The sequence below is a fragment of the Notamacropus eugenii genome, chromosome 2 (genome assembly GCF_028372415.1).
Source record: "Notamacropus eugenii isolate mMacEug1 chromosome 2, mMacEug1.pri_v2, whole genome shotgun sequence".
Lineage (NCBI taxonomy): Eukaryota > Metazoa > Chordata > Mammalia > Diprotodontia > Macropodidae > Notamacropus > Notamacropus eugenii.
In genome coordinates this window covers 505,409,920-505,549,788 of record NC_092873.1, presented here as the reverse complement: position 1 = coordinate 505,549,788, position 139,869 = coordinate 505,409,920, and the positions used below count along the sequence as shown (strand labels likewise).

The window sequence follows — 139,869 nt, the reverse complement described above, 5'->3', positions numbered from 1 at the left end:
AAGGAGAAGGGTCATATCTTCACAGGCAATGTAGGTGAAGGAGCAGATAGCGTCAGAAGGCATTTGGGTGATGTGAAGTGAGGAGGAGGTGCAAAGAGGGAACTTTGGGGTCTTGATTTGTATAATATTGAATCTATAAATTAATTTAGGAGATATTGTCTTTTTGATCCTAATGATATGGCCCATCTCTGAACAATTAACATCTCTTCAATTATTTTCTCCCCCTTTCTTTCTGTCAATGGTGCTTTGCAGTTATATCCACATATCAGATGTTCCCCCTTTTCCCACTTGGGCAATTTTATCAATAGAAAAGGGAAAAAACAACGATAGCTATGACAGACACTGAAAAAACTAATTCCTTAAAGAAGAATACTCATCTTAGAGTATCCTCTGGGCATCAGAGCATCGTATTTCTATACAACATGAGGATTTTAAAGACTGGTAGATGAGAAACACTAAAAGCTAGAACTGTTTGGGGACTAAGACAATTACATATTCCCTCGTTGTAATAGGACTGAAAGAAATGTGGATTTTGGTTTTTTACCATAACACAGAGATAAGTCATTTCACACAAGAGACCCTGATTAGCTACATAGGCTTGATTAAGACTAGATCTCTGAATAGATCTGAAAAAGAGTTCTCAGAATTGACTGCAAGAATTGCTGCAAAGCTGGGTCACAGCAGGACTTCGGAATCTACCTTGTCATTAGCTGCTTGAAATAGTGGATTAGAGGGAAAGTTTTGCTGCTTGACCAAGCTGATTGGAGGAGAAACTCTGCTGTTTGGAAGAGTACATCAGGGAGGGGCGGAAATTCTATCATAACTTTTCTGTTCACCTTCAACTATTCCCGGAGAAGTGGAAATCCCTTAAAAGTCTGCCAAGGGAGCAGCCATAGAAGAGCTCTGCTCATCCCAGGCTTAGGGGAACTTCTTTTAGCTGACAAAATATACTGCCCCAGAGCCCAGGCAAGGGAGAAGCCCTGTAGCCCAAGGCTGAAGGCTCCATTTTCCTTTAAGACCTTAATTTAAAGGCTTAAAGCTTTTCTTAAAGGCTTAACATAGCCTTAGCAGTAAAGAAAAGGAGCGGTATTTAGTAGCCCTAGAAAAATGGCCTGGAAGCCTAGCAGGAAAGTAGAGAGGCCCAGGAGAGGTGTTTCACACCATAGTCCAAAATTGTAGATTACCCTGGCTGGACATATGCAACCCTACTTGTCTGTCTCCATGTTCTGGTTTCATAAGATTGTAATCACTCTCTTCCATGGGCAATGTGTGTGTTTTGGGCTGACTCTGACTCAAGCCAGTCTCCTGGTGTGGTAGGCTCCTTTCACTGACTCTCTGTGGCCCCATTTGGGGTTTTCTTTGCAAAGATACTGAAGTGGTTTGCCATTTTCTTCTCCAGCTCATTTTACAGATAAGGAAACTGAGGCAAAGAGGGTTAAGTGACTTGGGAGGTCACACAGCTAGTAAGTGTTCAAGGACAGATTGGAACTCAGCAAGATGAGTCTTCTTAACTCCAGACCTGGCCCTCTATTTACTGTATCACCTAGATGCCAAGTCCCCTAGTAGTTTGAATTAAATACTGGTACAAAATAAGATATTCCTAGGTCATTCTGTAGTTACCAAGAGATTTACTCAGCTATTGCAAGAAAAGTTACTGTTTGTCCTTTGTTCTCAAAGAGGATCATTACATCAGGAAGTCGATATCATGACTTGCAAGTGAACTGGGTTACAGTGAGGCAGGGTTGTACAAAGTCACCAGCTTCACTTTCTCCTCTGGAGCCATCTGGGTCTAATGGCCAGGTATATATCAGGATAACTAGAGACAGTCTCCTACAGGAAAAGTAATTCATCCTGGGAGAATGAATGAGGAACAATTCTGTGGCTAAGGTAGAAGATAGGACCCAGAAGTAGGCCAGGATGTAGAGCTGCCTGACCTCCAGCAGATTAGAGCTGGGTTCCTAGCCTATGTTGAGCACAGGAGGCCTTCTACCTTCACAGCCTCCTGGGGCCAAGAAGGGAGAATTGTTGAGATCAGTACTCCTCCTAGTGCACATACAAATAAAAAATTGCTACCTATTTGGCTTCACAATTCAGCTCCTTCCCCTGCTCCCCAGTTATTATTGAGTATGATGGTTAGTGAAAACTTCTCAAGAACTTAAATCTGAAGTAGATCACACTCTAAGCCTGAATTTCAATTTCTCAGAAATCATATGATATGGAGAAACTTGAAGTTGTGAAACCACCTGTCACCCCTCTCCCCAGATTTGCTTAACCCATTTCCTAATCAAATTTCTGGAAATAAGTTGCTTACTCAGGCTCTTGACCAAAAGGGTAAGGGGGGGTGGGTTTGTGGTTTTTTAGCTATATAACCATATTTCTGCTTCTGTACTGTGCCTCCCTTCTCTAGAGAGAGCCTAGAGAGGGTGATACCCGCTTCTTGCAAGAACTGAATAAAGGACTTTCTGTTTATACTTTCAGATGTCTCCGAGCAGTCAGTTTGAGGACAGGTCTTGCCATTCCACACATTATGAATGGATTACTTCAGTTGTAAACTCATGGCCGCGAGGAACTGGCTAAAATGATGGGTATGTTAACTAATGCAGGAAGAGGGAAAAGATGGCAGGAAATAGACCCAGGGAACCTCCCTCCTGAGTTCTGGCTCATCCTCCCCCAGGACACAGGGTACCCACAGTTTAGACCTTGGGCCCCATCTCTCTCTGACAATGAGAGACAAGGTGCTCCTGGGGCACAGGAGAGCCACCAGGTTAAGAAATGAGAACTGCTTGAGTTGATTCATTCAAGCAAAACTCACATTGTGATTCACGAGCTAAGCATCTGAGAGACTGTCAAGCTCCTTGGGGTTGCCTTGTACTCAGGTGATGAGAAAGTCACTTCAAGGTTGAGTCCTTAGTCCCTTGATCCAACCAAATCTCAAGGACTATCTCAATACCTTTTAAGAAAAAATTAGCCTCACTTGCATGACTGAGAGAGGTAAGGATATTGCTTCTAGCAGGGGGTTCTGGGAAGATGGTGAAGTAAGTCATCCACAAACAAGACAAAATATTGCCTCAGAATGAACATAGAGCAGCCAAATAAATAAATAAATAAATAAGAGCTGGGGCAGAACAGTGGTTCTCCTGGGACAACCAGAGAACATCTGAAGAAAGTTCTCAGGACTGAGGTCTGGCCCGAGTGAAGTGTGCAAACAACCATAGACCAGCTCCAATGAAACTGCAAGCAGCAAGCCTGAAGGGTACCTGGGTTGGGAGGTAGCCCCAACCTCAGTCACAGGAATCTTCACCTCCTAGAAAAGGAGGGGAGTCAAGAGACTGAAAGTGGAGGAAGAAATGTGGGGGGAGGGGGAGAAGATTGAAGGAGTCTCTGCTGACAAGGGTTACCAGACCCAGTTGTGCTGCTGAGACACAGTCCTGGGCAAGAAGGAACCAGTACATATCCGGTGAGTACAGAAGTGGTGGGGCAAGGATGCTGCTGGCTGTGGGCGCTCACAGGAGAGCTGAGTTCTTGGTCTTGGTTCCAGGCCAAGTTATAAAAGACCAAGAAATAATAAAACAAAATCTAAAGAATGAAAAAATTGACGAGAATGAGAAACATCTTGTAAGAAAAACAACTGGTCTGGAGATCAAGACAAAACATAATAATAATCAGACTATTTGAAAGCAATCATCAAAAAAATCTTGATACAATAATACAAGAAATAATTAAAGAAAATTATCCTGAAGGGTTAGAACAAGAGGTGAAAGTAAAAATGGAAAAAAAAAATCTAGTCATTACCACCTGAAAGAGATCCTAGGAGAAAAACTTACAGGAATATCATAACCAAATTCCAAAACTCCCAGTTAACAAGAAAATATTATGAGCAACAGGAAAAAAATTCAAATGTGACAGAGTCACAATAAGAATTACACAAGACCTAGCAGAGACTACACTAAAAGACTGCAAGTCTTGGAACACTATGCAATAAAGAGCAAAAGAGCTGGGATTATGGCCAAAAATATCATACCCAGCAAAGGTAAGTGTAATCCTGAACAGGAAAAAAATGGATATTCAATGAATTGACAAACCTTCAGAATTTCATTGCAAAAAGACCATAATTTAATAGAAAATTTGACAAACAAAATCCAAGAGAAATATAAGGTAAACATCAAAGACTAATTACAAGGGAATTAATAAAAATAAATTGTTTACTTTTTGTATGTGCAAATGTAAACTATATGTCTAAGATTGTCATTGTAATTGGTTAGTTCAAAAGATAGAGTGGGATAGAGCTGCATATGATGTGATTTTTAAAAAGTAAAGTGATGTAGAAAAAGGTAAAAAAAAAAACTATCTCATACACGGTGCAAGAGGAAGAACTGGAACAGAGGAATTAGATGGGGAGGAGAGTGGGTAGTTCTGGAACCCTATTCTCATTGGGAATAGGTTAAGAAGTGAACAATACATATTTATCTAGAAGGGTATGAAAGTCTCCTAAATTCAGAAAGAAATAAGTGGGTAAGGGGATAGGGAAGGGGGAGACGATAAGGGAGGGATAGGGAATAGGATAAGGAGGGATATAGAAGGGTGTGTGAACTAATGGGAATAGGATAAAGAGGGAACAAGATGTGTGTGTGTGTGTGTGTGTGTGTGTGTGTGTATTTAAAAGGGTATAAAAATCCTCTAAATTCAGAAAGAAATAAGAGGGAAATAGGATATGATAGAAGGAGAAGATAAGGGAGGGAATTCTTGGAGTGGGGGGTAGGTTAAGGAATAAGAGGTCTAGGTAGCTAGTAAAAGTAGAGGAATGAGGAGGGATAGGAATAGGGTGAGAAGGATAGTGAGGGGAAAAGGAAGGAGAAAAATATATAACAAGTAATTGTAGTTTAGAATATTAATAGGATGAATTTACCCATAGAATGGAAACTGATAGCAGATTAAAAATTTGAATTCAACAATATGTTGCTTCCAGGAGATGCTATAAAAATGAGAGATACACATAAACATAAAATAAAGTCAGGAATAGAATTATGTAAAAAAAAAAAACAGGGATAGTAATCACAATCTCAGACAAAGTTAAAGCTAAAACCAGATTTAATCAAAAGTGAAAAACAGAGAAATTACATTATGTGTCAGTCATATTAATTGATAGTTTTAGGTCGTATAAAATAACTACCCAGTATTTAAAAAATGAGAGTATCAGACATCAGTATCAGATATAAACACAAAACAACTTTGATAAGACCTAAATAATTGAGGTAATTTTTATTGTGTGTGAGTAGGTAAAGCTAATATAATTTTTAAATGGCAATTTTGCATGTCTATTTATATAATTCCATCTCAATTAAATTGCTAAAAAAAATCTTACTGAGTCAGAAAAAATAATAACAAGGTTCATTTGGAAAAGCAGAGGGTTAGGAGCTTCAAGGAAATCAGGGGGAAAAGATATGAAGGAACTAGATTCAGTAGTACTAGTCTTTAAACCATATTATAAGGTGAGAGTTGTGTTGAAGTGTAAAATGGATAATTTTGATTATTTTAAATTTAAAATTTCCTGCATACATAAAACCTATATAGTCAAAAATAGAGAAAATGGAGAAAATTGAGAGAAAACTCTCATAGACTATCCCCTAGATAGAATGTGATTGGGTTGGAATATTGTTGTGGTATAGGAAGTGATGAGTTGGTGGATTTAGAAACATATGGAAAGACTTGGACTTATGAAGGAAGATGTTATCTACTCTCAGAGAAACAGATGACAGTGGAAGTAAACATTATATGGTCTTACATATATGCATTTGAGTGTATAAGTATATGTGTTTGTGTGTGTTTATTAATACCTATGTATACATATGCATATATTATATATGTGTGTATGTATATGTGTGTATACATGTGTGCGTGTGTGTATGTGTGTCCATATGTGTGCATGTGTGTATGTGTGTCCATATGTGTGCATGTGTGTATGTGTGTCCATATGTGTGCATGTGTGTATGTGTGTCCATGTGTGTGCATGTGTGTATGTGTGTCCATATGTGTGTATGTGTGTCCATATGTGTGCATGTGTGTATGTGCGTCCATATGTGTGCATGTGTGTATCTGCACTTGATTACAGCCATCTAGGGAGAAGCAGAAAATGTAAGGGGGAAAAATAAACTAAAAAATGCACAGCAGGGGACAAAAGAAAACCTAGAGGGGGCAGAGCCAAGATGGTGGAGTAAAAGCAGGAACTTACTTGAACTCTTCCCCAAACCTCTCCAAATATCTGTAAAAAATGACTTCTAGAGCAGCAAAACCCACAAAATGACAGAATGAAATAAGTTTCCAACCCAAGACAACCTGGAAGGTCAACAGGAAAGGTCTGCTGCACCAGGCAGGGAGAGGAGCATAGTCTAGTGTGGGCTGCACCGACACAGACCAGGCTGCCAGGAAACCTGGAGCAGGGCTCAGGACATCTGAATCACTGGCAGTTGTGATGATTTCCAGACTTCTCAACCCACAAACCACAAACACCAAAGACAACTTAGAAGGTTAGTAGGAAAGGTCTGTCAGACCTGTATGAGAGAGGAGTGAGGTCTGACCCCACTTCTGCTTCCAGAGTTCTTAGCCCACAGACAGTGACAGGGAGTAAGCAGCTGATCAGAGGAGGATTGCAGGGATCTCTTTGCTGGCACTGAGGCAGGATTATTTTGATTTGTTCATGCCTGGATCTGGGTCCTAGTCCTAGGGTCAGGAAAAACACTGTGGCATAGAGGAACTTGTGACAGCTTTAGAGAGGGAATTCTCATAGTTCCAAGGCAGAAAAGAGTGGTTGTGGTTGTTTACAGACACAGACCAGGAAAGGAATAAACACCTCTCCTTTGATCATACCATCTTGGAAGAACTGAAAATTTGCAGGTTCCTAGAAATATCTCTGAAAACAGCTGCACAAAACCTCTGAAGCTTGGGACAGTATACTTTCTACACTGGAAGCAGAGTCCTTACTTTAATAAAGATCTCAAAAATCAAGTAATTGGCTGGGAAAATGAGCAAACAGGGTGAGGGAGTGGGGAGGATCAGACTATGGAATCTTACTTTGGTGACAAAAAAAGATCAAAACATACAACCAGAAGAAGACAACAAAGTCAAAGCTCCCACATCCAAAGCCTCCAAGAAAAATATGAATTTGTCTCAGGCCATGGAAAAGCTCATAAAAGGATTTTGAAAATAAAGTAAAAGAAGTAAAAGAAAAATTGGCAAGAGAAATGAGTGTGATGCAAGAAAATCATGAAAAATGAGTCAACAGCTTGCCAAAGGAGAACTCAAAAATGCTGAAGAAAATAACACCTTAAAAGATAGACTAACCCAAATGGCAAAAGACGTCCAAAAAGGTAATGAGGAGAAGAATGCTTTAAAAAGCAGAATTAGCCAAATGGAAAAGGAGGTCCAAAAACTCAGATGAAAATAATCCCTTAAAAATTAGAATGGAGCAAGTGGAAGCTAATGACTTTATAAGAAATCAAAAAATTATAAGACAAAACCAAAAGAATGAAAAAGTAAAAGATAATGTAAAATATTTCATTGGAAAAACAACTGACCTGGAAAATAGATCCAGGAGAGATAATTTAAAAATTATTGGACTACCTGAAAACCATCATTTAAAAAAAGAGCCTGGACATCATCTGTCAAGAAATTATGAGGAAAACTGCTCTGACATTTTAGAACCAGAGGGTAAAATAGAAATTGAAAGAATCCACCAATCACCTCCTAAAAGAGATTCCAAAATAAAAACTCCTAGGAATATTGTAGCCAAATTCCAGAGTTCCCAGGTCAAGGAGAAAATATTGCAAGCAGCCAGAAAGGAACAATTCAGGTATTGTGGAAACACAATAAGGATAACACAAGATTTAGCAGCTTCTATGTTAAGGAAGAGAAGGGCTTGGAATATGATATTCCCTATGTCAAAGGAGCTAGTATTGAAACCAAGAATCACCTACCCAGCAAAACTGAGTATAATCCTTCATGGGAAAAAATGGAAATTCATTGAAGTAGAGGACTTTCAAGCATTCTTCATGAAAAGACCAGAGAGGGCTAGAAAAGTTGACTTTCAAATACAACACTGAAGAGAAGCGTGAAAAGATAAGCAGAACAGAGAAATCATAAGGGACTTTTTAAAGTTGAACTATACACATTCCTACATGGAAAGATGATATTTGTAACTCATGAGACCTTTCTCAGAATTATGGTAGTTGGAGGGAATATGTGTGTGTGTGTGTGTGTGTGTGTGTGTGTGTGTGTGTGTACATATATAGGTATATAGACATATGTATGTATATACATATATAGATATAGATATATACATACATAGAGGCCACAGGATGAATTGAATATGAAGGGATGAGATCTAAAAACAATTAAGGGGTGAGAGAGAAATCTACTGGGAGAAGGATAAGGGAGAGGTAGAATGTAGCAAATCATCTCACATAAAAGAGGTAAGAAAGAGCTTTTACAATGGAGGGGAGGTGGGGGAGGTGAGAGGGAGTGAGTGAACCTTACTCTCATCAGATTTGACTTAAGGAGGGAATAACATACACACTCAATAGGGTATGGAAATCTATCTTACCCTACATGAAAGTAGTGGGGAAGGGGATAGGAGAGGGGGAAATGATAGAATGAATGGCAGATTGGGGGAGGATCAGTAATCAGAAGCAAACACTTTTGAGGAGGGACAGGTCAAAGGGGAGAATAAAATAAATAGAGAGTGAGCCAGGATGGAGGGAAATATAGTTAGTCTTTAATGTGACTGTTATGAAAGTGTTTTGCATAACTACACATGTATAACCTATATCAAATAGTTTGCCTTCTCAATAAGGGTGGGTGAGGAGGCAGGAAAGGAGAGAATGTGGAACTCAAAGTTTTAAAAATGAATGTTAAAAATTGTTTTTACATGCAACTGGGAAATAATATATACAAGCAATGGGTATAGAAATACAGGAAAATAGAAGAGAAGGGAATAAGAGAAGGAGCGAATGATAGAAAGGAGAAAAGATTGGGGAAAGGGGTAATCAGAATGCTCACAGTCTTGGGGTGGAAGAAGGAAGAGAGGGGGAGAAAATCTGGACCTCAAAATCTTGTGGAAGTGAATGTTGAAAATTAAAAAGAAATTAATAATAGAAAGAAGCAAAGAAAAGATGGACAGCTTTGAAAATAATGTGGAGTATTTATTATATAGGTTTTCTTGAAATAGAAATGTACTGCTTTATATTGAATCCTCTCTTATGTTCTGCTGTGTATGTGGCAATGTTTTTTTTTCTTTTCTTATTTTGCATTTAAGTTAAAAATAAATTTTAAAACTTACAAAAATAGGAAAAAGGATATTGTTTCCACCATAGTATGCATTGGTGGGACAATCATCTTTTACAATTTTAGTGACCTAATCAAAATAGTGCAGTGGATAGAGTACTGGACCTGAAATCAGGAAGACTCATAAATATTAAAACAATTTGATGACAGGATGACAAACTGCAAGAACACATTGCATTTAGTCAGAAGTGATCATCGTTTGATGTAATCAATGTACTAATACTAAAATTGTTGGCACATGATCTTGACAGTTTTGAGTCGCTTCAGAACCAAACTTATAATACTTAAAATATGCACATATTTGTTGCCACAGAAGAAAAATATATTTGTAACAAAATTGAGTAATTTTTTATTGCTAAAGATGAAATTAAGGAATTTTTAGCATAAAACCCTTAGACCATCATTGAGAATCCCCAAAGGATTTGCAAACCACTAACTGGGAATCAGTGCCTTAGAAGAAACAGAGGAATACTTACAAAAATGTAAAATATCCAGATTATTAAAAAGATTATTTAATGATCTAGTCCCAGAAAAGAAATGGAAAAATTCATAAATGAATTCTCAAATAAAAAACTCTAGGACCAGATGGATTTACAAGCAAATTTAGTTAAATATCCAAACAACAATTCATTCCAATTCTACACAAAATGTTTCCAATAATAAGAAAAGAGATAATGCTCCTAATCTCTTTCTATGTTGTAAATATGGTCTTGATACTTAAGCTAGGGAGAGACATAGCAGAGAAAGAATAGTACAGAACAATATGCTTAATGAGCATGGATGTAAAAATTTTAAATATAATGTTAAATAAAATAGTACCAACATATTAGAAAGGTTATACCTTGCAGCCAAGTTGGACTTATATCCAGAATGCAGTGTTGGTTTGACATAAGACTATAAATATAATAAGCAATATTAATAATATAAATTCTAAAAATAATATGATTCTATCAGTAGATGCTATAACTCCTTTTGATAAAATCTAAAATTTGTTTCTATTTAAAAATCACTGGGGAAAATTCACCTTTCCATAATATGGAGAATAGCCTTTTTCTAAATCTAAGAGGAAACAATGTAGGTGATAGAGAAAAATTAGAGGTCTTTCAAGTAAGATCAAGGTGAAGCAAGGATGCCAATTATCATCACTACTATTTAACATATTTCTAAAAATGCTAGCTGTTTTAAAAAGGCAAGAAAAATAAATTGAGAGAACAAGTATTGGCAATAAAAAAAAACCATCTTTTTTTTTGCAGATAATATGCGGATCTACTTAGAGAACCTTAGAGAATCAACTAAAAATTGAAATAATAACATTAGCAAGTTTACAAGATAAATCCACAAAAATCATTAGCATTCTTGGATGTTACAAAGGATGCCCAACAGAAAGAACTAGAAAGAGAACTCCCATTTAAGATAATGACAGAAGCTATAAAATATTTAGGAACATATCTAACAAGATTCACCTGGGTACTATATGAACCTAACTATAAAACTTGCCTATCCTAGGATCAAAATGGATATTGAGGTTCTTCCTGCATCACCATCTACTCAACATTCCCTGGACCACCTGCCAAAACCTCCCCCTCCCTGAGATCTACTTTCAGGGAATGATACAACATCTTTGCCACCTTAGAGGCCCCTGCTAGGGAAGTTCCCCTTTCTTGTACAGTGACCAAATATGAACTCTTCATGTTGATCTAGTGACTCAGAATTATCTCCAAGTCTACTAGGGATCCTTTTTCTCCCAGGTAAACACCACACACCATGACTGCCTAGCAAAAGTTTGTGTTGCTCCCCTATCCAATTAGAAAACAAGACATTTCTCAATAATACAACCACTTCATCCCCCAAACCCTTTCTGGGAAGGAGGTCCTTGAAACCATTCCAGAGGAAAGAAAGAAAATCCATTTTAGGCACCTGAGCTATTTCTTTAAGGCATATGGAGCTCTCAGGCGGGCAAGGAGCATAAGGCCAAGGCAACTCTGTACTGAAGAAGAACTAGGGAAGGGCCAAAGAGAATTAGCCAGAATTATATCCCAAAATAGCTCATTCTTATCAGGCAAGTTTTCCTGGAGAATGGATCTAAGAAATCGTTGGATAAGCTTCTTTCCAGGGTAGTATTGATTTGTCACAGACATGACTTCAAGTTGGATGCCTGGCTTGGGATGCAGTCATTATTCAGCCAGATGCACAATCATGCAGTTGTTCATCACTGGGAGCCAAATTCTTGCCCTGAGGTGGCCATTTTGACAGGAACAGGTGTAGGGCCACTTGGGTTAGGAATAGTTTGCCTTAAGTTTTCAGATAAAAAAAATCAAAGCCATCTATAGTCATATAAAAATGTTCTGAATCACTATTGATTAGAGAAATGCTAATTTAAAAAACTCTGAAGTACCACTTCCCACCTATCAGATTGGCTAACATGACAGAAAAGGAAAATGACAAATGTTAGAGAGAATGGGGGGAACTGGGACACTAATGCACTGTTGGTGGAGTTGTGTACTGATCCAACCATTCTGGAGAGCAATTTGGAACTATGCCCAAAGAGTTAAAGAAAATTATGCATACCCTTTGATTCAACAATACCACTGTTAAGTCTGTATCCCAAATGAATGAAAAGGGGAGGGGGGAAGATCCTATCTGCATAAAAAAAGTTTTGTGGTGGCTAAGAATTGAGGTGATTAAGAAATCGAGGTGATGCCCACCAACTGGGAATGACTGAATAAGTTGTGGTTTATAATTGTAATGAAATATTATTGTGCTATGAGAAATGACAAGCAGGATGTTTTCAGAAAAACCTGGAAAGACTTGCATTAATTGATACGAAGTGAAGTAAGCAGAACCAGGAGAACATTGTACGTAGTAACAGCAACATTGTACAATGAACAACTGTAGATGACTTAGCTATTCTTAGCAAAACAACGATCCAAGACAATCCCAAAGGACTTTGGATAAAAAATGCTATCCACCTCCAGAGAAAGAACTAATGTTTGAATACAGACTGAAGCATATTATTTTCTCTTTCTCTCTGTTTTTTCTTTCTTTCAGTTTGAATCTTGTCACATAAAATGACTAATACGGAAGTGTTTTACATGATTGCACATGTATAACCTATATCAGATTGCTACCATCTCAGGGAGGGGATAGGGAAGAAGAGAGGGAGAGATAGAATTTCTAACTCAAAACAAGACAAAAAAAACTAACAAATGCTAAAAATGATTTTTACATGTAATTGGGCAGAAATAAAATATTATTTTTTTAAAAAAGGATTATGCTAGGGTTGGAAGCTCAATTCCATGTGGACAGTCTCGGGCGGGTAAAGGTGGGAACTTCTAAATCTTAGAGTTCTCACGAGACCCCCCAGGAAAACGGCTGGGAATCGAGGTGAACCGAGCTATCTCGTGTATTTCCGCCTCTTCCTGTGAGAAACGTGATGGGAGAGAGCTCTCCCCGCCCTCAAGATTGTCCCGGATCTGGGCACACTATTGTTATCTAACAGCACGGTATTCAGATGCAAACTATGCTGCTGAAGAGTTTAAGTAGGATCAGGAAAGCCTGAAAGCTCTCTTGGGTGGAGGGGCGCGGAGCGGACAGGACAACAAGGCTCCGCTTTTCCTCTCTCCTCTCTCCCCTCCCCCTCTCTCCCCGCTTATACTTCTACTTCCAATCTCTTATTGTAAGATCTTTGCCTCCTTGGGAGATCTTTCTCTTTCCCTCCTAAGGAAGAATTCCCCTGCACTTGTAACTAGACCCTGAAATAAAGCTCAACCCTTGTTCGACTCTGAAACGTCCTTTCTCTCATACGAGCATCCGTTTTGGCCAACCGAAGACCTCGAGAGGTGAGGTAAGCAGACTCGGGTAGCCCACACGCTACCTTATCCTTAGTGAAAAGGAATGAAATCACCAAGCAAATATCCAGATTGACATTGGCCCTCCTTCCTGATGTCCGTGATCCTTGTTACAGTTTCAAACTGGTTGTTTACATATTTCTCTAATGAGTGCTGCCATGTGTCACCTGTATGCAACTCAATGCATTGGCAAAATTCTTTCCTTGGTCTTGACCCAAAGGGAAGAGTCTTTGATGGTCCACTCCTGTGGTCTCCATCCGCAGACCATATGGATAAACCCACGGCCATGGGCAACTTCAAGGCTCTCTCACAAGCCAGCCATGCAGCCAAAAGTTCAACCAACTGGAGAGACTTTCCAGCACCCCTATTCCCTAAGGTGTCTCCTGTTACCAGATCAGTGGTTGCTGAAGTCCAGTTGTATGTGCCTATCTTGTAATAGATGGAACTATCGGTTAACCAGATTGTTCCTCAGAAGCCATGTCCTTATAGATGGGAACCCTTTGGGCTAGCAGAAGAGTCAAGGTTCCAGGGTCTGGACTGAAAGTCTTATTCTCTGGCATAGTCACTGCCTATTTGTGAAGAGCAGTGCACCAGAGGGAGTCATGTAAGCATGATTCCTAATATGCCTTTTCCATTTACTGTACTCTCCCCATCTTTTCTAAGGGACCATATTACATCACTCAACCCATAATAAGCAATTCTGGAAAAAGGGTGAATGTATGACCCAGTACCACTGTGTTCAGTTGTAACTAAGACCCAATAAAAGCCAAACACCTGCTTTTCAAAACTGATGCAATGAATAGCTGCTCTTGGGAGCTTGGGAATCCCCCAGCCCATCATTAGACAGTATTGCTTTCTAGCTGGGATGATAAGTATTGTCCGCTTCATAACTACACTTCTAAGTACAGAATTACTATGGACATGGACCATTTTTACAAATATGCCCCATAGAGAAGAACCTGACGGTAACTGAATGTTGCACCACGCAATCTTAAATCATTCTTACCATGGTTCCTTTGTAGTTTAACACCTTTTTCCGGTTGCTTGCAATATTTTTTCTTTGACTCAGTGTCTCTGGAATTTGGTTACAATATTCCTGAGCATTTTTGGTTTGAAGTTTCTTACAGGAGGTGATCAGTGGATTCTGGGTAGCTTCACTGTGCTTCCAATTTTAACAAATCTTTACAATTTTATGTTATGGGTTTTTTTAAAGTATGGCACCCAAGTTTTTGTTTGATCGTGGTTTTCAGGGAGTTTAATGATTCTTAAATTCTCTTCTCCAAACGTTTTTGAAGTCAGTTGTTTCTGATAACAGAGGCCTTACATTTTCTCCATTTTTTACAAGCTTTTGATTATGTTCTAATAGTTCCTGCTGCCTCATGGAGTCATTTAGTTCTCAGTGCTCCACTTTATTTATTAAGGAGACAGCTACTTGGGTAAAATTTTCCACCTGACGTTCTAAATTATTTATTCTCTTTCCAACTCTTTCCTCCAGAGCTTTTATTTTGATTTTGATTCTAATTTCATTTTCTGTCCCTTGCCTCAGTTCTTCCAGACATCATTTTAGTCTTCATGCCCAAGTCATTTTGTTCCTCTGAAGCTCGGCTTATATTTGTAGTGGAGTTCCCCTTTTCATCTGAGATTACTTTATCTTAATTCATACATTTCTTCATTACATTCGGTGGTTTTTTTTCCTTTTTCCCCCCCTCTTTTCTCCCCTGTTGTGGCTCCTTTTCCAGAACTCACAGGCTTCAAGTCCATTTATTGGTGCTTCCTGTGGCTTCCCAGGTGTAAACACTCTTACAGACGCCACTGTCTTCTAGAGCGCTTTTTCCATTCTGGAGTGTACGTAGGATATTATTTTTGTTTCTCTTTTTCTGTTTTTTCTGCAGCATCATCTTACAGAATCATCAGGTGAATTCTGCAGCTCACCTTCTCTGAAGGGTGATGTTGCAGGTAAAACCAGGGGCATGGGGTCACCTGACTCTTCCTTGGGATAGGTGGGAGGAAAACAGATGATCTGGTGAATCTGGGTTGTCCTGACACTGATTATTGTGGGATAACTATAGAAATGCAGAAATGTAGCATGAAGAAGGTGGCTGGATGGTTGGGTCAGGTTGGAAGCAGAAAGAGGTTCATATCCAGTTTCTCAGCACCTGACTGGTAGAAGGGTGTTGGTTAATTTTGCTAAACTTTTCTTTGTCTTTTATTTTTTGTTGCAAGAGGTGTGTGTGTGTGTGTGTGTATGTGTGTGTGTGTGTGTGTGTGTGTGTGTGTGTACAAACAATATGACATTATAAGGCATTAACCATTGGACAGAGACATTTGATAAGAAATATGGACCTTCTAGTTATTGACTTGCTAAGGACCAGCTATGCCACTCGTGGGCTTTAAAAAGCAAGCTGGCCTCACTCTAAAAAGGTGAGCTTGAGAGTCAGCTCTGGCAGAAACTCTGAAGACTCACCTATACCTCTTGCAGAGTGCAGTAAAGTACAGAAGGGAATTTCTCTCTCCTTCTTTCTCTTCCCCCACATCATCTTCTACAACAGTATGTATGGTCATAGGAGACATATGCCTGTACATAGCCTGAAAGCTGAATTTAAGAACACTACTTTGTGAACCCCAACCTTCTGGGTAAAGAGAGTTGAGAAAAGAAAGAGCCTGGACCCTACTACTCAGAAGAAGGCAGGCTTCAGAGCCAAGATTCTAAGGAAGCAGAAATGGGAAGATGTCCAACTAGTCTTAGGTCAAGAGTTCTAATTCTATGAAAGACTATAGCAGTTCTGTAGTCAAAAAGTTCAGGTAAGCCAGGTGCTATAAGTGGTGGAGAATATGGCTAACCAGAAGAGCTGCATGCCATGCAGAGAGTAGGCCCAAGGAGCCCAACAGAGTAATTCATTAGGCCAAGATATATCATCCAATGAGTGATAGGTCAGGGACATCACAAAGGAACCACAGGCTTCCTTATACTATCCACAGGGGCCCTATACTGTCATAAGTGAAAGCTACATCTCCATACGTGTTCCTCACATATGAACCCCAACATGTGTAAACCCTGGACCTGAGCATCCTTCCCATTGATGCTGTATTTGTTTGCAAGAGAATGTTCTCAACATTTATGGGGTGGACGAATGTTCTATAAATCTTACTAAGTTATTTATTATAACTTGGAACCCTCATCCCAAGTTATTTATTATGACTTGGAACCCCTGTCCCAAGGTCTATTGGTATGGGACTTTCTTATTATTCATGGAGATGAATATCCTGTCATGGTGAGAGCAGGAGAGCCCCAGCCTTCTTCAGTCTTCAGGATTCTTCAAGCATTATGTCACTTTGGGCACTTCTGACTTCCAGCTTTGAGAAGGAAAATGGACGAGTCCAATGCTACTTCAGGTTGTTGATAGAAAAGACACTGGGAAGACATGAGAGGAGCCAGTGATGTCTATCATGTCCTTGTCCCTAGCTTGCTATGCTCAAGGCTTCGGAGAGTTTCTCCTTGGGTGACATCCAGGACTCTCTCCCTCTCTCTGTGTGTGTCTCTCTCTCTGTGTCCCTCTATCTCTGTCTCTCTATGTCTCTGTCTCTGTCTCTCTCTCTCTCTTTCTCTGTTGGTTGAACTGAATTATCTTGCTCCCAATGGGAGAGTTCCCTCACTCTGTATTGTCTATTATATATTCTCCTTCTCTGATTTCTGTTTTTCTATGATTTGAATAAATGGGTTTCTTGTCTATTCACTGCATATGTGAAACTATTCTTTTGTGGGAAAGGGGTCCAGCCTTTGATATAGAATTTTGAATCTTGTTTCCTCCGATTATGCTAAAGTGTTCAGAAGTTAGACTGAACCTGAGCATATTCCCCCTACACTAATAATACTTAAAGGAGTAGATGGATAGTATTCTAGCCCAGTACATTCTCTCCTCTGACCTCAACTTCCTGCCTCCCCTTCTTGAAGAACTTAAAGATTCCCTTGGAGAAGGATGGGGCAAGGAGAAGAGTCTATAGAAGTCTATTCTGTCTTCAAGCTATACGATAGCCCATGAAAAATGTAGAACCCATCATGGCAATTAATGCCTTTACATTGGAATAACTGTGTCCTCTGACAGACTACTGAAAGACAGTCACATTAATGGGACTGTGTGCTGTAGTTTTAGGAGAGTATACCCAAGGAGTACCTTGAACTTAGCGTAGTCATCCTCCAGGGGACCCACCTGTGAGTGTGTGCAGGGAGGGGGCTGCCCTGGGATTTCTAGTATGATTAGGGGATTAAGAATAAAGAAGAATCCAAACATGGTAAGGGAGGGGACAAAAAGAGCAGAAAAGAAGAGGAATTCCTATTTTTGGTTATTTGGGGATCATGTACAAGATCAGATCTCTAGACCTTTAAGAAACATACAAAGTAAGGCCTCAAATTACAATTTAATTCCCGTATGTATTTGCTAGTAGGAAGTGTGTATTGGGGGAAGGGCAAAAGCAGTTCCTAAAAAGAATTAAAATGATTTGTTCTTGTGCTCAAAGGGCTATAAAAATGCACACACTCTGTGACTCAGCAATATCGCTTCTAGAATTGTATCCCAAACAGATCATAAAAAAGGGAAAGGAACCACATGGACAAAAATATTTATTGCAGCTCTTTTTGTGGTGGCCAAGAACTGGAAATCAAGGAAATGCCCATCAATTGGGGAATGGCTGAACAAGTTGTGGTATATGAATATAATGGAATACTATTGTGCTCTAAGAAATGACAAACAGGCAGACTTCAGAAATACCTGGATAAACTTATATGAGCTGATGCTGAGTGAAGTCAGCAGAACCAGAAGAACATTATACACAGTAACAACCACAGTGTGTGAGGACTGATTTTGATAGACTTCGTCCTCCACAGCAAGGCAAAGACCTAAAACATTTCGAAAGGATTCATGATTCAAAATTCCTTCCACATCCAGAGAAAGAACTATGGAGTCAGAACGCAGAATGAAGCAGACTGTTTTCTACTTTGTTATGTTTGATTTTGTTTAGTTTTACTCAGGCTTTCTCCCATTCGTTTTAATTCTTCTATACAACATGACTAACGTGAAAATGTGTTTAATAAGAACGTATTGTAGAGCCCATATAAGATTGCACGCTGTCTGGGAAGGGAGGGGGAGAAAATGTAAAACTTATGGAAGTGATTGTTGAAAATTGAAAACAAATAAATAAGTAAATTTGGAAAAAAATTATTTATTCTAAGAAATGTAACTAAAAGATTAAAGTCATTGGTTTAGAAGTAGCAAACTATTAAAGTCCTTCTTGTGAGGGTCCTGATAAAACCCCAAATGGTATTTGGCTTACTTCTTCCAAATTACAATTCTATCCCTGGGTCTAACATTTTACACCTAACTGTTAAATCCAATGAAAACCACCTAGATTAATCTTGGGAATGTATAAAAGCTACTTGACCAAATCTGTTACTCAGAGTTCCTGACAAACTCTCTTTGCAACTGCATGTAATACTAAATTGTGATTCTAACAAATCTAATCCTAAACACAAGGGAGAGATTTGTTTCTTTGAAAATCTCTATTAAACTTGGGGGAGGGAGGAGGGCCACTATTGTCACACTTGGGCTCAGAAGAGTAGTAAGGGAAGTAAGCTACTCACGGGCACTCAGAAGGCCATCTGGTGGCCAAACAATACATTACACCCCTTGTTCAGTCATGGTCTCTTCATGCTCCCAGATGGGGTTTCTTCGCAAAGGTACTGTAGTGATTTGCCATTTCTTTCTCCAGCTCGTTTTACAGATGAGGAACTGAAGCACATAGGGTTAAGTGATTCGTCCAGGGTCACACAGCTAGTCAGAATCTGAGGCTGTTAGGTCTTTCTGGCGCTTTGTCCACTACACCACCTAGCCTGCCCTATGCCTGCTACATTCTATAAAGGTAGAAACAGGAGGAAGGTCCAGGTCTCTGGCACATCACAGGCATCTCCAGTACCCATCACTCACACTAATTATAATAGTTATAATTTATGAAAATAATTACTATAATAATATTATGAATGTGATGGGTGGCCTTGTTTTTCTGAGTTTCTCAAAATGTGATGGCATTGACAATGATATTGGTGCACTTTGATAAATAAAAATTTATTCACCCTTACCAAAAACATTATAATATTTTCCTGTTCAACCATTTGCTTCAATATACTATCAGAAGACAAATCTACTAATTATTTTTGTTCAAATGGCATAAGACCAAATTGCCATATTTGTCCATGCCAAATGGATTCCTTATCCACTGGTATTTAGAAATATCTAGGTCTTGAAAATAAATAGTCTACAGAATAGCTTCTATAGATTAGTTAAATGATCAAAAAAGCAGCTCTATACTTTTTTTGTCTCATTTGCACGGCAAGTTTTTTTTATTTTGGGAAACTTCCTATATTCTGCAAATTTGTTATCCATAACTATTTTTCACAAACATCATCATTTTATCTTTCTAAAACAGGATGTGAGTGTGAGGACCTCGTATTAATTTACTTGTAGCACCCCATTTTCCAAAAATATACACCAAGTTTCAGGGAAGAATTTGTGTTATAAAATTAATTTGTGGCATCTTTACTAATATTAACAAGAAAATCATGTTTTATTCTTAGAGCTCAAATATCCCTTTGAAATTCTTTGGCATATGAAAATCAGTGTGTTTTGTAAAAATATAGAAGTATTTTCTTCTTTGCTCCATCATCACAGAATTTCGCAAAGAACTCTTATTTTAATGAACTGCTTTTCGTAAAGTTGACTGTTCTTGAAAGACCATATCCTTAAATAAATTTCTCAATTCACGAGAATGGGCCCATAGTCCACAAGGAGCCATATTGTTAACTAGTGCTTATAGTCCAATGTTTCATCCCAACACCAAATGAGTTCCATCACTACAAAGTTCCACGGAATTCACCCACATTATATCATTTTGATTAAATCTGACAATTATATAAAAAATGTTTTGATGTGTTTGCAAAATAATAAATCTTCTATAATATCAATGCAGTTTGGGTTTTCTGAGGCCCAGGAGGATTGAAAAGGACCTCCTAGAGATCATAGACTTTGGAAGACCTGGGGTCATGGAGACTTGGTGAGCTAAAGCATATGCAGGCAAATCTCTTGTGGAAGTCCCTAGGATTCCAATTCTTTTAGCCTTGGAGAAACTCATTCTCAAGGCTGTGGATATGGGCAGCAAGACAGAGAAGGAGGATGATCATCCATCTTCAGGAGGAGAACCCCTCCCCTGAGTGTAGCAGAGAGCATGAGACACCCCTTAGATTGAAAACAGAGAAATGCAAAGTATGAACTGAAATCTCTTTGGAGATCAGACATGGAGGTCCAGAGATGAGAATGAAACAAGAGTAGGTATGTAACTGGAGTGACCTGGAGAGATACAAGGATGGTGGAGAATGTCTGAGACCAGGAAAGCTACTATTCCTATTGGTGAAATCAAACAGAATCCAGTCCATAGTTTTTTTTTTCCTCCCCATTTTCCCAGAGTTCTGTGCCCAGGGTAAATCTTAGTCTGTTTCCTTTCCATTCCTCTTGGACAAAACAGCTTGGAGCAGGGGCTGAGAAGGAAAGGAAAAACCAAGCCTCGTAGAAATGCTACCACAGCATGCAACTAGGAGCATTTTTTCTTTGTCTATGTGTGCTTTTTATGTTCAATAAATCAATCAATGAGTATTTTATGAAGTATCTACTTTGTACCAGGCATTGTGCTAGGTGCTGGAAATAGAGAACAAAAAAGAGGAAACAACCTTTACTCTAACGAAGATTAAATTTTATTAGAGACTGACAACATAAACAGATATACATATATGTGTGTGTATGTTCAGAATAAATACAAATAAATATATATTATAAATACTATATATAAATATTTTAAATAACTACCTATTATAAATACAAGGTAGTTAGCTACAAGGTGGTTTGAGATTAAAAGCACTAGCAATTAAAAATTATAATTATAATTTTTAATAATTTTTATTTAATAATTTAATAATTAATTAATTTTTATTTATTATATTTATATTTATATTTATAATTATATATTTATTATATATAAATATATATTTATAATTATAAGTATTAATTAATTAAAATTAATAATTTAATAATTATAAAAATTATAATTATAAAATTATAAAAAATTATAAGAGATTGAGAAGAGCCCTGGGGGAGATGGGAGTCTGAGTTAACTGGAGAGAATTTTGTAATTTTTTGGTAACTTCTGAATCTATTTACAGAAAAGGCACACTAGACGGCCGAGTCTGGAGAGAGAGGGTAAGTGGAAGACAATCAGGGAGAGGAGGTATGTGGGAGTCTCCAGGTACCTTTCAGCTCGGAATCACCACATTCAGCACATGCACCACATCCTTCCCTCTCTATTACACCAAATTCAACAATATGTCATATCTTTTAGTCAAATAAGCATCTTTAACTACATCTGCTGCTTTATCCACTTGCAATATAAAATGGGAAGCTTTTAGTTTCTCAATTAATTGATCACATAAATCTCTTCGTGTTTATAGACAGCTCTGTTTCCCACTCTATTGTCTACAGGAATAACTATTTGAAATTGATGTGAAATTGACTTGCCAAGCACTACTTTGACTATATTGATATTGGTGGATGACACCAATGTTTCTGCTACTAAATGAAGCTATATGTCTTATTACTATTGCTTACCAAATTGCCAAGAAACCTTATATAATGCAAAAAAATCATTTTGCTGTCACAGGAATTTTGTTTTTGCTCAACAGGATCATATAATTTTCTCTGGAAAAAATGCTGTTGCTTTGACAATGGATTCTGCATGCCCATTTTTAAGATTTTTCCCATTTATTAGATTTCATGCTATTTGCAGCTAAAATATTCACACAAGAAAATTCAGTGATCTATACTCAATATCTATAACTGTGAATATTTTTAACTCTTAATTTTTAATATTCTTTTCTTTTCAAGTTTCAAGGTCCAGATTCTTCTCTCCCACCCCTCCCCCACCCACTGAGAAGGCAAACAATATATCAGTTAGAAATATGAAATCATACAAAACATTTCCATATTAGCCATTTTGCAAATAAAAAAGTAAAAAAATTACAGAAAGTGAGAAAATTATTCTTCATCTTGCACTCCAGAGTTCATCAGTTCTCTCTTTGGAGGTGGATAGCATCTTATATCATGAATCCTTTAGAATTATCTTGGATCATTATATTGATCATTGTAGCTAAGTTTTTCACAGTTGATCCTTATTACAGTAATGTTGCTACTGTGCACTATGATTTCCTGATTGTCACTTCATTTTGCATCAGTTCATATAAATCTTCCCAGGTTTTTCTGAAACCACTTACCTCATCCTTTCTTATAGCACCATAGTACTCAAAATTATATGCCACAACTTATTCACATGAACCACATACTTCACTCTCTATTTCATCAAATTCAACATGTCATATCTTTTAATCAAATAAGTACCTTTAACTGCATCTGCTCAGCCACTCCCAATTGATGGGCATCCCTTCAATTTCCAATTCTTTGCCACCACAAAAAGAGCTGCTATAAACATTTTTGTACAAATTTTGTCCTTTTCCTTTTTCTTTGACATCTTTGGGATATGGTCTTAATAGTGCTATTGCTGGGTCAAAGTGTATATGCACAGCTTTATAGAGCTTTGGGCATAGTTCGAAATTGTTCTCTAGAATGTTCTCTAGAAGTTCACTACTTCACCAACAATTCATTACAGTGTGTCTTTTCCCTCATCCCCTCAGCATTTGACATTTCTGATAGATGTGAAGGGGTACCTAAGCATTTTTAAAAATTTATATTTCTCTAGCCAGTTGTGGTTTATAGCATTTTTTCATGACTATAGATAGTTTTGATTTCTTCTTCTGAAAACTGCCTGTTCATATCAGTTTATCGGTTGGGAAATGGCTCTTATTTTTATAAATTTGACTCAGTTCCCTATATATTTGAGAAATGATGGCTTTATCTGATAAACTTGCTGTAAATTTTTTTAATATTACTTAGTTATCTACGGTATTTTTTTTAGCAAAATATCGTTTCCCTGATCATTTCTTTTAATTAGATCTATTTTTTTGTTTTTCCTTTGTCTGAGATCATGATTGCCACCCCTGCCTTTTTACTTCAGTGGAAGCATAATAGATACTGCTCAAGATCTTTATTTTAACTCTCTATGTGTCTTTCTGTTTTAAGTGTGTCTCTTGCAGAAAACATATTATTTGATTCTGATTTCTAATTCATTCTGCTATCCACTTGCATTTTTTGGATTAGCTTATCCTATTCATGTTCACAACTATGAGTACTGTGTAGTCATATGAAAAAATTATCTAAATCACTAATAATCAGAGGAACGTAAATTAAAATAACTCTGAAGTATGACTTCATACCCATCAGACTGGTTAAAATGACAGCAAAGAAAAATGACAACTATTGGAGGGTGTGTAGGAGAATAGGGACACTAATGCATTGCTGGTGGAACTGTGAACTAGTCCACCCTTTCTGGAGAACAATTTAGAATTATGCCCAAAAGACTTGAAAACGGCATCATCTCTGATCCTGTGAAACCACTAATAGGTCTATACCCCATGGAGATCAAAGAAAAGGAAAAGGACCAGTATGTACAAAAATATTTATAGTAGCTCTTTTTGTGGTTGTAAGAATTGAAAACTGAGGACATGCCCATTAACTGGGGGATGAGTGAACAAGTTGTGGTATATAGTGTTGACCTGGAAGTTTGGTTAAAAGAGACAAATAGGCTAGGTAATATATAAATTCATATTGTTTATTCCCTTAAAGCCACCAGATATACATACATAGAGTCAAAACTTAAATTCTGACTGTCTAGTAAAAAGAATGAGAAGCCTTAAATACATTTTAGAACAGTCGCAACTCAGGATGTCTATGTCACTCAAATTTATGATCTCTATATATGTTTAACCATAATATGTGAAAGAAATTTTCTTAATTGAATAAGTTTTAAATACAACAAGATAAGAGAGTTGACAAAACGTAAATTGAAATTACAACCCAGGATATCTATGTTTCTTTTATTATTAACATGACATAACACAGGATAAGTGCATAAAATATTGAGATAAGAAAAGTTCCATTATTCAAGATAGAGTTTTTTAGGGTTAAGGAACCTCACTGTTAGTGACCATAAAAACAGAGAGAAAAATGCTCTTAGTCAGCTCCATCTGACCTTGTAGTTATTGACACAGGAAGAGTGTATCTACACAGGAGGACCTACTGTACAGGTTCTTAGAGCTGTTTTTCTAAAAGGAAGGCAGGTTTTAAGAAGTGAACAGTCTACAAGCACATATATCTTTTACTTAGTTCAGAGGAAAAAGTCAGCACCCTGAACTTCAGAGAAATGATAAGCAGAAGTTACAAACAGAAAGACCAAAAGACAGGGCTTCCAACTGTCTGACCATAGACAATATCATTACCAGAGGGAGAAGCACCACCATCTGGGTTTTCAAAGGTGAGGGCCTCCTTGGCCCCTACCCAGAGTCTCATCTGGCACACCAACCTTATTCTAAAAAATAAGCCCCAAAGTAAAATCTCACCTCAGAGTGTACACACACACACACACACACACACACACACACACACACACACACACACACACATTTATATAAAATATATATATATATATATATATATATATATATATATATACTCTTTTCAGGACTGGGAGGCATGACCCTCATGACCAAGTGCCTCATTAGAAACTAAGAAAAGGTATCTGAGACCCATTAATGGGCAGGAAAGATCTTTAATTCTTATATTAACATTACAAAGAGATATTCTCTGGGTTTACTCAGAAAACAAAGAAGGACTTTTCTGTCAGGCCTAGGTTCTTCTGGTTGATTAGTTCAGGCTTTGACCCTTATTGGGGTTCAGATGATCTTAAATGATTATCAATAGATATGAAGGAATACTATTATGCTATAAGAAATGATGAAGGGGATGACTCAGAAAACCTGGGAAGACTTACATGAACTGATGAAAAGTGAAGTGAACAGAACCAGGAGAATACATTAACAGCTGTATTGTAAAAATAATTGACTATGAAAGACTTAGTAACTCTGATCAGCTGAATGGATCCCCCAAAGGCTCCAAAGGCTCATGATGTAAAATGCTACCCATTTGCAGACAGAGAACCAGTGGTCTTAGTGTGTATTGAAACATATTTTTCTTCCTTTATAGTTGCTTTTTGGGGGGGAGAGGTAACATGGCTAATGCAAAAATGTCTTATATGACTTCATATGTATGCTTGATATTGCATTTCTTGCTTTTCCAATGGATGAAATAAGGGATAGAGGGACAGAGAATTTGGAACCAAAAGAGAAAGTAAAATTTTAAAAAGAATCTAAGTGCCTTGAGAGCAGGGACCTTGTTTCCCTCTGTTTGGGTTTTTATTCCAGAATTTAGCACCTTACCTAGCACAAGGCAAGTGTTGCTTGTTGGCTTGACTGGACTTGAATGTTCCATATTACTGCTCCTTAAATTTTCTTTATGGTCTATGTTTGCACTCTTCTCAGCTACTCCAATGAGTTTCCTCTTCAAACTGCTTATATGTTTATCCAGTACAAAATTATGCTGTTTCATTTTTTACAACTGGAGGTTAGTTAAATTTTAAAACAATTAAATTTAAATGTAATTTTCAAAAATTCCCAATTATTAGCCATTTTTTAAATTGTTTCCATTTTTGAAAGTTGCAGTTTTTTAGAAACTAGCTATAACATTGAACCTACGGAAATGAATGGTGTTATAGAAATACATGGACCATGGACACTTATCCCAACTCCCACTTCCACTGATAAATTGAATCCCCAGAGGCTTGGCCACAGTGCTCTGTGTGTGTGTGTGTGTGTGTGTGTGTGTGTGTGTGTGTGTCTGTCTGTCTGTCTGTCTGTCTGTCTCTGTCTCTCTGTGTCTCTGTGTCTGTCTCTCTCTGTGTCTCTTTCTCCCCCTCCTTCCCTCTCTCCCCCTCCCCCTTCTCTTTCTCAAGGATCTAGAGGCATGTACTTCTGAGAGTTCAGAGTGCCACTGCCTCAAGCTTCCATTAGTGTGCTTCCCCCAAAAGTTTATCAGTTGAGAATCAATGTAGTCAGCTAGCCTTAAGTAGTTTCATAGAGGGACATTGACTAAGGTGGTACAGTAGAAACAGTTGGTACCAAACATCTGTGATACATTCTCCCACAAAAACATACAGAGTCCAGAAGAAAGTGGTCTCAAGTCTAGAGAACACATGTAAAGGCATAACATCCAGCTCCTGGTATCTGGAAGAGGTTCCCCTTGGGCATGGTGGAGTTTTATTTTTGTTGAGTTCCATTGTGGATCCATGAATCTATGCTCTTTCTGTCCTTAACTCCCAATGTAGACACTGCCACTTACTGATCCAGGGATGTGGCTAGGACACTAATGGGAACATAAGAAGTCCAAAGTCCTCCAGATCTTGGGAAAGTTACAAAGTCCTTGTCCTCCTCTAGGAGTAAGGGTTCCAGACAAGGGAATGGAAATGGGAGGAGGAAAGGAGACCAACACTGAAGCCAGACTGAGGCTTCTCCTTCCTCTCTCAAGTAGCTCATGTCAGGTGGGTTAGCGAAGCACCATGCTTGCTCCAATCCTTCAAATGAATCTAGTTCTAACCACCTTGATAATTTATAGATGCCTTTGTGGAAGTCCAAATTTCCTTAGCCTATCCTAACACGTTGTTTAATCACTTCTATTAGAAGGATTTTCCACACATGGTCTAAGTTTATGATTGATTGATTGAAATATGTTTTTACCTAGTCATGGTATAAGATGGTTTGGATCCCATTCATACAAATCTAACAGATATTACTCACAAAAATGTTATCTAACTTTAAGTTTAAATACTTCCCGCTCAAATGCAACACACAGTGCAACAGCACAATTCAACTATGTCCTCATGGTGGTAGACCACCATGATGATGAAAGGTTATGCCCTTGATGACATTCAAAGTATTCTGAATCTACACTGAGGCATTTGTGTACAGCTATGAATTGATATAATCATTCTAGAAAGTGATTTGGAATTTTTCAGAGAAATCAAATTAAATGTGCTCTTTGACTCAGAGATTCCACCCATAGCCATATACTCCCAAGAACATCAGTGATAGCATGTAGGAACCCATATACACAAAAATACTTAGAGATGCATTTTTTTGTGGTAGCAAAAAACTAAGAATAAAATAGATACTCATTTATTGGGGAATGGCTAAACAAGTTGGGTATATGAATGTAATATAATACTACTGTGATATAATAAGTGATGTGATAAATACAGAAAAGTATGAGAAGATTTCTATGAACTGTTATAAATCAGAACTAGTCAAATAATATACATAGTGCTGGAAACAGCAAAAATGAAACCAGTGAAATTAAATGCTGTGAGACTATAATGATTGAGCTGGTCTCAACCATCAATAGCTTTTAGGTCCACCACATCTGAGCTCATAGGACCCTATGAAGAAGGGACAGTAAAGAATAAAAATGGGAGTGTCCTGCTATATTGGACCGTTACATTCCAATCATTCTAATAGCAAACTGGAACTCAATACCTTGACCATCCATGAAGCCTGAACAAAAGCTTACAGACAGATGCATGTGACAGCAGAGAACATTACAAAAATACTGACTTCCAACTCAGAAGTGGAAACTGAGAAGCTTGGTTTAATTCTGGGACCTTCCTCCTTCTAATGATTTCTTATTTATCCTATTTAGGGCAGCTAGGTGGTGCAGTGGATAGAGCACCAGTGCAGGAGTCAGGAGGACCTGAGTTCAAATCTCACCTCAGACACTTGACACGCTTTAGCTGTGTGACCTTGGGCAAGTCACTTATCCCCAATTGCCTCATCTTGGGTCATCTCCAGTCATCCTGATGAACATCTGGTCACTGGATTCAGATGGCTCCGGAGGAGAAGTGAGACTGGTGACCTGCACAGCCCTCCCTCACTCAAAACGAAGTCAAGTGCAAGTCATGGCATCATCTCTCTGATGGCCTGGGCATGGTCTGCTTTGGCAACGAAGGACGAACACACATTTATCCTGTTTATACATAGTTATTTACTTATCGTCTCCCCCGATTAGATTATGAACTGTTTGAGGGGACTGTCTTTTACCTCTTTTTGTATCCCCAGCCCTTACCAGTGCCTGGCACATAGCTGGCACTTAAAAATGGTTATTGATTGACTCATTACTCTCCAGTGTTTGAAAACTGGAAGGCTTCATTGTAAGAAGCACTGCAGGAGGACTTGTATTTTCATTGAAAGAATGAGATATGGTATTGATAGAGCGTTATTTAAGTGCCATGTCAGGTGATATGCTAAGGACTGGGAATATAATTTTTACAATAAGATAAACCCTACTTTTGAGGAGATCACATTCTAACGAGAGAAGATAATACATAAAATTGAAATGGAAAGATGAAAGGGACAAATGGGAAATTTTTGGAGGCATGAGTAAATTCTCTTTGAGTCTATTGACTGACCACTGCCAATAAGCCAGCACGAGACAGAGACAGGCAAAGCTACAGTTAATTCACTCAGAGTGAGACATACTGTACCAGCAGATGACAGATGCACTTGTGCGGGTGTGTGTGTGTGTTTTTGTCTGGTAATATTTATACCATTCTACCATTCTCTGGGTTGGTCATTATAGAACCTCATCATACCCCTAACATAGATCCTAAAGCAGGCAGATGCTGGTCCTGGTTTCATTGTTGATCTAGGAGTAATAAAGGTGAAATACTGTTCAAAATTATTGGAAAATTCTAGCAAAATCTCTGTGGCTGTAGCTCCTACTCCACTCTTGGAAAGTTTCCTGCTCTATGTGAATCCTCTATATTGAAAATTCACAGGAAACACCCTTTTCTCTGACTACAGGGTTTCTTTGTTAAACATACTGTGAACCAGAAAAGCCGCTGGGCCATTTCTTCCTCTTGGCCTCCCCTGTGACTTTGTCTTCCTCCACATCTGCCCCCTTACCCTGTTTTACTTGTTTTGATACATTTCCTGGGTGCTACAGACTCCTGAAACAGGTTCCCCAGGACTTCTGGTGATGCTTTATCCCATCACCAACCTCTTGCTAATATCACATGTCCAGGATCCAGAAACTTCAATCTTTCAATTTCTGCTTATAAGACTAAAGGTGCTGACTTACTTCTGGAAGGTAGTGAAGATTACATTCATACAAAAATTCAATGAAATAGTAGAAAAGCATTTATTAATGTTCAGGCAATTGTTGATGACAAAAAGAAACACACTCTCTCTCTCTCCCCTCTCTTCCCCGCCCCCCTCCCCCAGCCCTTCCCTCCCTCTCTCTCTCTCCTTCTCCATATGAAGAGGTTCAACTGGCCACATGCAAAGGTTATATCAAACCAACTGACAGTATTTGTGCATGACCCAGGGTCTGGCTAGACTTTCAAAAACAAATCTATTTGTAACATCCTGAAAGTGCAGACCAGAGAGAGAACCTTGGCCAGTTTCTCCTGGAGGCTGAGATTATCAAGTGAGAATAGCTGAAGGTTCATGATTTCTAAAATGAGCATAAATTAGTATTTCTTGAATAGCTTAGTTCTCCAAGCCAATCTGGCTACCTTGTGAGGTGAAACTCTGCAGTAAATGGACTTTTCATTTATTTAATTACTCAAAGTTCAGTTCACTTTTGTACAATTACAGAAACTAAGTCTGAAAGCTAATAATACATAAATACAATTGTAATGAGTTAAAAACTAAGTCACTTATTCTTCCTAACACATTTCCAATGGAAAACATGCTGTTTTGAGCATTTGCAGTTCCGTTGATTACTTTTCCTTTGATTTAAATGTTGTATTAAACCATGTGTGTTACAACTTTTAAAAACTTGTCAAGCAATCCACCAGTGTGGAGCCAGCCACACAATCCTCTGCAAATCTCTTTCCACTCCGCCACTTCTTTGGGGTTCCTGAAGGACAGTCCTCCACCACCTCCTCCAAAGAGTTATACAAAGAATTATGGAAGAGATTGCATGCCTGGGATTATAAACACTGGGAATCAGGGGTTTAGGGCAGTCTAACAGCCTTCTCACCAGCCACTGAAGTATTTGGGAACTACTCTAGCTCTCACCCATTGGTCACCACTCCTGGTCTCTGCATATAGAATTTCAGGTGTCAGCAACCTCTCTGAGGCTGGAAGTTCCTGGCATAACTTCCATGGCTTTCCATAAACCTGTGCTGGAATGGAAACTAGAAAGTCTTTCTTGGGTTGCATTTGTAGTATCCATGTCTATCATCCTGATTCTCCAAATCAGTTACTACTGGCTTCCATGGAAGTCAACTAACCAGCTTCATTTGGCAGCAACAGTCACACTGAGGACAAGGAAATCCTGTACAAATATTAAGGGAAAATTAGATAGCATCTGATCTAGTATGACTCTGTGGCTGCTCTATTGAATAACCTCCTGCCCCAGAATGAGCACAGGCTCCTCTAGAATTCCCCAAGAGGGGCAAAAATGACAAGAGCCAGAGACATGATTCCTAGTGAAAGGGGATGGGGTGACTCCTCAGCAGCATCCTGTCCCTTTTGGTTCTGCCAGCCAACTATCACCACTTTGGACATTGGGACAGGTCATAATTGAAAAAAAGATGTTGGCCTCTGGAAGAGCACCTCGTCTTACAAGCAATTAATACTCTTCCATTCAACTAAAGATTTTTCAGTCCCTGCAAAGTTAATCAAGATTCATTTGAACATCTGCATACTTCATAAGTATCATAAGCATCAGTCCCTAATCCAACCAGGATGATTATCCCAACATTATAGGTATTCATCCTTTATTATCATTAACATTACATCTACATTGTTATTACATGAGGCAAACATAGCACAATGTAAAGAATCACTTGACAGGTTGTTCCATTGCCAAGATTATAAGCAGGGCATGTCGTAGGAACATATGTACTCTAAATACACCAAAAAATGAGCATGCAATAGCAAAAAACAAAAACAAAACAAAGCTATCACTAATGGGAGGGAAACAATACTGATAGACCCAATTAGCAACAGTCAATTCATAACACTAGTGCCTAAATGAACATGAATAGCAACAATCATTTTAAAAAGAAACCAGAAAATATGCAATACCATGTTTAATTTTTATTTCAAAATTATCATTTATTTTTAACACTCTTTTTTTAAATTTTGAGTTTTGAATTCTCTTTATCCATTGCCCCCCCCCCCACCCATGGTGAAGGCAAGAAATGTGACATCAATTATACATGTGAAATCATGCAAAACATAAAATATGCAACATACACCAGTGTATGCAGTTATATGCAAAGCATGTATTATATGCACAAGAATTCATGTTGTCATCTACTGGCAAAAAGAGCTGCTCCTCCTATTTCTTTCATCACCAGGGAGCCTGGGCCCAGTTCAGTACCTGCTTCTATTGTATGGAAAGTGTTTTATGAGCCTTGGAGCACTGTACACATGTTTGTTGTGATGAGATGAAGATGATGGATGAGCCACGTGGGCTGAGAGGACAGAAGGGTTGTTAATACCTTCAAACCTTCCACCTTACAGTCCTGGAGCTGGCGGGTGGCCCTGACTGGCTATTGGAATTCTCAGACACTGTTGTGTTGTCTCTCTACCTGAGGCATCTCCCCAGCTGAAGCTTGAGGCAGGCAAGGAGCTGCCTCCTGTCCTCAGCCAAGGCAGGAGTGGTGGTTTAAGTGTCTAATGTTTTTCTGAGCAAGTCCTCCCTGCCTCCTCCCCAGGAGGTGGGTGGCTCCTTCTCCCCAGAGTCCCTCTAAATGACTATCTATCACTTCTATCCTCCTGCTTACTACAGAGGTCCCACTAACTCCAATATGGCCAAGATGTAGTTGTGCTGAACTGTCTTGTAGAGCCCCCCACCATCAGCACGATGGTTCTCAGGGGCCTCTTCAGGTAGCAAGCTAGATGCCTGGTTTCTTAAGTGTGTGTTAGAGACAAACTTCCTTCTAGTCCTCTGTTTTAAATGTTCCCTGAGGACCAGGGTTTCTGGTCAAGACCGTCACTTTGTTAAAGTCTTTGATGGTGGCAAACATGAGTCTTATGCCATGGTTTGTGTCTGCCACAGCTGAGGTCATGACAATGAGGTTGGTTTCTTTCTGCCTCTCTCCCCTTTGAGACTTGGACTGGATGTGAGTATTTATGTCTTCTCCACCTTCTGGTACTCCAAAACATAGTTCAAGAAGCAGGTGCAATTTTCACCCAAACACCAGGATGTAACACCCCTGGCAGAGTTATATACGTGTGCTGTGACTGGCACACACACACTCCACTAAGGTTCTTACTCCTTGTAGGCTAACTTAGGCCTGTCAATGTTGTATGTCTTATAGATACCTCTGTGTATGTGTATGTGAGAAAGAGAGTATATATGTGTGTGAGTGTGTGTATATGTGTGTCTGTGTGTGTGAGAAAGAGAGAGAGAGAGAGAGAGAGAGAAAATCATAGCAGCCAACAGGACTACAACTCAAAGGAGACTTCTTTATAACTGGACACAGGTGCTGGGAACTCAAGTCCTAACTGTCCTGAGAACTGAGTCAGGAGAGCTAAGATCACCCTGGGAATGGAAAGGGGGCTCTTGGATTAGACCAGGAGCTAGGGCCCTCAGTTAGGAAGTATCATACCAAGAGCTGAATGTGGATTAGGAGGAAGGTCCCAGGCCATGAGAAGGTCTGCTACCGTTACACTGGGTCTACTGTTCCTGTTCATTCTGGCTCTCCTTTCCTCCCCTCCTCCTCCGCTCTGCCACCATTTTATCTTTACATAATCTGTGGGTGCAGGAGGGAAGCTTTAGGAGCTGACCTGGCAGCTTCTCTGCAAATTCACCATGTTTAATTAACCTTATGTGCACAAGTAAATTGATTGGCTGCAGATATCAATATATAGTCTACACTGAGGTAGAAAATTTTCAGGAGAGCGTGGATGGGGTTCTAAAGTTACAAATTGTTCTGGAGTTTTTTACAATCCTAGACAATCATTTTGTATCATCCTCTAGATTCATTCAGAACCTGGGGGAGTAGTTTAGTGGGGCTGAGCTTTTTACGTATGCACAAGTCAAAAAGACCTTGATGGAAACGTGGGGCTGATGGTTGTGGAAGAGCTTTGTAGACAGCTTGAGTTTGGACCAGCCATGGGAATGGGTCAAGAATGGCAAGGCCTACTTGGCTAGAGGCCAGCCTTCTCCCACTCCCCATTTAGCCTGGCTCTCAGCCCATTTCAGGCAGCTTTCTCTCCAATATTGGGAGAGAAACTTCAGGGTCTTAACTGCTCTTTGTACAAAAAGAAAAAACAACAGTCATAGGAAGGCAAAAACAGAGACTGAGAGAAAAAACCCCAAGACCCCAAGAGACAGAAATGAAAAGAATCTGAGACAGAAAAAGCCGATCTAGTCCAGGAAGGATATTGACAAAAGGCACTGAATCAGAAACAGAGATGGAGACACATAGGGTGAGAAGCTCTTTCGTCCCCTGCCCTTGTTGGCCAAGGCCTGCTCCTCCCTCCTGCCTCCGCTGGGGATTAGAGCAGCCACCAGACCTTGAGGGGGGGGGCAGGGGAGGCCAAGGGTAATGAGCTTAGACCCTGTGACACAGCTAATCCCTGGTGGCAGATGACAGTGGTCACAGACTCAGGGCCATTACTTGTCCCTCCCCAGATACACCAAAAGAATCCAGGACTTCATCTCTGAGCCTTTCCAGCCTGGATCATAAGGCTATATGTTTATCCCAGAGAAAGGGGATTGCCTGCACAAAGTCCCACAGGTGGTGGTTGGTGGAGCTGGGATTTGGGTCTAAGTCACAACATCATGCTCTCTCCCTCTCTAATTTGGGGATGGAGGCTGGATGGGTGATCTTAGAGTTGTTCCCCTAACCTAATGAACCTTAATAACAGCTAAGATGTGGGTGTCCTGCGAGCATGTGACCCCAAGGCCCTTTGTCCCCTCTGCCCCTACTGTGGAATCACAGTCCTCTGAAGTTAGAATTTATGGGGTCTTTCAGCCTCAAAGTCCCTGCCTTGATGTGGGTCAGATTCCCACTCTCACCCCCACCCCAAGTCCTGTATGCAGTCTCTATGTGGTCCCTCCTCTCCCCTGCTCATAGCTACCTCCTCACCCTCCTTCCATTGGACTTAAAGGATTTTGATGGATAAAGGAATCTGACCCTGGGAGGAGACTCAGGTGACCAGTAGCCCTTGGTGACCCCTGAGACTTGAAGACCTGGGATTTCACTTCCCCTGCTGAGCTTGGACTTTCGGAACTGTCAACAGCTTCAGTAAATCAGAAGGTCCTGGGGTCCCCTCTAGTTCTGAACACCTGTCTATCCCAGGCAGCAGAGCAGACAGGCCAAAGGCCCTGGTTCAAGCCCCAGGCAAAGTCTTTTCCCATTCTAAGCCTTATTTTCCTCCTCTGTGAAATGGTCTGAATCAGCCTTGTCCTTGTTCCCTCCTAAGGCTTGGGAGCCTGAGGATGGGGAGGGTGCAGGACAGTTTGAGAAGCCTGAGGGGAGACTCAAGGACAAGCCGGTCTTGGGGGGGGGGCACCTCCTGGCCCCAGTGATCCAGCCCTAGGGGTCCTACCTTAAAGTCCCTCAGCCCAGGGTGGGAGCCATAGATGGGAGGTTTCTGAGCGGAGGAACTAGATCTTCTGTCCCCATTCTCCATTCATTCAATCTGATTCAATGTTCCATGAGAATCTGCTGTATGAAGGGTGCTGGCCTGGGCTCCCAAGGGGGCAGTTCCCTACCTCCATATTCTACCACGTGGTTTCTCTGCCTCAAGTCTTTCCTTATTGCAGTCCATCCTACACTGAGATGTCAGAATGATCTTTGTAAAGCTGGGGCTGACCAGGGTGCGCCCCAAGTGATTCCCTATCACGTCCAGGATCAAATATGAAATCCTTTGTTTGGCTGTTAAAGCCTTTGAGAACCAGGCCCTTCCTTCCTTCCCAAACTCCTTAATCCTGACTCTCCTCTTCAATTCAGTGACTGTTGGGGCCAGAGGAGGTGGTCTCCCCTCTCCCTTTTTGGGCCCACAGCTAGCTGGGACTGAAATGTGATGAGAGTGGGCCATTCACCACATGACTCAGAGGAGTCCCTAGGAAGGATGGATGCCCTGATCCCTTGGCCAGCAGCCCCTCCACCCCAACCTGGTTTCTCCTTTCCTAGGCCCATCCCCCATCAGGATACCTGGGTCCTTTATCCTGGGCCCCACCCCTGCCACAGGAGGCTTTCTGGGAAGGGAAGGGGAGGTCTGTGGGTAGCAGATAAGCCCCTGGCAGTAGGGTTGAGGGGGCTTATCCAGCCCAGGCAAACCAGGAAGGCCCCACCCTCTTGGCCCCTCCCCTCTCCTGGCCCACTTCTCTGAGAGCTTTGATGACTGGGTCCTTGCCCTAGGTTTTGGGCAGCATCTGGGGTCCTGGCAGGAATTGACAGGTGCAGTGGAGGGAGGTTCTGAGTGAAGAGTCCCAGGGGATGGCCAGATTCCAGGGAGAGACTGGGCATTCTGGTTCATCTGCTGGTCTTGGGAGAAGGACTGAGAAATGGTGAGGATGGGGGGGGTGGGATGGAGCATCTCAGAAGCTGTGGGGTTTCTGGGCTGGGGGGTTTCTGGGCAGTGTCAGAAATCAGAGAGATGTTAGAAGAGATTCCAGGCAATGCTGGAGGGAGGGTGCTCACTGTGTGATCCAGTTCTGGGCTGGGAAGCTGAGCAGAACAGCGATCTCTGGAGCTCTCTTTGGGCTTGTGATAGCCTAAGCTTGGAACTGCACTCAGCTGTAGGGGTCTTCAGGTGACAGAGGGCAGGTAGAGGGGCCCAGCCCTTGGGACTCACACCATGAAACAGAGCAAATCTTAGTCCCCAGGGCCTCATAAACAGATTCGGGCCCCAGAGTCTCTCCCTCCCCCCAATCCACTGAGCAAAGAGTATTGCAAACAGCAGGCACTTCATAAATGTTCATTGAACTGACCACAGGCTTCAGAGTAGGTGGAGCAAGGGATGGTCTGGGAGATTTGACCAGCTCGGTGCCTTTTCTCGGAGCTGTTATTATTGGGGAGGTTGCTCTTGCACAAGGTCCTGGGGGCTGCCAGGGGGTAGAGGACGACCCGATGGGAATCATCTGGGAGACTCAGGAGGCCCAACTAACTGCCCAGCCTGGATGCCAGATGCAAGCCCTGGTAGGGGGGTTGTGTGGGTGGTTCCCATCTCAGTCAAGAGGCTCACACTGGGGATCAGACGGTTCAGAAGTGGTGGCCCCCTAACAGGAACCCAGGACTTTCAAAACCAGTACCCTTTCCACTGGCTTACACGCCACTCACAGTTACATCACATGTGCCAGTAGCTATACAGTTACACAGACTGTCTCTGTCTGTCTCTTCCACTCTCACCCTCACCCCATGTCATAACTCCTCAGACCTGCACAGATACGAGAGACTGAGAGCTGTCCTCCAGCCCCTGAGGGCTCTGCACAGGATGCTGGGAAGAGCCAGGTAGGTGGGAACCAGATTTCCTCCTCCCTGGGAGGTCCCCAGTCTGAAGGGCTGGAAGCCTGTGACTCCTGAGTCCTGTCAAATCCTCCCTTCTTCTAGGCGAGTATCCAAAGAGCCAGTCCTGGGGGATGGGTGAAGAAGTCAGAAGAGGTACGGAGGAACCTTACTCTTCCTCTGGCAATGCTCTTGGCCTATCCAGTCCCTCCCTTCCTCCTTAGCATCTGAGCCAGAAGGAAAGAAGGCCCCAAGTGCCCACTCTCCCTACCTCAATCCTCTACCCCCACAGGATCCCAGACATTCTCCCCAATCTCTCAATGCCCCAGAGAAGGCTGGCTTGGAACTAGGCATCCCTGGCCCTGGAACCCCAGCCTAGTGATTCAATGGCCCTCAAGAGTATCTCAACTTTAGGCCTATCTGCATCCTCCTCCCTCCCAGTTGTAGAGCCTCTCCTTAAGCTGGTCTACAGGTGGGGCTGTGGATGAAGGGAGCTGAGAAGACAAGCAACGAGGTGGGGCTGGGGTAGACTATGGAACAGGGTACACACACACACACACACACACACACACACACACACACACACACACACTCCACAGCTCATCCTGTAACTCTGTAGGACATTACTTCCAGGATGCACAAAGGGGTCCTACAAGCTGAGGACCACAGGTGTGAGCCTGGAGCAAGCATCACAGCTGGAAGGGAACTCTGCAGCCACTAAGGGTCCAGTCCATGCACCAAGGAATCCCCATCAGTGTCCCTGATGAGTAACCATTCAGCCTCTGCTAGAAGCCCTCTGGCCAAGCAGGGGGAGCTCGCTACTTTCCCAGGCAGCCTATGCCTCTATGGGATGGTGCTTATTTTCAGGAAATGTGTCCTGTCATGCAGGCAGATTTGGCCTCTTTGCATGTACCTCTGGTAATCACTCCCGGTCCTGCCTCTCTAGGCAAGTAGACAAAGTCTGATCTCTCCTCCACATGACAGTCGTATTTGAGGACAGCTCTCATGTGCTCCCTGAACCTTCTCTTCTCCAGGGTCGGCATTCCCAGGTCCTCCAACTATCCTCATATGACATTGAGCCAACACTCATTCCCTAGTCTGGCTGCTTCCTCCAGACACCTTCTGGCTGATCAGTGTCTTTCTTAAACTGTAGTGCCCAAATCTGAACACAATACATATTTTAAGAGTGGTCTAACCGGGGCAAGGAACAGAGATAAGGAAACTGAGACTCAGAGGGGAAGTGACTGCACCAGGGTGTTATTTACTTAATTACTCAATGTCAGTCAGGATTCTAAAGTCATGACTCTATTGGCTGCAAGTCCAAACTTCTATTAACTATACCACCTTGCCTCAGTTGTTAGACAATTATTGTTACAACCCCATGAAAGACAGGCTGGGGACAGAGTTCACTGTTCACAATTGACATTGCTCTCTCTTTCATCAGAGAAGGGAAGACAGGAAGGCAGGCCCCCAAGAACACAATAGTGCCCCAAGGAGGGTTTATAGATTCCACCAGCCGGATACTAGAGCTTGGCATGGGGCTGGGCACTGATTGGTATCTCACAGTCAGTCATTCAGTCAATCAGAGAAGAGAGGCAGGGAATGGGGAAGCAGGAAGTGAGCTGGCCTGGGGGTCCTTGGACCACACAGGTGTGTGGGGGGGAGGGAGTTGAAGGGGAAGGACTTTCCTGTTCCTACCTCGGCCTTTGCTGTCATAATCAATTCATTACTGAGTCTTGTTGCTTCAACTTCAGTACTGTCTCCCCACACCCACCCCTGGCCCTGGATTATTGCAACAGCCTCCAAACAGAGCTCCATGCCTCTATATTACAGGCCTCTCCCCAATCCAATCCATCCTTTATGCTGATCACCATCCTTTCTAGTATGGATAATTTTTCTGTTGAAAAAAAATTCAGGTGATTTCCTACTCTCTGCCGCGTAAAAGTGCCTCCAGAGCTTAGCACAATGCCTGGCACATAGTAGGTGCTTAATAAATGTTTATCAACTGATTGATGGAAGAATCAAAACTGTAAAGACCCAAAGACTGGTGAGCAGGGCTGCCTCCAGAGGAAGTACTGACTCTTCCTAGCAGAGGTGGGATAACCAGTTCATGGGGTTGTTAAAGAGGAAAGTCTTGTTTAAGTTTGGGCTCCATGGGATGCTAGTAAAGACCCTTCCAATGTTCTGGTTCTGGAGTTCTGAGGCTGGCACTGTCCAAGGTCGCTAGTCCTGAAATCAAATACAGACTCCTCAATTTGGCATTGGAAACCCTTCATTACCTATCATGTGCATGAACTCGGAAATTCCCTTTTCTGATCACAATCTGTTGCCATTCCAGCTTTCCCTCTGCCCTGCAAACCTCAAACCCTAATTTTGTCTCCACCATGACCTCTAACCCTTCCACCCCTGAGTTCTTTCCCAGATCACTACCCCTAAACTGTTTATAATGCCCTCCCTTTCCCATCTTGACCCTTTGGCAAACCAGCTCAACTCTGGTGTCCCTTGTCCTCTCGTCTAATTGACTCACTCTCCCACTCACTGTAGAGGCTCTTCCAAACCTTTTCATCCCTCCTCAGATTTTCCCTGGTTCTCCCCTTCTCCCATCCTCTCAGCTGAGAAACTTCCCTCATATTAAAAAAAAAGGAGTCCTTCCTCAAGAGTTCCATCCTTTTCATCTCTCATAACGCATATCTCCTCTTTCACCCCCCCATTTCCCATAATGAGGTGGCCCCTCTCCTTAGCAAGGCAAGCCTTCTACCTGCATAAGTAATCCCATTCTGTCCCATCTCCTCCAACAGAGTGCCTTCTGTCATTTCCATTCTCTCACTTATTGTCAATCTCTACTTCTCTGTTAACTGTTTCCCTGTGCCTATAAACATGCCTGTGTCACCCCCATCCTCAGGAAGACCTTACCTGATCCATCCATCCCCACCATCATCCCCCATCAAGAAGGCTGGCTACAACCACTGCCTCCTCTTCTTTTCCTCTCACTCTCACTTTCTACAGTTACTCCCTGATTTCTGACCTCATGATTTACTCAAAATTTCTTTTTCCAAAGTTACCAGTCTCTTGAATTGATTTTTCTTAAGTACAGGTCTGACCATACTTCCAGTGGTTCCTTTTCACCTCCAGGGTCAAATAGAAAAATCTTCTGTTTGGCTTTTAAAGCCCTCCCTAGCCTGGCCCTTTCCTACCTTTCCAATCTTCTTACAATTTATTCCACCCACTACCAGCGACAGGTAGCTTCCTTACTGTTCCTAGCATTAGACACTCCATCTCCTGCCTCCAGGCATGGTCACTGGCTGTGCCCCCTGCCTGGAGTACTCTCCCTCCTTATCTCTGCCTCTTAGCTTACTTCAAGTTCCAGCTAAAATCCCACCTTCTCCAGGAAGTCTTTCCTGGTCCTCCTTGTCCTGACCTATGTCTTGCCACTGGACCCAGATGACTCTGGAGGAGAAATTGAGGCTGGTGAATTTGCACAGCCCTCCCACTTAAATCCAATTCACTTACAAGTCATGACATCACCTTATTGATGTTATGGTCCTCTTGGAGAATGAAGCACCACCAACTCCAGTAGCATCCACATCCTCCTCAGTTCTAGCGCCTTCCCTCCTTCTCCAGTTTATCTTGTCTATAGCTCGTCATTCACATGCTTGGAGTAGACACCCCACTAACTCACCTGTCAGGTACACTCCACCTGATTGAGCCCATTTGAGGAGATGGTTTTGCCAGGGTGTGGCTGCTGCCCCATGCTACAGCCTCTTGGAGCCACAGGTGAGAGGTGGAGACCAAGGACAAGATGAGCCAATACAACCTCCTGCCAGCTGCTAGCTCTTCCTCACCCACAAAGTTTTGTGCCTTTCTCCTGACAGTTCCCCCTGCTTGGAATTCTCTTCCTCCATCCTTGAGAATTCTCCGGGGCCTTTAAGGCTCATTTAATTAGTATCTCTTGTGCAAGGCCTGCCTTTCCAGATTTCCCTGCAGCTGTGGGTACCCTGCTTCCAAACTACTTTGTACTTATTGTACCTGAGAGGTGTGGGTGTTGCCTCTCCCTGAGAGTAGGCACTATTTCATTTCTCCATGTTCCCCCTGGCCTGGCTACCACAGGGCCTGTTGGTTGATCAAGAGTGACTTTAATCAATTACACATGACAGTGGTATGCCCCAAATGTGTTGTAAGACATAATTAACGATTTGCGTGAACAGGTGGGTCAGCCCTCAATGGGAGGACATGGACAAGACTCACCCAGTGTGGGACCCCCAAAGTGATGGGCCCCCAGGGACCAGGAAGGGAAGAACCATCTGCCTAGGCACTCAGCATCCCAGAATAACTCTAGCTGCCCCCCCTTCCTTGGATCCTTCTAGTCCTCCTCTTACCTCCCTCCAGTCCTCCACCTCCCTGTTCAGCAACTCTATACCTGCCTCCACTTCTCAAGGCTAATACTCTCCCCATAATACCTTCTTCCACATTAAAGTGCTCTCCCCCACTGCCTCACATGTTGGTAGAACTCTGCACTGGGCTAAATCCTCACCCACCACTAGTGACCCTCCCTTAAAACTAATTCCCCATCCACCCCCTCTCAGACTCAGAAGCCCCCACTGGCTCCCCCAGTACTGGGGGGTTCTGGGCTCCTCACACTGTTCTTACCCTAACACCAAGTTGACAGCACATGTCTATGAGTCCTATAAAGGACTCATTTTCTTGTGATGTTTCCCTGGGGAAAAAGCTAGAGCCTAGCTTATCACCTTAACAAAAAGATTTGGTCTGTGAAGTCAGGCTTCAGTCAAAAGGCCAAACTTGAGGACCAAGAGGGCCACATGTGGCCTCAGAGCCGCAGGATCCCCACCCCTGAGCCAGACTCTACTGTTGCTGGGCAAGCAGCATGGATACATCTATTCCCTGTCCTATGCCTCAGTTTCTTCTCTTAAAAGTGTGAGGAAAGATGAGATTCTATACCCTAAGTTGACACCGTGGGGAAAAGGACAGGGTGCTCTCTCCACCCCTGGTTTCCTGCGGCAACTTGGGGGGAGAGGAAGAAAAATAACCATGGAGTCACCACTCCATCTAGGGTCATGTCCCATCCCTGGTGGGAGGCAGTGGCCCATGGGCCCTTCCAGGAAGGTGTGGCTCCTACTTCCCCATAGGCCTCGGGAGCTAAAGGAAGGGAGAAACTGCCCAGCCCACTTGGGAGGAGAAGAGGAGCTATGTCTGAGCAGGAGGGAAGGAGAGGAGGGGCATGGCCCAGGCCCCAGAGCTCTGTCCTGGCACACACCCCTGCATGCTTTCAAAAGCCAAGCCCTAAACTACCTAGACACACACACACACACACACACACACACACACACACACACACACTCCTTATTTCACAGTCTCAGCCTCTTTACTCCAAGACCTTTCACTTTCTGATTATCAGATGCGGAAACAGGCCCAGAGAAGAGGAGAAGGGAGTCTCCTAAGTCAGCCAGCAAATGAGTGGTCAAGTTGGGATGACAGTGGGGGGCTCTGGACTCTCAGTCTGTACCTCTTTTCTTTTTTCCACACAGTCTTGAGTCAATTCAGCAAACACTACATAATTCACATTTCTATAGAGGAAAGATCTGGAAGCACCTTCCTGGAGCAGGTCTAAAGGCTTACGCTTTCAAATTAGGAGACTCAGAGAGGTGCAGTGACTGACCCCCATCACATACCCAGAAGGGTGTGAAGGTAGAATTTGAACCAGTCTGACATAAAGACCAGGATCCTGGACTCCGGGGGGCCCTCAGGGAGGCAGGGAGCTCTAAAGCGGACGACTTAACACTACTCACCCTTCACTCCAGGTGAAGCCCACTGCAGCTGCCAAGGGGACCTTAGGGGAGGAGAAATGCAGCTGGTCTTCGAAGAAAAGTCACGTGTGACCTCCCCACTCAAACTCGGGGCCCCTTCCTGGCACACAAGAGCCCCCTCCCCGTCAGCTCCCAGACAGGCTACAACCCAGGCCAGAGTGGGAAGAATGGGATACCTTGCCCTTCAGGCCTGACCAAAGAGGCCCCCAGTGCCAGCTACTTTTCGGAGGAGGGGAGGGAAAAAGGCTGCCCCTCTTCCCTCCTGTTGGGCCCAAAGGGAGCCAGTCGCTGGCTTCTCCACGCTCTGGGGGCAGGAGGCACACAGCGCCCCAGCCCTGACTGCAAGGTCGGAGGGGTAAGCCCCGGCCTCCAGGGCCAGCTTCCAGAGGCACTGGTGAAGGATCAATCTTCTGGCCGACCAAGCCCCGGAGGGCGGCAGCGAAGGCTGGTAACCTTATTCCTTGGGAGGAGGAGCCTGGGGGAGACAGACGGACCGGCGGCTGGGCGGGAAAGGGGGAGAAAGGGGGCGGGTTAGGGGGGAGGGCCGGGGAGCTGTGCGGGGGAGGGGCTTGGCTGGGGCCCCGAAGCCGTCTTGGTTCTCCAAACTTGCACCAAACTCCGGGCCCCCGCCTCCCTCCCCCCCCCTCCATCCCCAACACACAAAACACAACAAGCTCTGGAGAAGCCTCGGAGTAGAGCAGTCGGGGAGACGGACACCACAGCAGCCTCAGCCTGAGCCAGGCTGATGCAACTCTCCCTTTAAGAAATCCACCTGGACAGCCTGCGAGAGAGGAAGGACAGGGACCAAGGACCATGGTAAAAGGAGATGAAGGGATCGAGGGAGGCCGGTGTGTGTGTGTGTGTGTGTGTGTGTGTGTGTGTGTGTGTGTGTGTGTGTGTGTGTGTGTGTGTGTGTGTGTGTGTGTGTGTGTGTGTGTGTGTGTGTGTGTGTGTGTGTGCTGACTGTCCCTGCGTCTGGGGCTCTGCCCGCCCGTCCCCAAAGCGGGCATAAGTGCCTGTCTCTCGGAATTGTCTTCCTCCGTGTTCTGTGCGTGTGCGTGTGTATGCGTGTGTGTGTGTGTGCACCATCCGCATGTGCTGCTCCTGCCTCGCTGTCCTAAGTGTCTGTGGCTCCGTGTGTGCCGGGTCCTCTCGATGTCATGTGGGTGAGGGCATCCGTGCTCCCTGCCAATGCCGTCCCCCCCCATCCCGGCTGCGTGTGTGCCGGTGTGTGCGTACCCGCTAGCAACCAACGTGTCTGTAGATGATGTTGGATGCCCAGGATGCGGGTCTCCGTGGGTACCTGTGCGCTTCAGAGCCTCTTGTGACTCTGTGTGCGAATGTATGCGAATGTACGCGAGTGTGTGCGCGCGTGCGTGAATGTGCATGAGGTGTGCGTGTGTGCGTGTGCGTGTGTGTGTGTGTGTGTGTGTGTGTGTGTGTGTGTGTGTGTGGTCCCACGCAGTGCCCGTCACCAAGGTAGCCGGGGGAGGGAGCAGCCAGCTATTGCCGTTTTCCGCGCCGGCGCCGGCTACGGCTTACTCTCGGGCATCTCTGGAATCGGAAGGGGCAGGCAGGCGACTGGCAGCGGGCACTCCGAGAACGTGTGCGTGTGTGTGTGCGCGCGCGCCAGTTCTGTCGGGGTTCCTTCGCCTAGCCACCAGGCGGGCGCCCTGCATCGCCATCGCCCTCACCCAGCCCAGCCCAGCCCAGCCCAGCCAGGTTTTCCCTCCCGGTCCCAGCAGCCGGGATCTCTCCATCCACCGCTCCCTTCTCCAGTCGCTACCACTAGCTCGATGCCCTCCAAAAGACACGGGCGGAGAGACATTTGGAGGACCGAATCAGAAGCAGAGTCCCGGGCAGGGCCAGGGCTGGGGCCGGGGCCGGGGTTCGGAGCCTGGGTCGGAGCTGGGGTCCGGGGTCTGAGCCCGCGCCTCCAGAGCAGCCACAGGTGAGGGCGGGGAGCCTCCCCAGCCCCGCCCCTCCCTCCCTCCCTGCCTCCCCCTCGGGCTGGGGAGGGGCAGGGCGGATGGAGGGGGGCGGAGCAGAAGCGGCCCGGTACTTTTCCACGGCATGTGCCGGAGGCGGGGCCGGCCGCCGCTCCCACTCCAGCTGAGGAGGCCCACACGTGGCGGCTGATGTAACCCCGGCTCCCCCACGCCGCATTTAAAGGGGCAGCGCCCCGCCCCCCCCAGAAGCGGAGGTGCGGGGAGCCTTCTCCAGGGGCTCCCTGAGGCCCCCAATCCCGATGCCCCTGCCTCTCTCACCTCCTGCCAGCCTGCACTGCCCGAGGAGGCCGCACCCCTCCGCTTGACAACCCTTAAAGGGGCCGCATCCCCCTTCCCTGACCTCGTCTCCACTCCTGCGCCCCACCCCACCCCGCTCCCAAAGCCCAGCCCCGGCTGGCCCCCCGGAGAAGGCCTAAAGCCGATGAGAAGCTGGGGGATGAGAGGGGGGCGGGGGGTGGGGACCAGGGAGGACAGACAAAGGGGGCCTGCGGGGTCTGCACGGCTGCGGCAGCAGCAGCGACAGCGGAGGCGGCCAGGCTGGGGCGGCGATGGTGAGCAGACCAGGGGGGCGCCGGCACGCCCACTCTGGCCGCCTTCCCCCCCAGAGAGCAGTAAACCAGCAGACCTCCAGGTAGGGAAACTGAGGGAGGCCTGGGTCCCTGAGCCTGCAGCGACCTGGAAGAAGCAGGGTGTGTTTGTGGGTCGGGCTGGGGAAGACACTGGCCTCCTGTACCAGCTCCGGAAAGGTCAACCCTGAGCAGGCAGAAACCTGGCACAGAAGAGGTAGAAGGTCAGTGAAGCTTAGCCTTAGAGGCAGGGGAGATGCCCGAGCACGGGCCCCTTCTCGCTCCTTCCTATGCCAGCTTCCTGGAGTTGAGATGCCAGTGGCAGGAGCGGACCAACAGCCAAAGGAAAGAGAACATGGATTTTGCATAGGAAAATCAGCTTGTCCCCCTTCCCATGTATCCTAGAAGGTGAGAGGAAACTGCCCATGACCCAGAGCAGGGTGGCAAGAGGGGCCTAGCGCCAAGCCTCCTGGGGATCCAAGAGGGATCTCCCAATGGTCAAAGGTCCCAGCCCATATAGCTCAAGGAAACTGAAGTATTTTCTTCCCCCAATAACAGGGAGGGCCTCTTGGAATCTGGGACAGTTCTTTATAGTCCCATCCAGCAAGCCCGTGCTTAGCTCAGAGTGGCAAAGTAGGCAGGGCTCTAGACTGGGAGTCAGGAAGGCCAGCTGTGTGATTCCAGACCTCTATAGGCCTGTTTCCTGTTGAAAAAAAAAAATGAGAGACATGGACTCAGTGCCCCCTTAAGGTCTCATCCAACTCTAAATCTGTGAGCCTCTGCCCTCCCCAGCCTTCCTTGGGCCTTCCTCCATCATTCCTCAGCCTCACCCCTCCTGTCTCCCATGCTCCTTTCTGCTTAGCCCAAGGCTGGGCAGCACATTCCTGAGGTTGCTAGAACCACCACTCCGCCACAGTACTCATCCCCTTCCCCTTCAGCAGGTGTGACATGGAAGGCTCTGGAAGTGCCAGGCAGAGCAGGGCCCAGCTCAGGCAAGAACCCCTCGGCACAGGCAACCCTGGGCAGAGTGTGAGAGCTGAGGGTGAGGTGGGGCTGCTGATCTAAGCCACATCCCCCCTAAGGGGAAGAATTAATAGTGATCCAGGCCACTAATAAAGGATTTGGCCATAAGCCCAGGTCTGGTTTTTGTGGGTTGTTGGCGTGTGTGTGTGTGTGTGCTTAAAAAATCTTCCATACAATTGGGCATCTGGAGAATCAAAAATATGCCTTTATCCATTGAGAAGAAAGGGCCCATGGGCCTGATAGATGGCCTCTTTATGTTTCTATGATCAGGAAAGAGATGCCGGGTGATGGGAGGCATGAAGGGCCAGGTATACTGCCAGACTGGGGAAGGTGGAAGCTGCTGGCCTGGGTGACTGTCAGGTCAGGCGTCCAGGACTGTCTGATTCCTCTGTTCCACCCAAAGATCAGCCCAATTGAAGAGCAGCTTTCCAAGTCCCAGGCCCCAAGCCCATGATGCCCCTTCCCTTGCTGTAGCCCGTGTACTCAATGCTCTCTACCCTCTTGTGCTTTGCCTTCAGCTCTTGATGCCAGTAGCCTGAATAGAGCTGGAACCCAAGATCCTGAGTGCTGCCCGGGACTCCAGAGCCCCACACCCACAGCAGCCTGATTCCCTGGGGCCGCCATGGCAGTCAGAAATGTCAAAGGGATGCAGGTGAGTACCATTGGATCCAGGTCAAGGAGCAAGATGATAGCTGTGCCCACTCCTGGGCCTTCCCCCCAGTTCTTGGGCTGTTGAATCTAGGATTGCCTGTCTGGCAGCAAAGCCTAGCAGAGAAATCAAACCCTTACTGAGCAGGTCCAAAAGTGGGCTCTTCAGGGCCTAGCCAGGCAGGCAGGGAGGTACCCCCTCTAAGGATCCAGCAGAAATAGTGGCTGGGTGCCTGGCTCTTGGTTTCATCTCTTTTCTCCATCTCCCAGTCTCCTCTGTCAGAAAATTAGCATGGGGCAGTAGAGTAGGCCATTCATTCTGTGACCCTCCTTTGGGCCTGTCATAGGACAAACTGCCTGATCTCTCACTGCCCTGATCCCTGGTGTGGACCTGGGCTATCAGATTGGATTTGGGACAAGAAGAAGGGTTACAGGAGGAATGTTCTCAGGGCCAGATGTGGAGGGACAGCACCCAGGGAGAGCTGTAGCAGAAACAGGCAGATGAGACCAATCCTATAGCCACCACATCCCATGGATTCTGGGGCTGTTTCTCTCATTCTGGGCTTTAGACCCAAATAGGGTATGGAGGCCTCTGCAATGACCCTCCCTCTCCTTCTCTAGTATTTGTTTCTTCCAATGTTTTCCCCTCCAATAAAAGATTGACCAGGGGTTGGAGGGGGTGGAGGTGAGAGACAGCTTAATTGAGGTCAGAGCTGAGGCTGCCCCTGAAACCAAGAGTGGTCACTTGGTGACAGGCCCATCCTGACCTTAGTTTATGAGGACTTCCAGAGTGAGTGAGATCTAGGGGTACCAGGAGGCTCAGGGCTGCATGCATGTGATAGTCTGGGAGTTGGCCTGATCTGTGGAGGGGAGACCCAGTGAGGCTCCTAGAATGTAAGCCAGGAGTCTCAGCTTTGGCTGGGGAACCTGGGTGGGGAAGAGTAACTTTGGGCACCCGCATAGGAAGAGCATGAACCAGACATGAGCATCCCTACACCAAGGATTCCTATGGCAGGCCCAGTCATTGGGATCTGTACTGGCTTCTGCCAGGGGAGCCTTGCTGGTCTGCGCCTGCTCAAAGTCCCATTCCCAGAGCTCCCCTCTCTGCCCAAGTTAGCAATAGGGGGCTTGGCTTCTGCCCTCTGCCCTCCCCACAGCTGGGCTCCCTGCTTACAGCCAGTATCCCAGGGCCGGGAGGTCCCGCTGGGTGCCTCTGAGATTCTAATCCTGTCTTGGCCTCCATCCCTCTGAAGATCCTGGGCAAACCTCTGTTCTCAGGCTTCCCATTTTGGACCTGTGGAGCTGTCCTTCCTCTCGGGTTTGTTCAGTCTCAGTGCAGAATTTGGCAGGCCGCCTTCCAGCCCAGGCCAGCAGGCCCGTTCTGCCCCAGGTCTCTGGCTTGCTCTGCCCTGGCCTTCTCTGGCGATGAAAGCTCACCCCACATGGTCTCCCTACTGCATACAGCATTATCCTAGTAGTTCTGGGGCCCCCTCAGAATCAGGATCTGGGGTAAGGGATGTCTCCCAGCCAATCCCCAAGTGAGGCTTTAGTCTCTGCTCGGCAGCTGGAGCCTAGCCAGATAACTAGGGGAGAGGGAGCTCCCTTGCAAGCTGCCTCGCCAGCAGCTGAATCTCCTCTTGGTGTGGGAAGAGGGGAGCAACAGTAGGTCCCTTTGCCATGGGCAGGAGCAGCCAGATCTGTTCTGCTCCTTCCTGCATATTCTTTGAAAGGAGGACCATGAATGCTAATTATGCTTCTATCTGTGATCCAGGACCCAGCATTCTGGGCCTTGGTTTGTGTACTGAGAAGTGATGGGCACAGAGATGCTAATAGTGCTACCTAGAATGTAAGCCAGGGATCTCAGCTTTGGCTGGGGAACCTGGGTGGGGAAGAGTAACTTTGGGCACCCGCATAGGAAGAGCATGAACCAGACATGAGAGTCTCTATGCCAAGGATTCCTATGGCAGGGGAGGAGGGAGGATAGGGAGGGATAGGACATTAGCTCCTATCCGAGCCCAGGTTTGGATGCCTTTGAGGTCACTGTAGGTCCATGAGTTCCCATATCTTTGGGCCTCTTGAACGGAGGCAGGGGGCTGATGAGAGTGGGCAGCTCTCATGCATGTGTCTGTGCCTGAATCCCACGTGCCCCGCTCCCCATGCCTCCCAGCCCAGATGGGCTCTGCCAGGCTGGCTCGGCTGCCTTGCTCACGCCTCAGTGGCTCCCAGGACATGGGCTCCCGAGAGGCCAGCTGGCCATGGAGCCTCTAGGCAAGGGGAGCAGCTGGACAACTTGGGGGCAGATGCAGAGCGTGAGAGTGATTCAGAATGGAGGGGGCCTAGTGAGAACACAATGAGGTCCTTTCCCAGGGAGCCCTTGGGGTGGGGTTCTGTAGCTTGAAGTATAGACTGGTCCAGACAGAAAGAGCAGGGTTGGTAACTGAGGGACTGGCCTCCCCCCGCCACTGTGTCCATTCCACAGCTGGGAAAGGTGAGGTGTGCTCTGAGGGGACTGGACTGGTGGTATGAGTCATTGATAATCCCCCTATCATGAGGTAGGGGCTCATGGCAGAGGAGGAAATAGGCTGCTTCAAACCTGGTGTTCTGGACTCCAAAGCATCTCCTTTCTCAAGCCCACTCCTGGCTACCCCAAACCTACCTATCCCACCCAGACTAGAAGACTAGAAGGGTGAAGGCTGAGCAGGAACCTTTCTCCTCCCCTTCCTCTGGGATCAGGCCAGTGAAGGGGTTTTGTAGGTGCTCTGCTCCAGCTAAGAGCACCTGGATGCAGTTCAGCCTCGCCCAGAAGGACCATAGTCCAGACGGCCAGGCCTCCTCCCTGGTCCCAGACACCTGTTTTCAGGTTTTCTCCCTCTGCCCTAGAGAGAAGGTCCTCCAGGGCCCTGGCGACCCACTGGCTCTGGCCATCCTCTCTAGGGACCCAGGGAAGTGTGACAGAGCTCAGGGCCTGTGGGGAGGGGCAGGTGGGCCAGGCTGAGGGACTTAAATAGCCCCAGAAATGTGGCCGAAGGCCGTTCCAGCTGGACCCCAGCCCAGCAGGCGGTGAGCCTAAGTGAGAGGTGGGGCTGGTGCCTCAGTGAATGAACTGCAGATATAAAGCCCAGTGTCCCTGGGGAGGCAGGCTCAGAGGGGAAGGGTCCATCCCATTCTTTCTGGTCCTCTCCCACCTCGGCCAGGTCCTCTCTGTGCCTCCTTATGAGCACATGTCCCCCACAGGCTTGCCCTATGATGCCCATTGGCCTTTGCAACTCACTTCCAGTAGATTCCCTCTGTGCTGTGTCTAGGGCCTCTGGGCTCCATATCCTTCTGGCACTGTGGCACTCTGATATGGTAGGGCCAGGGGTCAGATAGTCTGCATGGCACAGGAAGGGAACTGGGGAGACTCTCCTTAAGAAAGTGGGCCTGGGAGCAGCTGGATCCCACTAATGAGGCCTCATTAAGGCCAGTGCCCAGCTGGGCTGCTGCCTCCTCCTGTCCCTGGGCTAGGGCTGTGTGTTCTGGGCACCTCGCCCAGGCCAGGGCAGCCAGAGCCTAGCGCCTTCCCTGGACCTCATGGGTGACTGGCCCTTCCTGAAGTCAGTAACCACGCCAGGAGCCGGAAGCAAGGACAAGTCTGACCCAGGAATGGGCTGGGGAATCAATGAGCATTCTTCCCCCTCCCCCTCCTGGCCCCACCTCAGTGGCTGGGCACTCTGGCTTCAGGGGAGGCACCTGGGGGCAGGGGAAGTGCTGCTGGATTGTGTCACATTCTCAAGACTCCAGGGGCCCCCATCTTTCAGCCTGAAATTTTGAGGGGAACACTTTATGGACCTTGGAAGGACACGTTTCTTCCTGCTTACCCTACTTGATAAAGTATGCCAGTCTTTGCCCTCTCAGACCTGTGCCTGGTAGCTGGCAAGTACCTAGGTGGTGTCTCAGGACCATAGGGGAGCTAGAATTTTTGTTTCTGGCTGACCTTCTTTCTGTCTAGAATTGAAAGGTGGCTGTGTCTCACCACTGGGCAGGGAGCAAGTATTTCTATCAGTTTCCACAGGTTAATGTTAGCATTCTGAGTCCTCTCTGAGAGTAGAAAGAATATAGGACTTGGCATCAAGAGAGCCACCCCCCTCAGCTCTTGACTCTCCCCCTTCCTAGCTCTAAAGATGTGTGGGTTTGGGGCTTGAGACTATCATAGGTCTTGGAGACTCGGTTTCCTTGTTTGTAAAATAGGTTGTATTGGATGACCTTCAAGGGCCCTCTCGTCCCTCAGTCTAGGACCCCAGGTGGGATGGTGTCAGTGGTGGTGGCGTGTTGGCACCAGCCTCTTATCCCTGGAGGCCATGGTCCTTCCTTCTGGTCACATTTTGGGTCCCTCCTGCAGGATTGGAGGGGCCCCTCTTCCTGGCCCCATTCACTCCCAGGGCTTGATGCCCCCTGTTGGGCTGGGATCTTGGGAGGGTAGTGGAGCCTCGGCGGGTGTGAGTGTTTGTGTGTTTTTTGTTCCAAGAACTTGCTGGGAAACAAGAGAAGTACATCAGAGGCTGCTCTGAATCGTCCGGGCTGCATGGGGACTGGAGGGGGGAGGGTGGGGGGGGGGTGCTGGAGAAGGCAGAGCTCGGGAGGAGATGAGGTGAAAGTAATTCTGACGTTGGCCAAGCGCGGCAGAGGGAGTACCAGGGAGGCGGGAGGGCTGAGCTGGCAGAGGTGTGAATGAGTCTCGGACTGAACCGCCCGAGCTCCCCACTGCTCGTCCCAGGATGGCGGAGGCTCGTGGTGGTCAGGGGGCTCCCTTCTCCCCAGAACAGGTCAGCCACTACCCCCCTTTCCAACCCCAGCTGGCCTGGGCATCCTATGGGCTTGGGGGTGCTGGGAGGGTGAGGGGCTGAATGAGTTGGGAGGGGGCAGGCACAAGGAGAGCTGCAGCCGACAGAACTGACCCAGAAAGTCGCAACTCGGCAAAGAATGAGAGAAGAGGTGGTTTGTGTGTGTGAGAGTGTATGTGTGTGGGGGGGGGGGTGAATAGGGGAGGGGGGACTGTGAGGGCTCCCCCTGCCCAGGGACCTGCTGAGAATCTGCTCTGTGTATCAAAGGGGCATTGTCCTGGCTCCCGGGGAGACGGGCCGGAGGTGCCCAGGAATTGGACTAATCAATACAGCCTCATTGTCTGGGCCACGGCAGTTACTCCTGTGGGGAGGGGGGTGAGGGCACCAATGTGGTGCCCACAAATTCAGTGGCGGTGGGGGGGATGGGTGGCAGGAGTCTCAGAGTGAGATTTGGGGAGATAGGAGATGACCTCCCACTAGTGGAAGCCCTCTAGACGGAAAATGCTCTAGTAAAAGTCCTCCGGTGCTTGTTTCTGGGGTCTAGGCAGGGGCTGTGGTGCCAAGCGTAATGTGGTTAGTGGTAGTGAGGTTATTCCATGAATTGTCCCGTGTGTGTGTGTGTGTGTGTGTGTGTGTGTGTGTGTGTGTGTGTGTGTGTGTGTGTAACAGGGACCAGGAAGAGGGAAGTCTGGTTCACTGTCAGAAAATAGTAGGTTTGGGTTGGTTGAGTCCTTAGAAAAGGATTCAGTAGCCAATGTCCTCCAGCAGTCCGGAGGGACTCCACTACAAGCCTGGCTGGAACAAATATCCCTAGGTCATAGCAAGTATTCCCAGATCTCCCTGAGCTAGAACTGCTGGGCTTCCCTGAAGAGAAAGGTGTATGAATGTCTCAGATGCCTGGAGATCTAGCGGTCACCATCCTGAAGCTGAATTAGGGATGGGATGATGGTACCTTCTCAGGCTTCCCCGGCTGACTTCCCACAGTGTCCAGGGCCTGGCCTGTCATGGCACTGGCTGGCACTCCTGAAGGGGGAAGGGAGGGCAGCCTTTTGTTCTCTCTGTTGGATCTTTGGTGCCTCTGTCCCTGTCAACAGAGCTCTGAGAGGAAATGGAAAAGGAGCCATCTCAGGGACCTGTGTCGCTGTTGGGCTGGCACTGGCACAGGGTTTGAGAGGCTGCCCCAGGTACCTGTGGGCTGGAAAGCTAGACCTGCTATAGGCCAGGTCCTCCCTACACCCCCATCAATCCCATCCTAGCTCCATAAGCCCACCAGGCCCTGTCCCACTAAACTCCCCAGGGATCTCATCCAGGACTTGAGTGAAAAGGGTCTTTGCTTCCCCTCTCCCTGCCATGATGGGGGAACATGGCATGTGACAGATGACATATGTTCATCTGTGGCCTGACTTGGCTTCCTTAGAGGCAGGAATCAGGACATCAGAAAAACAAGTGGTAAAAGGCAGGGTCCCTAGAAATGGCTGGTAGGAAAGAGAAGGTGGCTAGACCTGGCCATAACAGCTTTTGTCTCAGATCCCTCCTCCAGGACCAGGAGAAAATGGCCAGTGGCCTGGATGGAGCTCCAGGAAAGGATGCGAGGTGGGGTCCTGCCTCTCTTTTGTAAAATTTGTCTTGGATGTGACTCCATCTCATGAGCTAAAGCAGGCTTGAGGGTCATCAAGAAGGGCACATCCAGCCCAGGCAGGGGAGCTCCAGGAACCCTTCCTTTCCATTCAAGAAAGGGAGGAGGGAACCACCCTCTGGGCCAAAGGGCACAGATTGATGGGGTCTGACCATTTGCCCAGTGCCTGCCTCTTAGCTGGCCTGAAACAGAGAAGCCAAGTCAGCCTCCCTTCATAGATGAGGAAACTGAGGACAGCTAGTTCCCCCTGGAGCCAGGACTCCACTAGGTCTCCAATGGTTAGACAAGTGTTTTCCCGTGATGACAGAGAAACCCTTCCCAGGTCAGAAACCTGGTAAACTAATGGAAAACATATTCAGGGTTCAGGAAAACCCCAAAGAGGGCAGAATCAAAATCTCAAAATTATTGGACACCCCCACCCCCCACAAATTCCCCTGGTCTTGGAGTGTCCCAAAGCCAGCTCAGACTCTGGGAGCTGATTTGTGGAGGGTATCAGTAGCAGCATCATGATTTGGGGAAAATGCAGTTAATTTCAAAGACTTAGAAATGACCTGTTATGTGCATGAAAAACACTGTTAGGTGCTAGGGATATGATAACAAAAAACAAACAAGACAGTTCCTGCCCTTAAGGAGTTTATGCCTCCTCATGTTCTGATGCCCCTCCCTACCATGGGACCAAAAACTCTACAGTGGACTATTCTCACCCTTCTTTTGACAGTGGGGGAGAATCAACTTTGCAAATTCTTATGAAATCATTTTGGTGATTTTGCCCTGGGAATTGGGCAATCTCATTCCCAGGGAATAGCTCAACAAGAGCAATGAAGAGGACTGGGAAATACTCTTGGCCTCAGTTTCCCCCTCTGTAACTTGGACCCTGCCTACTCCAAGCCTGGTGCTGTTCTGAATCCCAATGGGCCATGGTGCCAGCTGTAGCCTCCTCTGTAGCTTCCTACAGCTCTAGCTGTAGGGGAAGGAGGAAGGGACAGGGAGGATCTCAGCTAGGAAGCACAGTGGGAAAGAACCCTGTACTTATAATCAGTATAGACCAGAATTTAAATTTTGCCTCTGATACTTTAGACATGTGACCTCAGGCAAGTCACGGAACTCCTTTCTGCCTTAGTTTCCTCATCTGTAAAATGGAGATAATAGCATCTACCTCCCTGCTTATTGTGAGGATCAAATGAGATTAACATACGTGTAGAATTTTGCAAACCTTAAAGCTCTCTATAAAATACTAGTTATTATCATTATTTTCTCTGAGCACGAGGAAAGCCCTAGGGTGGTTGTACCAGGATAGCCAGTGAACCTGTCTGTGCTCATAAAACTGAATGTGTCTTCTCATCCTGCACCCTGGTTCCCCCCACCTCCATTTCAAGCTGCCAGGGACTTGGGTTCTTGGGCTGATGAGGCAGAGGCTCACCAGCCTTGTAGTCTTCTCCAGGGCTGGGGATTGTTTGCAGGAAGGGAAGATCACAATCCTCTTACCCATTGAAAGGTTCAGGTGAAAGACAGTTATGGCTCCTGTCGAAAGTAGGAACCCAGTGGCAGCCAACTTGGCCTTTGCTGATGGGAAACTCCTATTGGGCAGGACTATTGCTTATATCTCAGTATCTCTAGGGCCCAGCACAGGGCTGAGGCTGACAGATTGATTGGCCAATTGATTGATTAAATGTCCTGGCACCAGGAGGCAGAGGCTCCCTTTGTCTCTAGAATCATAGCACTTTCTTTGGTTGGGTTGGGGTTCGTTGTGTAGGGGTGGAGGAAATATTGTTGAATAAAGGGCCGCCCCATTTTTCTGTGCGTTTGAGGAGCCTGGGAGGAAAGGGCTTAACCAAAGAAGTTCGAGAGATAAGCAATAAATAGCCCACAGAGAGGCAGCTGTTAAAATGAGGGGATGTCCAGGGGAGAAAAGAAGGGAGGGGGATGTGACAACCTTTGAATGAGCAGAGGAAATACACTTGGGGAGGCCAGGCAGGGGGCAGAATGGCTGACAAGACAGTGGGTGGTGGCCAGTCTTCATGGTCCAGGGCAGTGTGCCCACTGCTAGCAGGGGCTGTCTTTTGACCACATCTGGGTTCAAACCTCAGCAGTGGCCTCAGCCTTGAATCCCACCCTCAAGAGGCCCCTCTAGTGTTTTCCCCTACCATATGGCCAGGGAGAAACTGGGGCAGCAAGGAAAGGTTCAGAAGGAAATGTGGGTGGTCTGGGGAAAAGTGTTAGAGACTCCTCTGGGGTCCCCAGGGGCCTCATGAGAGAAAGAGAGAGAGAGGGAGAGGGAGAGAGAGAGGAAGAGGGAAAGGGAGAGGGAGAGAGAGAGGGAGAAGAAGAGGGAGAGGGAGAGGGAGAGGGAGAGGACAGAAAGCTGCAGACCAAGGAAGAACTTTGGGGATGAGTGTTCTCTCCTGATTTACAAGTGAGGAGGCCCAGGCAGCCTGCTGCAGGCAGAATTTCCCTAAGCATTCCCTTGATTGACATCTTGATCACTAAGGAGTAGCCCAGTATTCTGGCCAGGACACCACAGCGAGTTGGGCATGGGAACTGTAATGGTGACCCATGGTTCGCTAGCACTTCAACATTGGCAGATTGCTAGTTCTGTGGGAGGCTGGAAGTTTTTCCAGGATCCTAAACTTCCTAGCAAAGACAGCAGTCCAGACGAGCTGCCTGGGGTAGGGGGAGGGCAGGGGTTCATGAGCTGCCCTCAGGTTGAAGTGTTTGAGCAGATGCTGGCTGGCCACTTGTCTGAGATGTCAGAAGTAGGAAGAACTCATTCCCTGGGGAGGGGGTGACCCCATTGCCCAGCTCCCTCCCTTCTTCCCATCTTCCCCACTCTTGGATTCCAGGATCCTCTCATATTAGTTTCCTCAGTCATCTCCTGCCAGATCTATGCACCCCCAAATGCCCATTTCCAGGACCCTCCTCGTGTCCTCACCCGCATGACTGGGCAGGTTAGCACATGGCTCGTTGGTGTGTGCGCTTCATGTTAAACTGAACAGCGGGCTCATCAGTGCTCAGCCAGGCAGCTCTGATGTGATTACCCACTGCTGGCACACGACCCGTGGTCCAGTGCCACCCCCCCCCCTTCACTGCCCTCTCTCCTGGCCAGCCCTGGAGCTAAGGAGCCCTTCCCTTCTCTCCAGCTGCAAAGAGGAGGAGGCACCTTGTAGCTCCTCTCAGCATAGGGGGGCAGAAAGAAATCCATCAACTGGCAGCCCCTGCCCTCAGGCAACTTCTGCTCTATGTAGGGGACAAAATAGATACAAAATAGTCTGGGATAAGGAGAGGTAGGAGAGGAGCTCAAGAAAGCCCTCTAGCAGGAGACAGGGCCAGAGCTGAGTCTTGGAGGAAATTAGGGATTATAAGGGACAGGGGGAGAACATTTTAGACCCGAGGTGCCAGCCGGTGAAAAAGCACAGAGCTGAGAGATGGTGCCAGGACAGAAGAAGCAGGAAGAAGGCCAGTCTGCACAGAGGAAGTGGAGTGATTCTGTGTATAAAGACTAGAACCACAGATTAGGGCCAGATTGTGAAAAGTTTCAAAGCTGAGTTTAGAAGTTTATATTTTATCTCAAAGGTAATATGCAACCCCTGGAGTTTATTGGGTAGGAAAGTGATATGTTAAGGCTTGCACCTTGGGAAAATCATGTTAGCAGCTGATTAGTGAGGAGAATCTTGAGCAGGGACCCACCAGCAGGTTATTGTCAGAGTCCAGATGATGAGAACCCTCAGAAGGGTGGGAGGTGCCCCTCAAAACTCTCCTGGTTTCCCCTGTCTCCACTCTTTCTATTGAAAACCTTGTTTTATATTTCACTGACAGAACTGGGGCCATTAGCCAAGACTTCCCTTTTCTTCTCATCTCATAGCATTCAGAGGGCTTCCCTCACTATTTCCTCCAGTCCCATCTCCCATGAAGAGATGGCACTCTTCCTCCAATATGTATCTCTCCTTCCTTTCCTCTGACTCCCTTCACTCTCCAGTCTGGTTCTCAACCCCGTCTTTCCATTGAAACTGCTGTCTCCAAAGTTTCTGTTGCGTCGTTCAGTCATCTTTCCATTATGTCTGATCCCCCATTTGAGGTTTTCTTGGCAGAGATCCTGGACTGGTTTGCCATTTCCTTCTCCAACTCATTTTACAGATGAGGAAACTCAGGCAAACAGGGTGAAGTGACTTGTCCAGGGTCACACGGCCAGATTTGAAGTCAGTAATGGTGAATTTAATGGCTTCTTTTCATTCTTCCCCCTTCTTGACTTCTCGAACACTTTTGCCATTATCGCTCACTCTCTTCTTCTGACTAACCTCTTCCCTAGGTTTTTGTGCCCCTGCTCTCTCCTAGCTGCTCTCCTACCCATCTGATCACTCAGTGGTCAGATGATCTACTTCATCCAAGTCACTCCCACAAACCTCCAAGGTTCTGTCCTGAGCTCTTTTCTCTTTTCCTTCTATTGTATTTCACTTCATGACCTCATCAACTCCCATGAATTAGACTCTATAGATGACACTTAGACCTTATCCAGCCCTAACCTCTCTGCTGACCAGTTTCACATCTCCAAGTGCCAATACACATCTTAAATTCAACATGTCCAAAACTGAACTCACCATCTGTTCTCTCCCAAACTGCCTATTGAGACACCACCATCCCCCGAGTCACCGAGGTTCACAACCTGGATGTCATCCTCAACTCCTCATTCTCTTTCACTTCCCCCATCTGTTGCAGTAGCCTGTCGATTTTACTTTTGGAACATCTCTCATATTGTCCCCTCTGCTACTGCTACCAACCTGGTAGACGTGCTTGGAATATTGCAATAGCCTGCTGATGGGTCCCCCTGCCTCAGGTCTTTCCCCATTCAAATCAATCTTCTACACAGCTGTCAAATTGATCTTCCTAAAGCATGAGCCTAACCATGTTCAGTCAGATCCAGGGACTGCCTGTTTCCTCCAAGATCAAATTTAAATTTGCTTTGACCTCTTCCTACCTTTTCAGTCTTCTATATTTTACTCTCCCCCAAGCATCACTTTGTGATCCAGTTGACATTGGTGTCCTGGCTGTTCCTCAGAGGAGACCCTCCCTTCATCTCCCAACTCCAGGCATTTTCTCTGACTGTCCCTCATGCCTGGTAATCTCTCCTCTCTCATCTCTGCCTCCTGGTTTTGTTAGCCTCAGCTAAATTGTACCTTCTACAAGAAGCCTTTCCCAGCCGTCCTTTCATCTTAGTACCTTCCTTGTGTTAGTTATCTCCAATTTGGGGGCCATCTCCAGTCATCCTGATCCATATCTGGCCACTGGACCCAAATGACTCCAGAGGAGAGAGTGAGGCTGGTGACTGCATAGTCCTGCCTTACTTAAATCCAATTCACTTGCAAGTCATGGCATCACCTTCCTGATGTCATGATCCTCTTTGAGAAGGAAGGACAAATAGCAACAGTGTCTCCAATTTGCCCTGTATCAATCCTGTTTGTACATAGTCATTTGCAGGTTGTCTGCCCCATTAGACTATGAGTCCTTGAGGGTAGGGACTATCTTTTGTCTTTCTTTGTGTCTCCAGCACTTAGCACAGTGCCTGACACACAGTAAGTGCTTAATATATGCTTGATTACTAACTGATGAGATCACCAAGTGAGAGAGTATAGAAGAGAGATGAAGTCCCAGGGTCCTCAGCATCAGGTTCAAATAGAAGGTGATGGTGATACCAGAGAGCATGAGGACTGGGCAGATAGAAACGAGGAAAAGTAAGAGAGAGTGGAGTCACAAAATAGGTGAGAGTACCCAGGAGGAGAGGGGGTCAGAAGAGGAAACTGTCACTGAGAGCTCAAGTTTTGGTTTTGGTTTTTCATTTGACAAGCATTTATTTTATTAGCCCATCACCTCTCTGTCAGAAGACGAGTAGCCACTTGCTTCATCATTAGTCCCATGACGTTATAGTAGATCATTGCATTGATCAAAGTGCCAAAGTCTTTCAACATTTTTCATTTTTACAATGTATTCTGTAAATTGTTATCCTGGTTCCAATTGCTTGACCCTGCATCCATTCATGCAAGTCTTCCCAAGTTTCTCTGAAACCATACCCTTCATCATTTCTTACAGCATAGTAGTATCCCATCACATGAGACAACTTTGTGGCACAGTGGATGGAACACTGGACTTGGAATCAGGAAAGCCCATTTTTCATCAGTTCAATTCCAGTCTCAGATCGTAGCTGTTTGACCCTGGGCAGATTACTTCTCCCTGTTTGCCTCAGTTTCCTCATCTGTAAAATGAGCTGGCAAAGGAGAAAAACCCCAAAATGAGGTCATGAAGAGTCAGACGTGACTGAAATGACTCAACAGCAAAAAATTCCATCACATTCAGATATCCCAATTTGTTCATCCATCCTCCAATTGATGGGGTATCCTCTCCATTTCCAATTCTTTGCCATCACAAAAAGCACTGCTATAAATATTTTCATACATAAGGGTCCTCTTCCTTTTCTTTTTATTTCTTTGGGAATGGTCTCTCTGAGCAAAGCTTAGTAGTAACTTGGCCATCATTCTGGAAATGGCAGGACCAATTCAGAGCTCCATCAGCAGTGCATAAATCAGCCCATTTTCTCACAACCCCCCCAACATTACATTTTTGACGACTTTGCTAACCTGACTGCTTTGAGGTGGAAACTCAGGGTTACTTCAATTTGAATGTCTCTATTGGGGATTTTTTCCATATGGTTATTGATAAGCCTGGGTTTTTTTTTCCTTTGAGAACTGGAAAAGGTGATTATTAAAGATTGTTGGTAGCTTTGGAGAGAGCAAATTCAATTGAGTTACGGGCTCAGAATACAGATTGCAGAGGGCTGCAGAGTAAGTGGGGTGGAAGGAAATGGAGATAAGCAGCCTGGACAGATTTTGTTTCCTAGGAATTTGGATGAGAAAAGGGAGAGAGATTCATCAATCACTCAGCATACATTTATTAAATGCTTACTAAGTATCAGGCACTCTGCCCAGCACAGGATTCTTAGGATCCCAACTCTTGGAGCCAGAAGCACCTCAGAAGCCCTTTAGTCCAGCCCCCTCATTATCCAGGTGAAGTAATGGAGGTCTATGGAGATTAAGTGACTTACCCAAGGCCACACAGACAGTAAGCATCAGAGGCAGAATTTGAACCCAGGACCTTTGACTCCAAAGATAACTATGGGAGGATAGCTTGATCCAGTGAGTGATTTTTTTTTGAAGGATAAGAATACATGGGATCCCTTACAAGGGACGTTTGGGGAGAAATTGAAGGCTGGAGTGAGGGGGTGATAGTGGGATGATTGGCTCCTTCCAGAGGACCATGGACAGACCTAGCCTCCAACCCTCAGAGATTCTCCATATGAGAAGTGGTCTCCCTCCTAGAGATTGTCTCTAGTCTTCAGAAGTTGTATTTCCCCCATTAGAGACCATCTCTCCCCTCAGACATCATCTTCCTGTCTTTAGACGTTGCATCTCCCATCTCAAAAATTGTCTCTTTGTCCTCAGTGATTATCTCCCCTCCCCAATCGAAGGTGGTCCCTTCCCCCATCAGACATTGTCTCATCCCTTGGAGATCCTTCTCAAACCCTTCCCTTCCCACACCCTGGGCCAAAACTTCCTCAGAAGCAGATCTTCCCCTCTCCCCAGGGACTCCTTCCTACCTCACAGAGGACTTCCCACCACTCAGACCCTATAATCACTCCCCTACACTGTCTAGTCCCAGAGGACAAGTGCCTCAGACGCTCTTTTCAGTTTTGTCTCTTTCCCTAAGGTCCTCCTCAGAGCGGACCTCCCCCTGACCTCAGAATCTATCCTAGGTAGCCCCCAGCTTCCCTTCCAGCTCTGGACTGGACCCTACTGCCCAGGGCCCCTTCCTTGGGCACAGCCGTGCCAACCTGCCCATCCTGCCTTTGACATCATTGACAGGCTCTGGCCAGCCCTGGGCTGGAACCTACTCCTCAGGGACCCTTGCTTATGGGCCAGGTCCTGTTGTGCCAGCTGGCTCCTCCTGCCTTCGATCATAGCCACTGAGCTACTCTGTGAGCCCAGAGCCCTTGGGCTCAGCTGTACTATCCTGCCTGTCCTGCCCAAAGCAGGAGGAAGGGGCCCACTCCCCCTATTCTGCTGCGTGTCCAGCTGGCCCACGTGCTCAGCCTGGCGATGTGCTAGGCAGACAGGACTGTAGGCGAACTGATAGACTGGGGGGGGGGGGAAGGGGGACACACACACACTGGACACAGGACTCTTTGTTGCCAGTCCCAGCAGAGCTGCTTGGTATGACACTGAGCCGCTTACCACTCACACCCCTGAGAGCTGTGCAGGATGGAGACCTGGGGGGGGGGGGGGGGGTCCAGAGGAATCAGGCAGGCCTGCCTGGGGTGTCCTGGGCTGACTAGGATGAGAGGCTGGGCCCTGTCTCCACATGGCATTGCCTCCTCCTGTCCCTCGTTTCATTGCTTTCCTCCCGGGAACTGGCAGGCAGCAGGCACGGGGACCAGGCTAAGCCCTGGCCAAGGTTGACTCTGGCTTCCTACTGATTGCACCTCCTCTGTTCTTTCCACAGAATGGTGCTGTCCCCAGTGAGGTGGCCAAACGGGACAAGAACCTCAAACGGGGCAACTGGGGCAACCAGATTGAGTTTGTGCTGACCAGTGTGGGCTATGCCGTGGGCTTGGGCAACGTCTGGAGATTCCCTTATCTGTGCTACCGCAACGGGGGAGGTACCCAGTGGGCACTGCTCCCTTGGGCACAGGCCTTTCCATGTCTTCTTCCTGGGGTAGAGACCACCCACCCAGAGTGCATGCTCCTCCCCCACAGCCTGGCACAGATATCCCTCTGCCTAGGGCACAGACCACCTCCAGCTCCTGGCACACACACTTTCTCGGGGGGAGGGAAGTGGAGAGGAGAACATCCATTTCCTTCTGGGCACAGAGACTCTGTCTGGCTCTCAGGGTTGCTCCAAGACTCCTCACCCCTGATACACCCCCACCTGCCTGGGTCCTCATTCCATGGGGAAGGAGGGTGCTGTGGCCTGCTCCTGAAAACTGGGCAGAGGCAGGGATGCTGGGCCAGTGCACTCCCTTGGGCTTAGGGCAGCCAGGGCAGACTCCTCCCTCCCTGAGCCTGGCCTCTCTCCCCACCCCCCAGGTGCTTTCATGTTCCCCTACTTCATCATGCTGGTGTTCTGTGGCATCCCACTCTTCTTCATGGAGCTCTCCTTTGGTCAGTTTGCCAGTCAGGGCTGCTTGGGGGTCTGGAGGATAAGCCCCATGTTTAAAGGTGAGGATCAAGGGCAGCGTTTATGTGCCCACATTTCTGCCCCGAGAGCTCCGCCTCCCTATGTGGGGCATGTGTTCCTTGGCTTGGACCCCACACCTCTCCTACACAGGCTCTCTCTTTCCCCTTGCTGTCCTTGGCCACTTCCTGGGCCTGGCTCCTCACTCTCCCTCCCGAGTTGCCTCCTCTTCCCCTGGTCCACCATGAAACCTCTCATTTGCTTACCCTGCAGGTGTGGGCTATGGCATGATGGTGGTGTCCACCTACATTGGCATCTACTACAACGTGGTCATCTGCATCGCCTTCTACTACTTTTTCTCCTCTATGACCCCCGTGCTACCTTGGGCATTCTGCAACAATCCCTGGAACACCCTCGACTGTGCTGGGGTCCTTGACGCTGCCAACCTTACCAATAGCTCGGACCCAGCCCAAAGGCCCCTCAACCTCTCCCAGTTGCTCAACTACACCCTTAAAAGGACCAGCCCTAGTGAGGAGTACTGGCGGTGAGTCTCCATCCTTCAGGAATCTGTTGGGAAGGAGGGAGGTGGGGAGCAAGCAGCCTCAGACTCAGGGCAGGCCCAGAACTGGAGCCAGACAGGCAGAAGGGACAGGGAAGGGGATGAATAAGTCAGGCAGCTCTTGTGACAGCAGAGAGACTGGCTTGAAGGGTTAAGTTGGGACAGAACCTTTGGAAGGCCATGGAGAAGGGGGCAGGAAAGATTCTTGGGAAAGCCTTACTGGGAGGGAGGAGTCCTGGCTGGAGCTCTGGGCTAGTGACCTAACTTCCCAGAACTTCAGCTTCCTCACCTTTAAAATGGGCTAATAATCCTGCTTCTGGGAAAAACTTGGCAAGCTTGCAAAGTTCAGAAGCCCACCAGAGGCTGAAGGGCTATCAATAGGGTAGGAGCAGCAAAGTCCAACCTTCATGTAGGAGGCAGGCAGGGGCAGGGCCACATTGAGGCCTGAGGGCTCCTGGACACAGGGTGCTGGCTTGGAAGGAGCGCGGAGACAGATCCTGAGCCAGATCCAGCTGTATTAGGAGGGGAGGGGAGGGATGTTTCAAAAGTAGCGTTCTTTGTCAGTGCATCCTTGCTTCATATTCCCCCTTGGGGAGGAGAGACTTTGTTTGGAAAGAAGCTCACTTGGACTGGGGGTGGACAGGTGGTGCTGTGTCGAGTCCAATCCTTGTTCCAGGCCCTCACAGACACACTAACAGGCTCACAAATCTGCCCTGTTAGTCCTCTGCTTGAAAAATCTCCTACGTGGTAGAGCTCAGACTCATTTGCCTTCTCTGATACCCCTCCAATCCCATGGAGGGAGCATCTGGTTTTATACTGTTCTCATGAATGAATTGAGCTTTACAATTCCTTGTGCTTGTATCTCATCTCCTTATCTTTCATCTAAGCTCCAGGTGGGCAGGGGTTCAGCTTTATACGAAACTCTCTATTTCCCTCAATGTCTAGCACAGAGCTCAGCACACTAATGCTTAATGAAGGTTTGTTGGATGGATGGATGAATGGATGGATGGATGGATGGATGGATGATGGATGAGTGGATGGACAGATGGATGGATGGATGGATGATAGGTAGACAGACAGGTGGGTGGAGGGATGGATGGATGGATGATAGGTGGACAGACAGGTGGATGGAGAGATGGATGGATGGATAGATGGATGAATGATAGGTGGACAGACAGGTGGGTGGAGAGATGGATGGATGGATGGATGGATGATAGGTGGACAGACAGGTGGATGGAGAGATGGATGGATGATAGGTGGACAGACAGGTGGGTGGAGAGATGGATGGATGGATGATAGGTGGACAGACAGGTGGGTGGAGAGATGGATGGGTAGATGGATGTATGATAGGTGGACAGACAGGTGGGTGGAGAGATGGATGGATGGATGATAGGTGGACAGACAGGTGGATGGATGGATGGATGGACAGATGGATGATCGATAGATAGATGAATAAAGAGACAGACAGGTGGGTAGATAGAAGGATGGACAGGTGGGTGGATGAGTGGATGGATGGATGAGCAGACGGATGGATGAATAGGTAGGCAGATGGATCTTCAGGTCTTGCACTAAGCCTTTCGGCTTTTCTCCATAAGCAATAACTAACATCGATGTAACTCTCCAGCACTAGACTAAGTGCTTTTGACAATTATTATCTCATTTGATCTTCATGGAAACCCTAGGAGGTAGGTGCTTTTATTATTTCCATTTTACAGATAAGGAAACGGAGGCAGAAAATGGCTAAGTGACTTACCCAAGGTCACATGAGTAAGTGTCTGAGGCCAGATTTGAGCTCAGGGCTTCCTGACTATAGATCTAGCACTCTATCCACCCTGCCACAGACCCTAGGCTGCACAAAGGCGGTACATTCCCCAAACCTTTAACTAGGCCCCATGCTTCTGAGATGGGGAGAAAGAGATCGCAGAAGCACATCCTCCAGGAGGAGATAGTACCAGCCAGGAAAAGAGACCACGGCGTCCAGGGGTCCTATTGAGAGGCATGAGATGTGGAGGCTGCGGGAGTAATCTTAGGGAGGAGGCAATTGGTCATGGAAGCTGCCAGGCCAAGAAGAGAGATGAGGCTATTGATGGGCTCAGTGGTCGCAAAGGTGGAGAGGAAGAGACAGAAGGGAAAGAGATTTCCAGGGAAGAATGGAAAGGACCTTGGAACGGGTGGGATGAAGGACAAAGACGAACCAGAAAGCCCAGTCAGTGCCCCTTGAAACATGGTGGAGATCCAGGAAAGCTAGGAAGGGAAACAAGGAAGGTGCAGAGTGGGAACTGTGTGAGCCCTTCTCCTGTGTTGGCACCCGCATGCACCCACATCCAGAGGATGTATACAGTGTGAATACAGTATCAGTGTGTTATGCAATACCAGTGTGTGTCCACAGTATCAGTGTGATACAGTGATACTATGTGTCAGTGTGTGTATATGCAGTACCATTGTGTGTATATACAGTATCAGTATATGTACACTGTATCAGTGTGTATACAGTGGAGGACCCTAAGGAGTCATCATGACAGCCCTTTAGGTGACTGCAGGAGAACCCATGAGAGTTGCCCAGCAGGCTTCGGGATACCCAGGCCTCAGAGCACATTGTCAAGGCATCCTCGCTGAGGCCAGCACTGAAAGCAGATGATAGCCAAGGCCTCCTGGAGCCCAGTTCCTTTCCCAGAGCCCAGCCTTGCTCGCTTTTCTAATCTGAGAACTGAACAAAGGCCAAGCTCTCTTCACCAGATCAGACCCAGCTCAGGTGGCCCTGAGGGCTAAGCAGAAGGGCCCAAATCTGCCCCCTCTGAGGAGAAGCACAATCAAGGCTCCCTCTCACTCCCCAGCGGTGGCTGCTGGCCAGCTGTTTGTGGTGGTTACCAAATCATGCACAGGATGGAGTGGGCAGGAGTCAGTCACATAGTGTCCTCTCTCCTCCCTCCTCCCTTCACCCCAGCCATTATCAGACAAGTGAAATCCAGGGAACTTGAGCCTCAAGAGGCAGGTCCGAGGTGGCGCAAACAGATGGGCAGCCTAGGCCATGGGAGGCAGGGTCACAAGAACTGGCATCCCTAGAGATTTTTATTTGCAAGGACATGGCCCTTGTGGCACCCTCCCACCCTCCTTTTCTCAGGGGACAGACAAATTGAGAAGAAGAGTGACTTACCCAGGGTCTTGCAATTAGTAATTCTCTCCCCAGCACCCATATCCCAGGCATAGGATCTCCGGGCTGGAGTGGACACATACCCATTTTCTGATGAAGACTGGAGACCTGGTTGTGCTTTGCCTGAGTGGCTAGGGAGGTGGTACAGGGGAGCCTCCAGTTCAGCTTCAGGAGCCTGTCCTTTCATTTCTCAAGGCCCTTTTGTACCCTAGTGTTGGGGAGGGTGGAGAAGAGAGAAAGCTGGTCCCAGGCAGAATTCCCAGGGCTGGCTCTCCAGGTAGGGGTGGTCAGGAGCCCAGACTCATTTCCCTACATCCAGGGGCAAACCTCTACTCTCGAAGGGATTGGAAACAGCTGCTGTGTGGCTCAGAACACATTCAGTTTCATTGGGGGGAAAAAAGACTCTCCACTCTATCTAGAATTAATATCTGCTAGTGCCTTCAGCGGGAACAGGAAATCTGGATTCAACTAAAGGGCCACTCTTGACCTAGAGGGCCACATGTGGCCTCAAGGCTGAAGGTTCCCCACCCTTGGCCTCTAGGAACCTGGAGGGTCAAAGTAGGAGGCACCAACGCACAAGTCCAAGTCCTGGTTTCAAAAAAGACTCCAAGCCCAGGGCCCAAGGTTACATTGCTAAGAGTGGCAGAGCTGGGTGAACTTGGCTCTATTGTCGTGCACTTCGGGTCTCTAGGGAGAGATGGAAACCAATGCAAATCTATGGGGCACCAGCCTGCAGCTTAACTTGTCAGGTGGGATGTGGAAAGGAAATGGCCTGGAGATAAATCCAGCCGGTCAAGCCTGTCGGGCACATGACTCCTTGGGCTACTAACCAGGGCCTACTGTCCAGCTTGGTCAGGTCCAGCTGCCCTTGACTAAGTGGCCTCCTGATGCCCCCTTCTGGGCAAAAAATGCAAATGACATGAAGGAAGGAAAGAAAGGAAGGAGGGAGGAAAGAAAAGAAAGAAGAAGGGAAGATTTGGGATCTGCTAGATGGGGGAGAAGAGGCAAGAAGACCCTTGGTTGAGGATGTTCCTGAAGTGATCCAGCTAAGAGCTTCTGAACAAGGTCTTCTACTTCATAGGGCAGCAGGAGTGGGGAGAAGGGACTGGGATAGAGAGAGGTTTGGAAGGTGGAGTCAGCAAGAGTCAGCCTGAGAAGCTGACGGGGTTGTAGGGGACCCCCCTAATTTTGCAGGCAAGGTCTTGAACCCAAAAGGCCCTCTAACCCAAGTCCCCTCCTGGTGTCTGCATGGCTTCCATCCCCTTCCTAGATGTCCACTGAGGCAAAACAATGTCCTGGAGAGGATTAGTCAGGAAAGATGAATGATGCCACCAGTTTGGACCCAGGGAAGTAAGAGAAACTCCAGATTCTTTCTGCCAGAGCCCTCCCAAAGAGCTCTGAGGAAGCTGTCCTTCCCAGTAGCCTTGAGTCTTTTCCAAGGAGTCAGCAGGTGGTGCATTGAAGACCTAAGTTCAAATCCCAGCCTCAGATACTAACTAGCTCTGTGTCTCTAGGCCTCAGTTTCTTAATCTATAAAACATGGATGATAATCAGAGTGCCTCCCTCTCATGGCTGTTGTGAGATCTAATGAGATGATATTCGTAAAGGACTTAACCAACCTTAAGTTTTGAGCCTAAGTCCTACCCTTTGGTTTTACAGGTTGAGGCCATTGTGGCTTGACCTCAGTTCACAGGACAAGGCCTGGGGGTGGGGGGGGTGGGGGGTCAAGGAGCTTTCCTCAGCTGCATGTTCCAAAATCAAACTCAATCTTACGGTGCTTCCATGCCCAGGTCAGGGCTCCTGCTTCATGAAAATTCCCCACCCCCTGACCCAAGTGAAAGCAAGCTCTCCTCACTGTGATTTCTGGTAGCCTGGGTACTTCTCACGTTCAGCTCTCTGTGCAACCTCTCCTTCTCTGCACATTGCTCCATGTTGGTTCTGTGGCTTTTCGCTATATTTTAACACTGTGTTGTTTATCTTATCTCCCCTTAGTTTAGACTGTAAGCTCCTTCAGCATAGGAATCTTAATGTCCACGGTGCCACGCTCAGTGCCCTGTGCTTAGGAAGCCACAATTCATGTTGGTTGGATTCAATGGAAGGGCGTATCCAGGACGAGAGAGAGGTTTGTTCTCCTGTTCTCAGCCTTGGGTCAGAGCTTATCTGGTATCAGGATCAATATAAAAACAAACTCCCATCCCAAAATGCTATAGGTTACTTTGGAAAGTAGTGAGTTGCTCATCCCTGGAAGTGTTGAAGCAGACTGGTTACCCACCTGTTGTGGAAGGAATTCATGTATCAGATGATGGGTTGGCTTTGATTACCACCAAAGCCCCTGAGACTCTGATGCTGTAGTATGTCTGTAACCTGTGGCTCAGGGAGTCTCAAAGCTCTGGGTTCAGATTGGGTTTGGTCTCAGGGTCTGATACCACCAGGCCATTTTCCCTCTATGCCCTCAGTGTCCCACCTAGAGATTACTCTGGTAAATCTCCAAATATACCAGTTTCTTGATTTTCACATTTATGGGTAAAAAGGGACCTTTGTTTCCCTTACAGTTACTTTTGGTAACAAAAGCATATGGGTAGAGGACAGCCTTTATTTTACCTGTCAGAAAATATAGACTCACAGATAAAAAAGGACTCATGGGAACTCATGATGGATACAGAAAACATTCATAGTAGTTCCCCTCAGAAGGAAATAAACTTAGAGATGCCACTGAGGCAACCATTTGACATTTAATCATTCAACAAAGCATCTATTAATCACCTACTATGTGCTAGGCACTGTGCTAAGTGTGGAGACACAAATACAAAGAATTAAATAATCTGTTCTCACCAGGAGCATACATTCTAATGAAATCAGGCATTCTTATGAAATTTTTCTCTCACATAAGTCTACACAGGCTCATGGTGTGACCTGTGGTTTGAACTCTCCCTGGTGGGCAGACATGCACTAGGGCTGTTGGACAAGCAAACTCCCTTCCTATCAGAGGCACACTGTCTGTGAATAACTCACCATGATGCTAGATGATGGCAATCCTCAATCGTCCCTTTTTGCACTGCCCCACTCTCTTTCCCCCATCCCCTCACTGCTCTTGATTCTGCCCTCTAGGGCCCAGCAGAACAAGCCTAATCCGTTCAACAGTGATAACCCTTCCGACACGTAGATGAGAGTAGTCATGTCCCCCATAACTCCTCTCTTTTCCAGGCTATAGAAACATCCACAGTTCTTCAGCCAAACCTGAATGAAGGCTTAAATGCTCTCCATACTTGTCAACTTTGGAACTAATGTAAAGCCAGGAGGGATAGTTAGTGCATTCGATGATCAAGTCAAAATTCAAAATGATCTCAACAGACGAGTAATAGATCAAATTGAATAAGAATAAATTGAATGTAGAATAGAAGACAGCCTTTGATTCAAAAGATAAACTGCTCTAATACTGACTACAGAGTTGTGGCATAAGCTCATGGGACAAAGATCTAGGGTTTGTAGTGGACCACATGCTCGCTGGAAGTCTGTAGCTGACAAAGAAGATGATATGAGGGTGGGCTTCATGAAAAGAAATCAACTGTGTTAAAAACTGAGGATGCTAGAGCTGTAGCAAAACTATCCCTGCCTTCAAGGAAACCCCAGGCTAACTGGGGGAAAGTACATAGACGTATCCAGCCCCTGTGTGTTACAGTGGATAGAGAAGTGGACTTAGAGTCAGGAAGACCTGAGTTTGAATCCTGCCTCAGACACTTCTTAGTTGTGGGACCCTGGGCAGGGTCTGTCTGCCTGTCTGCCTCAGTTTCCATATTGGGGATACGTATAGCACATATTTCCCAGACTTCTTACGAGGACTATCAAGCACCTTGTGAACTTTAAAACACTATATTACTATAAATGCAAGTAATTATTACAGATCTACAACCAGGGGAATCAGCCAAGGTTTTACGTAGGAGGTGGTGCATCAGCCAAGCTTTTTAAGGAAATGAGAGATTCTAAGAGGTAGAGGTGAGGAGGGAGCATTTTCTAGGCACTGGGGACAGCTGCTGCAAAGGCACAAAACAGGAGCTGGAGTTCCTGTGTTTCCCTCCCTTTTAACCTGCCCCTCCCTTTCCCTGGTAGTTTCCCTGTTGAGTCAGCACATTTCTACACTAAACATATGTGTCTGCATGTGTGCTCCACTTTCCTTGTCTGTTTTAGATAAGAGTGAGGCTCCTGTGATGTCTTCTGTCCTCCCCCTTCCCCTATGTACACTCCTCTGAACCAGTCCTTTATCTAAGCACCTCAGTGCCCTTTGAAGGTACTAAGGTTCTGAAGGGACACTTGCTACTGAGAGTGTCTTCCTATTAGAATGTCAACACTACACCATCATAGAGCTCCTCAAATAAATTTTACCTTTCTATCAGTTTCTCTGGACTCTCATGTTCGTATTTTAAATATCCTACTCAGCTTTCAGTATTTTCATTAGAAATACTTGCAAGTCCTTTATTCCACTTAAGATCCATTTTCTCCCCTATAGGATAATTCTCTGTTTAGGAGAGTAAATTATTCTTGATTGTAAACCTATTAATTTTTGCCTTTTGGAACATCATATTCCACGAATGCCTTTCACTTTTGATAGGAGCTTCCAGATCCTGTGTAATCCTGATGGCTATTCTTTGGAACTTGAACTATTTCTTCCTGGATGTTTGCAGTATTTTTTGACATGGTATCTCCGGATCTGGGCTATGACATTCCTGGAAACATTTTTCTTTTGGAATTCCTTTCAGTGGATTCCTTCTATCTTGACTTTAGTCTCTAGTTCTAATAGCTCTAGAGAGTTTTTATGTGTGATCTTTTGAAATGTAGGTTTCAGGCTTTTTTTAAAAATCATGGTTTTCAGGGACTCCAATGATTCTTAAATGATCTCTCCTTGACTTGGTTTTCAGGTCAACTGTTTTTGAGACCATATATCTTACTTTTTTTTCTAATTTTTAAATCTTCCAATTTTTGGTTCTAATATGTTTTGCTCTCTCATGAAGCCAATGATTTCTGTGTGGCCTGCTCTCCCTTACAGGGAGTCTGTCCCTTTGGTCGGGTTTTTCTTTCTGTTGTTTTGTTTTAACGTTTTTTAAATTTTGAGTTCCAAATTATCTCCCTCCCTTCATCCCCTCCTCCACCCACCGAGAAGGCGAGCAGTATTATATTGGGTCAGGTTTACCACTTTCTCTTCCAAACTCCATGTTCTCCTTCCAATTCTTTCTTCCAGAGCATTTATCATTTACTTCATTTCTTCTAGGTATTCATGTAATTCTTGTAGGAAATCCATTTTTCCTTTCAGTCTCTTATAGTTGCTATTGAGTTAGATTTGCAGTTTTTGGTCTTGGTTGATGTTTAATTTATTCATCTCTCCAGCTTTAGTTTCTGAATTGTAACTTTTTGCCAGGGCCAGTCTTTGCCCCCTGTTGCACTTTTGGGTGTGGTGGTAGACCCTGTTTCTTCTTGCCCTGGGTTCTTTCACTGAGTTCCACCTTCTAGGGTTCAGCATCTCTGAATCTTTGAAGCTCAGAGCACCACTCTGTCATCAAAAGAAAGTGTCAGGGATCTCAGAGCCCAGTATGAGTTCGACAGCACTGGGTTGGGTGGCACCACTGTGTTCACACTGTGCTGGTCCCTGCCTGCTGTGTAGCTGATCCCCAAAGACTCTCACCTTGGGACTTTCTGCCCATCCTGGGACATTCTCACAGGAATCTTCTGTTCTTGCTACCTCAGACACAGAGCCTCATAGGTTGCTCATGTCCTATCTCTGGTCCCATTGACACTCTCTTGCATTAATAGAGAATTACCAGTGACATCATTTTGTCCATGGAAGAGAGTGATCACATGCTTACAGAAATCTAGCAGAAAGGCACATGAGTCAAGAAACCCATGTGCCTACAATGATTCATACTTCTGGATGGCAAGACTTGATATCTTTAGAGAGAGTCTTCACCATGCATTAAATGCTGGGTAAAACCCACTTCTCTGCTATCTGCTCCCTGCTTAGTAAAGCTACTTCTCTGCTTTTCCCAGGCCCTAAAGCAATAACAGGTCCTTTTATACTTCAGCCACTCTTGGTAAAGTGCTGAGAAAGAGTTATGCTCTTTCAGTGACAAGTAATTCCTTAAGGCTGGAGAACTACAAAACTTGTTAGGTCTTCAATCAGTCCTCAGCAAAGATGAAATTCTCACAGCATAACCTGTCTTCCTTCCCTTTCAAACCATGGTGGGAAAGGGGTTGGGGGGACAGTAAAAATCATCACAGGTAAACCCTTGAGGAGTTTCCTCTCTCTAAGGCAGTAGATCATGCTAGACCATAATCCTACAGTTCTCTAGCCCATCAGCTCTCAGAAAAGCAATGTCTTCTAGTCAACATGGCTCCCAGCAAAACCACAGCAGACCCTGAATATCTGCTTTTGATCATTTTCTTTCCATTTTAAAAAATTCTATCTTCTGTAAGAACTCCCCTCCTATGTCTTCAGTTTCTGGCTCCTCTGTCCTCAACTTACTCTCCTATATTCTGATCATCTCTTACCCCGCCTAACTCTTTTGGATTCTAATGACTCAAATCAAGAACTCCTTGTAAGCAGTGACCCATTTTTAGTTTACAATGTGAAACTCAAAAAATTTGCCTTCCTGTCAAGCAAGACTCTTTGCGATGCTGATATGATTTTCCTGTACTCCTTAAACAATTTATAATTTCTCATTTATAACCGTAAAAACTTTGAAAACAGCATGCAAATGAACCATTGAAACACAGGACACTGCACTCATCTTTGATTCACTAAGTATTTTGCCTTGAAGTAGACCATCTTACTACATTTATCAGAGGAAGAGTAGTTTTCTCTGTCTGACCCTATCCTCAGCATTTTCTCTGAGAAACTATTTTTTTCTCAAACTGACTTGATCAGTTTGGTCATTGCAAATGTTCTTTTTCTGGCACTTTCAAATATTTAGCATGCTGTGATCACATAGTTTATCCTGTGTGGCAACCTCTCTGGGCTGCTTCTCCAACTTGGCACTTACAGGTTGGTTTCCAGGGAAGGTTCCAAGTGGATAGAGTACTGGGCCTGGAGTGAGCAAGACCTGAATTCAAATCTTGCCTCAGACACATACCTTTTGACCTTGAGAAGTCTCTTAACCTTTTCTTTGCCTCAGGTTCTTTATCTGTAAAGTGAGGGTAATAACAGCATCTCCCTCCTGGGTTGTTGTGAGAATCAAATAAGATAATCTTTGCAAAGCATCTTGTAGACCTTAAAGCGCCATGGAAGTGCTGGCTGACTATTGCTTTATTATCATTACTCACTCCAAAACTACAATTGATGATCCCTCATCAGTGAATTGACCTTTTGTAGAATCCAGTAGACACAGTTAAATCAAAGCAAAAGCATTTTACTAAGATATTGTCGTGATAACAATAATGATAGAACATTCTCCGCATAAATCTAGGGGTAAGTTATCTCACAAATGCAGTGTCAATGAGAAGAGTGGGCACAAACATAGAATACGATAGTAGGGAGGCCCACATGTAGGAAACACATGTGACTATGGGAGCTTTCACTTTCAGTACTATGGAGTCCTCATCCTGGGCTCCCTGGATCTGCTTTCATCTACAGCTTGACTTTCAACTGTCAGGGCTGATTCTTTCCTGGATCCATAGTGAGCTCTCTTCTCTGCTGCCAGAAGGCTTATAGCTTTAATGTGGCTTTCTTTCTGGGTTGATGTGTCTGAAGAGTCTCTGTTTCCTGGCTCAAACTAGCTGTTTCTCTAAGTGCTTTGATGAGGTGGCTCCTACTGGATAGACTCTAGTAGCATCTTTTCAGGATGCTGTGGGTGATGGCAGGTGAGAAGAGGAAAAGTCTCTCCTCCCTCCACTGTCTTCTGGATGAAGCACAGGAACTACATTCTAAAAGCTGCTTCCCATCTCAAGCTGCCTTGAACTCTCAAACTAACTGCCTCTAGAGCTTGGCAGATTTAACTTTTTACTTATGATCAATCTTTAGCAACTCAATAGCAACTGCCTCTTCCAATTTGATCAAAGAACTTTTCCTCTAGCACTTAATATAGGGAAGCAGAGCATATATACATGTTCACATTTAGTTTGCCATCTCAGCATATGCTTATATAGACAGAGTCCAACTCCAGTTCTTTGCCCACACACACATGTACATAGAATAAAGCAAGAAGGAAACTAGACTAGATACTTCTCTATAAAGACATTGGCTTTCAACTAGCCATTTCTCTGCCAGATCTTTGGTGTGTCTGGCAAAGGAGGGAGAATCCTGATCCACATATACCTGAGCCTTGTGGAAAAGAACTTGTGGAGGAGTATTGGTTCCTTGTCTTGGTATCATGAGCTTAAACAAGAGAAAACAGGAGATATGTTCAGTATTTACTTCCATTCCCACTTTCACCCCCTGGCTAAAAGAAATCAACTTCTCCAGGTTCCCAGCAGAATAGGATTCCCAGTAGATGTGAGGCTCAGCATCTCTGGATCTTTTCCCTTCATGGGTCCTGGCCACCACCTCTGTGATGGGCTCTAAAATTCTCCCAGATGTGGTAAAGGTGCTGGCTATGATATCATCCATAGTTTTCTATGTCGCCCATGACCACTAGGGCCTGTCTCCCAGAAACCCAAATCACAAGGCCAGAGGAAGCATGACAGGAAACAAAACAAGGGGATGGTGAAGGATAGATAGTGCCCTTTTCCCAGTCTTCATTCATAGAAGAATAAAATGAACAACTCCTCCCTTTGTTGCCTCCACCCTTAACCATGCAGTTTGGAATGTTCCTGATAAATGGATCCTAGCTTTTGGGGATCACTGCTCTCTTTTATCTAAATGCTCATAGATCATCCCTTTAATAATCAGTTCTAGGATTGTGGTGGGAATTGAAAGTCAGGTCATTGGACTATAGTTTGAAAAATCTCCCTTTTACCCATTTGACCATTTCCTTCAGTTCTTTTCTCATTCTTTACTCTTTTTTCAAAGATTCTGAGCAAGACTCAACAGTCCATTCTGATCGTTCTTTTTAGCACTTTGTGATGTAGTCTGGCTTGACCTGGTCAACTGAACTAATTCAGGAAATCTATGTGCTCTTAATACATTGGGTTTCAGCTCCTTATTGACCCTTTTGTTCAACTTTTCCCAATCCAAGGATCATTGTCCCTGTTTAAGAAAATAGAAGTAAAAGTTGGCCATCTAGGTGGTGCCATATTGGATAGATTGCCAAGCTTGGAGTCAGGAAGATTCATCTTCCTGAGTTTAAATCTGGCTTCAGATTTAGTAGCTTTGTGACCACTTAACCCTATTTGCCTCAGTTTTCTCATGTGTCACATGAGCTGGAGAAGTAAATGGCAAACCACTCCAATATCTTTAACCAAGAAAACCCCAAATGGGATCACAAAGAGTCAACTACAACTAAACAACAACAAAAGTTTTATCCTTCTCTCATCTAGTCATAGAATACTGTCATTCTGTCCACTCTGAGCAGCAGCTAGCTTAGCAGGCGTCCTGGTGAATGTTCCTTGCACTCACTTGTCTGGGGAGGTGATGAGTTTCTTCTTGTCGTTGTTCCCCCTTGGGGGGAGGGGGATCCAGGTTGCTACCAGGCTCACCTTCTGCTCCCAGACAGTGCTAAAGCCTGAGGGGAGATGTGGTCCTGAGCAGCACCTGGGGATTCCTTCCTGGGCAATAAGGAACTTGAGGACACCCTCAGGGACACTTTCCCTTCTCCATCTTAGGCGCTACGTGCTGAAGTTGTCAGATGACATTGGCAACTTTGGGGAAGTGAGGTTACCCTTGCTTGGGTGCCTCGGAGTCTCCTGGGTGGTCGTCTTCCTCTGCCTCATCCGGGGTGTCAAGTCCTCAGGGAAAGCAAGTACACTCGCCCCTTCCCCTCCCCTCCTGGGATTGAAGGGTCTCCCCTAATCAGGGAAGGCCAGGATGGGTGGGGGTGAGGAAAAATCAGGGCCGTGAAATGGAGGGAGGGGAATTGATGGGATGGGGACAGAGGGAGCAAGGGAACATGGGAAGAACTCAGCTTTGGAGAGTATCTGTCTGTAGGAAATAGGGTCTGAACCACACCTCCTGCTGCCCCCTCCAGGTGGTCTACTTCACAGCCACATTTCCCTATGTGGTGCTGACCATTCTGTTTGTTCGCGGGGTCACCCTGGAAGGCGCCTTCACAGGTATTATGTACTACCTGACACCGCAATGGGACAAGATCCTGGAGGCCAAGGTGGGTGTGTGGGCGTCTGAGGAATGGAGGGAGGAGAAGGACCTGGACGTCCTCTGCCCGGCCTGCCCTGGCTGACCCCCAGCTCTTCTCTCCAAACCTCGCAGGTGTGGGGAGATGCTGCCTCCCAGATCTTCTACTCACTAGGCTGTGCTTGGGGAGGTCTCATCACCATGGCTTCATACAACAAGTTCCACAACAATTGCTACAGGTGAACCTCAGACCTTGCTCCTTTCACCAGGCCCTCAAGGTCCCTAGGTGGCCTCTCCCGGCCCCACCTCTGCTTCTCAATCTCAACTATGCATAGCTGGCACACCGCCAGAGCCAGAGACCCAATCCCACCCCCACCCCAGATCCCCAGAGGCAGGGAATGAGGGTGAGGGAAACAGGTGAAAAGGCCTGGGAAAGCTGAGGTGGGGTTGGTCCACAGGCTCAGGGGGGGTTCTGGAAAACCAGGGCCTGAGATGGGGGTGGGGGGTGGAGCCCATGGTGAGATCGCTTCTGGACCCTTATTCTCCAAGGCTGAGGCTGGCTCTTCTTGGCCCTCCCAGGGATAGCATCATTATCAGCATCACAAACTGTGCCACCAGCGTCTACGCAGGCTTTGTCATCTTCTCCATCCTTGGCTTCATGGCCAACCACTTGGGTGTGGACGTGTCCCGAGTGGCTGACCATGGCCCAGGCTTGGCCTTTGTGGCCTACCCAGAAGCCCTCACCCTGCTGCCCATCTCCCCCCTCTGGTCTCTGCTGTTTTTCTTCATGCTTATCCTGCTGGGACTGGGTACTCAGGTACGAGGGGACAGAGCAAAGACACCTGGGATGGGGAAGGGACTCAGCACTCATGCAACAAGGGCAGCCCCCAGCCCGCACACCTCCAGCTGCCTAATGGCTCCTCAAACTGGGTGTTCCATAGACATCTTAGACTCAACAGATCCAAAACTGAACTCATTATCCCCACCCCTGCAAACACTCCCCCTTTCCAAACTTTCCTGTTACTCTTGAGGATCCTAGCACCCTCCCACCTAGGCATCATCCTCCAGCCCTCACTCTCACCCCCTAGCCAATCTGTTGCTAAGGCCCATCATTTCTACCTCTCGAATGCCTCCCTTTCTCTGCCACTGCCACCCCTGGGTACAGACCCTCATCACTTCACACCTGGACTATCGAAAATATAGCCTGGGGGGAGTCTCCCTGCCACCAGGTTCTCCATTCTCCACCCAGCTGTCAAACGGATTTTCCTAAAATTTAGGTCTGACACCCCCTTCTTTACTAAACTCCAGTGGCTCCCTATCCCCTCCAGGATCGAGTCTAAAATCCTCTGTTGGGCTTTTAAAGCCCTCCCTAACCCGACCCTTTCCCATCTTTTCCCTTCTTATTTCTGCTCCCCCCACCATTCCTCTGTGATCCCATGAGCATGGTCTCCTTGTTGGTTCTTAGACCAGCTGCCCCACCTCCTGACTTCAGGCATCTGCCCTGGCCAGTCGCGTGCCTGGACATCTCTCCCTCCCCATCTCCACTCCCGGCTTCACTGACTTCTTTCACATCTCAGCTAAAATCTCACTTTCTCCAAGAAACTGCTCTAATTTCTAGTGCCCTCCTCAGCAGTTACCTCTGCTTTATCGTCCCAGTCGCCTGTTTGCCCATTTGTTCAACTCTGAGCTCCTTGAGAGCAGGGCTGTCTTTTGCCTTTCTTTGCATCTGCAACACTTAACACAGTGCCCAGCACATAGTAGACACTTAATAAATGCTTATTGACTGACTGTTTGATATTACATGCCCTCAGTTTTGCCTTCTGGAGACTCTAGTGACTGCAGTTGTGGATGAAGTAGGGAATGAATGGATCCTGAAGAAGAAAACCTATGTCACTTTGGCCGTTGCCATCGCTGGATTCTTGCTTGGGGTCCCCCTGACCAGTCAGGTGGGCCTGCAGGCAGCAGGGGCAGAACAGGGCAGTACCCTCTGGTGGGTTGTAGGATATGTGCCTGCCCTGCAGACATGCCCTCAGACTCAGGAGCCAGTGGGGCAGGTGGGGCGGACCTGGCAGGCAGTGCCCTCCAGTGGCTCATAGACTTTCGCTGTCCTAGTGGGCACACAGACAGCAGCAGGGGGATAGGTGGGGAGGTAGTACCCTCCAATGGTTCACATGGCTTCTTCCCAACAGGCTGGCATCTACTGGCTACTGCTGATGGACAACTATGCTGCCAGCTTCTCCTTGGTTGTCATTTCCTGCATCATGTGCGTGACAATCATGTACATCTATGGTAGGTGTCAAGGCCACCCTGAGGCCAACCCCCCCACCTCTAACCCTCCCGGAGACTCTCCAGGGTAGACATGGCCTCTGATAAATTCTCTCCCCAGGACACCGGAACTACTTCCAGGACATCCAGATGATGCTGGGCTTCCCACCCCCTCTCTTCTTCCAGATGTGCTGGCGTTTTGTCTCCCCAGCTATCATCTTCGTAAGTGTCCTTGTGGTCCTGCCCTTCTCTCCCTACTTTCCCCCAACCCCTGGCAGCCCAAGGACCAGTCCCTCCTTCTTTGGGTTTAATCATCCAGAAATAAGCCTCCCAGAAGGCCTCAGCAGCCATAGTTGTATAGCAGTAGTAGTACAGCAGATAGCAGTAGCTATCAGAGTCAAGGACATGATTAACTTCCCAGGATGCAGAGATGGTCCTGGCCTAATCAGAGGGTAAAAGGCTGGTCTTCAGTTCACACAAACCAATCAGACAAATAAAGGAGTAGAGGCAGCTGCTGGGGTGGAGGGAGAGTAGTATGGTTTATCCATAAGCTCAATACTTGACCCAGTTCCTCAGTTGGCACTGGAGACAGAAACATAGAATTGACAAGGGAAAGACCCCTTAGTGCCATCCTATCTAACCTGTACTCAAAAGGAAGCTCTACCATAAAGGTGGGCATCCAGCCTCTACCTGAAGCCCCCAGGGAGGGGTACCCTACCACCTCTCAAGGCAGCCAATTCACACTGGCGCAACTCTTGCTGTTGGGAGATTTGTCCTGACAACAAGCCTAAATTTGACTCTCTGCACCTTCCCATCAGTGCTCCTAACACTGCCCTCTGGGGCCAGGCAGACCAACACTGCCTCCTCCTCACAACAGCCCTTCAGATTCCTGACCATAACTCTTGGGTCTATCCTGAATCTTCTGTTCTCTAGGCAAAATATTCCTAGTTCCTGCAACCTTTTCTCAGATGGCCTTTCATCATCCCAAATGCTCTTCCTTTAAAATAAGATGCCCAGAACTTAGCCCAGTAGTCCAGGTGGGCAGAGGACAGAGGGACACCCAAAATGACAGCAGCTTTCTGGGCTGCCATATCATGCTCTGATTCATTGGGAGTTTAACAACTATTAAAACCCCCAAATCTTTTTTAAGCTAACTGCTGCCTAACCATTCCACCCTCATCTTGAATTAATGAAATTGAACCCAAAGTTTGACACTTAATCTCGATTAGATTACAATTTGTGAATTCAGTCCAATGTCCTCGGCCACTAAGATCTTTTAGGCTCCCAACTCTCCCCTCCAATGTGTTAGCTTTCTGTGCCCACTCTAGGTCCTCTTCAGGGTTGATGCACATGCCACCTCACCAGTGCCTTTCTCCTGGTCATTGACAAAAATGTTCAACAGCATAGGACCAAGGAGATGGTTGAGGAACTCCACTGGAGACCTTCTGACAGGTTAACACTGAATTATTAACACCTACCTACTCTGATTTTGGTCATTCAGCTAGTTCTGAATTCACCTATTAGTACTATTTCCTTCTTCCACATCTTTCCTTCTTCTTCGTAAGGACACCAGAGAGACTTTCTTATTGAGTGCTTGTTGGGTAACCTATGTCTGCAGTCACCCTCTCATTTACCAATTTAGTGAACCTACAAGAAAAAAGAAAGGACTAAGGTGAGCCCAGCCTGGCCCCTCCTGGCTCCTTACAATCACTGCTTCCTTTCCTCTGCCCCTCTAAACCACAATTGCTTTTTTGGCTACTACATCCCACTGTCACCTGCACTGACCTCTCAGCCCATCAAAATGTTCAGTTCTTTTTCAGACAATCATAACTCTAACTCCCCCCTCCCCCATCATGTACTTGGGAAACTGGTTTATGAACCCAAAGCTAAAGCTTTACAAAGTGGTCTCTTTAATAGTGTGTTATTGAGGCTTTCCAGGAATCCAAGTCAAGCTCCCTGGCCTCTAGTTTGCAGACCTAGTTCTCTTGCCCTTTGAAAATCAGGACCATGTTTGTCCTTCTCCAGTCCTCCAGCACACACACCTCCCCCATTTTCAAAGCTCATTCAGACATCACTGGCCATGGCTCCGTCATCGCCTTTCAGGACCAGGGCAAGGATGTCATTCACCTGGGCCACAGTACTTGAATTCATCTGGGGAGTGGCTTACCGTTCTCTTAGGCAGCCACTCCGTGTCAGTCATTTTTGTTCCACCCTCTCTGGTCCAACGATCATCCTTTTTGGCAGAGACCAAGGCAGTATCAGAGCTTCTAGACCTGGCCCCTTCACTGTTATCGCAGAAGTTTTCCAGCCTGAGTTCCATGAGAACCCAAGGAGAATCTCACTAGCCATGAGGTCAGAGAGACTGGAGGTCCAAAAGTGAACCACCAAACTAAAAAAAAATAAAATAAAATAACCAGTGCATGAAGGCAGACTGCTTGAGCTAGGAGCTAGGGTACAGATTGGGTTATTATAGCTTTTTAGGTCTGGTTAGAGTACAGAACCAATGGGATGCGTTCTTCAGCCAAAAAGGAACGGGAGAGGGGAATGCGAAAGCCAGGAAGTCACAGGACTTGAGTAAGATTAGGGGGATCTTCTTAGAGGGAAATGAATTTCTCTGTAGTTAGTCATGCTTAAGATAGCAAAGCCTCCTTCAAGACAGAATTAGTGTGGCTATTATTATCAGTCAGAGGAGAATAAAATACAACCTGACACACCCCCACAGCTTGGTGTTTTTGGCTTTGGAAATGACTTTATGTAGGGAAATGTTTCTCCGAACCTTCCAGTGCTGTCCTCTTTCTCTGCTGTCATCAGCTCTCATTGTCCCATCCTACCCCAGCTGGGGCCCTAGCCCTCTGCTGATCCCCATCTTTCTCTTATAAATCCAAAAAGATCATACCTTTGGTTGACTGCCTTTAGACACCCACTCATTCTGAACTGGAATCTCTTTGAGACTGTCCATCCAGGACTTTGACCGCCCCTTGTGGTTTGTCCTCTTACCTGCTTTTGCTTCTGTTGCCTATTTCTGTTTCTCTTTTCAGTCCCACTTGGTTGGGATCCTTGTTGGTCTCTTTGGATAGCTCTCATTTACATCCTCATTGGGATTGTTTTTTCTTTAGGTCTTCAGAATTTCACTCTTAAGAGGTTCCTGTCCTCCACTCTTGTTAGGAGAGAGATAAAGAAAGACAGAGACAAAGAAATAGAGACAGAGAACTCCAGCATATGTCTCAGTGACTGAAGTCCCCATCACTACTATGTTATGTCTGTGTCTCTGTGCCAGGCTTGAGATCTGTTTCTTGAACTTTACATCCATATCCTCTTTCTGCACAAGTGGTCTGCACTTTTTGAGCATTAACACTGCTTCTATTTCAGCTATGGTAAATCTTTACCCACATTCTCACCATGACCCCATCCTCCTCATGTGAGTGCAGGATTTCTTCACATGAGAATTTTCTTAAGGAGTATTTCATTGTCCTTCCCCTTCCCTCATGGCCTGGAGCATGGCCTTGAATTCTTTCTCCTCTTCTTCTGGGAAACAAGTCCGATTTTTTATCAGACAACAGTCACTTGTCCTGCACCCTCAGAAAGGGAAATTTTTCACGCTTTTCACACTTAATAAAAGACACTGCCCACTGGCCGCCCTGCTGGAAATGAAATTCCCAGTGCTGACTTTTTGGATTGTTTGTGGGTGATTATCACTTCCTTCTTGTCACCTGGGTTGGTTTGTTTTTACAAATCACAGGTGTATGATTTTATCTTAGAGAACTCTCAGAGAGGAAGCTCCTTTCTTCTCTGCAACTTAAAGCCTTAAAGGAATGCCTCATGGGGCATTGAGAGATCAGGTGACGCGGAGACCAGAGGCAGGAGGGATATGAGCCTGAGTCTTCCTGACCTGGAGGTTGGTCATCTCTCTGCGATAGCCTCTTAGCAGACACCTCTTACTGCCTCTTTGGTACCCATTTAATAGCTGGACAACCAGCCCCTCCCACCCCTTCCCTTCTCTCATTAAGGTGTTGTTCAGAGCAGTCTTTGGCAAGTTTCCACTCCCTAATAGTGGGCACAGAATCACAGACCCTCAGAACATGGAGGGCCAGGGAGCTATTGGGTTCAATCTGAAGGAGAATTCCCAAAGGCAGCTGTGAGATGGGGGACCCCCAAGGCAGCCTGTGATGGGACCCTCCAAGGCAGCCTGTGAGATGGGGGACCCCAAGGCAGCCCCTTCCTCCTTTGGATACTTTGTTATTAGAAAGCTTCTCTTCCTATTAAGTGTCAAGTGAAAGCTTTCCCACACCGCCCCACCCCTTGTTTCTGGTTCTGGGGCCAAGCAGCACAAAGCTGCTCTTTTTCCCAGGACAGTTCTTCTTGATCATTGAGGCCCATCCTCCCCCCAAACCTTGTCTTCCCACAAAATATCCCCACCTCCTTTAACCAATCCTTACATGGCATGAAAGCCCTTCCCCATTCTGGTTGCTCTCTAGCAAATCAATGCAAGGTATGGGACATAATATTGCATAGTAGCGTGTAGTAGGATTGTTGCCTTCCTAGAATAAACATTTTTAAGGCACCTATGGGGAACTACAGTGGAGAGAGGGCTGACTCTGGAATCAGGGAGAACTGAGTTCAAATCCCACTTTAGCCACTTACTAGAGCTGTGTGGCCTTGGGTAAGCCATTTAACTTCTCTAAAACTCAGTTTCCTCATCTGTAAAATGGGCATAATAATAAGCACCTACCTTCCAGGATTGTTGGGAGGATCAACTAGGATAATACATGTTATGAAGGGCTTTCCAAACCTGAAAGTGCTATATTAATTGTTATTCTTGGCCTAAAACTGCATTAGTATCTGGGATGCCATGTGGAAGAGCTGACTCACATTGAACCTGCAGTCCACCAAAGCCCCCAGATCTTTTTCAGACAAACCATCGTCTAGACACAGCTCCCTCATTTTATACATTTGATTGTTTGTATCCAGGAGTAAGACTTTACATTTATTGCTATTTAGTTTCATCTGATGAGATCTAGCCTGCCCACATCCTTTTGGAACCTGATCCATCATCCAGTATCTGAACTCCTTCCCAGATCCAGGAGTCAACTGGCAATTGGATATGCCTACTATCAATGCTTTATTCTAAATCACTGATTAAAATGTTAAAACTGCATAAGGACCCAGCACAGATCCCTGGGGCACTCAACTGTAGACCTCCCTCTGAGTTGATGTCAAACCATTTAGTGACTCCTCTTTGAGCCCAGCCATTACAAGTCTCTCTGACTATCCCCTAGTCTACATCCCTCCACCTTTTTTTTACAAGAATAACATGAGATACTTTATTCATTTTCTAAGATCTAGGTCAAACTGTATTGGAAGGACTCCTTTAATGTGCCAGCTTAGTGACCCTGTCAAAAAAAAAAAAAAAAGGTGGTGAATCTATCAAGACCTGTTCCTGATGAAGCCAGGCTGCTCCTTGTAATCACTGGTTCCCTTTCTAAAGGCTTAATAACTATCCCTTTGATAATATGCTCTAAAATCTAGCCAAGAACCAACATCAGTTTCATTGGTCTATAGTTTAAAAACTCTTGGTTCTTCCATTTTCAAAAAATTAGGGCTTTTGCCTTTTCTCTAGGCCTGTGGAACTCTTCCCCCTGTGCATGAGCTTACCTCAGAGATCACAGTCGCGGCAGAGACATCACAGCTTCTGCCTTTTACTCCACTAGTCCAGAACCGTGGAAGTTACTTCTCTTGTTTGTTGCTCCCGAGGGATCTTGTGGGTTCCCTTAGATGATCACTTGGATATTTCTGTTACAGTATCTCTTGTCTTATTCCGTATGCTGTCTGGTGAGGTGTTATTTGTTCTGCAGCTTTCATGTGGTGTCTCTCATGTGGTTTCTCTAATGTGGCGTCCCTTGTGTGATGTCTCTGGGATGGTTTCTGTGGTGTGTGGTATCTCATACGGTGTCATTTGGGTGTCATCTCTGGTTTGGTGTCATATGGTAACAATGATATTAATAGTTAACACTTATACAGCACTTTAAAGTTTACAAAGGGCTTTACAAATATCCTCTCATTGAATCTTCATAACAAGCCTGAAAGGTAAGTCAGATCTTTCTGACTCGAAGGCCAGTCCCTTAGCCCCAGTGCCATGTAGGCACAGGGGTGTCTTTCATGTGGCATCTCTAGTTTGTCTCTTGTGTGCTATCTCTCATGTAGTGTCTCTTAGGTGGCATCTCTGGTGTGTTTATTGTGATGTCTCATTGTATCTGTCTGGTTTGGTATCTCCTGAGGTATCTCTGATGTGCTATCTCTGGTATGTCATCTCCTGCGTGGTGTTTCTGGGTGCTCTGTTGTCTGCCTGTTGAGTAGTTGGCACTTGCCTTGTGTAGTTTCTGCTCTCCTCTCTGTGGCCTCTTGGAGGGACCATCCCATCTGGATGTGCGTGGGTGGGTGCATGGGTGGGGAGTGTTTCTGATTGTTCAGCATTATGCTTTCAGAGATCCTGCCAACCAGTTTTTCAGTGCTTTAAAAACTGAGTCACCTGCAGAAGGAATTTTAATTCTTCTTCAGGCCATTCACTTCCTCAGAGTGATGCCACCAAAGGCATCAGAGCCCACATGTGGTGGCACTGACACTGACGAGGAGGTCATCTACCTTGTCTTTGCTGAAGCCTCCTCTCTTGATTCTCCTTCCATTTGTCTAACCACTGCTTCTCATTCTTCTTTGCTGAATCATTGTCTGTCTTCCAGCCCCATAGTTTGGGTTTGACTCTTGGGGTTCAGCTTTCTATCCATTTTCTTGGTGGTCTTATAAGCTCCATGGATTCAGTCCCACCTCTGCCTCGATGAGTCAGCTCCAACTGATTGCCCAAACTCAGGCTCTACACTGTCAAGTTTATTAGACAATTCCTCTTAGATGCCTTATAGGCAGCTGAAGGCACAGTGGATAGAGACTGAACCTGGAGACAGGAAGTAACTGAGTTTAAATCCTACCTAAGATACTCATCAGTTGTGTGTGTAACCCTGAGCAAATCACTTCACCTCTGTCTGCTTCAGTTTCCTCATCTATAAATTAGGTATAATAATGACACTTACCTCACAGAATTATTGTAGGAATAAAATGAGATATCTCTACAAACATTATGTGAACCTTAAAGAGCTATATATTGTAATTCAGTCATTTTTGGTCATGTCATGACCCCATTTGGGGTTTTCTTAGAGATCCTGGAGTATTTTGCCATCTCCATCTCTAACTCATTGTAAAATGAGTAAACTGAGGTAAACAGGGTGAAGTGACTTGCCCAGGGTCACACAGCTAGTAAGTTTCTGAGGCCAGATTTGAACTCAGAATGATGAGTCTTCCTGATTCCAGGCCTGGTACTCTTTCCACTGTGCCACCTCGCTGCCCAAACAGCTTTATAAATGCTAGTTATTATTATCATCTTTTTTGGCATCTCAAATTTAACATCCAAAACAGTGTATTATCTTCCCAGAATCACAGACTCCTCCCTGCCTCTGCTGAACTCCTCTCAATTTATATCAAAGGTACCACCATGTTCCCAGTAATTCAGTTTGGTGAACACAGAATCATCCTTGACATTTCCCTCCCTCTCATCCCCTTGTTGCATTTGTCCTTCATTCTTGAAAAGGACCATGACATCAAGATGATGACATAACTTGCAGTTGACTTCTGATTTGAGTGAGGGAGGGCTGTGCAAGGTCACCAACCTCACTTTCTTCTCCTGAGCCATCTGGATTCAGTGACCAGATCCAGCAATCTTGATGACTGGAGATGACCCAGGATGCAATGGGAGACCCCTTTCAGGCTAAGATCTTATCATATTCTCACTTTGAGTGAGATATACCCATTCAATGAAAGGGCTTCTTTAAGTAGTTACTCAAGAGATGGCCCCTTTAATTAAATAAATAAATAAAAATCAAACTGGGAGGGAAAGACCCTCAGAATTCCTGGGTAAAAGAGAAACAGTGACTATTTTAAGTCCATCTCTACAGTATCTCTTGATTCTTCCCGCTTGTTGCCATGGCCATCATGCTAGCTCAGGCTATTGACTGGACAACTTTAATAACCTGGATTACTGTCAGCCTCCTAGTTCATCTCCCTGCCTCTAGTCTCTCCCTCATACAGCTGACCAAAGAGTCATGCAAAGACCCAGATCTGACCATGTCACTCCTTTGCTCAAGAATCTTCAAAGGTTTCTAACAACCCACAAGTTCAGTTATAGCCCTGTCTACTTAGCGTTTGAGAGCCCCCCAAGTCTGCTTCCAAGCAGTCTTTCCAGCCTTATTTCATACTATTTATTAATCCAGCCTGCTTGGACTATCACCTACTCTTAAGTTTCACATTCTATATCTCCACCTTGTACATCTGCACTGGCCCTTCCTTGGGCTTAGAATATCTCTTTGTCTTCCTTCAAAACTGAGCTCAGATTTTGCCTTCTCTCCACAGCCTTTCCTTGTCCCTGGCTCCACCACATTTGGTGTGGGGTTCTCTTCCTCCCCAAGTTACCTTATATCTGTGCACATGGAATGCCTTCGACAGAATATAAGTTCCTTGAGAGCAGGAGCTATTTTGTTTTTGCCTTTGTATTCAGGAGCTTAAGAAATATTTGTTGGATTGAACTGAAAGTAGAACCCTGTCAAAATGCTGGCACATAGGTTACATCCTTCCAGATTCCCCTTAGACTGACCTCATGTCAAGTTTTCGAGACACCTGTTGCCCTACTGCTGCTCTTTGCTCTTTGTGGGCCATTGCTGCTCTTGATCTTGCCTTAACCTTTTCTAGAACTTCCTACAAATGGGCTGATAATCTAAGCCTCTTTTCTTCTGTCTCTGCTCGTTTAGTCGATCAAGTTTTGCTGGCTGAGGCAGGTTCTGGATTGCTTTTCTGTGGTAATTTTTGTTGTGGTGATTCCCTTTCATTGGTTACACTTCTGTAGGAAGTCACAACAATCCAAATTGGTCTTTCCACTCCCCCCCCCCCTCATCTCAGAGGCCATCTAGTTCAACTCCCTCATTTTACAGGTGAGGAAACTGAGGGCCAAACTGAAGGCCAAGGACCTTGACTCTCCCAGGGCCACACATCAGAAGTGGAGTTTAAGGTCCTCTTCATTCCAGAATCAGTGCTCTTTCCATGCTGGAGCTATCGTAATGCCTCCATTGTGTTTCATTCTGAGATATCTTCTGGTTCTCTTCATGTCCAACACTTTCTGATTCTTCTCTTGAAAAAGTTACTCATGACACAAAGGCAAGAGGTTTCTGAGCGACCACTCTATAAGTCTTTGACTTTCTTCCTTTCTTATAACCCTGTTTTGTGTTCTTCCAACACACCTTCCACCATCTTTCCCAACGTCTGCCTTGGAATTGCAAGCTTGGAGTATCCAGGTATCTACTGTCTCGATCCAGGGGACCTGGCTGTTTTTAGAACCTGTCTGTGATGTCTTCAGTTCTCCACTCAGTACATTGCTTGCTTCTGCTTATTGTGAGCACTGTAGGCCTGGAGGCTGAGCAGCAGTCCAAGAAATGGCTCTTCATGCTGACTCTGGGTACTCAACCAAAGTGACTCCTCCGACCTCTTTTTATGACTCAACAATGAGAACCTATTACCAGACTTCCATTGAGCTTTGGCTCAATTTCTGGTTTCTCTTATAGCAAGAATGACAGCATTGATACAATTTGGTTCTCCCAGCAAAAGTCCAGATGCCTGGCTGTTGGGTGAGGATCTCACCTGGAGAGTGTCAGGATCCATCCCTGACCTCTCTCTACGATGCTGCCAATGTAAGGACGGTCAAGTTCACCACTCCACCCATCTGCTGGGAAGAGGTACTCCAGGTCCTCAGAAAGCAGACCCCAAAGGTTGCTGGGACGAGACTTGAACTCCTTCTGGCTTCACAGAATATGAGTTACTTTGCACTAGCACAGCACCCAAGAACCTGGGCCATGATGAGGCATCAGGGAAGGATTTTGTGGAGAAAACTTCTAGAACTTTCACTTACGATACAAAATTATATTTTGAATAGCTGAACTTTCAGAAAAGACCTTGTCTGAACCAACATATCTGTTACATGCACCATCATCTTTGTGCCCTGCTCCATTGGTTTTGTCCATTGCCTCCACATTTATGTTTACCACAGAATAGTGGAATCCGTGCGTTGGGAGGGACCTCGGCACCTTGCCATCCATCTCTGCTCTAACATACCTGACATATCTGCTCAAAGATCCATGAGGAGGGGGAACCCATCACTCAAGAATTGCTCAATCAGTCAGCATTCATGAAGCGCCTACTATATGCCAGCTCACTTCTGTCCAGCTCTCATTATTGGAAAGTTTTTTTTCCTTGACATCATTCCAGCAGTTTCTCCTGGTTCTGCTCCCTGGGTTCAGACATGACAGAAAGCCCTCCACATACTCGAAGACATCTATCAGTCCTCCTGAGGGTTCTCTTTTCCAGTTCCTTTAACTGCTCCTTCTAAGACCTGGACTCAAAGTTCTTCACCATCCTTGTTGCTTTCCTCTGGACACTCTCAGCTTACCAACATTCTTCTTAAATCATGGCACCCAGAACTGAAAGCAGTACTTCAGTTGAAGTCTGATCAGGGCAATGGGCGAAGGATCTATGACTTCTGTTTCTGGAAGTTATGCCCCCTGCCAGTGCAGCCCAAGATCCCATTGGATGTTTTGGCTGCCATAGCATACCGCTAACTGATTGACCTTGCCGTCTACTGAAACTTCCAGAACTTCTGCATAACCATTAACTGTTCTAATGAAGTTGATCTTTTGTGTAAATGTAAGATTTTATAAGTGTAAGATTTTACATTTATCTCCAGTGAATTTCATCTTATTAGATTCAGCCCAATGCCCTAGCCTATCAAAATCCTCTTGGATCCTGATTTGATTATCCAGTGTGTTAGCTATCCCTCTCAATGCTGGTTATCAGTTACGCATTAGAAAAACATTCTATCTACACCTTTATCCAAGTCAACTGATAAAAATATTTAACAGCAAAAAGACAAGCATAGATCCCTGGCCCATTCCATTAGAGACCTCCTGCCATGTTAACATGGAACCATTAACAGTTGTCTTTGAGTCTGGCCATCTAGCCAGTTTTGACTTCAGATAATTTTATCATCTAGTTCACATCATCTGCCCAAGAATATGACAAGTTATTTTATAAAAGACTTTGCTAAAACCTAAGCAAGCTCTATCCACAGCATTATTACTGGTTTGGTAATCCTGTAAAAAAAAAGAAAAGAAAAAGAAAAGAAATCATGAGAGTCAGGTAGCTAGGCTGTCCATCATCGATGAAACTAGGCTGGTTCTTTGTGACTGATAACTGCTTCCCTTTCTGGATGTCCACCAATCATCTCTTTAAGGAGCTCTTTCCCAGAAACCAAAGTCTGCATCAGTGATCTCTAGGTGACAGCCTTTGTGATCCTTTCACATGGTCTTAGTAGGGCAGTCAGGACACTAGGTAACTCAGTGGATGGAGTGCCAGACTTGTAATCAGGAAGACCTGAGTTCATTGGACCTTAGCCACTTTCTAGCTGCTTGAATCTGTGCAAGTCATTTAACCTCTGTTGGCCTCAGTTTCCTTATTTGGTTGTCCAATGACATGCTAGTTGTGAGGTGCTTAGCCCCATGCCTGGCACATAGTAGGTGCTGTATAAATGCTCTTAATAGCCTTCTCCTTCCTCTCTCCCTCACCATTGTTATCATTGCTATCGTAGTCTGCCAGGAGCAGCTGCTCAGACTCTGCCCCATTCACAGCACTCCCAGGACCTCGGGGCAGCACAGACCTCTGAGTTCGTCTGCACCAGGTCGTCCTTGAGGGTTTTTGCATTTGTTTCATTTTCAATCACCCTGAAGCTCTTATTCCTCAAGAGGCAGAACCTCACTTTGTCAGCCAGCAGGGGAGTGGCTGGTATAGTTCCTGGGCAGGTCACCAGGAGGTGCCCTCCAAGCTCAGCACCCGGCATATAGTAAACACTAAATGCTCACTGGTTGGACCAACTCATGACTGGGCAGAGGAGAATGGACCAACACAGCCAGTCGTTCCAGGCTTCTGAGGCTCTCTTCTGCTTCCCAAATTCCCACCTCAGGGGAATGCTGCTCCAGTCGTAAGTCCTTCATGACTCAGAGTCTCTCACCTGCCTTACTTCCCTCTTCAGCAGATCAGTCACTGAGTAGACAAATAGGATTTAATACAACCCTTCAGGAAAAGGTAGATCTCCAGCTCTCCCTCTCCCCCAGCTTCTTTTACATCAGTCCTCCTTATTCTCATGAGGAAGGAGGGCCAACACACTGAAAGATCTTTGCAGGGATGAACTTCCAAGTGTCCCAGACATCCCAGTCCCTCAGGCTGGCCAAAGCAAGGCTTCCCTCCCACCAGTTCCCCGTGCCTCCTTGCCATGGCAAAGGCCCATCCCCACTTCCTGGTTGGCAGGCAGCTTTGGGTCCTAGGAGTGAATTCAATATTCCCTTGGCTGACCTGGGTTTCTGCCCACTAGGTCGGGTGCCTGTATCTTCTCCTGGAGTCCTAGGTGAGCACTAATTCTTAAAGAGCACCTGCTGCCAGGAAAAGGCCCAGAACAGCTTGGGAGGTGCACAGCTCTACATTCATCTCCTCAGAAAGTCTTGCCAGAACATATGATGGGACAGTATCTCTTCCTTCCTCACTCCCATGTGGTTGGCATCTGGCTGCCTCATCTCTTCAACATTTGTCACCTTTGATATGGAAAATCTGAGGGAGGAAATTGCCAACTGCTACACAGAGGAGGCTCTTTCCACCTGTGTGCCAGCCTTCCTAAATTCCATTATAGGGACCAGCTCAGTTTGTTAAGTACTGAGGGCTTTGAGACCATTATAAATGGGACAAAAGTCAGGATCGCAAAAGATCTTTATGTACTAGAATGATCAGCCCAATCTAACAAGGTAAAATGTAAAATGGGGAAGTAAGTCCACAGGTACAGGAGGCAGGGTGGGCCATGTGTGGCCAGACAGCAGTTTGGGTGAAAAAGGTCTATGAGTTTAAGGGGGCTCCACGCTTAATATAAGCCACATTTGCACAGTACATTCCAAAAAGCTCACATGACCCCAGGTCTTTCACAGAGAGGTGGTGGCACAAGGAGATGCCATGCCACTGTCCTTGGCCTGGGTCTGAGCCCATCTGGAAGGAAGGCTGGGGTCAGTTCTGGGTGAGACATTGACAAGCTTCCAGAGAAGGGCAGTCAGAGAGCCGAAGACTGAGATCCTTGCTTGACAGTCATCGAAGGAACTGGAGAAATTTACCTTGGAAAAGAGAAGACTCAAGGAGCTGCCTCCCTGTGTGAATAATTGTTGTGTAATGGAGGTATCTGTCCCAGGAGGCAGCGTCACAGAACCTCAGAGGTCATCCAGCCCGGACCTCTACAATATTCTTACGTGATCACTGAAAGAGATGTATGGAGCCAAAAGGACTCAAGCGGCCTTCTAGAACAATCCACCCCTGAAAAAGAATCCCTCCTCCAACCCTCGGCCCACAGGTGTCCAGTCTTATCATCCTGTTTGAAGTCTTTCCTACCATCTCCCAAGGCAGCCCTTTCTGATCTGGGACAACTCTGGGTGGAAGTTTTTAGTGACATCGCCCCTAAGTTTGCCTCTGCAGCGTCCCTACCTACCAACCTATCTGCTCCAGATTCTGCTTTTTAGAGCCAAGCAGAACCAGTCTGCTCCCCTTTTGTTCCAGCAGCCCTTCAGTACCTTAAGGCATTCTCTCTCTCCCCAACCCCACCCCACCCCACCCCACCCCCAGCCCCTTCACCTCTCAAGGCCCAAAGTCCCCGGTTCTTGAACTAACTCTCCTGGTGACATGAACCTGAGGCAATATGTCGAAATTATAGAGGAGGATTTTGGCTCAATGTAAGAAAAAACTTCTTAACAGTGAACACTGTCCCAAGGTGAATGGGATGCCTCAGAAGGTAGGGAGCTCCCCATTCCTGGAGGTCTTCAAGTCAAGACTGGATTTGACAAGGATGATGAAAAGAGGAAACTTAGCCCTTCCCCCAAAGGATTCCTTCTCACTTGGTGCCACCGGCTGACCGCAGTCCCCATTTGTATATTTGCAGTTTTCCTGCAGATGACATCATATTAGTGGCACCATCCCCTCTGTCAGCCCCAGTTGTTCCTCTTTGGGCTGTTTGGTGGCAGTGGTTGGTGGAATGGCCATGGCCTCTCCCTCCCCCCAATGCATACATTTGTGTACGCACACTCATGCCCAGGGCAGGGCAGGGTCTAGTCCCTTGGGCATTGTTGGCCTTGGCTGGATCCATGGGAATCATGGCAGGGAGGACAGGATCCAGTGAGAACCTGGCCCAGAACCTTCTGGGTCCTCACGGCCCACTTTCTCCTTGCCCCATTCTACAGTTCATCCTCATCTTCACGGTGATTCAGTATCGCCCGATCACCTATAACCAGTACCAGTACCCAGGCTGGGCGGTGGCCATTGGCTTCCTCATGGCCCTCTCCTCGGTCATCTGCATTCCCCTCTATGCCCTGTTCCAGCTTTGCCGCGTGGATGGGGACACTTTTCTACAGGTGAGTCAGGATGAACGGGGGCTGGACAGGGATCAGAGGGGGCGGAGGCAGGGAGGGGAGCAGGGACACTATTCTGACCCCTCTCTGGCCTGTCCCCCTTTCCCACTTTCTCTCATTCAGCGTTTGAAAAATGCCACGACACCGAGCAGGGACTGGGGTCCGGCCCTCCCTGAGCACCGGACGGGTCGCTATGCCCCTGCTACAGGCGTCTCCCCCGAGGATGGGTTGGAGGTTCAGCCCTTGCACCCAGACAAGGCCCACAACTTGCTCCGGGGCAGCAATGGCTCTGCCCACCCCCAGGACTCCCGGATATAAGCACTGCTACAGGGGACTGACCCCATCCAAACCCTTCCCTCCCCACTCTCCAGAGACTACCCCAGGCAGGAGGCAGTGAGAACCCTGCCAGCTGCCACCACCACCACTGCTAACCCCTGTGCCCTTTGAGTCTCTCATCCTGTGTCTCCCCATGCCCCTTCCCCCAGTGTTTACATGACAAGTCCCTTTTCTGTGCCAGGACCAGGAGGGGGCAAAGGTCAGGGACCAACTCTCTCCCTCCACCCTAAATCTGTCCACACACCAAGGGATGAGGGGCCTAGGTTGAAAATGGCCAGTGGAAGGGTGGGGTTGGGGTGTCAGTGGGGAAGAAGAGGGGTATGCTGCTGTTGGGTGAACAGGAGCACTTGAGCCCCCGTCACCTGGGATCCTGGATTCTGGGCAAGCTTTTGGCCTAGAAGAGTTGGGAAGGACCTCAGAGGCCATTGAGCATCACCTGGAGACCAGAACTTGCCCTTCAGTACCCAGGAAAGGCAAAACCCCAAATCTGGGGCCTGTCTGGCCTTGTGGGACTGACCCCCTTCATGTTTTCCGCTGCTCTCTTAACCCCCACTAGAAAGGAGAGGTGCTCTGAGGGCCAGGAGGGGTGCAACCTTCCTGTGCCCAGCATGCAGCTGGCTATCATCCTGGGTCTCAGATGGTGCCCGGCTAGACCTGGCACACCCCCTTCCCAAGGATGCCAAACTCCGTCCCCGAAGATGAAATGTGACGTCCTAAGCTGGTTTCAGCTCTCTACCTGCTGAAGTAGGGTTGAGAGATGGAGGGAAGAAGGTGGGGGGGATGCCCCTCTTTGACTTCAGGAGGATGCCTCCCCCTGGCCCTCCTGACCCATCTCCAGGCAGCGGGAGTCCAGCAGTGTTACCTGTGCATCCGGCCGCTGCCCCTTTAGCATTAGCTTGTGTGGTATGCAGAGGGCACAACATCTGTGGGCTTCTTTTTGTGTCCAAACCCTGTGTATTTGTGGTTGCTCCCCCACCCCCGCTCCAGGCCCAGTGTGTCTTCCAGGCTTGTCCCGCTGCTCTTGGGCCTCTGGGGACTGTTTTTTTCCCTGACCCCCTATCCTACACCCTGGTCCAGAGCCCCTTGGGGTGTGGGCTGTGGAAGGCTCCACCCTAGGGGTGCACAGGAAAGTGTCAGGTGATGGTGCCAAACAGGCCTGTCTGGGGCTGCAGGGCCCCACTGCCCTGTCCAGCCTGCCAAGTCTACTGTCTTCCTTGGCCTGCACACTGGCCCTGTCCTTGGTCCCTCTGCTGTATGTGTCTCCTCTAATTTCCTATGGCCATGAGGGCTGGGCTCAGCCCTGGCCCACACTGGCCGGTGCACTGCTAGGGTTTAATGAAATTTTTATTCCTGACTTTGAGCTGCTGTTGTTTTTCCCCCTCTGCAGGGGGAGGTGGGCAGGATTTCTGGGTCTGCTCAGAGCCCTGGACCCAGGCTCTGGAGCAGACTGGGGTGAGCACAGTGGAGATACAGACATGTAGACACACATGGCTCTCGCCTGAGCATGGAGGCCTTTATTCCCCAGCCGTCAGGAGGCAGTGCCCGCGTGAGGCCCTGCACTGGTCAATGGCCCTTCATGGGGATGGCACTGAAGGCGGCGGCGGCCCCAGCGGCTCTGGCGGTAGGAGGTGCCTGAGGCAGGTGACAGAGGAGGCCTAGGGGGAAGGGCTGGCAGCAGGCCACATCTCTGGGACTCCTGGGGCTGCTGCCCAGAAAAAGGCAGGTCCTGGCCCTTGCTGGCGAGCATCCTCTGCCTAGGAGACGAGAGGTCAGCTGTGCCTCTTCCAGCCCCTGCCCAGCTGCCCTCCCCAAAGGTCCAGCCCAGGCCTGTACCTGCCCAGCCCTTACCAGCCTGTATCTTGGCCCTTGTCCCCTTGCAAGCTGGGACAAGGGCTGAGGCGTGTCGGGGGCCCCAGCAGGTCCTGTGTCATGGCTTTCCTCTGCTCTTTGAGTTCTGGGGAGAAGAGCACTAGGCTGGCTTGGGGGCACAGGGTCCTCCCTTGCTCCCCCATACCACAGAAGGGGGCTCCAAATTCCCACCTGCCAGAGTGGGCTCCACCATCATCAGAGAGGATTCTGCCGCGTGCACGTCCTCCAGGCAGAGCTACAGTGCCCACAGAGTCAGCGCTCAGAGCCCTGCATGGCTCAGGGGCTGGCCTCCCCAACCCCTCTCTCCAGCCCACCCTGGCCTGTCACAGAGGGGTCCCAGAGTTCAAGGAAGGCAGGCCGAGACATCTTTGGAAGGCAGGGAAGTGGTGTCTCCAGAGCCAATGGAGGTTCACACACAAGGCCCAAAGGCAGGGCCTCCATGGGGTGCCCACTGACTCTCCTAGTTCCATAGGGGAAAGGCACAAGATGACCACCAGCCTGGGGATGCAGGTAGCCACACACCAAGGCCCTCTGGGGCTGAATCCAGGAGCAGGGATGAACCCCCCAAGCTGTGTAGGGGGGAGGGGCTCACCTGCAGGGCTTTGATCTCTCTCTCCAGAGCGTGGCACTCCTCTTTCAGGAGGGTCCTGGGGCATGGCCAGAGGGGTCAGGGGTCATAGCTACAGCAAAACTGTGGCCCAAGGACTGCCCCCCCAGACTGTCCTCAGCCCTAGGTCCAGGTATCTGCTTCTTACCCTGACCCAGGGCCTCCATCTCTACCAGGCTTTCCCACCAATGCTAAGCTCATCCCTATGTCCTACTGAATCTGCCCCCTCTGCCTGGTGCCTATGTCCCCTGGATTTCAAACCTCAGAGCCATCCCCACCTCCTCCAAAGTCCTCATTCCACATGTGTCTCAAGCACTAATTTTTGTCCTTTCTACCTCTGTGACCATCTCTCCCCTCTGTCCTCTGCACCCATACCAACTGCCCCCCAGTTCAGGCCCCATCAGCTCTCCCTCCTGCTACAACAGCAGCTTCCTTACTGGTCTCTCGAACCTCTAGAGCTCCCCTTCTCCAACTCACCCCCTACTCAGCTGCCAAAGTAATTTCCCTAAAATCCAGATCTGATCATATCCCCAACCATCAGGAGCTCCCTCCTGATCCTAGGATCAAATATACTCTTCTTAGCCTGGCATTCAAAGCCTTGGCCCAACCCTGGCCAAGGGCACCTGTGCTCCTTCTCTCAGATGCCTATTCAGCCCCCAGGCTTTGGCTTTTGCTCATCTGGTTTCACGCTCACCTGATTTCTCTGAAAACCCAGAGCCTTCACTGACTGACTTTGACTTTAAACTTTTTTTTTGGCTTTCCCTGGGTCAGAGACCCTCTCCCCTGCTGGGCTCTCAGGCCCTTACCGGAGATGCTGGATGACCTGGTCGATGTTGGCCACGTTGAGGCAATCCTTGATTGCACTGAGGTCCTGGCTGCTGTTTCTCAGTCAAGAGAGAGGCTCCTGGACTCAGGGAGGCCTGTCATCTCCCCGCCCATTCCCCAACCATCCTTTCCCTGTCCCCCACTACCCCCTAATACAGCCTAGTCCGGCACCCTAGACAAGGAAGACCCCCGGGCAAAGATAGCTGTACCTGAGGCCGCGGGACCCCGGCAGCCTGGCCTCCAGCTCATCCTCTACGCTGTCCCTGGGGTCTCCAAGGGCAAAGCGAAGCACTCGGGGGCTGTAGCGGGCCCAAGCCTTGGCCGTGTCCCTGGAGGGCTGCACCTGAGGGCTGGGGGCCTCGGCCCCAGGGAGGGAGAAGGGGAGGGGACCCCGATGGGGAGGGAACCCCGATGGGGAGGGAACCCCGATGGGGAGGGACCCCTATGGGGAGGGGACCCTGAAGGTGAGAGTACCCCAGGTGGGAGGAGGACCCCCGGTGAGGAGTGGCTCACCTTGGGGGCTGTCCCCAGGGGTGCTGGAAAGGGTCTTTAGAGGTGTGCTGGGACTGATCCCGGGGGTGTCTGGGGTTCGGCAACAGGGGTACCCTCGGCGGGGGCAAGGGAATCCGGCCTCCTACCTGCCCTCCAGCGCCGCCTTGTGCTGAAGGCCGCACAGTAGCTGCCTCAGCTCCCTCCGCACCAGGTCCCGCATCGGCGGGGCCGGGGCCAGCAGCGAGAAAGGGGTGGGGCGGGGGGCGTGGCCAAGAGCATGGACCACTTTTCGCTCCTCCTCCAGGAGGGCCTTCAGGATTTCCACCTGCCAGTTAAAGGAGGAAGGGGCGGGGCTAGGGCGGGGCTGGGAAGGCCGAAGGGTCCCACCCCTCGCTATGACCCCGCCCCCCTCACCTCAGTCCGCAGCTCCAGGCTTAGGTCCACCGCAGCCTCACCCAGGATCCTCTTCACCTCTGCCCGCTCGGGAGGCTGAACATGCTCCTCTACCAGCCCCCACAGGGATGGGGGCACCTGGAACATGGTGGGGCCCCGCCCCCTGCCCCGCCCTGCCGGGCAGGTGGCTCCCGTAAGGGGCGGGGCCCGACGGGAGGGGGCAGGCTAACCTCGCCAGCACAAGTCCCCGCCCCTTGTGAAGCCCCGCCCTCACATTTCACCCCTTGCCACCCCGCCCACTTCCACTCGCACGCAAGGGGCTCAGGGAGAGGGGAGGGCTGTTCACCAAGCATGCCATAGGCCACGCCCCGATGATAGACCACGCCCACATCCTGGCCCTCCTTAAATATAGGCCCCGCCCCATATCCACACAGCCCCCACCTGCGGGCCAAGCCCTGCCCCCATCCATCTCAAGGCCCCTCCCCACACATCACAGGTCACGGGGCAGGGTTCTAGGGGAGACTCTCCAGCTCCCGGACCCCATGCAGCCTCCCCCTTGAAGCTGCAGGGTCTGTGGGTCGCGGATCTGACTCACCGGGCCGGGCCGGGCGTCAGGGGAGCGGGCGCCTCGGGGATATGAGCCCGCCCCCTGCGTTGGAGACACGCCGTAACCATGGTCACGACAGCAGCGATCACATGAAGGCCCCGTCCCCAAGAGTGTATGGCTCCTCCCCCTTAAAGGGGCCAGTCCTCGCCGAGCTCTGGAAGAGGCACACGAGCTGGAGGGTTCAGTTAGAGGCGGAGATCCAGGCAGTCACGAGAGACACCGCCTGTCCCCAGAGAAGCAGAGACGGACTGAATGTAAAAGAAATCCAGGGCAGTCTGCGAGAGGCGCCCGAGAAGCCCGGGCATCATGATGAGGAAGGAGCCTTGAAAGAAGAGGGGCAAAACTGAAGTCGGTGATGAAGAGGGAAAACATTCCCAGCCAGGACAAAGGCGTGGAGGTGGGAAATGAGGGACAACTTGAAGGCCAGAGTTAATGGAGCGCAGAGTGCATGGAGGGACTTGGAATGGTAGGAGAGGGTCAGGTTATGAAAGCCAAAGGATTTTATGTCTGATACTGGAGGTAATAGGGAGTCACTGGAGTTGACTGAGTCAGAGGGATGATACCGTCAGACTGAACTTTGGCAGGTGGATAGAGAACCATGTGGCATAAGGAAAATCTAGAAGCAGGGAGATCAGTCAGGAAGCTCTTGTTACAGGCCAGGAGTGAGGTGATATGGGCCTGAACCAGTGGGGTGGCAGAGGAGAGAAGAGGACATTTATAAGAAGTATGGTGTAAGTAGAAAAGGCAAGATTTGTGAACTGATTCCATATATGGGGTGAGATTAACCAAAGAGTGTCAATAGGAAGGAAGGTGAAATTACTAAGCTTGGAGTGGAGCTGGGTTGGGGGTGGGGAGAGAATGAGTTCTATTTTGGAAACATTCAGTTTTTGGGACATCCAGTGTGAGATACCCAATAGGCAACTGGAGATGGAAGGAAGGAAGGAAGGAAGGAAGGAAGGAAGGAAGGAAGGAAGGAAGGAAGGAAGGAAGGAAGGAAGGAAGGAAGAAAGGAAGGAAGGAAGGAAGAAGGGAAGGAGGGAGGGAGGAAGGAAAAAGCAGGCCTAATGCCATTTTACAGTTGAGGAAATGGAGGCAGAGATGAAGTGAGAGGGATTCACTCGCCAGGTCTTCCAGACTCCTGCCTCAGCATTTGACCATCAAACTACCAGGTAGGTGAGCAGAGAGGTTAAGGCTAGATAAATAGCTTTTAGAATCATGGGAGCTAATGAGATCACCAAGTGGCACAATATACAGAGACAAGAGGGCCCAGGGACACCTACAGTTAGGGCAAATGACCTAGATGAAGACCCAGGAGACAGGTGTGGTGAACAATACCCTATGTTTTAAATATTGGTTAACGTACTTTTGAGCTTCTTGTATTTAAATCCATCTTTTGTGATAGAAGAAACATAACTGTCCTCAATACCTATTACATATCGAATTGGCTGTCATATTTATTTCTAACAGGGAAGCTGCTAATTCCTTTGGGGAAGGTCCTAGACAGGAGCTGTACCTAAGCTGGAGTTCTATTCCAGAGTGGGTATACAAGTCAAAGAAAAATGTCTAACTTATTTCTTGGGGGGAGGGGTGTCAGAGGGTCCCCTCCCCCATGAATAAAGTCTTTGCGTAAGTCCAGAGCAGGAATTCTTTTGGAGGGTGGAGGGAATGGGCATTCAATCTATACAATGTATGGGGGGAAAAATCAGGAAGAACTAAAGACCCTACTCCAAGGAAAATATGGCTTCATAGCTTTGCATAGTAAGAATGCCCACATGAGGATATCTAAGAACTAAAGGTGGAAAGCCCTGGACAGTAGATGAAGAAAGACACGACTTTTTTTTTTTTTTAACGGGAAGATACTACAGACCTCCAGGACAGACAGAGGAAATGGATGACAAGTCTGGGAAGCAGCTTGCCAGACTGGTACAAAGGTGGAGCTTTAGTTATCACCAGACTCCAGACCAACTCTGAGGATCTTCCCCCATTTTTGGAAGGTGGATGAGTCAGTCACTCAAGTAAATTCCATTCTGGATGTAGCCTCACAAAGCAGCCAGGCACTGGCTGTGGGGTGGGAGTGACATGACACACACTCTAGATTCTGGGAGGACAGATTTCAAATGGTTTAAAAAAGGCTAGATAGATAGTTCCACTGGTGAACCCACAAAGAATGGGATGTTCTAAGAAATGAAACAGAGTCTCAGGCTGTGTACTCCAAGGGTCTCCTTCAGGGGTCAACATCTGCCCCCCTTAATCACTTTGGCCTTACTCACTTGTGCTCATGGGTGATCCTCCTGGGGGGCATGTAGGGGCAGTCTCATTTTAACCTTGTATCAACAACTCATACTCAGGTGACTCAAAGGTCCAGGATTTCATGGTACATGCAGATTATGAGAGTTGCTGTGGCCACCCAGGTGAGTTATCCTGGACAGGCCCTCAGGCCATCTCTGCCTCAAAGCCGCCCCCTCCCCCCAGCTGGGCAGAACCTGGCCAAGTCCACACGCCTGTCATTGCTGGTCTTCAGAACCCTACTTCATTTCAAGACTGATGAGGGCTGGGCTTTTCTGTCAGAGACCCTCAGAGCGTGCCAAGGCCCTAAGCCCAAAGGGTTGAACAAGGATTCCCCTTGACAGCTCCACTCCACCCAAGGGCCCTCCCAGCCTGGAAGCCCTGATACCTCCAGTAAGGGGGAGGCTTTGCACACAATAGAAATTGCAGAGAATAAAGGGGAGCTCTTGCCAAGCCCTGAGGGCGCTACCCTTCCTTCTGGGATCACAGAACCCCAGGGCTGCCCCTTTGTCCAAGCTGGAGCAGTTTCCTGCTTCCCTTCCTTCCACAAGGGGTAAATGAGGCTTCTTTCCCTAGTGTGTGTGGGAGGATCTCCCTCGGTTCTCACTGCCCCACCTCCATCCCCTTCTAGCAATGAGGAGTTCTCCCACTTCCCTTCCCCCCATGAAAAGGCATGCAGAGGCCACAGTATGAAAACAGCTTAGGCTCAGCCCTAATTCTCTTCAGGTTTTTTACTAAAGCACTCAAACCAATTTCCGTGTGATATACAAAGATCCCCAAGCAGGGGAGGGAGGGTCCCCTACCCTATCAAGGGCCTAGCTTTTGTCATCGGTTGCCCTGCCCAGCCCCTGACCCATGCAAGTCCGCCACCTCAGATGGACACAACAGCCCAGCTCTCCAAGGGCCCTGAGTCTGAGGGCCCCAAAGCTGGTAGTGAGGGCCTGAGCCTGGGCTCATCCCTTTCTAGACTCTACCTCCTTCTGCTTCCACAGGCCCTTTGCCAAGGGCAGGGAGAGCCCTCCATCTCAAGAGGGCCCAGGGGTAGTGATGCTGGCTCCTCCCCTCTCAAGGATTTGGGGATTTTAATGGGGAAACTGAGGCACAGAGAGGTGAAGTAGGGACACGATCTCAGAGCTGGGAAGGGACCTCAAAGATCATATAGTCCAACCCCCTCATTTTACAGATGAGGAAACTGAGGCCCAGAACGGTTAAGGAACTTGCCTAAGGCCAGCCAGGCAGTGGTGGGGTTGGGGGCCACAAGGGGTCCCCTGACAGTGAGGCAGAGGCCAGTTGGGCTGGGGGGGGGCAAAATGCAGGTGGGAGACTCCCCCCCAGGTGGTGCTGAGTCACCTCTGCCTCCCCTGGACTTGGTGTCCCCAGAAAACACCCCCCTCTATAGAACCTGAGGTGCTGGGGGGAGAACAGGCAGCCTGGCTGGAAGCAGCAATCCCCTCCCCCTCCCTGGGGCACCTGCTGGAGTCCGAAGTGGTGAGGAAGCCCAGGTCCCTGAGCCAGCAGGTCAGAAAACAGGAAGAAGCCTTCTGACTCACACAGACGGACAAACAGACCAACCAATGAATGCTAAGCCACCCAGGTGAGCAGTCTGGAGTCCCGCACCAGGAGAGGCATAAGGGCGCGCCCTGCCAGCCCTGCCTGGCCCAGCCCCACCGTGGGAAGGGTGGCCTCATGCCCACAGCCAGTGGGGCAGCTCCTCAGCAGTCAGTCACAGGCCAGCAGGCACACCTGCCCCTGCTCTCCATGGACACCCTGAGCTCCTGGGCAGTGTGCATCATCCTCGAGCCGGCCGTGGTGGGGCCCGGCCAATGTCCACGGTGATGTTGGTGAAGAGCGGCTGCCTGGACACCTCGAGCACGCGGTAATGCACAGAGCCAATGCCGTCCCGCTTCATGGTCAGCTTCGTGTTCTGGATCTTGGTGAACCTGGGAGGAGGGCTCAGGGTCAGCCTTGGCCCACCCCCTCCAGCAGGGCAGAGGGCAGGGAGGACAGGGAAGGATTCTGGAGAGCAGGGGCAGGAAGGAGGGCAGGGAGGACTCAGAACCCTGAATAGGACAAGGGGGAAGGACCAGGGCAGATGCCAAGCATTCTACATCCGAGATCATCAGCTCATCATGCCTGTGCACCTAAGCCAGGCAGTAAAACCCAGTGGAAGGAATGCAGCGTTTGGAGGCAGAAGCTGGAGCTGATGCCCAACGTGGCTGTCCGCCACCTTGGGCAAAATGCTTTACCTCTGAGAGCGCCAGTTTCCTCCTTTGAGATGCCAAGTGAGGAAGAATGCCATCAGTGGAAAGGGAGGATCAGGACTGCCAGAGACCACTTCCAAAAGGGGGCAACATAAAAACATAGACTTTTAGCTGGCTGCCCACAGATGCACAGGGGGCAAAGTCTGGCATCCAGGGGTCTGAACAATGGCAGACTGGACAGTCTGGGGCTCCAGGCTGCTGGAGGATGAAGGAACCGTGGAGATCGAGGGAGCCTGGAGTCATAATGTGAAGATGAGCCTTCTTATTATGCCCCACACAGGCTGTCTTTCTGTTCAATGTGGGAAGTGATAGGGACCTTCCTTTGACCCCTTTGCCTTGGGAGGCTTCACCTGGCTTGTTTATGGGAAGATGGGAGATGGTCTGTCAGGAAGTGATGTCAAAACAGGAAGTATTGGTAAAAAGAAATGTTTACAGAAGTGAATCCAGGCATTAAAGCAGGTGGAGATCAAAGGAGGAATAAGAAGACATGAATTTACTACAGACTAAACAGAAGTGAATCAATGGAAAGTTTGGAAAAGAGACAAGGGAGGATCCAGTTACGCTCAATGAATTCAAGTCACCAAGCATAGATTAAATTGATTCAGTGATTCTCATATGAAAAAGAAGTGTTTCATAAATCAAAAAGACATGGGATGCCTGGAAAGATAACAAAGATCATCTTATTTGACAACCTTGATTATCTGCATCAAGAAAACAGATCTTGAAGCAGGAGCTGAGCGTCCTGGGATGGGGCTCCACCTCTGATTTCCCTTCCCACCTCCCCACTATTTCTGGTGTGGTCTGTCCTTTTTGAACCAAGGCTTCCCACCATACGCATATGGTCAAGATGAAGGGACTTAGGTGGAAGAAGTTGCAGGTAATTCAGAACTGGATGAATGACCAGAATAACTGCAGAATGCCCCAGAACACTGTCCTCTGCCCTTCCCTGGTTCAGTCTATTTATCAGTGACATGTGTGAAGGCACATATGACATAATTAACAGATTCACAGAGGAGGCAGAGCTGAGAAGAGTTAACAAGATGACAGACTAGGGAACCAAAAAGACCTAGAAAGAATGAGGATAAATATAGAGTCACACACTTGGCTAGAAAAAAGACACCTCGGAGCGGATGTGGAGGTCCACAAGAACTCTCTTCAAGTCAGAGTCTCCTATCAAAATTTTATGTTGAGAAAAAAAAACTCATTACTGAAGTTGGAGTCATTCCTAAGTCAGCTGTCTGAGTACAGCTTAGCACAGGGATGGAGATCCCGCATCCTCGAAGTCACATGTGGCCCTGTATGTCTCAAGTGTGACCCTTTGACTGAATTCAAACTTCACAGAACAAATCCCCTTCATAAAAGAATTTGTTCTGTACAACTTGGACTCAGTCAAAAGGCCACACCCAAGGACCTGGAAGATGACATGTGGCCTCAAGACTGAAGAATCCTTCCCCCACACCCCAGTTTAGCCCAAAGACCAGAGCTAATACAAAACATGAAGAATACAAATGGGACAAAAATACAATCAACAAAAATGACTCCAATCTGACTGATTAAAATACACTGTTGACAAATGAACAGATATTGACACTGATTAAAAATATTTCCTAAAGAAGTTGAACTAATAAACACCAGAAGTAGCGGAGAGAAAAATGTTTAAAGAAAGTCTGGCAAGAGACTCAGTTAAGCAAAGTCATCCCAAGGGCATAAAAGTGGAGAGAAGAAAAACACCAGAAGATGGAGAGGTCCACAGACCTCAAGTCCCTAACGCTGGCTGGCAAGCACACTTGCCTTCAGAATAGGCATTAAGAGATTGCTGGAACAATAGTATCTCACATTTCAGCAGCAAAGTGATTTACATTTGTTATCTCACATGATACAACAGTCCTAGCCCTATTTTACAGATGTAGAAATTCAGACATAGAGTGGTTAATGACTTGCCTAGGGTTATACAGGTAGTAAGAGTCTAAGACAAGATTCAAACTCAGGTCCTCCTAACTCCAGATCTACCAGACCTCTGTGGTGGTTTGGGGCCAAGATTCCTTCTTCAAAAGGAAAAAGACTGGCAAAAAATGGAACACACTGTGAGAAAATGCAGGAAGCAGAGGGGAAGTATGGGACGGAATATGTGAATGAAGATCAACTGGAGCAGAAAGACAAAAAGCAACAGGGTCTTTTTAGGGAGAAGTAGCCACCTCATCTTAAAATTTGTAGTAGAGGAGAGGGACACCAAGCATATCTAACCAGTCAGGCTACCTACGTTTGGCAGAATAGATTTCAAGGACTCAGAAGAAGGATAAGTGGGGCCCCAGAAACCAAAATTACCCAGAAGTCAACTGAGAAAAGATAAGAAACTTTCAAGAAAGAAATTCTCTGGAAACAAAGTAACAAAGTAACAGTAACAATAGCTAGAATTTACACAGCACTTTAAGGTTTGCAAAGTACTCTCATTTGATCTCCGTAACACTGTAAGGTAGATGTTATTATACTCATTTTACAAGTAAGGAAACTGAGGTTGAGAGATCAAGTGACTTTCCCAGGATCACAAAGCTAGAAAATGTTTGTGGCAAGATTTGGACTCAGCTCTTTCTAACTCCCAAGTCCTGCGCTTGATGCACTGCACCATCTAACTGCCCCCACTTCCCAAAAAGAAAAAAAAATGGGAGTTTGCTGAAGAGGCAGATGAGGACACACAGGGAACTCACCAACCAACTTCTGTTTTAAAAGGTTAAGTACAATAGATGGAAGCCAGGAGGCAGCAACATGAGATGACAAGATGAACCTCTAAGGCAGAGGCTGGCAAGAAGAGCTAAGAGTGACCAAAGCTAACAGCTTTAGAGTCAATGTGGGGAAAGAGAAGGTTCAGAGAATGGATGAGACCACTGCTCAGAGGGGAACATGCAATAGAGAAAAGAAGGAATGGATCAGTTTTCATTCTATTTTCTCTACCAATTTCACACTTGGAAGTAATAGAATAAATGTGGCCAACAGGAAGCTAACACCCAACATGTATCACTAGCAGGATAAGTACCCAGCGGCTCTGGGGGAATTTCAGGTCCCTGGCCAAGATGAATGAAATACATCTTCAGGCCCTGAAAAAAAAACAAATTGGCAGGTGGGATGGCTGGGCCACCATCTGTAATGTCTAGAAAATTTCCATTTTTTTAAAAAGGGGGAGGAAGAGAATAGAATCCTCAGTCTATAAGCCAGGAGCTCGACATCAATTCCAGGCAAAATTCTAGAACCTATTATTAAGGAGATAGTTGGGAGGCAGTCAATATAGAAAGCAGGGATCACCAAAAGGGGCACTGCTTCCAAGAGCAAGTTGTGCCTGGCTACTCTTGGGCCCGTCTTCAGCAAAGTTAATAGGCAGGTAGCCAAGAGAATGGGGTAGAGATTATAGATATTACACCTCATGCAATTGTGAGCTCCTGGAGGACAAGGACTGTTTTTTTGCTTCTTGGTGCATCCCCAGTGCTCAGCACCGTTTGGAACATAGGATGCACTTGAATAAAGGCTGGTTGATTGAGAGCTCTATTTACCTAGATCTGAGTCAACTGTCTGAAGTATCTCATGCTACCGTGGGAAAGCCAGGGGCCATCGAAGAATGCAATCAGACAGATTCTCAACTGGATGCATGGCCAAAGAAGAAAAGGAATCATGTGTGGTGGTGTGTCCATTTGGTAGGAAGTCTCCAGGGGAGTGCCCTCAGAGATCCTGGTTTGGGGCTGTGCTTTTGGACTTTTTACTGATGACTGTGACAAAGCCATAGATGACATGCTTATCCAATCTGTGGCTGACAGCAGGCTATGTGGTGGATAAGACAGCCAGGCTCTAAAGAAGCTGGGCAGGCCAGAGCATGGGTCTTAATCTAATAAAATGAAACTGAATAGGGATCATTGTAAATTTGGGATTCAAGACATGGAGCTCAAAGGCACAATATGAGAAAGCAATGACTGGCAGACCAGAGGGCGTGGATGGAGTGACAAAGTAGGAGCAGCTGAAGAACTAGATATTCTTATAATTCCTATCTTCTAGGTCCAGGCCTTGAAAGGCCTTGGCCTCAGAGGGCTGGACCAGGAGCAATGGGAGGAAGCTACCGAAAAACCAGTCTAGGCCTAATGTTGGGAAAGACTTCCTGTCCATCAATCCTAGCATCCGAGTGGGACGGGCTGCCCCAGGAGGTGGCAAGCTCCCCATCCTTGCAGGAGTGCAAGCAGAGATGTCCTAGAAGGGATTATTTTTCAGGTATGCATTGGACAAACTTGACCACTGAGGGCCCACCTGGCTCTCAAGTTCTGTGATTGTCAAGGGGAAATGGCACTGAGGAAAGACACTGCAGTGGGTCAGACCAAGCCTGGTCCAAAGCCACAGGATCACAAAGTCCTCAAGGGATCTGGTTTCAATGCATTGAAAAGGGAAGAGTATCCTGGCGCCCTGGAAACTGGGGCCTTATCATTACCAGAAATAGGCCATGGAGAGGACACGCCCAGGACAGGTTCTGAGACTGTGGCCAAGCATATACATCCTTAATGAAGCCAGAAGAAGGCATCAGAAAGTTTCTCTCTCCCAAGCAATACACCTGGATCCTAGCAGTCACCTGACTGACCGAAGGGTTTGGAGAAACAAGATCCTATTGTACTTCTTCCTTGGAGACTTTCCAAGGAGAAAAAGCCTTGGGTTCAGTATAGCAGAACACAGCCCTAAAGATTCTGCTCCCACCAGGAGTGTCCCTCATTAAAATGACACACTGCTCCTTAAAAGAGGGAACAGGACAACCTCCACTCCGATTCTGGATCCCAAGCAGGACATGACATAGGACAACGGAGGCTGGGCCTCATCAGGAAGGAAAGCAGTCCAAAGGGAAGCTCAGGCTGCTGCCAATGACATCAGGCCAGCAGAAGCAAGGCCCAGAACACTGCAAACCCTCCAAATGGAGAGCTGACATCACTCCGGAGGCAGGGAAAGACCAAGAAGTCTAGTCCAGCTCTTCTACCAGGCCACAAGATGGATGGCCCACACAGTTCTTCCAGCAGGCCACTGACTTGGGACAGGAGGGGGCCGGCAGACTGCGCTGCTGAATGGCTCGTGTTGTAGCATCGACATTCAGCTGACAGAGTATCGAGGTGGAGAGTCACAAAGGGCCACAGCCTTAAGAGCTGAGTAAAGGACCACTCCAAAGGTGATGGAAAGGACAAAAGCCAGTGTCCCAGATAAGGAAATGGAGTCAAGATCCACAGGCTGTTCATGTAGTGAGAGTAAAAGAGACCTGATGGCCAACTTGGCACTGACAGAGGCAAAAGGAGCCCCCGGATTTTGGGTGGAGCAGGGAACCGTGGGCAGAAGTCACCTGAATAGGCAGGCAGGTCTGGGCTGCAATCTATACCACTATAGGACACATGTACTGATGAGGGCATGGATCCTGTAGGTCAAGTGTCCAAGTTAAGTACAGAAGGACTCAGCCTGGCTCTGCTTCATCCCAGAGGGCACGAGCAGGAGCATATTCAGATGTGACATCGATAAAGACTTCCCTACAATCTGAGCTGCCGCAGTCATGTGAGCTTCTTTGGGAAATGGTGGGCTCCCTGTCACTGGTCTTTAAGCAGACTGACTAACCACCTGCCAGGTGTGGAATAGTAGGATTCCTGTGCAGGTATGCATTGGACCAGTTGGCTACCAGTACCCACCTGACTGGAATTCTGAGTTCCGTGTCAGTTTGGCAAGAGGGTCTCCAGTGAAGCCCCAGGCACCTGTACTCAGCCCTGTATGATTTGTCATTCCTTACAAATGATCTGGAGGAAGTCTTCCATGAAAGCAGGTGACTGCTTGGGATGCTGCAGAAGGATTCTTTCTAAGAAGTGGCAGGAGATGCCTCTGAGATGAGAAGACTTAGGGGTCACCAGGCACAAGAGTGGGAACGGATGACAGGGGCAGTGTGGCAAAGCACGAAGAGGACAAGCTGTGAAGTCAGAGGACCTAGGTTCGAATCTTGCTACCTATTCATTACCTAAGTGACTCTAGGCAGATCATTTCCCTGGGTCTCAGTTTCCCCCTCAGAGGTCCCCTGCAGTTCTATGAGCCTGGCTCCTGCTTGGCACTAGAGGGCAGAATCAGGAGGAATGGGGAGAGCTGCCAAGCAGACCTAGGTCAGAGGTCAATGAGAGCTACCCCCGTGGAAGGAGCTGGAGAACTTCATGACCTTCCCTGTTTTACGTCATCAGTGCCTCACTCCCTCCCATAACAAAGCTGTTGTCAAAGTCCCTCCGTTCTACCTTTGTAACGCCTCTCCACTGCTCCTTCTCTCTGACTCGGCCTCCCCCCAGATGCAGGCTTTGTCACCTCACACCTGGGGCTCTCACCTGAGGCTGGCTCTGCTGGCCTAACCTGGCCCCTTTCTACCATCCCAGCCTCTGTACTTTGTACTTCCAGGCCCAGCAATCTGGCTTCCTTGTTCCTTGGACATAACCTCCCATCTCCCATCTCTGGGCCTTTGCAATGGCCAACCCCATGTGTAGGATGCCCTTCCTCCTCCCCCTATTCATGGCACCACTGAATTCCTTCCATCTCAGCCCAATTACTTTCCATTTACTCAACTTTGTACTTTAATGTCTCTGTCCCTAATGTTTCTCCTGCCTAAAATGGCAATCTCTGAGGACAGGGATGGATTCACTTGCCTTTGGATTCCCTGTGTGCAGTACAGGGCCTGTCACCCACTACCTCATCACCTCCTTTGGTACTGTTCTCTTCCTCAGTGTACTATCAGCTCCTGCTCTAAAGCTCACACACAGAAGCCAGTCATGTCCCTGAGTCCCAGCTCCCAGGTTTTGGAGACCACCTTCACCTGGCCCCCAAAATTTGTCTCACTCTCCATGACCCATTACTCCAACCAAGCCAGACTCCTCCCTCTCTCTATCTAGCCTGTGCTGTCCCCCCTGTCTCCCCAGTCCTAACTCACTTCAGGGGCTACCTCCCTATTGTGGCTTCCCCAGCCCCCTCAGTCCCCTGGCACCCTAACCCTCCTCAGTACCTTGTATCCTGTTCGTTTATGAAGCAGACCAGACCTTCCCCTACAGCTCACTCAGCATAGAGCACAGATCACACACCACCCACCACCCACCAGCAGATCATCTTCTCTTCCTTTCTTCCCTCTCTCTAGTCTAGCACCAAAGCCTGATGAGTCTTTCCCTCACTCCTGGATTACTTCAAAAGTCACTGGCCCCCATCCATGCTTCAAGTCACCCTAGAGCCCAGATCTGATGAGCTCACACTCAAGCTCAAGAGCCAACCTGTCTTTCCGGTCTCCTCTCCCACCACACCTTTTCTCCAGCTCAACTGCCAGGGGCCTGCTCGTCTGCAATGTACCAGGCTCTGGCTCATGGTGTGCTCTCTCACTTGTCTTAAGATGGCCTTCTGTTAGGTCCCACCTCTTCCAGGGAGTCTGCCCTGACTGCTCTGGGCCAGGACCTCCCCTTCCTGGAGTGACTGAATTTGAAGTGTCTCTAAGGTAGAGGCCTCTGCTTCTCCCCAGACAGAAGTCCACCCTCTTGCTGGGTATGCCTGGGGCTGGTGGGACTCCCTGCACATTCCTCACAGTGCCCAGAAAAGGCTTGGGCACAGGTGTTCAAGAAAAACTGAATCTAATCTCTAAACATAGACTTAAATTATAAAAATGGTTTTCTTAAGAACTACTGAGGTCTTTATTCTTAACTGTGCCTCAGGCTGTCTGAAGGCACTAAGAGGACATACCACGTGAGGATGGGGGGGGGGAGGGTCAGGGGCCATGTGGGGGTGGGGGGTCAGGGGTCACCTCTGGGGGTTGGGCTCATTATGCTTGTCCCGATCATGCTTGATCATTCGGTATCGGCCGATGCGGATGTCTGGGCGGGAGACCTTCATCCCTGAAAGGGAAATCCTAGGGGAGATGGAGGGGGGTGGGACTTAGGCTGAGTAAAGATCTCTGAGTCAGGAGCAAAGATGTGGGCCCAATTAACCCCTTAACTGCCCAGGCCCCTGCCCTTGCCCCTACAGATACCTCCCCATCCCTCTTCCCCACCCCATAGCCTAGTGAGCCCTGAGCCCAGCATCCCATGACTATCCCTATTACCATCCCCTAGCCTAGCTGACTCTTGAGGTCAGTCCCTACCCACCCCACTTCACCCTCTTGGCACAACACAAGCCCCAGCCTCACCGGTTGAAGATGTCGTCGTCCTCACCCCCCCAGCCCCAGTACTCATTGGGGAAGCCATTGATTTTCAGGAACTGGGCCTTGCTCAGACCTGATACACCCCCAAAGTAACCGGCATAGGGAAGTCTGCAGAGAGTCAAGAGCAAATGGGCTCAGTCCAGCAGCCCAAAGGCTCCACCCACCCCTCATCCTGAAAGAACCATGAGCTTCTAGGACAATGGCAGGGAAGGGGCCCACCCCACCCCACTCCCCAGCCCTGAGGAAGCAGAGGAGCCTGGCTCACCGGAAGCCGAACTTGTCCATGGCAATGGCGAAGTGGCGAGGTTGCTCCCCACAGCGGTAGAGGTTGCGGTCATCCATGGGCACAAGGTCCACATCACTAAAGATGAAGCAGTCATAGGCAGGGTCTTCCTTCAGTGCCTCTAAGAAGCCAACGTTGAGGAGCTTGGCCCGGTTAAATGTGTCCTCACCATGCTGGGGGAGGGGGAAGGCACACAGGAGCAAGGAATACAAGACAGTCACTGGACCGCTCCCCAGCAGACACACCCAGCCCCATGCCCAAGCCCAGGAGCCCTAGGCCAGGTCCCATCTTCTGATGACCTCACAAGACAACTCTCTTCCTCCATATCCCTGAAAATAAGAAAGAGGAGGGAAAGCATCCTCCAAGGTCAGCAGACAATTCAAGGAACACCTATCCATGCCAGGCACTGGCTGGTCACTGGGGACATGGACAGGCCCTGCTCTCAAGAAACTCAATTCTACTGAGTCACATCAGGAAGGGCTCCTGGGAGGGGCTGGCCCCAAGAACACAGAGAGACAGGGTGGGAGTCACCACTGCCACTGAGCCTGACTCTGAGGTCAGGAAGAGCAGAAAACAGCATGACCTGCCCTGGCTGGACAGGCCACAGGCTGCCCCACATCTCAGTTAGTCCTCAGGTCCAGGGTCCTCATTTCTTTAAAAAGCAAAGTGAAGTCCAAAGAGAAAGAGCAGCTGGCCCAGGATCCAAGCAAGGAACAGACCGCAAAGCCAGGCCCCCAAACTAGGCCTTCTAACTCCAAATAGGAAGGAGGGGCCTCCCATCAGACCACACTGCTAATTAACCACAAATCAGGGAGTATGCTCTGTGCCCAACAGTAGCATATTCTGGGTTACAAGGGAGAACTGGCAACACCCAACCTGCCCTAAAACTTAAAAACAAGCAGGAAAGCCAGTTGTCCAGATGAGCAAGCAGCTGGGTGAAAGCCTGGGTGTGGGCGTGGACAGATGCGATCACGGTGAAGGCAGGTGTACCCTGAGCAGCATGGGGGTACTGCGCAGCCCAGGCCAGCTCCTGTGGGGGCTCCAGCTTTAGCCATTTAAGGCTCTGGGAGGGCTGAGCTGGACACCTAACCTGCTCCCCAGTCCCTGCCCCCAGCCTCCAGCTGGCTGTGCACACCTGGCTGATGACGTAGATGCCGTACCGCAGCCGCTGCCGCCGCAGGATGGGATGCAGGTAGTGCAGCCAGTATCGAAGGTGGTGCTCCCGGTGGCGGAAGGGAATGATGATGGCCACAGTTTGCCGAGGGGCACAGTCGGGAGGGGCGTAGCGGCCCCCCCCTTGGACACCAGGGTTCTCCTGCTGGACCCGATCCATTGGCATGGGTGAGCTAAACTCAATCAGCAGCCGGCCCACTAGGGGAAGGGAGGGGTCTCTTATAAGGAAAGCCGCCAGGGGACTGAAGCCCCTATGACCTCCCTATGACCTGCACACACAGAACTGGCCCCCCATGCCCTGCAAGGCGGCTCACCTAAGCCAGGTGGCATGTCAGGGCACGGAGGCAGGGGCACCATGGTAACAGAGTGGTTGGCGTCCAGCCGGGGGCTAGGAGCCTCTGAGCTGGGGGCTGTGCCGTTGGGTCGGGAGCAGTTGGCGCCAACGCCTGTGGCAGGGTGCGGCGAGTGAGCAGCAGTTCGGCGGCCGTGGGCACTGAAGCGACTGAAGAAGTCGAGGTGCTGGGCATAGACATCAAAGTAGAGGATGACTGCGATGAGGAAGTGCAGCAGACAAAGGAGCAGCACGGCCTTGCAGATCCGCTCCAGGGTCCCCCCCAGCAGCCTGCTCATCTTCTGGCTGCCCGGCCTGGCCTGGGCATTGGTCCTGCCGGCCCTGCCAATAAACAGCCAGCTGGCTCCACCCTGGCAGCAGGCAACCCCAGCTGGGACCCCAATGCCTGCACTGCCTGGGCAAACTCCACTACTGATGGTCTGGGGGAGCCACAAGTTCTCACCCTCAGCCCCCACAGAAGGACCTCTCCCTGGGGCCTGAATCCAAGCCCCCTGAGAAGGGTAGTGAGCTGGGCTAGACCAGTCCCTTCCCAAACTCCCAAAGGCACAAAGCTGGGAGGGAGTGAAGAAGACCCTGGAGTTGGAAAGGCAAGCCTAGAGAATTTCACAGCCTCTTCTCTCATGCCGTGGCTGGAGTTCTTGTCCTGCTGGGAAGGATCTGGGACCCCACCCTGAAGCTGAGAAAGACAGAAGCTGCCAGGCACCCCTGGTTCTGAGAGAGACGCCAAAAAGGGCCCTGGGGACTGCAGACAGTGGGCACGCCCAGGGTCTCAGGAAGGAAGGAAGAGGAGGCAGCTGGACTCTTTCAATAGAAGAAAGGTAGCCATAGCTGGTTCTGGTGGGTCACAGGTGGCACTGCCCAGCAGCAGCTGTCCCCTTACGTGCAGGGCAGAGCAACTGTTTCCTTCTGTGGGACACAAGGACTCACAGACACCAAGAAGCAACAGCACCCACCTATCTCCTTTCCCCAGCTCCAGAGGCTCAGACCCAAGCCAGCCCAGCCAACCCAACTGCTTCCATGTTCTCTCAGCCAAACAAGGCCCCAATTCAAGCACATGGCGGCTGAGTTCAGATCACAACAAACTCAAAGCTCCAAGGTTGGCAGGTGCTGGAGGCAGAGACTGGCAAGGAGAGACTCTGGACCAGGAAAGGAAGAAGAGGAGGAATAAAGGGGAGGGAAGGATGAAAGGAAGCAGGGAAATCTGGAGGGAAGGGGAGGAATGAGAAAGGAAGAAAGGACTGAAAGAGGGAAAAGTCTAAGTGAGGCCTGAGGGCAGCCTGGGAGAATTAGGGACAAAGAGAAGGCCAAAGCAGGTTGGGGCTGCTGGGGGAGGGAGGATTCTGGAAGGGGAGGCTAGGACTCCCCCAAACTGTGAGACCGGATGGGGGAGGGGGTCTTCCCCAATTCCCCAACTGCTCCTTTTGAGGCTCCTGATCTGCTGTTTGGGATGGGTCAGTAGAAGACCAGAGCAGGTGTGGGCTTAAGCCTTCAGGGTCCAGTAGGGCTAGAAGGGGAAGGGTCTGACAGACCCAGGGGGGGTGTGAGCTCGGGTCAAAGAGAACACGGGGAGGTGTAGGCTCAACACTCGGGACCCCGCAGGTCAGCAGAGGTTGGGCAAGCTGGCGCTCAGGGCCCCGCGGGGCTGGGTCAGAGGAGGGTGGGCTCGGCGCTCAGGGCCCCGTGGAGCTGGGTCACAGCGGGGTGGGTGGGCTCGGTGCTCGGGCCACCTCTGGGCTGTACAGGTGTGTGTGGAGGGGGATCGAGTGGGGTGGGCTCGGCGCTCAGGGCCCGGCGGGCCTCTCCAGGCTGGGTCAGAGGGGGTGGGTCGGCGCTCGGGGCCCCTCCCCGCATCCTCACCGGCTGCGCTCGGCGCTCAGGGCCCCGCGGGGCTGGGCTCGGACTCGGGGCCGGGGCCGGGCCGGGCCGCGGCCTCTCCGTCCCCCATGGCCCCGGAGCCCGCTTAGCGCCTCCCCGGAGGCCCGATGCCGAGTCCGCTCTCGCTCCCGCCTCCTCCTCCGCCTCCTCCGCCGCGGGGCATGGTGCGGCCCGCCCGGGGCCGCCGGAGCCGGAGCCGGAGCCGGAGCCGCTGAGACGGAGCCTCGCAGGGGAAGCAGGGAGCGGCGCCGCGCGCCCCCGCGTCCGCGCCCCCGCGCGCGCTCCGCCCCGCCCCGCCCGTCGCGCGCCCTGAAGCTCCAGGCCGCAGGCGCAGAAGCGACGGAGGGAGGAGCCTGGAGGGGCAGGGGGTGGGGCCTGGGTAGAAAAAAGACTCGGGCCCAAACTACCCCCAGCAGCCTAGGGGGCGGAGCCTACGAAACGCACAGTTCGCTGAGGCAAAAACCTCAGCAACTGGAGGGCGGGGCCTGGACAGAGGGGCGGGCCAATCCATATAAAATCTACGGCGGGCTACCTTGGGGGCAGGGCCTGGGGAGAGGGACCGCCCATAAAAAAATCCACCGCGGGCAATCTCGGAGGCGGGGCTGGACAAGGGTGATGCGCGGAGGAGGGAGCGGGGCCAGGCCCTCAGGAGCACCCCCGAGGAGGCAGAGCCCCACGGAAAGGGCGGAGCCTCCTAGCGAAGGAGTCTGACAACTCTAGGCTCCCAGTATGGTGGGACTTGGGAGGCCACCAGTAAACCCTGGAATAAGCCTCGGGGAACCGGGGTCAGATGAGGCAGAAAGGAGAGGCGAGATCGGGAAACCTGAGTGGTTAGGGCCGGAGGGAGGGGCCAGGATCAGCTGGGGTTGAGGGGTTCCCAGAGGGCATCCCAGGCCAGAAAGCCACCCAGAGGGCACTTAAGGTGGAGAAGGCATGACAGGACATAGGGGCAGCTGCACCACTCCCCACCCCATACTGGATGACCAGCATCTAGTCTGGCCACACCCAGATGTAAGCACTGGGAATGGGACAAGGATTCCCAAAGCCAGACCCACTGGGGGGAGTGGGGAGCTCTCCCCCCTTCTCAGGGGGACATTCCAGGCTCCAGATAGAAGGTGAAGCACCATATAGATTGCCCTCTCCCCTCTATGAAAGGATCAACAGGGAAGCAACAGCTGGAGTGATCCAGGACACAGACCTTTATTTCAAACACTGGTAAGGTGGGGGATGGGGCAGGGGGCAGGACAGGTAGGCAGAGGACATGCCCTCCCAACCCAAGGCCAGGGCCTGCCCCTCTGAGGGATTCCAGAAGGGGCAGATCGAAGTGAGGGCCAGAGGAACACAGTATGGATGCCATGGGGGAGCGGCTCCACTGGCTGGGGCAGCCAGGCCCCCCAGGAAAACCAATAAATTAAGAATAGGGCACAGCAGGGATGGGCCCTCCCACTGCTTCAGGGCTAGTCTCCCATTTTTACTTTAGAAGTCTGCAAAGAAAGCACAAGAGGCAGACAGACAAAGGACACACAGAGAAACAAAGAAAGAAACCAGGAGTGAGCAGGGGAGCCCCAGGCCCCCTGCCCTTCCCCTAGTCCCAGGAGGGGCCCCAGGCTTTGGGCTCCTACCTGAAGGATGGCCACAATGACCCCAAAGAGGCCAATGGCACTGCCAAAGATCTCTACAATGAGGATCTTGACGAAGAGGCTGGCGTTCTGGGCATCAGCCAGGGCAGCTCCACTGCCCACAATGCCCACGCACACACCACAGAAGAGGTTGGACAGGCCCACGGTGAGGCCAGCACCAAACATGGAATAGCCTATAGACACAGAAGGGGAGTGCTGAAGGGAGGGCCCACATGCAGGCCCTCCTGACCCAGCCAAGCCTGACCTGACCCAGGCCTACCTGCATGGTAGTTACGGCTTCCAATGGCTTTGGGGGTGGTGCCACTGAAGGGCTGCAAGACAAAGAGCGTTCTAGCCAGTACAGATGCCCCATCCCTGGGTGTCAGCTCACCCATCTCCCATCCCAGGATGTCAGTAACTCCCCCACCCCCACCATTTCTCCCCCTACCTCTGCCATGTTGCTGATGACGATGGCCATGATGATGCCATAGATGGCCACAGCCTCGCAGAAGATGATGCTATGGGATTTGAAAGCACAGAATAGGGGCTCAAGATGGTCAGAGTTTGGTCCACCCTTCATGGTCCCACCTCCAGGAAACCTCCCTTGATACATCTAATCTCTCCCCCACCCCCCTCCTTTCCTTCACAACCTGAGAAGAGATGAATTCTATTCTGTCTTCTGGTCAAGACCCGGCACAGAGCAGAGTCTTGGCCGGAGGCTAACCAAACGCTTCCCTAGGCCATGCCAAACTCACCTTACCAAGTTCTTGGTCTTGATCCTGGGGGCCTTGACCCCTCCACCAATGATGGATGAGCCTGTAATGTAGATGCCCCTGGGGATAGGCATGAGGAGGTGAGCCAAGGCCTACCCCCAATGGGGCTTAGGCAGCAGCATCAGTGAGTACCCCATTCCAATCCCTTCTCCTAATCAGCCATGAGTGAGTACCCAGTCCCTCTCCTTAAGTCCCCAAGCTCCCCATCCTGGTCCCCAACATCTAGACCTCAAGTATTTCTCCCTCTTCCCCAACATGCAAATACTCACCAGGCTGCTCCCACCACAGAGAGGGAAATGGCCAGTCCTATCCCTAGGTTGGACCACATGTAGGGGGACGTCTCTGTGAGGAACCTAGCAAGGAAACACACAAAGCCCCAAGAAGGGGAGTCAGTGCCTGTTCTAGGCCTGGCCCACTAACTAAAGACTTACCACCCAGCCACCCTCCCAGCTCTGACAATGGGCCTCTCCTCAGGACCTTGAAGAGGGGGTGCTGGAGACTGTGGGCCATGACTCACCATGCCACATCAAAGCGGAAGCCCAAGTCGAATATTGTATAGCAGATTCCTAGGAAGAAAAGAAGAGAGTGGGGACTACGACAAGGCACGCGCGTGCGCACACACACGCACACACACATGCACACACACACACACCTCTGCAAGTCTCAGAGCCACAGGGCCTGGGCACAGGGCACAGACTGAGGGGAAGTAAGGTCCAAGGGTAAAGAAAGGAGAAGGGAAATTCGGCTGGATGGAAGAGGCTAGAGTGCAGCCTCCTGGTGATCCCTTATGTTCCTCACTAAGGCTTTTTCTGAGCCCTCGTCCGCCACTTTAGACCCAGGACCATCATACTAGGATCCAAAGGAACCCCACTCCACACAGGGCTGGATTCCCTCTCAATAAAGAAGAGGGTAGGGGCTGCCCACAGGCTACCTGGAACCATGGTAGACCTGTAACTGTTTTTCTTCAGTCATTTTTCAGTCTTATCCACTTATTTATGACCCATTTGGGGTTTTCTTGGCAAAGATAATGGAGTGGTTTGCCATGTCCTTCTTCAGCTCATTTTGCAGATGAGGAAACCAAAGCAAATGGTGTTAAGAGACTTGCTCAGGATCCCACAGTCATTTAGTGTCTGAGGCCAGATTTAAATTCAGAAAGAGGAGTCTTCATGACTCCAGGCCCAGTGCCCCACCTTTGGTCTGCTTGGGGATTTGGGGAGAGCCTAAGCTTAGTTCTTCTATTAAGGTTCTTAAAGCTACCTTGGCACCTGTGGCTCCTAGTCTGAAATCTCCAGCCCACCGGGGCTGTCCTCCCCAGGTGATCCCACTGCTCCCAGATCCCAGGGAGGGCCAGAGTGACCTTTGAAGAGGTAGTACTTGAAGCCACCGCAGGCCAGGCAGCTCGCCCCTGGAACCTCTGTGCCCCCGTCCAATTCCCACTTTTCTCCTCGGTTTGGAGAGGAATGAAAGCAAAAGCTGGGGGTCCGGGGCGGTGGGGAGGGCAGAGTGCCTGAGGTCTGCCGTAGTAGTCCCCGCCTGACCCACCGGGGGCTTGTTTACCCAACAAACTGGAAGGGCAGACTGAGTCCTAAGTGGCTCAGGGTAGATCAGACTAGCCCAGGCTGGAGACTACAGCAGCAAAGGGGAAGTAGTGGCGAGCGCCGGGCTTCCGGGAGTCCGAGCGGGCACTGCAGCCTTTGCCTGCCCGCCTCACAGCAGGATCGGGTAGATCCGGAGAAACGGGAAGGGGTGGGAGCCGGGTAGGGGTGCGCGGTCACGGGAGGTGGGGGAAAGATGGGAGGGGGCACATGGATAAAGTGGGAGTGCGTAAGGGCACCGGGCGCGCGGACCGTCACGGGAGCGGGGGGAGTCACCCGCAACCACGGACACGCCCGGGAGGGTCGCGGGGAGGGTCGAGGGCACGGACACGCGAGGGGGCGAGAGGAAGGGAAAAGTCGCGGGCACGGACACGCGCACGGAAGGGTCGCGGGGGTCGCAGGCACACGCAGGGCGCCCGGGCCCGGTCGGTTTCCAGGGGCAGCTTCCCTCGCCCCTCGCCCGCGGCCAAGGCCTGGCTCTCACCTACGACAATCACGCAGCTCCAGAAGGCCACGGACAGGCCGGAATAAAGCAGCGCGAGTCCCGTCATAGCGGCGACAGCGCCGGGGTCCAAGGCTGGAGCTGGGGCCGGGGGTCGGGGGTCGCGGTCGCCGGACGGGCCCGAGCGCACTGAGCTCTGCCACCTCCGCCCGCCCGTCCCCGCGCCGGGTCACCTGACGTCACGGCCTCTGCCATGTGACCGCAAGCTCCACCCCGGCGTGTCCACGTGATCCTGTGGCGAAGGCCCGAGAGGGCCTCCTGGGAGTTGTAGTTCGACGGCCCAGGGGCCCTAAGTGCCAGGTCCTGCTGGGGCCCCAAGGGAGAAATGGACTGGCAGAAAATGGAATACAACCAGCCAACCCTTCACATCCCGCGGCGCACCGCCTCGAGGCTCAGGCCCACTCAGGTCGGGGAAGAAAAATCTTAAAAAAGGCGTCGGATGGAAATCTCGCCCCCGGCAAAGACACACAAAATATCCACAAAATGAAGGCGAGGTAGTGCCGTAGAAATTGGGGGAGGGGAACCAGAAAAGATGTCAAGCCCACGGGGGGGGGGGGGGGGGGGGGGGAATACTGGAACTGAATCTAGAAGGAAAGAGGGGCTCCGAGAGGTGGGAATGCATACCAAGCTGGTTCGAAGGCACAGAAGCAGGAAACGGTCTGCAGGTAGACCAGCGTGTTTGGCAGGCGGAGCTGGAGAGGGAGCGGACAGTGGGGAAGGGCCAGAATCCTTCCAAGGAGTTTTTGAAGAGTTGTTGGGGCCGCGGCCTGGTCAGATCGACCCTTTGGGACTGCCCTCGGGCCTGGTGTCGGACCGAAGAGTGGCAAAAAGGGTGAACAAACCAGCAAGCTTTTAGCATCCTTCACCGGAGGAGCTCTGCGCCGGGGGAGGGGCTACCCCTAGGAGATCCTAGATACTATGTGGCAGAGAAGTAGCAAAGAAGAGTCGTGGCAGAGAAGCCGCGAAACTTGGCAGCTGCTGAAATGGGTGGGCTGAACCAGAAGAGCCCAGGATCACATCAGTAATGAAGGAGTGCTGGAGTATGGTAAAATAAATCTGTACAACAGAGCACGTCCACGCTCTATAAAAGACTTTTGTTCAGATTGATAGGAGAGAAAAAAAATTTTTTTAAATGAACCGAAGAAGTCAGAACAGACATTTTTAAATAGAAGAGGGGAAAGCTTTATTCTTCAGGGAGAAAAGCACTCAGGTGAACCCCAAAGGTACACTTGGTAACCATATTTCAAGAGCTTTCTTCCGAGCTGTCCTGCCCCTTCCCATTATCAGGCAGGATGTCCAGGTGTGCTCCAAAAATCAAACAAAACATGGATAAACTGCACTGTTAGAACAAGTAGTATCACTCCAAAAAGAAATTTTAAAAATAGTCTGAGAACTCTGCGCAAGTGTAGGACAAATCCTAATGGGAATTTGGTACATTGGTTTGTACAAACTTTCCCAGATTTCTCTGAGACCATCCCCTTCATCATGTCTTATAGCACAACAGTATTACCTCACATTTAAAAATATAACTTGTTCAGCCATTCCCCAATTGATGAGCACCCCCTTAATTACCAATTCTTTGCCACCTCAACAAGAGGTATGGATGTTTTTGTACATATTTAGTTAGTTTTCTTTGCCTTGGATTTGCCCCTCTTAATTCACCCTCCTTGTCATTCCCCTTCTCCCCTGTCCTTCTTAATTCCCTGTTGAGTGAAATGCATTTCTGTACCAGTCTATGTATGTGTATTCTTCCCTCTACTTGCACACCATGATTATGTGAGATGATTCTCCCTAAGCTTCTCATTTCCTTCCCTTTCTTCCCCTAGTGTCTTTATTTTCCCTTCCTTAAGATCATTAAGACATAACAGAGTCACAACCAGGATTTCTGTCTCATTAGATTCTTTCTATGACCCTTGATGATGAAAGAGTTCAGAGGGAACACATGTATCTTCTCATATTAGAATATAAGTAGTTGTATTTTCTTCTATTTTTCAATCTTTTAGATTTGTCTAATATTTCTTGCTATTTCACAAAGCCATTGATTTCTATTTAGTCTACTCTAGATTTCAGGGAGTCTCTTAAGCTTTGTCACTTTTTGTTACAACCTAGATTTTCTCTCTCTACTTCTTTCCTCCTGAGTTTTTATTTCATTTCTTAAAAATTTCTTCAATATATGTGCATGTAATCCTTGTGAGAAAAATTTTTCCTTTGAGTTGTTTGCTGTTCTTACAAGGTTAACTTGCTCCTTCTTGGGATGGGGTGGGAGGAGTGGGGGAGATCTCTAGATCTACAATAAAATGTTTTTATATTGATCAGTGTTTTCCTTGATTTACCATGGCCAATGCCAGTTGTCTTGACTTTTGTCTTGCCACTGAACTCTACTGACTCTAGAGGAAACAGTGAGGCTGATGACTTTACCCTGCTCTGCCTCACTTAAATCCAATTCACTTGCAAGCCAAGACATTATCCTCCTGATGTCATTGGTCCCTTCCAAGAGCAAAGGACAGAACAACAATCCAATTTGCCTGTCACTTAAGCTTTAGTTCCTGACTGGTAGCTTTGTGCCAGGACCAGGATCTACTCACTACCTGTTGTGCTTTAGGGTAGAATGGTTGGCCCTACTTTGTCTTCCACAAGTGTCCTTTGGATGCTCACACTGGTCACACTCCAGCTCCTAAGGTTAGGCCCTCCTGTATCTTTGAGGTCCAGAGTGCTGGATTTTTAGAGTTTTCTCTGACATCTCAGAACAAGGTGCCAGAGCACTCATTGTCCCTGGACCTGGGCTTTCCCAGTCTGAGCGTAGGAACACCATGATAGTTGGCATCAGACTAGTCTCCTAGCCATTCCACAGGGTTCCTTACCATGGGGCTTTCTAACCCCCTTTCTAATCTTTCTAAATGAGAGAATGCTGGAGGACACCCATGGTCCAGGAGCAGGTTGTGGATAATGATTTTGCAAAGGGGAAATCAGACAGATAGAAAATAAACCATAAATCTTGAAGTTGCTCCAAGTATGCTTCCCTTCTAGGGAATTCTAAACAATAGAGTGGCTCAAAGAGTAGTTGTATTTGCTTTATTAGCCCAGGAGAATGAAGAAGGATCCTTGGCCTGGAAAGGACATAATAAAAATGGACACTGACACTCCAAATATGTGGGAAGGCTGTGAGAGAGTACCCAGCTGCCCTTGAGGGGTTCAGGTCACTAGACCTGGATGGAACACATCCAGTGAAACTGAAAAAACTGGCTGGTGGGATTGCTGAGTCATTGTCTAAGATGTGAATCATAGAGGACAGGAAAGCCGACAGAGAACTAGAGGAGGCACAGGTGGTCTTTCTTTTTATTAATTAATTTATTTTTAGTTTTCAACATTCATTTCCATAACATTTTGAGTTCCAAATTTTCTTCCTCCTTCTTCTCCCCTCTCCCCAAGACAGTGTGCAATCTGATATAGACTCTACATGTACATTTATATTAAACATATTTTCACATTAGTCATGTTGTAAAGAATTGGAACCAATGGGAAGCTCCAGAAAGGGAAAGAAAGAGAGAGCAAATAGTATGTTTTGATCTGCACTCAAACTCCATAGTTCTTTCTCTGGATGTGGATAGCACTTTTCTTCATCAGTCTTTTGGAGTTTTGTTAGATCCTTGCATTGCTAAGAAAAACTAAGTCTATCAAAATCAGTCATCAAACAGTGTTGCTGTTATTGTGAACAATGTTCTCCTGGTTCTGCTCCCTTCACTCAGCATCAGTTCATGTAAATCTTTCTAGGTTTTTCTGAAGTCCACCTGCTCATCATTTCTTATAACACAATAATATTCCATTACATTCATATACCACAACTTGTTCAGCCATTCCCCAACTGATGGGCATCCCCTCAATTTCCAATTCTTTGTTACCACAAAAATTGCTGCTAGAAATATTTTTGTACATGTGGGTCCTTTCCCCATTTTTATGATCTCTTTGGGATATAGACCTAAACATTGTATTTCTGGGTCAAAAGGTATGCACAGTTTTAGAGCCCTTTGGGCATAGTTCCAAATTACTCTCCAGAATGATTGGATCAGTTCACAACTCCAACAATTCATTAGCATTCCAATTTTTCCATGTCTTTCTAACATTTATCATTTTCCTGTTTCATCATGTTAGCCAATCTGATAGGTATGATATGGTACCTCAGAGTTGTTTTGATTTGCATTTCCCTAATCAATAGTGATTTAGAGAATTTTTGCATATGACTATATGTAGCTTTAATTTCTTCATCTGAAAACTGTTCATATCCTTTGACCATTTATCAGTTGGGGAATGACTTGTATTGTTATAAATTTGACTCAGTTCCCTATATGTTTTGGAAATGAAGTCTATCAAAGACACTGGCTGTAAAAATTGTTTCCCAACTTTCTGTTTCCCTTCCCATTGGCTTTTTAATTTAATGTAATCAAAACCTTCCATTTTGTATTTCATGTTCTCTTTGTCTTGTTTAGTCATAAATTCTTCCCTTCTCCATAAACCTAACAGGTAAACTATTCCTTGCTCTTCTAGTTTGCTTATAGTATCAGCCTTTATATCTAAATAGTGTACCCATTTTGACTGTATCTTGGCATACAATATAAGTTGTTGGTCTGAGGCAGCTAGGTGGTACAGTGGATAGAGCACCAGTGCAGGAGTCAGGAGGACATGAGTTCAAATCTCACCTCAGACACTTGGCACTCACTAGCTGTGTGCCCTTGGGCAAGTCACTTATCCCCAACTGCCTCATCCTGGGTCATCTCCAGCCATCCTGATGAATATCTGGTCACTGGATTCAGATGGCTCTGGAGGAGAAATGAGGCTGGTGACCTGCACAGCCCCTCCCTCACTCAAAGTCAAGTGCAAGTCATGTCATTATTTCTCTGATAGCATGGACTTCTTCAGCAACAAAGGACGAACACACACAAGTTGTTGGTCTATGCCTAGTTTCTGCCATACTATTTTCCAGTTTATCCAGCAGTTTTTGTTAAGTATTGAGTTCTTATCCTAGAAGCTGGAGTCTGTGTTTATCAAACAGTAGATTACTATAGTCATTGACTATTGTGTGTTGTGTACCTAACCTATCCCACTGATCCACCACTTTGTTTCTTAGCCAGTACCAAGTAGTTTTGATGATTGTTGCTTTATAATACAACTTGATATGGCTAAGCCAAAAGGTAGTCTTTCAAAAAAAAAAAAAAGAGAGAGAACAGAGTCTACCAACTATTGGCTATGGGCTTTATGGTAAGTATGCAAGTAAGGCAGTATGAAGAAAGGGATAGTTAGTTGGCATCTGGAAAGGGAAGCAGTGATTAGAGAGGCAGCCCAGGTCTTCAGAAATTAAGCTTTTTTGTGGGCTGTGATGAATGGGGGGGGGGGGGAAATTTCTTTGTGGAATGGGGAGAGTTGGTCCCAGGAGTCCTAAAATGCCAAAATGAGCATAGGTGCAACTACTCCCCACCCCACCCCACCCACTGTTTCCACACTTGTTCTCAGTTAAGCTTCTCTGAGTTTAAAAAAACAAAGGCAAGCAAGTCTAGGGTGCGATCAGAACGGTATTCCATACATTCAGTCTTCTCAGTTCCTCCTCCAAGTGAAACTCAATTTTTCCCTTTTGTGTTGACTCCCCCTGCTTCCATCTGGAACAGGGCCCTTGGACCAAAATCATCATAAATGAGCTTTTCTAGCATTTATGTAGAGTATGAGGATATATGTAGGTAGTAAAAAGAAATACATGGTGTAATAGCCACTTCAAGCAACACAGAAATGCAGAATAGAATTAAGAAGATAAGAGGTCCAAATACTATTTGGGACTGGTTGATGTCAGGTCACTCTCTCCCCCAACACTCCATACATGAGGGGCACCCCTATGGAATGCAAGGGGATTCAGGGTTTCCTCAGGCAGCTGCACATTAGGACAGAGAGGGAAGGAAGGCAAGGGCCTCTGGTCTGGATTCAGAGCACATGGGACTCTCCTTCTCAAATTGTCCTCCTCTAAATGGCCTGATCTGGTCCTTACCTTTTCTTGCCCCCTGCTTTGCCCAGCCCCACTCCCCAGCACCACCTGTCCCCTACCATCAGGGGCTGATTACTGTCAGGCACAGTCCCACCCCCTTGACCCCACACCTGCTATGACCTTGCTACTGCTGCTATCGCTGCTGCTTCCTTTTCTCCAGTCTCAACTGGTGGGGAGGAGGGATCCCAGTCGCCAGGGCAGTGCTTCTGAGAGCAGTCTCCTCCCTCTCCTCAAGAGACTTCCTCATTTCTCTGTGGAAATCTTAGGAAGTCATTTGAGGGCCTAGGAAGCTGGCAAAACCACAGCTTTCTCAGTCTCTCTGTGTCTCTGTCAGTCTCTCTCTGTGTCTGTCTCTGTCTCTCTGTCTCCGTGTCTCTGAGCTTTGAGCCTCCCACATCAGCAGATGCTTCAGGCAGTTTACCTGGACTTTTAGCAATGTGACACAAAACATCTCACAGTAGTCTTCTGGGAAAAGATATAGCCAGACAAGAGTCTGATCGGGTGGCCTGGCTCAAAGGACTGACAGGAGTGGTTAATAATAGTCACCACCCACTTGGAAGATCTCCAGTGGCATTTCTCAGGGATCTGTGCTTGGCTCTGGGCTGTGTAATGTTAGTGACTTAGAGAAAAGCATAGATAGTATGTAGTCTCATCAACCTTGCAGATGACCCTGAACTGGAGTGGATGGAGCTTACATACTGGACAGCAATTGGGCTTCAAAAGGATGGTGATGAATTGGGAGCCTTGGGCTGATTCTAAGGTGAAATCCCCAAGGGAAAATAGTCAAGTCCTGCACTTGGATACCAAAAGTCTAGGATGGGAGGGGCATGGACAGACAGCAGGTGCTCTGGATAAAGATGAGGGTGGGGTGGGTTAGTGGACTCAAGCTCAGTGAGCCAGCAGTGTAATGAGACAGGTGGCCAAAAGAGCCAATGTGATTTGGGCTGCATTCAAAGACACGATTTCAGGAATAAGGTGATGGCCCCACTGTATTCTGCCAGATTTCATCTGGAGGAATACGTGAGCTGAACGTTAAGAAGGGCCTGGATCAGCTGGTGAGTGTCCGGAGGACAATGCGAGAGGCTCAAGCCCAAGTCATATGAGGATTGAAGGAACTGGGGGTGCTTATCTTGGAGAGAAAAAGACCCAGGTGGGCCAACATAGTTTTCTTCATGTTTTTGAAGGTCAGATGTGGACAAAGATTGGGCTTGTTCTGTCTGGCCCTGTGGGGCAGATCAAGGGAGAGAGGCAGAATGATTGCTTTGCAGGGGGAACTTGTTACCAAGGAGAGCTGCCCACTGTCCCCAGATGAGGGGAGGAGGGAGGGTATTCCAGGCATGGGGCACAGTCTGCACAAAAAGAGGAAGGCAAATTATAGAGGGGGAATAGCAAGGAGGACAGTTGGCCAAGATGTAGAGTATATGAGGCCAGCCTAGAAAGAGACTGCAGCCAGGGTCTCAGTGCCCATAGAGGAGAAGCAACAGGGAGCCAGTGAGGTTTCTTGAGCATCAGAGTGATGTCATCCTGATGTGGTTTAAGGAGTTCAGGGACCTCACAAGGACCAGAGTACTGGACAGGGTCATCTGGAATGAATTCACGGACTCAAGCATTCTTTAAGTCAGGGTGGCAAAGGTTTATTGTAACAACAATATGGCGGGCTCTTTAAGGAACTTGGATTCCCCAAGGAACCTGCAACCTAACAGGAGTGATGCTAAAGCTTATATAGGAAAATTGGTGGATTATCTGGCAGATAATGCTAATTAGGTCACTAGCATCATTCACCACTGGAAAAGAGAGAAAAGGGTTTCTCTGGAGTATATTTTTGGTTTGTTTTGTCTGCAGCAAGATAGCTTTGAGAGTTGATGTCTATAGCTTCACCTCTGGATTGAATATGACAATATGGGAAGCAATAATTCTGTGGTTACAAGATAGTCCTGTTCATACAAGAGAATTTCTTCAGAGGTCAGCTTGTTCTTGTGTCTTATTGGGGCCCACTCATGAGTTATTACTAAGCATAATGTCCTCAGGCTGGGGAGAAAACTGTAAGGGATAGTGTTTTGAGGCTAGGGAGAAATGTGATCTTGGAACTGGGGTTCAAGCACAGGCACCCCATCAACCCCACTCCTACTGTATCACTCTGAAAGCTATGTCAGAAGGAAAAACAGGAGAGGGAAAAGGCTGGCTTTGGGGAGACCAAGGAGACAGTTGTGGTTAGAGTCCAGGTGGGAGGGGCCCTGGAAGGCTGGCAGTCTGGGAGTAGAGGCTTGTGAGGAAGAGCATGATTTGGTCACTGATTTTTTTGGACATGGGGAAGGAGGGGGGAGAAGGGAGTCAGGGATGACACTGGAAGCAGGGAATGCCTTAGACAGAAGTTGGGGGCCGGGGAGAGGAGCTCTGTTTGGGACATGGGCCAAAGCTCGTCCAATAGGCAGGGTCTGCCCATGAATAAAGCTGAGCTCTGGAGAGAGCCACACCCAACCAAGATGGGCAAGCCAGGACTGCATGGGACATCCTGGTGAATCCGACCTTAGGGCTGAGTCCCTCCCCAAACCTAGGCATCTCCTCAGATAAAGACCCTAGAAATTCAGGGCACCCTTTATATCATTCACGAATGCATTATTCATCATTCTTTTAAAATGTTTTTTATTCTGAACCTAACAAATAAAATTGGCATTTCCAAGAACATGGGAGAATAGGAAAAAGATTATACCTGAGAATGTGGCTGTTGCCTAGTTGGCAAGGTTGCTTTTCTTTTTAAATATCTAACACATTTAATTGGGACTTCCTTCTCCCCAGCTCCACTCAAGAGGCTCTTGTCTCTGCAAGAGAATCACCCTCACCAACAGAGTGGTTCTCTCAAACGCACAGGCAGCTTTGGGGACTGGGACAGGCTAGCCTGTCCCATGCCTGGTGTTCAGGTGCAGGGTGGCCTGGAAGCCCCTAAATCCCCTGCAGCTCAGAGTCTTTGGTTCATGTTGTGTCTCCCACTAGAGGGGGAGGAACCACACATTCAGCACAGGGCCTGACATACTGTCATACAGTATGTGCCTAATTAATACCATTTGTGTGCTGACAGGGCTCCTGGGACACCATGAGAATGAACACGTAAAGACAGCAGCAGCCAAAGGGACAATGTTCGGTTTTTGGGGTCACCTTGATCTTAGACCACCTGTTAGCTAGATGAGTACAGTGCACAGAGTGCTGAGCCTGGAGTCAGGAAGACCAGAGTCGATATATAGCCTCAGACACTTACTAGCTGTGTGACCCTGGGTAAGTCACTTCACCTCTCTCTACCTCAGTTTCCTCATCTTTGAAACAGGGATAACAGCACCTACCTCCCAGGTTTATTGGGAGGATCACATGAGCTATTTGTAAAGGTGTTTGGCCCACTGCCTCACACACAGTTAGGTGCTGTATAAACATAGGTGGTGTATAAACACCCTCCACCCCCTTGTGTTCAGCCATCAGTAAAGGCTCAGAGAACAGAAACACTTAAAATCTGCCAGGGAGGAGAGCCTGGCCCAAGCCTGCTTACTCCAGCCAGAGTGGCTGCTGGCACCTGGGATCTGCTCTTTCAAGGAGTGCCAAGGTCTTTTCTTAGAGTTTCATCTGCCACCAAGGGTTCCTCAGCTGCCAGGCTCATCCTCGTAGGCAATGGGCACACCTCGTCTCCCAGCTACTGCCCTCTTTGGTGCCGTCTGGCCTAGCTGAGGTTCCAACCCCTGCCAAGTACGGGACCCAAGGAACAAAGCTGGGAAAGGACAAGGAAGAGGGTCAGCCAGGAGTCTAGACACCCCCCACCCACCAAGCGAAAGTTCCAGAGAATATAGGGGAACTGGGAGGGGTACACACTGGGTTACCTGCTGGACTGCTCTTAGCAAGCTCAAGCCGGGATCGCTGGCTCACGGCTGAGGCCTCTAGGACATCAGGGACATCTGGTGAGGCCAAGGCCTGTGGAAGGCGAAGCTCTCCAGTGATTAGTGACACATCAGGTGCATCCCACAGCTCAGAGTCTGGGGGTGGGACTGGCACATGGAAGGGGGAGCCTGGAGAGACAATGGAGGGAGATCAGAGATGGACTCTTCTCTCCTGCTTCCCTTCCATCTGGGAGCAAAACCAAAGCACAGGGCTAAGGGACAGGGAAGGAATCTGAGTCATGGGGTGCTGGGCCTTACCTGGAAGCAGGTCAGAATAGTGAGTCAGGTAGAGGCCCAGCCCCAGGGGCTCCCGAGCTGGGTTGCAGGCGGCTTCCAGCTCATAGGGGGTGAGCATAGGCCGGAAGAGACCTCTGCTGGCGCCACTCTGAGGTCGGTCAAGCGCCCTTAAGGGACAGGCCAGCAGTACGAAGACGTCCACCTCTGGGAAGTTGGCCAGCTTGGCAGGACTGGGCCGGCCCAGTGACAGGACATAGGCCCGCTTGCCAGCAGCCTGCACCAGTTTCCGAAGGTGGGCCAGAGCCTCACAGTGCCCTGTTCCCCCTGGAGCACCGGCCAGCAGTCCCACCACTCGGGCATCTCGTGCCCGCTCCACCAAATAGTGACTCCGGGCTCTGGCTCGGACTGCCCTGGGGCCCTCTGCTTGGGCCTGTCCAGAGTCTGGCAGGCAGGATGAGAAGGGACGGCTGGGGGCCCAGGCCAGGAGCAGCTGGAGCAGGTCTGGGCTCACTTCAGCTTCACTGCTATTCCTATTCCCAGAGCCCCCCACATAAAAGGCACCATAGTCCTCCAGCTGCCGCCCAGGGCCCAGTGGGAAAAAGCGGCCAAAGCGCTCCAATGGTGGGTGCTCCCAGCCTGTGGCAGCAGCAGGGAGAGCTGGATGGGAGACCAGGATGTCCTCATACTGCGGCCGAAGAAGAGCAGCCAAGGCTTCTGCAGGGAGAACGCACTGGGTCAGAGGGCAGGGCAGCCATACTAGCCCTGGCCTGGAGGGAGCAGGAGCTCAGCGGAAAGGACTACATGGGACCTGACAGCTAGCCTCCAAGGTCCAAGGGGGAGAAAGCCTCAAAGACATGAGTAAGCTTGACCCGTAGTCAGAACTGCACCGCACTAGACTGGGCTGCCTTGGAAAGGAGAAAGCACCCCCTTGCTGAAGGACACACATGCTGGATGGCCATCATATTGTAATGGTCTGAGACAGGTTAGACTCCAGGTCTTCCCAAATGTCCTTTAAACTCTGAGGTCCTACGATTCAGGCATTCATTCCAAGGACATAAGAAACTAAGGCTCTTGGCTAAGGAGCAGGTGGGGAAACTGAGGCAGCAAACAAGGAAAGTGGCCCAGGTTGACTCGGAAAAAGTCTCAGCCAGTTTCCTTTCCTTCTCCCCAATAAATCAATCAACATTTATTAAACACCTATTACGTACCACACCATGATAGTGCTAGGGATACAATGAAAATCAAGACAGTCCCCTTTTCACAAGGAGCTCATAGTCTAATAATGGATGAGAACACATAGACATACATCAGTGGACCACCAATGCAGGCCTCTACCCACCCTCCTCTCCCCTAATCCTCACCCAGGGAGTGGGCACAGGCTGGCTCACTAAGCAGCACCACAGGCTCTGCTGGGTTGGGGTGCAGGGCTCTGAAGGCCTCTGCACACAGCTCCAGGGCCACCGGACGCTGGCCTAGGACGTAGATGACAGGCAGGGGGCAGGAAAGCGGGCTCAAGCAGGCAGGGCCAAAGTGGACCAGGGCATCGGCTTCAGCCTGCTCAGCCCCCAAGACATCCACACAGCAGCTGCAGAAAGGGATCAGTTATAGGGGCGGTGCAAGGCCAACAGAAGACCTCCCTGATTCCCTCCGGTCCTCAGGCTCCCACCTGCCATAGGCTGTGTCCCCTAGAACAAACATCTTGGCTCCCGTCATCTCCTCCAGGGCCCGAGCTACAGCCACACTGTCTCCAAGGAGTTCATCCGGGAACTGCAGTGCCACCTGAGCAGCCAACAGAGAGCCGTGCTCAGAGCTTCACTCGGCTCTGGCTTCTGGACTTACTCCTTCCCCTCCCCCAGGCTCCTTCACCTGCTTCCCCCTCCCTCAAATCTCCCCTTTTCCAGTCCCTCCCTTTACACCTTCCCTTCCCCCTAGTGTCCCCTCCCCCACTTACCCGCCTGGCTTCGTGTTCCAGCACAAAGGCCTGAACCCGCTCCAGCTCATAAGTACGGCCCAGCTCGGTGAGGGGCGTCAGAGGCGCCGGGGCTCCAGCCTCCCTCTGCAGCGCAGCCCCTGCTGGGCTGCTGAAAGCGTCTTCCATGTCACCTTCTGCGGCAGGAGCTGCCAGGCCTCAGGACCGAGCCTGGGATCAGCTCCAGGACTACAGTGGGCAACCCAGACTCTCCACGTGGGTCTCCCCTCCAGCCTCGCCACCATTTCCGGGAGTACCAGGTTTCAGACTTAGCCAATGCGAGCCCGGGATTCCTTTCTTGCCCTGAGCCAGTAGCCAATAGCCTACTCCTGGAATCTGAGCCAATAGGAAAGGGTGTAGTTGCCCTGCCTCCGCTCCAACCGCAATCTTCAGATCTGAGCTGCATAGCTTTGTGGGAGTTGTAGTTTACAGGGCCCCGGGGTAAGAGGTGGGGCGGGAGGGTGATGTGGTGTAAAGTGGTGAAAAAGTCCTGGAGCCGCCTGCGCAGCCTGGCTCTCGTGTCCCCTTATCTGTTCCCGGGGCAACGGGGTATGGGAGGTGTTTCACCCTAAGTCGAGGACGACCACTAAGCTACCAAAATTACCTAGAGCTATTAGTATAAAGCACTTGGAGAGCAACGCTGAGACTGGCCCTCGGGTCCTCCCCTGAACTCCTCCAGCCAGGCTCTGGGGCGGAGCTGAGGGCCTGCAGCCACAGCAGAGATGGGGGAGCGTGGAAAAGATAGTCTCTCTTTCTGTTTCTGGCCCCCCCCCCCCAGTGGTTACTATGTAGCCTCAGGATAGAAAGCTGCTGGCCTCTGAATAGATACTGTGTAGCCACCCGCGAGCCCCGGGGAGGAGGCGAGGCGGCGGCTGTGTTGCGGTGGATACAATGTAGCTGCAGGACCTGGGCCAGCCGCGGTACGCAGTGGTCCCCAGCTCTGGATACAATGTAGCCGCTGGCCGGGCTGGGGAGGGCGGCCGAGGTGGATACAAGCTCCAAGGCCGAGTTGGACACAAGCTCCAAGGCAGCAGGCCGCCACGCTGCCTTGAGTGGCTACCACCTCCGCAGCTCTGGGATGGGCACCGAGAAGGGAAAGACAGCCTCAAGGCACCCAAAGGACCGTTAGCTCGGCCAGTCCAAACCCCTTCATTTTAGATCTCTCAGCTAGGAAGTGGCGGAGTCGGGACTTAAGGCCAAACTTCCTGACTCCCGAGGGATGCGAGAGCCTGGGCAGGCTAGCCCTTTCCGAGAAGCCTGCCTGGAGGAGGCGGCGCTTCCATCAGAAGGAGCCTTTAGGTAGATGGAGAGCAGACAGCAGTAGGGATGGGGGCAGGAGTGAAGACCCAGAAGTCTGCGATCACTCGCGCGATCTCTGGAAAGCGGAGAGGGCCTGGGTTATTTGGCTTTCTCCCCTTCTCCCCACAGGTGGTAGAAACGAGGAGGAGGAGCCTGAGTCCGAGGAGGTGCAGGCCTGACCTCGAGACTGAGGAGATGATTGACGCTGGGATGCGGAGTCAGGAGACCTGGGGCTGAGTCACTTCTCCCTGTTACCCAGGGGACGTCTCTTTCTTCTCTCAACTTGATAATTACGGGAAAGAAAAAAAAAAGGACTGGGAAGCGAGTTGAGCTTTTCTCCCAACCTTTCTTATGCATGGATTTGGGCAAGAGACTCCAATAAGGTCAAATCTTTAGTGATTCTCGGGGGCCTCCCTACAGAAGCTTACACCCCTATGTTTGGCATTCAAGTTTTTTTTAACAACCTTTCACTCAGTTGTCTCTCTAGCTGAAAGGACTTGGAATCAGGAAGTTCTGAGTTCCATTCCCGCCTCACACACATAGGAGCTATGTGACTCTAGGCAGATCATTTAGTCTCCATGCCTCAGTTTCCTCATCTCTAGAATGGAGATAATAAAAACATCCACCTTCCGGATATTTTTTTCAGGACTAAATGAGATAATGTTTTCAAAATACTTTGCAAATCTGAAAGCACTAAATACATGTTATTCACTCATGTTTTTCTCCTCCTCACCCTGAACCAAACTGGAAGACACATCATCATAACAACAAAAGACAGTAACTAACACTTACCTAGCACTTATTTGGTGCCAGGTCCTGTGCTAAGCACTTTACAATTATTCTCTCATTTGTTCCTCACAATAACCTTGAAAGGCAAGTGCTGTTATTATCCCCAACTTACATAAGAGGAAACTGAGGCAGATAAGTTAAGTGACTTGCCCAGGGTCACACAGCTAGTATGTGCTTGAGACCAGATCTCCATTTTAGTTTTCCTGACTTCAGAACAGGCTCTCTATCCGTTAGGCCCCCTAGGAGCTCCTATTCCCCTTTTCATGTCACCCTGGGCTGTTCCCTCTACCTAGAATGGCCCCATCTCCCCCTCTTCAGGTGCAGAATTCCTATCCACCCTTAAAATCAACAAACCAACGTTCATTTACTGAGTGCCAGGCAATAGGGATACAAAATGAGACTGCCCTCAAGGAGCTGGCAGCGGGGCTGGGGAAGATGACAACAGGAACACTTTTAAATATCCCAGGCAATGGGGGCAGGGCACAAACACCTGTGGGGATCAGGGAAGACTTCCTGTAGGAGGTGGCAAATGCCATGAATTTTGAAAGAAGCAAGAGATTGTGCAGTGCTTAAGTGAGCAGGGAGTGCTGTCTAGGCATGAAACATTCACCATAAAGTGCTGCAAGTGATCTATGGCAACTGGACCATCGCATTTTTGGTAATGCTTTAAGATTTGTAATCTTCAAGCCAACAAGGAATCATCTAGACTCTGCTTGGAGACCTCCTGTGTTGGGGAGCCCCCACCCATTAGTCCATTTCACTTTTGGACAATTCAATTAAATAGACCTTTATTAAGTGCCTACTGGTGGCACAGGGGATGGTGCTGGGCCTAGAATCAGGAAGACTCATCTTCCTGAGTTCAAATCTGACCTCAATTACCTACTAGCTGTGTGACCTTAGACAAGTTATTTAACCGTTTGCCTCAGTTTCCTCATCTATGAGCTGGAGAAGGAAATGGCAAACCACTCTTGCATCTCTGCCAAGAAAATCCCAGCGGTCATGAAGAGTTGGATACAACTGAAATGACTAAACAACAAATGATGTGCCAGACACTGTGCTAAGTGTGGGTGATGAAAATAGAAAAAAGTAAGTTCTTGAGCTCAAGGAGCTTACAATCACAAAAAGACACGGAGGAGAGGACACGGAGTAGGGGGTCCCCAGCATAGGAGGCATCGTTTCATGGAGGTGAAGCCAGACAAGCCTCCTGGTAGACATCAGAGGGAGCTGGACGTCTGATTTCTGCCCCTTATAAAGGAAAGCTTTGGTAGGAATTCAGTGCTCCACCCTCCAGTCCACCAATCAGAGGGGGAGGAGGCCGAGGGAGGTGGTATCCAAGGCTTGAATTAGCAGCATGGTATTGAGGTTAGAAGTGATGCTGGAAGGGGCACTCCTCTGTGAAGGTGAAACCAGGCAGAGATGTATATGGAGTGAAGAGCTCTTCTGTGTAAGATTTTCCCTAAGGCAAACATCATACCCTACACACTTGCCCACTTATTCTGGGCAATTCTTATTCATGTTCTTCCATAAATTCACATGCCAGAGGGCTTTCCTCAATTTCTGTTGACATCTTGGGTCCCAATGAAGGACCGTGGCCACCACCCTATGGTTTCTTTCTCTCAACATAGGATGGGCCCATTTGTTCTTCCTAGCATACATATTTCTGATGGCTTCCTACCCCTCTCATGCCATCCCTTTTCTCTCATCCACCTGCTTTTGCCATCCAAACAACCCAACTGATTTCATTTTTAGAGCAAGTTTGTTAAAGTTAATGTGATTCAGCTCTTCTGTCGATGAATGTGTCCCCTCACCTGTCAGTGGACAAAGACTTTGCATTAGAAGACCAGCAGTCAAATCAGAGTTTGAAGGCCTAAAACCACATGGTTCTTGGCAGTCTCTTCCTCCTTGCTGCTGCTGTTGTCACTGCCAAAGAGGAAAGGATCACACAGGACCAGGGCATCCCTCCAGCCCTTTTCATGACAGAACTTGCCCCACAGCATATGCTCCACCAACACTGGTGCTGAACAACCCAGGGCTGCTGACATGCAACCTAAACCTGCCTACTTACAATCCCTCCCTCTACCCATTTCTCCTCCTTCTGCACTCCCTCCCCTCTCAAACAGATGAGAAACAGAGGCACCCAGGAGGAAAGGAGGTGACTGGACCGAGTTCACCCAGTGACCACAGCTTTGCTGGACTGGTCCCCATCCCAGGGGCACCAAAGCCCACTTGGATGAGCTAGGTTTCTTCACTTAGAGGCCCAGGCTTTAGAATTGGGAGTGGGGAGAGGCCAGGTAGTAGAGGGAGGGGAAGGGAGCAGGATGGTGTCAAAAGGCATCATCTACCCTCTTCTCAACTTGTAGTTTCCTGTCCAGTCCCCCAGATTCACAGCCATACTAACACCTTCTACTCCGCACTCTCCCTCACCCAGCACAACAAAGCACTCATCAGATCCTGGTCTCACTGTTAGAGCTGATATTCATCCACTCCTCTCCTCTCTACATGGCCACTGCCCTACTAAATCCCTCAGCTCTGGCAGTAGCAGCCTGCTGCTTGATCCCCCTGTCCTGTCTCTCCCAGGTTAAGCTACTCTCTTTTCAGCTGTCAATTTAACCTTCCTTTCACTTTCACTTTAAGCCATGTCTGTCCATATCACCCTCCTAACCACCTATGCTAGGGAGCTAGGGATTCCCCATCACTTCTAGGAACAGATACAACTCCTCTGCTCGTCATTCAAAGCCCTTCACGTCCCAGCCTCCTCCTATCTTCCTCGTCTTCTTAGACTTTTGTGCTCTGATCCAGTGGCCCTGGCCTCCATCTTCCCTGGCGGTCCTCCATGCCCGGCATGCTCTGCCTCCTCATCTCTGTCTCCTGACCTCCTTCAAGTCCTGGCAACAATCCCATCTCCTTAGAGAAACATTTTCTGACACCCCTTCTCTCTGTCCATATCTCCAATTTATCCCATATAAAGCTCATTTGCCTGAGTGTTTGCAGGCTGCCTCCTTCCAGCACTAGGCAGGTCATGAGCTTCTCAAGGACAGCTACTGCCTTTTGCCTTTTATTCTCCTCCATTAGCCTGGTGCCTGGAACAGGTGACACATGATACCTTATTCAATAAACTCTAGAACCCTGTTCCCTCTAGGATCCCATGCAAATTCCCCTGTTGTGTATTTGAGTCCTTGAATAAGGATGGAGTGCTGCAGCTGGGAGTTGGAGCATGTGGAGGAGAGCACTGAGAAGGCAGGAAAGGGCCAGTTTGGGAAGGGAAAGGAAGGGCTCTGAATAGCAACCAAAAGGTTTCCTATCTGATGCTGGAGAGAACAAGGAGCTTAAAGGGTGTAAAGGGTGGAATTTAAAGGGTGTATGTGTGTATGTTGTACATGTTGGGGTGAGTAGTGACACGGTCAGACATTTGCTCCAGGAAAATCAAGGCAGTGTGTTTTATTGGAAAGGATACTCCAGAGGCAGGGAGACCAGTACTCCAGGCATGGGTGGCAGGGGGAAGACATTGTGAGGGTATATGGTGTGTGGGTGAGTGAGAGGTCGCTCAAGTTCCCAAACCAAGGGGCTGAGGATACATATCCTTGATCCCAAGCCCTCCTGTTTTCTCCAGTCGCTCCACTGCCCCCTCTATCATCCCTACTCTCTAATCTGAAATCTACTGGCTCTTCCCCTGCTGCCTACCCATGCCTTCCCTATCCTTCAAACAAAACAAACTATCCCATCCCTGGCAGCTACAATCCTCTATCTTGCCTCCCCTCCACAACTGAATGGCTTGAGAAACCCAAATGCCTTTAACACCTGCTGCCTGGAATTCTTCCTTCTCTTTCCCTCAATCTCCAGTCTGGATTCTGACCTCCTTATTCCACAGAAATCAAAACTTTTCTTTCCAAAATTACGGCTAGATTCTTAATGGCCCAAAGAAATTGCCTTTTCTCAATCTTCCTCCTTCCTGACCCCTGCAGCCTCACACACCCTCTTCTGGATACCCGCGTTTCTCTACTTTTATGTGACATTGCCCTCTGGGCTGCCTTCCGGACTGAGTCTTATCTCAGCCCTTTACTATATCCTGGTCCTGCCCACCCCCTGTAGGGGGTCCCCAAGGCTCTGGTCTGGGCTCCCTTATCTATACCATTTCACTTGGTGATCTTGACTCCCTAGGCTTCAATTATCATCTGACTTGCAGAGGCTTCCCAGACCGATCTATCCAGCCCTAAGCTCCAGACACACACCAACTGCCTTTTAGACATGCTGAACTGGGTGTTCCACAGGTGTCAGAAACTCACCGTGTCCAGAACTGAGCTCATCACCTCCCCCACAACTCCCTTCCCTCTTCCAAACATCCCTATGGCAGCCAAAGACATCACTCTCCTCCTGGTCACCCAGGCTTAACTTTGACATCAACCTTGGCTATCTCCACTCATTCCATATATCTAATAGGATTGTGTTCATCTTTCGTTGCTGGAAGACCATGCCATCAGAGAAATGATGATGTGACTTGCACTGGACTTTGTTTTGTGTGAGGGAGGGCTGTGCAGGTCACCAGCCTCACTTCTCCTCCAGAGTGGCATAATCTTCTTTGGCAATGAAGGACCAACACAATCCTGTTCCTGGTTACCTTCCCCTTCCCTCCCTTCTTCTCTCCAAAGGAAGGTAAATGTGGATGGCCAAAAGATACCCAGTTGACTTGGGTCTTACTGGCCCCTTTCCTTCCCTTCCCTTTCTCCTGTTCTGTCCTATCATCTCCCAAAACCTTAAACCTACTGCACTCTGAAACTGGGACACCCAATGGGCCCCTGCGTAAGAGATCCTCTTGACCTTCCTAGCTTTAGAGTGATTACCAATAGTAACTGTTGCTGTTTCCCACTCAGCCAGATGTCTTCCTTTTTCTTTGTCTCCTTTAAGGGGCCATGCCCTGGCTACTTCTTAAACAGGCCTATTCAATGAATGGGCATTGCCTCACCCTAAGTGAGTACCTGCAAAGACCTTGGCTTAAAGAGTCCAAGGCCTCCCAGTGAATCATGGGTCATCTCCAGTCATCCTGATAAATATCTGGTCACTGGATTCAGACGGCTCTGGAGGAGGAGTGAGGCTGGTGACCTGCACAGCCCTCCCTCAAACAAAACAAAGTCAAGTGTAAGTCATGTCATCATTTCTCTGATGGCATGGTCTTCTTTGGCAACGAAGGATGAACACAGTATCTAATATGCTATCACATCCTTTCAATGTTTACCTCTCCTGTGTGTCCCCTTCTCTCCTTGGGCACTGACACCATCTTGATAGAAGACATCACCTCACACCCAGACTACTGCATTAGCTCGGGTGGGGGGTGGGGGATGCCTCAAGTCTCTCCCCACTCCAGTTCAGCCTCTTCTCAGATGGCAAATCAATCCAGCCATCCTTACAATTCTTGTAAACAAGAAGATAAGGAGGCCCTGAGGGGGATATCGAGATTTAGTAGGCATGAAATGGATGGAGGACTAGGAAAGTCATTGTGGGAAAAGCTGAGGGGAGAGTCTTAAGAGATGTTGATCATCGGTGTCAAAGGTTGCAGAGAGCTCAAGAAAAATGAAGACTGAGAAAAGGCTGTTAGATTCAGTAATTAAGAGATCATGGGTGACATGGAAGAGAGCCATTTCAGTTGAGTGATGGGGTCGACAGTCAGACTGCAGACAGACGCCAGGGTGCTGAGAACAGGAGGCTTTCTTAAGGAGTCTGATTTCAAGAAGGAGGGAGAGGACAATAGCTCAAGGGAATAGCAAGGTCTAGGGAGCCTTTTAAGGTTGAGGGAGACTTGGGCATATTCAAGGCAGCAGAGAAGTTAATACAAAGAAATTTGAGAGTGGAGTGGGAGTGGTGGGGAGGAAGGAGAGTTTTCTGGAGAATGCAGGAAAGGATGAAATCAAGGTTGAAAACAGATGGCTGGCCTTGGCAAAAAGAAAAGTCATCTCTTTTTGTGAGATGGACTTGAGGGAAGAGAGTGTGGGGGAATGTCAGAGCACCCTGGGACAAGAAAGTGGGGGTGAGGTGAAGTGTGGGTCACAAGAGTGAGGTAGGAGGCTTCAGGAGAAGACAGGTCTAGAACACCTGCTGTGCTGAGGCGGACAGGAAATGGGTTAGGGAGGGAAGGGATGTTTGCCCTGCTGCAGGGTAAGACCCAGTGCCAACAAGACAATCATTTTGTAGCAGCCTCAATGTGCAGTTTCACAACTTGCCTGGGCTCCCTAGAGGTAGATGGTGGGAGCTGACTGACAATCCAAGGCTGGAGACTGGCAAGGCCTGGAAGGTATTGGGAGAAGGCAGCAAGAGATTTAAGGGAACAGTGTGGACAAGACATCAGGATG

At 48.2% G+C, this 139,869-nt stretch overlaps 6 protein-coding genes and 1 long non-coding RNA gene across 17 annotated transcripts; 2 read left to right on the top strand and 5 right to left on the bottom strand.

The window, feature by feature from the left end:
* Window positions 1-31,041: 31,041 nt before the first annotated feature.
* On the bottom strand, window positions 31,042-44,253 carry LOC140530024 (uncharacterized). The gene is made up of 3 exons (XM_072649176.1): window positions 42,748-44,253; window positions 42,554-42,594; window positions 31,042-36,876 (listed from the first exon to the last, which is right to left on the bottom strand). The coding sequence occupies exons 1-3, from the start codon at window positions 43,957-43,959 to the stop codon at window positions 36,834-36,836; spliced, it is 1,296 nt and encodes a 431-aa protein (XP_072505277.1). The 5' UTR covers window positions 43,960-44,253; the 3' UTR covers window positions 31,042-36,833.
* SLC6A9 (solute carrier family 6 member 9) lies at window positions 43,252-94,931 on the top strand. 4 transcript variants are annotated; one of them, XM_072649172.1, is made up of 14 exons: window positions 43,252-43,387; window positions 46,688-46,821; window positions 61,815-61,971; window positions 62,399-62,530; window positions 62,760-63,030; window positions 75,941-76,073; window positions 76,303-76,437; window positions 76,542-76,645; window positions 76,986-77,223; window positions 78,218-78,352; window positions 78,596-78,695; window positions 78,793-78,893; window positions 93,074-93,244; window positions 93,365-94,931. In XM_072649172.1, exons 2-14 carry the CDS (start codon window positions 46,792-46,794, stop codon window positions 93,557-93,559), a joined length of 1,902 nt encoding a protein of 633 aa, XP_072505273.1. In that variant the 5' UTR covers window positions 43,252-43,387; window positions 46,688-46,791; the 3' UTR covers window positions 93,560-94,931. The 4 variants fall into 4 exon arrangements, with proteins under 4 accessions (XP_072505273.1, XP_072505275.1, XP_072505276.1 ...); XM_072649173.1 differs by lacking the exon at window positions 43,252-43,387 and adding an exon at window positions 44,677-45,211; XM_072649174.1 differs by lacking the exon at window positions 62,399-62,530.
* A 138-nt stretch (window positions 94,932-95,069) lies between these two features.
* On the bottom strand, window positions 95,070-98,453 carry CCDC24 (coiled-coil domain containing 24). 5 transcript variants are annotated; one of them, XM_072649179.1, is made up of 9 exons: window positions 98,359-98,453; window positions 97,785-97,936; window positions 97,517-97,695; window positions 97,088-97,207; window positions 96,860-96,928; window positions 96,039-96,093; window positions 95,618-95,681; window positions 95,426-95,531; window positions 95,070-95,331 (listed from the first exon to the last, which is right to left on the bottom strand). In XM_072649179.1, the coding sequence occupies exons 2-9, from the start codon at window positions 97,908-97,910 to the stop codon at window positions 95,106-95,108; spliced, it is 945 nt and encodes a 314-aa protein (XP_072505280.1). In that variant the 5' UTR covers window positions 97,911-97,936; window positions 98,359-98,453; the 3' UTR covers window positions 95,070-95,105. The 5 variants fall into 5 exon arrangements, with proteins under 5 accessions (XP_072505280.1, XP_072505279.1, XP_072505281.1 ...); XM_072649178.1 differs by having other exon boundaries at window positions 96,860-96,931; window positions 98,359-98,452; XM_072649180.1 differs by lacking the exon at window positions 96,860-96,928.
* A 110-nt stretch (window positions 98,454-98,563) lies between these two features.
* On the top strand, window positions 98,564-101,509 carry LOC140530027 (uncharacterized). The gene is made up of 3 exons (XR_011975774.1): window positions 98,564-98,767; window positions 99,449-99,539; window positions 100,719-101,509. It is a non-coding gene; the product is annotated as an uncharacterized lncRNA (long non-coding RNA).
* B4GALT2 (beta-1,4-galactosyltransferase 2) lies at window positions 101,373-115,070 on the bottom strand. The gene is made up of 7 exons (XM_072649177.1): window positions 114,786-115,070; window positions 112,891-113,249; window positions 112,539-112,774; window positions 111,386-111,576; window positions 111,106-111,228; window positions 110,725-110,829; window positions 101,373-102,596 (listed from the first exon to the last, which is right to left on the bottom strand). Exons 2-7 carry the CDS (start codon window positions 113,204-113,206, stop codon window positions 102,446-102,448), a joined length of 1,122 nt encoding a protein of 373 aa, XP_072505278.1. The 5' UTR covers window positions 113,207-113,249; window positions 114,786-115,070; the 3' UTR covers window positions 101,373-102,445.
* Window positions 115,071-115,979: 909 nt separating this feature from the next.
* Window positions 115,980-120,357, bottom strand: ATP6V0B (ATPase H+ transporting V0 subunit b). Of its 2 annotated transcripts, none has more exons than XM_072649170.1 (8): window positions 119,917-120,357; window positions 117,713-117,761; window positions 117,465-117,548; window positions 117,178-117,255; window positions 116,871-116,940; window positions 116,703-116,754; window positions 116,426-116,616; window positions 115,980-116,287 (listed from the first exon to the last, which is right to left on the bottom strand). In XM_072649170.1, the coding sequence occupies exons 1-8, from the start codon at window positions 120,149-120,151 to the stop codon at window positions 116,261-116,263; spliced, it is 786 nt and encodes a 261-aa protein (XP_072505271.1). In that variant the 5' UTR covers window positions 120,152-120,357; the 3' UTR covers window positions 115,980-116,260. The 2 variants fall into 2 exon arrangements, with proteins under 2 accessions (XP_072505271.1, XP_072505272.1); XM_072649171.1 differs by lacking the exon at window positions 119,917-120,357 and adding an exon at window positions 119,275-119,817.
* Window positions 120,358-127,943: 7,586 nt separating this feature from the next.
* Window positions 127,944-131,707, bottom strand: DPH2 (diphthamide biosynthesis 2). 3 transcript variants are annotated; one of them, XM_072649167.1, is made up of 6 exons: window positions 131,423-131,707; window positions 131,138-131,250; window positions 130,833-131,056; window positions 129,493-130,185; window positions 129,178-129,363; window positions 127,944-129,068 (listed from the first exon to the last, which is right to left on the bottom strand). In XM_072649167.1, exons 1-6 carry the CDS (start codon window positions 131,567-131,569, stop codon window positions 128,944-128,946), a joined length of 1,488 nt encoding a protein of 495 aa, XP_072505268.1. In that variant the 5' UTR covers window positions 131,570-131,707; the 3' UTR covers window positions 127,944-128,943. The 3 variants fall into 3 exon arrangements, with proteins under 3 accessions (XP_072505268.1, XP_072505270.1, XP_072505269.1); XM_072649169.1 differs by lacking the exon at window positions 129,493-130,185 and having other exon boundaries at window positions 131,423-131,689; XM_072649168.1 differs by lacking the exon at window positions 130,833-131,056 and having other exon boundaries at window positions 131,423-131,633.
* Window positions 131,708-139,869: the final 8,162 nt, after the last annotated feature.

Bases quoted from the DNA above. Each gene is read 5' to 3' on its own strand.
- LOC140530024 (XM_072649176.1), bottom strand. From the start codon at position 43,959: ATGCACATTCACGCACGCGCGCACACACTCGCGTACATTCGCATACAT. The intron at 42,595-42,747 runs GTATCCCATTCT...TCCTCCCCTAAG, and splicing joins GGTCAGGCCTGAAGGGCAAG to GTCCCCTTGGCAGCTGCAGT. The intron at 36,877-42,553 runs GTGAGTAGTGTT...CCCATCCCCCAG, and splicing joins GGCTTCACCTGGAGTGAAGG to GACTGGCTCTTTGGATACTC.
- SLC6A9 (XM_072649172.1), top strand. From the start codon at position 46,792: ATGGCAGTCAGAAATGTCAAAGGGATGCAG. The intron at 76,438-76,541 runs GTGGGTGTGTGG...CAAACCTCGCAG, and splicing joins ACAAGATCCTGGAGGCCAAG to GTGTGGGGAGATGCTGCCTC. The intron at 78,353-78,595 runs GTGGGCCTGCAG...TCTTCCCAACAG, and splicing joins GGGTCCCCCTGACCAGTCAG to GCTGGCATCTACTGGCTACT.
- CCDC24 (XM_072649178.1), bottom strand. From the start codon at position 97,910: ATGTTCCAGGTGCCCCCATCCCTGTGGGGGCTGGTAGAGGAGCATGTT. The intron at 96,094-96,859 runs GTAAGGGCCTGA...GCCATGCCCCAG, and splicing joins CAGGTCATCCAGCATCTCCG to GACCCTCCTGAAAGAGGAGT. The intron at 95,332-95,425 runs GTAAGGGCTGGG...CTCGTCTCCTAG, and splicing joins AAGGGCCAAGATACAGGCTG to GCAGAGGATGCTCGCCAGCA.
- B4GALT2 (XM_072649177.1), bottom strand. From the start codon at position 113,206: ATGAGCAGGCTGCTGGGGGGGACCCTGGAGCGGATCTGCAAGGCCGTG. The intron at 112,775-112,890 runs GTGAGCCGCCTT...CCCTTCCCCTAG, and splicing joins TGACATGCCACCTGGCTTAG to TGGGCCGGCTGCTGATTGAG. The intron at 102,597-110,724 runs GTGACCCCTGAC...CCCTCCTCCCAG, and splicing joins AATGAGCCCAACCCCCAGAG to GTTCACCAAGATCCAGAACA.
- ATP6V0B (XM_072649170.1), bottom strand. From the start codon at position 120,151: ATGCTAAAAGCTTGCTGGTTTGTTCACCCTTTTTGCCACTCTTCGGTC. The intron at 117,762-119,916 runs GTATGCATTCCC...TTTTCTTCCTAG, and splicing joins TGTGCCTTCGAACCAGCTTG to GAATCTGCTATACAATATTC. The intron at 116,617-116,702 runs GTAGGCCTGGGT...CTGTGTCTATAG, and splicing joins AAGCCGTAACTACCATGCAG to GCTATTCCATGTTTGGTGCT.
- DPH2 (XM_072649167.1), bottom strand. From the start codon at position 131,569: ATGGAAGACGCTTTCAGCAGCCCAGCAGGGGCTGCGCTGCAGAGGGAG. The intron at 130,186-130,832 runs GTGAGGATTAGG...TTCTCCCTGCAG, and splicing joins AGCCTGTGCCCACTCCCTGG to AAGCCTTGGCTGCTCTTCTT. The intron at 129,069-129,177 runs GTAACCCAGTGT...GTCCTTTCCCAG, and splicing joins TGCTAAGAGCAGTCCAGCAG to CTTTGTTCCTTGGGTCCCGT.